Source organism: Enhydra lutris, unplaced genomic scaffold, assembly GCF_002288905.1.
Source record: "Enhydra lutris kenyoni isolate GAN:26980312 unplaced genomic scaffold, ASM228890v2 scaffoldscaffold17, whole genome shotgun sequence".
Classification (NCBI taxonomy): Eukaryota; Metazoa; Chordata; class Mammalia; order Carnivora; family Mustelidae; genus Enhydra; species Enhydra lutris.
The window spans coordinates 4,241,058-4,363,408 of record NW_019154101.1 but is presented as its reverse complement, the minus strand read 5'-3'; the positions used below and the strand labels follow the sequence as shown (position 1 = coordinate 4,363,408).

At 42.0% G+C, this 122,351-nt stretch overlaps 2 protein-coding genes and 1 pseudogene across 4 annotated transcripts; 2 read left to right on the top strand and 1 right to left on the bottom strand.

Annotated features, from left to right (window-relative positions):
- The first annotated feature begins 36,723 nt into the window (after nucleotides 1-36,723).
- Nucleotides 36,724-52,084, top strand: LOC111147869 (spermatogenesis associated serine rich 1). The gene is made up of 7 exons (XM_022504133.1): nucleotides 36,724-36,781; nucleotides 38,909-39,056; nucleotides 41,901-42,025; nucleotides 43,326-43,487; nucleotides 48,492-48,612; nucleotides 49,434-49,496; nucleotides 51,937-52,084. The coding sequence occupies exons 1-7, from the start codon at nucleotides 36,724-36,726 to the stop codon at nucleotides 52,082-52,084; spliced, it is 825 nt and encodes a 274-aa protein (XP_022359841.1).
- An 8,490-nt stretch (nucleotides 52,085-60,574) lies between these two features.
- On the top strand, nucleotides 60,575-107,941 carry LOC111147582 (cell division cycle 5 like). Of its 2 annotated transcripts, none has more exons than XM_022503695.1 (16): nucleotides 60,575-60,902; nucleotides 63,224-63,327; nucleotides 65,144-65,305; nucleotides 66,083-66,210; nucleotides 67,749-67,848; nucleotides 73,787-74,005; nucleotides 76,033-76,177; nucleotides 77,880-78,068; nucleotides 82,878-83,026; nucleotides 85,036-85,198; nucleotides 87,092-87,256; nucleotides 89,878-89,958; nucleotides 90,296-90,538; nucleotides 95,649-95,846; nucleotides 106,542-106,754; nucleotides 107,513-107,941. In XM_022503695.1, exons 1-16 carry the CDS (start codon nucleotides 60,858-60,860, stop codon nucleotides 107,615-107,617), a joined length of 2,409 nt encoding a protein of 802 aa, XP_022359403.1. In that variant the 5' UTR covers nucleotides 60,575-60,857; the 3' UTR covers nucleotides 107,618-107,941. The 2 variants fall into 2 exon arrangements, with proteins under 2 accessions (XP_022359403.1, XP_022359404.1); XM_022503696.1 differs by having other exon boundaries at nucleotides 60,607-60,884; nucleotides 63,243-63,327.
- LOC111147584 lies at nucleotides 71,875-72,328 on the bottom strand (annotated as a pseudogene). Its single transcript, XR_002640642.1, has one exon. The product of XR_002640642.1 is annotated as a 40S ribosomal protein S15a pseudogene (transcript).
- Nucleotides 107,942-122,351: the final 14,410 nt, after the last annotated feature.

Here is a 122,351-nt window from a genome sequence, read left to right as displayed (position 1 = left end):
TCAGGGTCCTAGGATCGAGCCCCATATCGGGCTCTCTGCTCAGCGGGGAGTCTGCTTCCCCCTCTCTCTCTGTCTGCCTCTCTGCCTGCCTCTCGGCCTACTTGTGATCTCTGTCAAATAAATAAATAAAATCTTTAAAAAAAAAAAAAAAGCACTCAGTAAGGCACCTGGATGGCTCAGTGGGTCAAGCGTCTGCCTTCGGCTCAGGTGATGATCTGGGGGACCTGGGATTGAGTCCCATGTAGGGCTTCATGCTGGGCAGGAGTGTGCTTTTCCCTCTCCCTCCCCCGCTCCTTTTCTCTCTCTCTCTCTCTCTCTCTCACTCACTTGATCACTCTCTCTCTTAAGTAAATATATATATATGCTTAATATATATATATATATCGATTACAAACTATGTGCCAGGCACTGTTCTAGACACTTGCCAATGCCCTTTGTCCTTGGCATTGGAAATGACCATTTTGTTCTAAGGGACAGAAGCAGACCCTTTGGAACAGGAGCCTAGGGGGGACTGAAGCCAAACAGCATCTGCTCCATTATTAATTGCATAATAACGTTTGGTCTTTTAATTTGCCTGGGGATTAGAGAGAATCCAGGTTGTCAGGGCAAGATGAAACTGTGGACCAACAGCTGCAGGGATTTCTCTCTCTCAGCTTCCTAATGCCCTAGGGTTTTGTGTGCTTTGCATTAGGGTAAGAGAGATCCACCCCCTGCTTCTGTCTTTATCTCTATGGTAACAGCCGTGACCATGATGCCAACACAGACTTTTGTGGGTACAGCCGGAGTCGTCATGGGGCTTCTCATGATAACCTCTGCTCTGGATTTGGGAAATTAAGCAGGTTAAGAAGAGACATTGCCAAGGTTGAAGCTCAAGAGGGACAGCAGAGCTGAAATCAGTGGGTTCACCTACAAGGTCTCAGTCATCCCTGTGGGCTCTTTTGGTCATTCTTTATGAGTTATGTTATTTAGGGACTTTTGAAACATGGTTTCCTTGGGAAATGTTTAGTCTTTTTTGGACTTGAGTTTCTATAGCAATAGTGAATTGTCAGCTTTGTATTCTGACAGAGCACATAGCATCAATCCCGTGATCCTCTGTTTCTTCCCTTGCCCACGTAAATTAAAAAAGTTGTTTTGAAAGTGCGTTTCGCCTGTTTTGGCTTTTCCAATGTTTTTGGAACAGGAACCCAAAGCCAGATGGGGATTTCTGTGAGATTGATGATCTTGAGACACGACTGTGAAATTCTTCCCCAAACTGAGATGGGAGTGTTTTGCTCAAGAAATCTAGCTTGGGCCTCTGATGTCAACTTTCTTTCTTTTTCAGATTTTTTTTTTAGAAACTTTTGGTATTATAGTAGGAACTCCGTGGTTCTTTTTGTTTTTATTTATTTATTTATTTGACAGACAGAGATCACAAGTAGGCAGAGAGGCAGGCAGAGAGAGAGAGAGAGGAGGAAGCAGGCTCCCCGCAGCAGAGAGCCCGATGTGGGGCTGGATACCAGGACCCTCAGATCATGACCTGAGCTGAAGGCAGAGGCTTTAACCCACTGAGCCACCCAGGTGCCCCAGGAACTCCGAGTTTTTAAAGATTTTATTTATTTATTTTAAAGAGAGAGCATAAGCAAGGTGAGGGGAGAAGCAGAGGGAGAGTGGGAGGGAGGGAGAAAGAATCTTTAGCTGACTCCATGCTGACCGCAGAGCCTGACTGGGAGCTTATTCTCATGACCCTGAGATCATGACCCAAGCCAAAACCAAGTGTTGGAACTTAACCAACAGCTACCTACATGCCCCAGGAACTCTGTTTTTAGACTAACATGGATCTAGTGTGGAGCCATGGATTTTTTTTCCCAAACAGCTTTATTGAAATATAATTCACATACCCTCCAATTCACCCATTTAATGTGTACAATTCAGTGACTTTCAGTAGGTTCACAGAGTCCTTATCTGTTACCATAATCACTTTCATCACCCCAAAAGAGACCTCATACCCTTTAGCAATAAACCAATCCCCCCAGCCCTCTCAGCCCTAGGCAATTCTAATCTACTTTTTGTCTCTGTTGATTTGCCTATTCTGAACATTTCGTATAAATGGAATAACACAGTATATGGTCCTTTGTACCTGGTTTACTTAGCATAATGTTTCCAAGATTCGTCCATGTTAAAGCATGTATTGTAGATTTTTAGAAATGCATTTGTTTGAGTTGTTCTGTTTAAAGAAGAGTTTTTCCTCCATCTTACTATTTTGTCCCTGCCATTAAACAATGATTATTTTATTTTCTTTAAATGTGATATTCTCTGCTAAGTCAGTTCCTTTTTTCCCCAGGGAAGCCAAGTGGTTCTTTTAGGATTGCAATGTATCTGTTCTGATTTGCCACTATCCTCGGATGAGGAAGTGAAGCTTAAGGTCTGCAGTTTCTCAGGATAGATATGCATGGAGAGAACTCACCAGACTGGGAAGTTACTGACCTGGGAACTTTTCTCAGTACTACGTACCATCTTTCTTAGTATTTGTAAAACTTCCATTTTTGGGGGCAGGGGGAGTGCCTGGGTGGCTCAGTTGTTAAGCGTCTGCCTTCGATTCAGGCCATGATCTTGGGGTTCTGAGATTGAGCCCCAAGTCAGGCTCTCTGCTCAGAGGGGAGTCTGCTCTATTCCTCCCTTTGTCCCTCCCCCTGCTTGTATGCGCTCTCTCTCTCTCAAATAAATAAATAAATAAATAAAAATCTTAATTTCATTTTGGGGTTTAAAATGCAAACTGTTTCCTGGAAGCTGTTCAGCTGGGTTTGGGTGCTTACCTCCCTGGGTCTGAGATTGCCCTTATGTTGTTTGACTTAACTTATCTTGGTAGGTCCAAGATGCCCATTCTTTGAGCCTTCTCTTTTCACCTTATTCATGAGAAGCGACGCCCTTAATCTGGGAATGGAAATGGTCCTTCCAGATTTCCTTATTGGCTTTGAGAGCAGGAACCTGAGGTCAGTGATGCATTCTGTCCTGGACTGATGGTCAGAGGAGACACAAGGGAATTTTTACCCTTACTGAGCATAGGGAACTCAGCTTTGGGAATTTCCTCATCATAAAAGCTGTCTTTCAGTGTCGAGGTTAAAAGTTCAACCTATAAGAGGTATTCCTAGTTTTATTTATTTATTTTTGGCTTTGCCTTATTTGGATTGTGAAAGCAATGCTTGTCAAACTTTAGTATGCATAGGGATTTTCTGGGATCTTGTTTAAAATGCAGACACTGATTCAGTAGGCCTGGGTAAGCTCGAAATTCTATATATCTAGCAGGCTCCTAGGTGATGCTGTTGCTGTTCCTAGCCTACTAGACCACACCTTGAGTGACTGTGACAGAGAACTCTTGGGAAGAATCGGGACACAAATTTTTGCTTGGGGCGGGGTCTTAGGGCTTGGGTGTTCCTGGGCTCTCCCCTTTCTCCCTGAGCGAGTGGGTGGAGCCAGGAGCTCCTCTTGCGCATGCGTACTTCCTCTCACCCGCTCCAGCTCGGGTCCAGGCGAGGGTGGCGTCTGCATCCTCCTGTTGCTAAGAGACGAGGAGGTCTAGGGGAGCGGTGGCGGAGCAGGGGAGAGGAGTTGACGCCAGCGGAACCGAGCGAGGACATGGGGTCGCGGGTGATGGGGCTCCACGGATGAGAGCCTCCTGAGATCCGGAATTCAGCGAATAGTGCACCCTCAGTGTTGCAATACTCGCGTTTATCCTTACACATTTTTAAAATAATTACATTTTAAATGGTTATAAGTACCTACCTGTCCTCGAATTGCCTCTTGGCCAGGAAAATCTAAAATATTTTCTATCTGGCCCTTTGGGGAAAACAGCCTAACCCCTGTGTTAGAGGTGGTTTTTCTTTCTAATATATACTTTTTCTAAATCACGTAATAAAACACAGATATAGAAAAGTCGACCGAACCAAATGTACAGCTTAATTATTAGAAGGCAAACATCTTTTTATCCACCAACCAGATCGCAAAATAGAACTTTGCAACAACCCTAGGAGCCCTCCTTGGACTCCCCCTACCCAACCACCTTCCTCTTTCCAAAGGTGACTGCTCCCCTGACTTGCATAGTAATCACGATTTGGGGTATCTTTATAGTTTTATCACCCTTTAGATGTATCAGATCCTTAAATATATTTAAAAAGCTTACTTGAAATGCATTTTCAGTCTTTTTATCTGTGGATTCCTTCCTAATCTCCTCCTTTTTCTTATAGTGTGTAGGATTTTTCGCAGTCTGTTTTTGCTGACTGCATATTCAATGTTCAACTCACTTAACATGTTCTTCTGCCCTCTCTTATTTCAATCGAATTAGCTTGTGGATCCAGAATGGTAATCAGACACAGGTTTGGATCACTTTGGCGAGACTCTACCTGGTATACTCTTTCACCAGAAGTCTGGTTATCTATCTATGATCTTCACAGCAACATGTTCAGGATGCCTGTATCTGTTTATTCACTGAACATGGTGATATTCACACTCTGTCATCTCTTTTTCATTTATTAGTTGGAATCTTTCTAAAAAGAGATGCTTCCTCTAATCTTATTTTTTTCACCAGTGGTACAGTTAATGTAGAAGGACTCCTTCTCGCCCTGAGATCATGACCTGAGCTGAAATCAAGAGCCAGATGCTTAAGCAACTGAGCCACCCAGACACCCCTCCATTAGAAGCATTTAAGCACAGGAGTGACAATCTGATTTATGCTTTTGAAAGATCTTTCCACTGCGAGCAGATGGACTGTGAGGGCAGGAGGGGGAAGCAGAGATGCCTATTAGGAGGTTGATGACCAGGAGAGAGGTGCTGGACAAGACTGAAGCAGCAGAGACAAGAAGTGCTTGGATTCCAGCTATATGTGGAGACAGCTCTGTATGCTAATGGATGGATGCAGGGAAGAAGGGAAGAGACTCACTTCTAAACTTAAGATCTGAGGAACCAGGCGCATAGTGGTGCCATCCAATGGCATGGGGAAGCTTGCAGAAGGAGCAGGTCTGTGGGAAGGAAAATAAGAGTTTGCTTTGGACGTATTAAGTTTTTTTTTTTTTTTTTAGATTTTATTTATTTAATTGACAGCAAGAGTGTGTGTGCAAGCAGGGGAAGCGACAGGCAGAGGCAGAGGAAGAAGCAGGCTTCCCACTGAGCAGGGAGCCCGAGGTGGGGCTCAATCCCAGGACCTTGGGATCATGACCTGAGCTGAAGACAGACGTTTAACTGACCGAGCCACCCAGGTGCTCCAGGACATATTAAGTTTAAGTTTAGTCATCTTAGCGGAGATGTCACCCGATGGGTACAAAAGTCTAGGGATGCAGACGTGGGTCAGAGCTGCAGCTATAGATTTGGAAGTCACCAGTACCTCGGTGGTCCCGGATGAGATAAGATCACCTAACGGAAGAGTGCGATGAAGCAGAAGTGGAGACGGTCAGTCCGCAGCTGCATCCTGAGAAACCAGAAGGGGAGAGTCCTGCAGGGAAGCTTGAGAAGACACTGGGGGTCAGGAGGAAAACTAGAAAGAGAATGGTCACACCAAAGCCTCAAGAGGAGGAGATGATGTTGGAGAAGGAGGGAGTGGCCAGTTGTGTCAAGTGCCACTGATGGCTGGGCAAGATAAGATGAGAGTGGAGACCTGACCAGCGGGCTGAGCGAGATGGGAGAAGTTTCAGTGGGCTGGTGGGAAGGACAGGCCAAGGCGGTGAGAAGGCCGACCCAGGAAATACAGGCAGCTCTGGAGGGAATTGACAGGGAAGAGAAGCAGGAAAAACAGATAGTAGAGGCTGGAAGGGGCTGTGGGCTTAAGAGACCATGTGTCTTTGTAACAACAGCCACATTAAGGCTTGCTTGTGTGCAGGTAGGTATGATCCAGACCAGAGAAGAAACTGATAAAGAGTGCGGGGACTACTGCAGCGGCAAAGTTTTCAAGTATTTGAAGAGATTGAAAACTTCAGTACAAAGGGGAGAGCTAGGCCACAGTCAGGAGCTGTGATACTCTTTCTGTTGTAGTAAGGGAAGGAGGTCTGGGAACTCTTGCTAGTAGGTTGGTGGAGGCAGGGCTGGGAAACCTTCCTTAGTGAACAGGTAGTGAGGTGAAGAGATGAAATTGCTGGGCTGCCTGGGTGGCTCAGTGGGTTAAGCCTCTGCCCTTGGCTCAGGTCATGATCTCAGGGTCCTGGGATCGAGTCCCACATCGGGCTCTTTGCTAGGCAGGGAGCCTGCTTCTTCCTCCTCTCTCTCTCTCTCTCTCTCTCTCTCTCTCTACTTGTGATCTCTCTCTGTCAAATAAATAAAATCTTTAAAAAAAAAAGAGATGAAATTGCTGCCTTGAAAAGCTCCTTTAAAAAAATGCATTTGACTCTTTTTTTTTTTTTTAAGATTTTATTTACTTAGAGAGAGAGACAGCACACAGGAGCAGGGGTTGAGGGCAGGTCAGAAGCGGGAGGGGAGGATCAGATGCGGGGCTCTAGATGCGGGACTCCATCCCAGGACCCCAAGATCATGACCTGAGCCCAAGGCAGACACTTAACCGACTGAGCCACCCAGGTGCCCCTGCCTTGAAAAGCTCCTTGAAGGAGATTTAGGCAAGTGTAGTAGATCAGCTGACAGTGTTGGCTGCTCATTTAAGATCTGAGGTAAAAATAACTTTTCTGTGACTCTGTGGGGTAACAGATGGTGACTAGATTTATTGTGGTGATCATGTGTATGAATATCTCAGTGTATACAAATATTGGAATCATTATGTTGTGCACCTGAAACTAACACAATGTCGTATGTCAATTATACTCTAATGAAAACAGACTTGGGGGTGCCTGGGTGCCTCAACTAGCTGCTTCTGGCTCTTGGTTTTGGATCAGGTCATGATTTCAGGGTCCTGGGATTGAGTTGGGCTCCACACTCAGCAAGGAAGTCTGCTCAAGGATTCTCTCCCTCTTCCCCTGCCCCCACTCAGACATGCTCATGAGCGCCTGCTCTCTCTCACAAATAAATAAATCTTTAAAAAAAAGGAAGATTTGAGGCCATGGATTTAAACTGAGACTGGTCAACAAGTGGGATTTTCTCCATCTATGCTTAGCTGTTCAAGTGCAAGCACAGAGCAGACAGATCATAATTAGGGGCATAATTAGGGGTGGGGTTCTGCCATCTGAGTGTGATGGAGGGAGGAGGGCAGGCACAAGTAAAGGTGTTTGCAGGGAACTGGCTCAGTATTTGAGTTCTAAACCCCATCCATACAGGCTCTCATCTCAACCAATAGCTTTAGTTGGTGTCGTCTTCCCAATTTTGAAACACAAACCTTAAACAAGAGCATGGTATATATGACATGTGACTCCTCCCTCTCTTCTTCCTTTGGAAGCTTTGGGGTTTTTTTTGTTGTTGTTGTTTAAAGATCCTATTTATTTGAGAGAGAGAGAGAAAGAGAGCACACACACATGCAGGGGGAGAGGCAGAGGGAGAGGGAGAAGCAGGCTCCTCGCTGAGCAGGGACCCCCCCACCCCAAGTGAGACTCGATCCTAGAACCCTGGGATCCTGACCTTAGCAGAGCGCAGATGCCTAACCAACTGAGCCCCCCAGGCATCCCTGGAAGCTTTGTTTTTTAAGGTGGAGAAAAGGGGCAAGAGACTCTTCGCCTGTAACATTTAAAAGTTATGTTAAAGAGATAGCATATTATCTTTGAAGAACAAATACAAAATACAATTTCAGATAAAAACGAAGAGAGCTTATTATTATTGGACTGCACCACAAGGAAGTTCTTCAGGCTGAAGGGGATTACTCCCTGATGGGAATTTGAGTCTTTAGGTGAAGGAAGAACACTGGGATTGATAACTATGGATAAATATAAAAGCCTATCTTTTTTCTTCAATTTATTTAAAAAGCATTTAGCCATTTCAAGCAAAATAATTTTGTAATGGTATCTTTCCATTTATGGCTCCAGTAATATGTAATGCACTATATATGTTATGTAATGTTATGTAATGTAATATATATTTTATGTTATGTAATATATATGTCATATATGTGGTTATAACATAAAGAATGGGCTTGCTAGTGGCACAATACAGTTGCGAAGTTATTACATTTTACAAGGAGCAGAGTAATATTCACCCTAGGTGGACTCTGAAAAGTTAAGGGTATATACTGAAATCCTTAGAGCCACAGTTCTTTAAGTGTGATACAGAGACTTTGAGGGTTCCTGGAAACCCATTCAGGAGCACTGTGAGTGCCTTATTTTGCCAACATGTATGTTTATAAGCTGCATCCTACTTCCTGTATGCCAACCAAAACAGCCTGTCACAACTGATTGAATGCAGAAGTCATTATGAGTCTCCACCTGTCTTCTATTAAGCCAGACCTTAAAGAGATTTCCAAAAACAGAAAGCAGTGCCTCTCTGCAAAGCCTTTAAAAAAATATTTTAAAAGTATATATTTTTCATAAAAACATCTTGTTCATATTAACATGAACATATTCAAATATTTTAAAAATTTTTCAGTTTCATATCATATATCTGTATATCTCTATCTCTCCCCCATAAAAGGTCTTTGGGGATCTTCAGTACTTGTTAAGAGTATAAAGGGTCCTGAAACTAAAATGCTTGTGAATGGCTGTAATGGAGCAAACACTGGAAAATAAAGCCGTGTGCAGCGTTATTCACAATAGCCAAAAGGTGAAAACAATCCAAATTTTGGGGGCGGGGGGAGAAAAGGACTAGATAAACAAAATATGGTGTATCCATACAATGGAAATACTGCTCTGTCTTAGAAGTAAATGAATACACGATTCCATGTGGATGATCCTGGAAAACATTATGCTAATTGAAAGCCGCTGAACATAAAGGGCCACATACTGAATGATTCTGTTTATATGCAATGTTCACCGTAGGCAAATCCAGAGAGACCATGCAGACTGGTGGTGGCCAGGTGTTGAGGAAGGGGAGAATAGGGAGTGACTGCCTCATGGGTATAGAGTTTTATTTTGGGAAGATGGAAATGTTTTAGAACTGGATAGAAGTCCTGGTTTACGACATTGTGAAGGCACTGAATTGAACATTTATTCATTCATTCATTCATTTATTTATTTTTAAGATTTTATTTATTTATTTGTCAGAGAGAGAGCACAAGCAGGCAGAGTGGCAGGCAGAGGCAGAGAAAGAAGCAGGCTCCCCAACTAGCAAGGAGCCCAATGCGGGACTCGATCCCAGGACCCTGGGATCATGACCAGAGCCGAAGGCAGCTGCTTAACCGACTGAGCTACCCAGGCGTCCCTGAATTGAACGTTTAAATGGGTTAACTTTATGTGATGTAAATTTCACTTCAATTACCAAGAAAAGTTACGAAATATAGTTAAAAAGTCAATGGAGGGGGCACCTGGTGGCTCAGTCTGTTAAGTGTCTGCCTTTGGTTCAGGTCATGATCCCAGGGTCCTGGGATTGAGTTCTGCTTCGGGCTCCCTGCTAATCGGGAAGTGGGCTTCTCCCTCTCCCCTCTCCTCCTGCTCTCTCTCTCTTAAATAAATAAATAAATTTAAAAGAAAAGAAGGTATCAAAAAAAAAAGCCAATGGAGAAGTGAAAATGGAATTATAAAATGTAGTTCAATCCAAAGAAACAGGAAAGGAGGGCTAAAGGAACAAAAAACATGCAGGACAAACAGAAAACAAATAGAATCGTGGACCTAAATCCAGCCACATCAAGAATGACATCATCTTAAGATATAGTAATTCCTCTTCTAGGCATTTAACCAAAAGAAATGAAAACACGTATTTTCAAAAACACTTGTACATGGATGTTTATAACAACTTCATTTGTAATAACCAAAAACTTGGAACAGTCCAAGTGTCCACCAACAGGAGAACTGTGGTGTATACATATGTTGAAATACAACTTAGTTGTGTGAAAGAACACACTACTGCTGTACATGGATGGACATACCTGTATACAATATGGACAAATCTCAGAATCATGCTGAGGAGGGGCAACTGGGTGGCTCAGGCGTTAAACATCTGCCTTCTGCTCAAGTCCTGATCCCGGCGGGGGTCCTAGAATGGAGCCCCACATTGGGCTCCCTGCTCCCTGCTCGGTGGGAAGCCTGCTTCTCCCTCCCCCACTCCCCCACTCATGTTCCCTCTCTTGCTGTCTGTCAAATAAATAAAATGTCTTAAAAAAAAAAAACATGCTGAGTAAACAAAGCTTTATCCAGAAGAATATATACTGATGATTCCAATTTTATAAAGTTCTAGAACAGGGAAAACACATCTGGGTTTTTTTCCTTAAGTAGGTTCCAGAGTGGAGCCCAACACAGGGCCTGAACTCATCAAGACCTGAGCTGAGATCAAGAGTCAGATGCTTAAGGGGGCCTGTGTGGCTCAGTTCTAAAGCGTCTGCCTTCAGCTCAGGTCATAATCTCATGGTCTTGGGATCAAACCCCCTAGGGAGCTCCCTGCTTAGCGGGGAGCCTGCTTCTCCCTCTCCTTCCACCCCTCTCTTCTGCGTGCTCACACCTTCTCCCTCTCTCCCTCTCAAATAAATAAATAAAATCTTTAAAAAAAAAGAGTGAGATGCTACCCAGGCGCCTCAAATGCATCCATTTTTAAAATCTGTTTTTTAATTTTTTAATTTAATTTAATTTTTTTAATAAAGATTTTATTTATTCATTTGACAGACAGAGATCACAAGTAGGCAGAGAGGCAGGCAAAGAGAGAGGAAGGGAAGCAGGCTCCCTGCCGAACAAAGAAGCCCGATTCGGGGCTCGATCCCAGGACCCTGAGACCATGACCCGAGCCGAAGGCAGAGGCTTTAACCCACTGAGCCACCCAGGCACCCCTAAAATCTGTTTTTTTAAAAAAGTGGGAGCACTCGAAGGAATTTTCTAGGAGATGGAAATGTTCTTTCGTCATAGGTGTTGGGTTACACTGTTATATGTCTTTGTCAAAACTCATTTCAAAACTTTTCATATGCTATCTTCCTACTTTTTAATGCAGTGAAAAAACACAGCAAAATGTACCATCGTAACCATTTTTACATGTACAGTTCAGTGGTGTTAAGGACATTTGTGTTGTGCAACCACCCATCTTCAGAATTCTTCATCTTACAAAACTAAAACTTTCCCCTTTTAAACAGTAACTCCCCATTCCCTCCAGCCCCTGGCAACTGCCATTCCACTTGCTTCCTGTATGAATTTGACTACTCCAAGTGTCCCACACCAGTAGACTCACACAGAATTTGTCTTTGTGTTTAGCTTATTTAATTTAGCATAATGTCCTCGAGGTTCATCCAGGTTGCAGCACGTGTCAGAATTTCCTTCCTTTTAAGGATGTATGTATAATGTATGAATAATGTATGTCCACTGTATGTATAGCCCACATTTTCTTTATCCACTGGATGCTGGGATTGCTTTCACATTTTAGCCATTGTGACTAACGCTGCTATCAACATGGGTGTACAGGTATCTTTGTCACCCTGCTTCAATTCTTTTGGGTACATACCCAGAAGTGGAATTGTTGGATCATACGGTATTTCTATTCCTAATTAGTTTTCCACAGTGGTTGCTCTACATTCCTTTTTTTAAAAAGATTTTATTCATTCATCCGACGCAGACACACACACACACACACACACACACACAGTGAGAGAGGGAATATATTAAAGGGGGAGAAGCAGGCTCCCTGCTGAGCAAGGAGCCCCATGTGGGACTCGATCCCAGGACCCCGGGATCATGACCTGAGCTGAAGGCAGATGCTCAACCCACTGAGCCACCCAGGCACCCCGGTTGCTGTACCTTTCTATCAACACTACACCAGGGGCCCCATCCCCTTAACACTTCTTATTTTGTATTTTTCTCATAGTAGCCATCCTAATGGATGTAGGGTATTATCACAGTATGTAATTTTTTTTTTAATACATGGAACACTTCACAAATTTGTATGTGATCCTTGTGCAAAGGCTATGCTAATCTTTATCGTGTTAGTGTTAGTACATATGCTACTGAAAGGAGCACACAGTATATGATTAAAAAAAAACAAAACACTAAACATGCAATAAGGGTTGAACTCTTAATTTTTTTATTATTTAATTTTTCTTAGAGCTAGAGAGAGAGCCAGGGTTGAGGGGAGGGGCAGAGAGAGGGGGAGAGAGAAAATCTTAAGCACGTTCCACGCTTGGTGTGGAATCCGACATGGGGTGGGGCTCCATCTCAGGACCCTGAGATGATGACTTGAGCCGAAATCAGGAGTCTGGTGCTTAACTGATGGAGATACCCAGGCACCCCATGAACTATTTTTGATAGCAAGAGTGAAGGGTAGAAAAGGCTTTAGAAAAAATCCTGAACATGTTGAGTCTAGTTGATAAGTCTGCCAAAGTGTTTAGGAATTGGGAGGAGTGTCCTGATATTTGTAACTTACTTTGAATAGCATCAGAAGTAGAATGGATTCACTGATGGATAGGACAGATGAGTGGTATGGGGATAGGGCAAATACAGAGAAATGTTAACAGTTGTAGAATCTAGGTGGTGAGGAGATGAGTGCTTACTGTATCATTCTTTCAACTTCTCTTTGTATTTGAAGTTTTCATGATCTTTTTCTTGGGGGAAATTTTATTTGTCTGTGGAAAGGTTTGCTGTGAAGGAGTCAGAGTCCTTTAATGAGTGGGGCCCCGAGAGGCTGAGAGGACCCCTCTAACCATGCAGAGGCCTCAGGCGGAAAATGTCAGGGATTAACTGGCCTGGAGCTAGAACCCTGGAGGCTCGTAGGTGCTGAGGTGGGACAGGAAAGAGTAAAAGGATCAAGGGGACCAGGTATGGAGAGTGAGAAAAGAAGGAGGGCAATTAGAGTCTACCTTTGAAGGTCAAGGTAGATTACATGTATTACATGTATTACTTACTGGTGTCCCTGTTGTCTTAGGCACTTAATGCTCAAGAGAGCCAAAATAGCAGTGGGAGCTAGTGAAATTCATCTGGCCACTTGGGCAGGATTTCCAAATGGCAAGATAGTACCAGGGCTCAGGGTTAGGTTCTCAAGATTGCTAATCCAGAAATGAAAACATCTGAGTGTTCCCCACCCCACGTGTGCCCAGATCCTGCTATGCCCCTTCACAGGAAGTTACTAACAAAGCAGAATGGTGAGATCTGAAACTGCCAAGTCAATCAGATGCTTGGGGCAAGTGGCCATTGCATTTTCTCTCCTGTGGGCTTGAGAAACAAATATCTTCAGAAGCCTGCTTAATGAGCAGAGCAGCATAGCAAGGGGAATGAGTAGGGTGATGGGTTAGTGGCTGACACTGTCTTAAGCTGGTTGGATACAGGCCTGGAATATTTGCCTTGGCCAGACCTAGCACACTCTCCCCTGCACAGGGCTGGAGACATTCTCACATTCTTTTTTTTTTTTTTTCAAAGATTTTATTTATTTGACAGAGAGAGAGATCACAAGTAGGCAGAGAGGCAGGCAGAGAGCGAGAGGGAGAAGCAGGCTCCCCACTGAGCAGAGAGCCTGATGCGGGGCTCGATCCCAGGACCCCGGGATCATGACCCGAGCCGAAGGCAGAGGCTTCAACCCACTGAGCCACCCAGGCGCCCCCATTCTCACATTCTTGACCTGTGATCCTCTCCGTTCTAGACACTACATTTCTTCCATTAACAGATTTTTTTTTTCTTTCACGTGACACAACGGATTAGGTTGTGATATCTGAAGTCAGTTATCCTCTGGGTATTTTCAATGACGTCTTAACCACACCCTGGCATGCTGGAGTCAGAGGTACATAAAGTAACCGATGGCTGGGGGGTGGGAGGTGCTAAGAAAGGAGAAAGGGTGATTATAGAGACAGATAGCCACTCGAGTACCCAGACTATTTAAGTCAAACCCTTTTCAGAGTTTATGGTCTCTGTGGCTTCTGTTTGGATTTTAATCCTGTGAGTTTTCAATGCCTCCCACTTATCCTTCCCAGCTGGTACATGGAACCATTTTTGATGCTTTGGAAAGCAGCATTTTTCTGTAACATTCTATTCCTACAGTGCATCTTTGGTTTGAGCTAAATCGAGTATCCACTTATCACTAACGCTGAGTCTGATGGGATTTTCTCTCACCATCCCAGCTGCAGCTCCTAAAAGAGCAGACTTTACCTGACTGGCAGATAGAAAATGGCGCATCGTCACGATCTTGGCTAACTGAGGTGTTGTAGGCGTCTGTCAAGACTGGTGTCAAAACACTTCATTGTGTGTAATTAAAAAAAAACACACACTGAACCAATATTGAGTCTAGTCGCTGACATGCATGCTGAACTGTTTAGGGGGGTAAAGTCTTCTAATATTTGTAATGGATTGTGAAATGCATCCAAAATAGGCTGGATTTAGAGATCTTCATTTTAGACAGTGGGGAAACAGACACAGAGCTTGTAGGCCACGAGTTAATGGAGCAACATCCCTTACTGATTTGTATGTGAAGAGTAGTATTTGTTAACTTTTTTCTAATTTCAGAAGAAGTGCATGTGTATTGTAAGAAACTTTCATTGAAGTGTGGTTGTGAATGATGAGGTTGTGTTGGGTGGGAAACCACCTTTCCGTTGTGGGCCAGAGATACTCTGGTGCTACAAGGGGCTAGAAGTCGGGGGAAGGTGTTACATAACAAACATAACAAACATTCAGCTGCAGAAATTTGGAAGTTTTTTTTAAGATTTTATTTATTTATTTGACAGACAGAGATCACGAGTAGGCAGAGAGGCAGACAGAGAGAGAGGGGGAAGCAGGCTCCCTGCTGAGCAGAGAGTCCAATGCGGGACTCGATCCCAGGACCCTGAGATCATGACCTGAGCTGAAGGCAGAGGCTTAACCCACTGAGCCACCCAGGTGCCCCAGAAATTTGGAAGATTTAATTGGCTGGTGTTCCCTCTCTCGCTGTATCTCTCTCTGTCAAATAAATAAAATCTTTAAAAAAAAGATTTAATTGGCTTTATTAATCGATTCATAAGTCAGACAGCAACTCATCTAGCAAGTAGGGGAGAGCTCCGAAGGGCCCCAGAAAAGGAAATGTTTTTAAAGGTAGAGAGGGAGCAGAAAATAAAAGGAAATTATCAGCAAAGGATCCATTGTTTTAGGCAAGGTCGCAGTTCCTAAGGGGAACTCAAGGGGTCTATCAGTAAATTTCTTAGGGCTGCCCAGGAAATTCCTGTGTTATACTGGTGAGAGGTCACATTTCTGGGGGGTTGAGCCTGCAGTTAGGTTGAGTAAGAAGTCTGGGTTTACTGACTTGGAGCCTTAACCTAAGTGACTCCATTTTGGGCCTGTGGTTTTCATTTTAACAATATACAGAGAGCACATCCATGAGCCCTGGCCTGTTGTTCAGCGGTGGGTTTGACTAACCCATAATTCTCATTGGAGGAAGCGCCTGAGCAGTTTTCTTAGGGCTGCACAAATAACAAGCTATTTTCTTACCTGCCTTGACCATGGCCAGGGATCCTGTGTAGTACTTTTTCTTTTCTTGAGGGAATCTAGAGGAAAGAAATTCTGGAGGCGCTGGTCTGGCTCAGTCGATAGAACATGTGACTCTTTTTTTTTTTTTTTTTTTTTTTTTTTTTAGATTTTATTTATTTATTTGTCAGACAAAGAGAGATTGAGAGAGAGAGAGAGAGAGCATGAGCACAAGCAGGGGGAGCAGCAGGCAGAGGGGGAAGCAGGCTCCCTGCTAAGCAAGGAGCCCGATGCGGGGCTCCATCCCAGGACCCCGGGATCGTAACCTGAGCTGAAGGCAGAGGCTTAACCAGCTGAGCCACCCAGGCGTCCTGAACATGTGACTCTTGATCTTGGGTTGTGAGTTCGAGCCCCACGTTGGGGGCAGAGTTTGCTTTAAAAAAAAAAGATAAAGAAATTCTGTATGTAATGCTATGAAAATACCTCCAACAGTGAAGAGAATAGCATGAATGTATGCTAGTGCTGTGCACAAAGGGATGAACAGGAAACAGACTCGTATTTGCTCGGCTGGCTCTGGAAGGCATTCACAAGCAGAAACTGTGGCTTCTGCTGGGATGGGGTGGAGGGAGGGCCTGCTTGGATAGGGGAAGCAGTGGGAGCCAGGCCTGCTTTGTATACCTTTTTATAGTTTTTGATTTTGCAATCTTTGTACATGGATTCCTATTCAAAATTAAAGTATGGAACATGTAAAAATGGGAAATTTTAGGGTTTTGGTATTCCCTGACTAATCACAATTTCAGTCATAAAGACCAGCACTATGCTGTGATGGACAGACTCTGCCTTTTTTTTTTTGAGGGAGGGGCAGAGGGAGAGAGAGAGAATCTTAAGCAGGCCGCCCACCCACATGCTTCTCTCGTCACAAAGATATCTGGGTAGACCCCAGCCTTTGTGGGATTTGGGGGATGCAGGTATTATGGGATGTTTGTAGTTCTTGGGAGTCAAATCGGCTCACTTGCTTGAGGATCCGACTTCCCTGCGCCTCCCTCCTTGTCACTTGAGCTTTTACGGGTGGAGAGCTAGTCACTCTGGCTTTCGTCTAGAGACTTCGGATGAGAAGCCCTTCCGCAAAATGTACTGAATAAATTAGAACACAGACTTCCATTATTCCTTCTTGAAATGGGGCCTCTGTCTGTCTGCGAGGACGTCAGGAGAATGGAAATCCAAACACAGGATTAGAAATCCTAACATTAATGCAATTTTCATTTGATATCGGCTCACTCCATTGTCTCTGAGACGCTATTAAAAATGCATGCAGGATGTGTGTGAGATAAAACATATCAAAATTCAAATTGATTCCAATTTCCATTGATACTCACTGCTCTGACCCTCTGGCTTCTAGCAGCTTTAGCCATCTGGGGCCCAGCCCAGAGCACGTGGGTGAGGAAAAAGATCCCCTGAGCAGAGAGGAGAGCTGCCATAAAGCACGAGAAGCTCAGTTCAAAGGAGGGTCTTTCCGACCCTCACTCAGAGCCTATACAATCAGTAAATTATTTCATATTAATAATAATAGCTTTCCCTTATTGGGCACTTGCTATGTGCCGGGTTACATGCTTTATATAGAATAATTAGTTAATCCTCACTACCCAATGAGGTAAATTGCTATTATCGTTCCCATTTTATGGATGAAGATACTGAGAGAGGTTAAGTGACTTGTGTGAGGACATATAGCCAGTGAGTGACTGAACAGGAATTTCAAGCCAAGCAGCCTGGCTCCCAGGCCTAGCTTTTCAACCACCTCTCCCAACTTCCCGGCTGAGTGTGTGTTTGCGTGTGTTCGTGCATGCACGCACGTATTTAAAACACCTGGGTGGCTCAGTTGTAAAGCATCTGCCTTCAGCTCGGGTCATGATCCCGAGGTCCTGGGATTGAGCCTTGCATCGGGCTCCCTGCTTGGCGGGAAGCCTGCTTCTCCCTCTCACTCCCCCTGCCTGTGTTCCCTCTCTCGCTGTGTCTCTCTCTGTCAAATAATAAAATAAAATCTTAAAAAAAAGTTAAAACATGTAATTCTAAAAAGCTTGGCTTGTTGGTTTTCCAGCTCTCTGCACATTAACCACATTAACAGTGGGGGCCTCTAGACGCAAGCATGTTCATAACACCAAATGGTGATGGAGCAGAAGAACCCACAACCTTGAGCAGGCCAGTCCTTGTTAGGAGTCAGCCCTGCATGGTTCAGAATAGAGCCATGATGAAAATTTATAAAAGACAGCTGTGGCAGACACTATAAGCTGTCCCCAATGTTCACTATCCCCTTCTCTCTCTTAGTGCTAGAACCCCCCAAATTTCCCGTGGGCTGCACCTGCAGGATCTCTCTTATGGCTAAGCATGGCCAAGTGGCTTAATTTGGGCCCTGGACTAGAAGAAGTGAGATGTGCCTGATCTCACAAGTTCTGCCCTCTGCCTCTTCCTCTCCATGGGCTGGGATGTGGTCTTAGGGGCCAGGGTCATGAGAAGGGAAACCCCCAGGGATAACAGCAAGGGATGGAAACAGCTTCACCTCGATCCTGTGGAGTCCTGTGTTGTCCCGGGCAGGAGAACAAGCTTTCTCATTTAAGCCATGGTAAATGTCTCCCTTAGAGCAGCCAGGCTCACAAGCCAATGAATACCCCCAGGACGTCAAGGAAAGGCTACATTAAGTCTGCTGTATTTTGTTAACATTTTTAAAGTATATCTGTTGCCAAAGCGAGCACTGTATTTTGTTAACAAATCAAGGAAATATTTGAGGCATTTTAGAAAAGAGTTCAGTAACAGGGTTTGAGGCCTAATAGGGCAACTTTCCTTGTTTGGAAACATCCCTGGAAACTTTCTAAATGCTGACAGAAAAAGAACTATACTCTACTTGGTTGATGGAATATGGAGAGGATGTAAATTCAGTGCGGTTCCAGAAACACTTACGGAATGGCTGCCACGCACCCACAGAGTCCTTGCCCTCTGGGAGCTCGTAGTCAGGTGGGGGCTGTGCAGGGACCCGAGAGCTGAACATGTGGATATAAAAAGGGATCAGCATTGGTGGGCACACACCCAACCCCAACTTGGGGCATCAGGAGAAGCTCTCTGGGGGGGACGTGTGAGCAGATTCTTCGGGCTGAGTGGAAGCTTTGCAGGCCATTGTTCTAGCTCCTGGCAGTGTTCCACCCTCCATGAAGAGAGCAGTATCTGTGTGTTATGGAAGCTGGAGCCGACAAACCGGCTCAGAGGCTTCTCTGCCTTGAGAAATGTAACTGATGAAATGAGTATCTTCAGTGTCCCTCTTTCTCCTTTCCTTCTTCTTCCAAGATCATCCCACACGTGGGACAGATTTCAGCAAACTTGAGGGTAGGACATGGATAAGCAGACATTACCTAGGATATGTCATCCAGCAATCAGAACGGTCTTTACCTAACAGTGTCTGTTCTTCCATTGTTAAGTAGCAGTAAGAGCTGAACGAGTGGCCCGGAGCCTCACAAGTTAAATCTGGGCTCACGAAAGCACTAGTTGGCTCACTCTCTTGCCCTCAACGACAAGCGGGTAGCTAACGGGTAAGTGCTTTAACTCCAGCTGTCAGTTCTGTGGATGACAGTGTTACCCCCACTGGAGCAGGGGACTGTACGGAATGATAAATCGAAGGTATTAGATGGCACTTGGCAGCCTGAGAAGGAAAGGCAGTAATTAATGACTTTGGAGCAGTCTTGCAAAATATCGATGCCTGAAAGACACTTGACATTTTCTTTTCCCCAGACAGCATGAACTCAGGGGAAGCATCCGGACTGTGGTAGTTGGGGTAGAAGGGTAAGCTGCAGAAACTCAGAGGAGAAGCTGGTAAAGACAGAGCAGAGCAGACGGGAGAGCTGCCTTTCCCCAAACTGGGGTTTGAGGCTAGCTTCCTTGGGATCTCACCCTAGACTTTTTCCTTACCTCTCTAGTCCCCAGAGTTAGGACTTGGGTCTGATTTTAGCTGAGCCCTAAGTCAAAGCCAAAATTTGACAGTATATGGTCATGGATTTTCTTTTTTTAAAGATTTTATTTATTTATTTACTTATTTGAGAGAGAGAGAGAGAGAAAGTACAAGCTGGGGGAGGGGCAGAGGGAGAGGGACTAGCAGACTCCTCGATGAGCATGGAGACTTGGAGCCTGCCATCACTGGGGTGGAGGGGTGCTCAATCCCAGGACCCTGAGATCATCACCTGAGCTGAAGTCCGATGCTTAACCCACTGAGCCACCCAGGCTTGTCATGGGTTTTTAAGAAAATTGCTTAAATTTTATTTTAAGGAAACTTGTCCCCCTCAACTGCGTGCACACACATACATATACGTGTGTATATATGTGCACACATATATATGTATATACATATACATATACATATACATATACATATACATATACATATTTTTCTTTGGGGCGCCTGGGTGGCTCAGCCAATTAAGCATCTGCCTTCAGCTCAGGTCATGATCTCAGGGTCCTGGGATTGAGCCCCACCTCGGGCTCCCTGCTCAGTGAGGGGGTCTGCTTCTCCCTCTCCCTCTGCCCTTCCCCCTGCTTCTGCATGGTCTCTCCCTCTCAAATAAATAAATAAATAAATAATCCCTTAAATAAAAAAATGTTTTTCTTTGACTTTTAAGGAACACTTATCACATTTGTTTTTCATGCAAAACCATGCCAGATAAAAAAGATCCTAAAACAAAATAAATAAAGTATCAAAACAAAAAGCCCTTGAATTTTGCTGAAATGAAATTTCAATTATAAATAAGAAGGCTTCTATTTACTTGGAATGAACAGTGTCCTCTTTGATATAATAAATACATTGACCAGTAAGTCTTTGGCACGTTGTGCTAAGTACTTGAATTTTAAATTAATCGCTCTCTGCAAAAAAAAAAAAAAAAAAGTATAAAATTGCTCCCTGATGTTCTTAGGATAAAGTGAAATATGCAGCCTAGGCTAGCAAGCCCTGTGTCCTGAGTCCTGCCTCCTCCTCACATTTTCCGTCCCTGTTCCCGGTTTCACTTTCTTCACAGGACTTTTTTGTGTCTCTCATCTTCACATTTATTTCCCCACATTTTTAAAAAAAGATTTATTTATTTGAGAGAGAACATGAGTGGGGTGGAGCAGGGGAGAGGGAGAAACTGACTCCTCGCTGAGCAGGGAGCCCCATATGGGACTCGATCCCAGGACCCAGGCATCATGACACCAGCAGAAGGCATACACTTCACAGACTGAGCCACCCAGGTGCCCCTCCACCATTCTAAACCTTGTCACTGAAATATAATATAGGTGCAGAAAATTGCATTTAGATGAACTGCTTGGTAGATTTTCCAATCATCATGAGCTTAAGAAATTTATTTTTACTTATTTATTTATTTTTTATTTTTTAAATTAAAAAAAATTTTTTTAGAGTTTATTTATTTATTTGACAGAGATCACAGATAGGCAGAGGCAGGCAGAGAGAGAGAGAGGGAGGGGGAAACAGGCTCCCTGCCGAGCAGAGAGCACGACATGGGGCTCGATCCCAGGACCCTGAGATCATGACCTGAGCCGAAGGCAGAGGCTTAACCCACTGAGCCACTCAGCACCCCAAGAAATTTATTTTTATTGTGAAATCTACATGACATCCTGTTTTACAATTTAGTGGCCTTCAGGACAGTGGCACTGTTGTACCACCAACACCACTACCCATCTCCAGAAAGTTTTCATCCATCTCAGCTGGAACTCTGTCCCCAGGCAACACCAGTCCCCTCCACCCCTCCCCAGCGCCCCGGAACCAGCATTCTACTGTCTATGCATTTGATGCCTCTGGGACCTCCTGCAGGGCCATGGACTTCTTCTTCTTCTTTTTTTTTTTTTTTAGATTTTTATTTATTTATTTGACAGACAGAGATCACAAGTAGGCAGAGAGGCAGGCAGAGAGAGAGGAAGGGAAGCAGGCTCCCTGCTGAGCAGAGAGCCCGATGCGGGACTCGATCCCAGGATCCTGAGATCATGACCTGAGCTGAAGGCAGCGGCTTAACCCACTGAGCCACCCAGGCGCCCAGGGCCATGGACTTCTGATATGAAGTGGACTGCCCATGGCCCTGAGACCAGACACAACGTGCCTCTCATTTCCTTTTACTGGTGTAAATTTATTAATGTCCAGCTGTGCACTGACAGTCCCCAGCCAGCACGGGTGCCTTGAAGACTGTCCTCATAGATTTTTCTCTCATTTCCTATCATCACCGGGAGAAACTGCTCTGCCACTCATGTTTCAGTGTCAGATCCTGGTCTCTGGGATGAGTAACAGGAGCTGCTGGCTTCCCAGTGAACTGCTCCTGCCTGTCACAGTAATCACTGGATTCCTTCCCTTTAAGTGGATTCGGTTAAGCGCTCAGCAGTGGTTTGAATGCCATCTCTTAGAATAAATTGAAGCCACATTTGAAGGATGCTGTTTCCAATAGTGATGATTTCTGAATTTTTCTTCTTCATCTGCTCTGAAAGGCTTGCTCCCTAAATACGAAGGTTTTGTATTCAAGCATCTCTGCTTCGAAGAAAAATGTGTCAAGTATGCAGTTCTGCCTCGTTCCTGCCCCAATTCCTTCCTTAAATCGGAATCCTGTGTCGCTGAGCCAGGAACATCTGGAACTTTTTAAAGACCTGTTTCATCCGGGAGAAAGGCAGATCTGGTTTAGAGGGTTTCTGGAAAATGAAAAAAGCAGAATCAGAATTTGAAAAGATTGGAGTGTGTTGGGAGAACGTGCCCATGCCTTATTCTAGAGCATGAGAATCGTGAGGACATTTGGTTTGGTGGAAGCGGGCAGTCCTGCAAGTGAGGTCCTACTCTCGCCAACACTGCATAGAGCCAACCCAGTAAGCGGTCCAGGTGTCAGAAAACTGGATCACAATTTTGTCGCAGGAGTAGGAGTAGACAGAAGAGAAAGTGTATTTCCCTCCACTTTAAAGTAACAAGGACTAGGACCCCTGGGTGGTTCAGTCAGTCAAGCGTCTGCCTTAGGCTCAGGTCATGATCCCAGGGTTCTGGGATCAAGTCCCACATGGGGCTCCCTGACTCAGCCGGGAGTTCGCTTCTCCCTCTCCCTCTCCCTCTGCAATGCCCTCTGCTGTTCCCTGCTTGTGCACACTCTCTCTCTCTCAAATAAATAAAATATTAAAAAAACAAATAAAGTAACAAGGACCAACGACCTCAACCCCCCTGATGTGTGTGTGTGTGTGTGTGTGTGTGTGTTTAAAGATTTTATTTATTTGACGGACAGAGATCACAAGTAGGCAGAGAGGTAAAAGGAAGCAGGCTCCCTGCTGAGCAGAGAACCTTATTCGGGGCTCAAACCTAGGACCCTGGGATCAGGGCTTGAACCGAAGGCAGAGGCTCTAACCCACTGAGCCATCCAGACGCAACCTCTCCCTACTCCATATTTTGAAGGAACTACTGAGGATAGATGAAGTTTCATCGGCTCAAATTACGTTTTCAACTCAAAGCGCCCTCCCCTTATTATAAATACGCAGCCACGCCCTGTGTCACGTGATTTTGTGTTATCTCCCCCCACTGGTATGGATGGAGTATCTGTCCATCCTTGAGTGGTTTTAGGCTTTCCCATGTAACTTGCTTTGGCCAACAGAATATGGGCGGAAGTGAGAGCATGCTGTTTCACCCAGCCCCCTTGTGCTGATGCCATTGGATGTGAGAAGAGCCTGCCTTGGGGAACTGCTGATCCTAGGAGAATGAGATCCGGTCTCAGGGAGCAAACCTGAATCTGAGCTGCTCTCTGGAGCCAGGCTGACCCACTGCCTGAACCTCGTTGGTCTCTAAATTCATGAGTAATCAAATATATGCTTGTGGTAGGCCACCAAGTTTTGGGGAAGTTTGTCACAGAGCAGTATTATGGCAATGGATGACTAATGCAAAGACCAAAATGCAGAAGCAGAAAGCAAAAGTTTAAATGAAGCAGGCGCTTGATGCCTAGGGAGGGAAGGAAGCAATGGTGGGGTCTGAACAAAGAACAAGTAGGGAAGGGCTTCCAAGACGAATAAGGTGAGGATGAAAGGCAAGGAGTATTGGGGCCACCGAAGCTCCTTCAGATGTTGGGATGGGCAGTGGCATCGGGACAACACACACAGACACACACACACAAACACACACACACGATCTAGCCCCTCTGTGCCTTTGATCAGCACTGAGCTTTTCTGGTGTCATTGTTCAGTGTTATCTGAGAGGTATCCAGGGAGGGAGTCAGTGTTGGATTCCCAGGAAAGTGTAGACTCCCAGTTTTAGGGTCAACCTGGGCTCGTGGTTGCAATATACGGATGGAGTACTAATGGAGTTGGGGCATGTGAGATGTAAGGACAGAACTCTGGTGAGTCAGTATTAGCACCACCGAAATGGTTTTTTTTTTCTTTTTAATTTAAATCAGTTAATTAACATATAGTGTATTATTGGTTTCAGAGGTAGAGGGCAGTGATTCATCAGTCTTATATAACACTCAGTGCTCTTTCCATTTCATGCCCTCCTTAACGTCCATCACCCAGTTGCCAAAAAATTTTTTTTAAAGATTCTTATTTATTGGGGCGCCTGGGTGGCTCAGTGGGTTAAGCCTCTGCCTTCGGCTCAGGTCATGCTTCCAGGGTCTTGGGATGGAGCCCCACATCGGGATCTCTGCTCAGCAGGGAGCCTGCTTCCACGCCCCACCCCCGCCTGCCTCTCTGCCTACTTGTGATCTCTTTCTCTGTCAAATAAATAAATAAATAATCTTTTAAAAAAAAGATTCTTATTTATTTATTTGAGAGAGAGAGAATGAGAGAGAGAGAGAGCGCATGAGAGGGAGAGGGTCAGAGGGAGAAGCAGACTCCCTGCTGAACAGGGGGCCCGATGAGGGACTGGATCCTGGGATCCAGGATCATGACCTGAGCCAAAGGCAGTCACCTAACCAACTGAGCCACTTTTTTTTTTTTGGTTTAAGATTTTATTTTTAAGTAATCTCTATACCCAACGTGGGGCTCAAACTCATGACCTCGAGATCAAGAGTTGCACCCTTTACTGACTCAGCCAGCCAGGTGCTCCTGGGATGGGCCCTCTGAAGCACATAGGTCTGGTGTGGGCTGGGGTCTGTAAGGTCCTGTGACCTTGGGGAAATTACTTCATCTCTTCAGACAGAGATTGAGAGAATGGAAATACTCATTGTACCTACCGCACAGGCTTGTCCCGAGGTGTGAGAGGCATTGAGCCCCCTCCACAACGCCTGGCACAAAGTGAAGCCCTCCATGGATGAACACCAATGACCATGCTGCCATTTTGTAACAAGAACTGATATCCAGTGTTCGGTAAGGAATGGACACACCTTGTTTTTCTGAGCCTAGATATTTCATAAAGACAGGAGTCCCATCCAATGGATTATAGCACGTGACCAAGTCCTGCACTCTCACTGGTGTCCTCTGAGCAGAAAGCAGGTCTCCCACCACTTACTACTTTCTGCTTCAGGCTACATCAGCCCAAAGCCACTGGCTTTTCACTGGCTTTTGTTTTCCTCTTCTCTTTTCCTCAGGGAAGTCTGTTTATTCTGAAGCTTTGTAGGGGAGAGCAAGGTGGAGTTCCACCTGATGCAACGCAGAGCTCAGTGGGATGTCCCACCTGACCACCAGCTTGGGCTGTGAGCGACTTTATTTTCTAGATGGTTCTTCCCCTATGAGCTGGGTAACCCCTCTGTCACACCTCCGCTGTATAAAAAGGATCAGATGACCTTTTTTCACAACTTCAGCTGGGGTATTTTTAGCTAGACTGTTCTCTAAACCCTAACTTGTGTTTAGTTTCCTAATCTACCATATATGATTGCTCTAGTTCTGTCTTGGGCTCTCCTTTTCCAGGGGGAGAATTTCCCAGATCAGTGGGCTCCCTGCCCAGCCATTCTGACATTTTTTTCTTCAAGTCTATGTTGAGGAGCCCATCTGCCCCAGAAAGCATTTGCTTCCCATAGGCAGTCCTTCCAGACGCTCTTTATCTTTGGTCCTGTTCACTACCTGGGTTGGGGACACAAAGGGATTTAACAGCTCTCTTCACAGAGCGTGTGGTGAGCAGGGTGAGGAGGATGACTTTCCTCCCTCCCCAAAGGCCTCTGGCTCTTCAACAACCTGCAACAATGAAAATCGCTTCTACTGTTTTCTCTCCTCTCTCCTTCCCCAAGAGAACAGGCCAAATGCTGCTCAGTTCCTCTTGCATCCGATTTGAGTTTGTATTTCATTATAGAAATCAGTCCTAGCAGGAAATGCTCTTAACAGAAGTGCACGCTTGCTGGCTTCTTACCGTGTGCATGTCATTCTAAGTGCTTTGTGTGTGTTTATTCATTAAGCCTCTCCATTACCTTTCAGAGTGGGTACTGCCATTATCCCCCTTTAGAGATGAGGAAACTGAGTCTCACAGAAGCTGAGTAGCTTGCCTCTCCCTCCCCTCTCTTCTCTCCATTGCCTCCCAAGGTTGCTGGGAATGCATTCCATACCAGTCAGCCTCTGGGCTCAGAGTGGGGTGGGGACAGTGGGGAGTGGACCTGGAGGGGCAAAGGGAGGATATGAGGGTACAGAGCACAGACTACTTTCCGCCTCCTTCTTCCACTGGGGGATCTGCAGGGACCATTTTCTATTGGGTCAAACCTGGTATTCAAGGAATTCCACAACAACCCCATCAAATTCAGCTTTCTCCCCTCTGGATCTCTAGAGAACAGGCCTCACACTCCATTTGCTGGTATCCTTACTCTGTGTGTCTGTTTTATATATTGTATATGCTTTTTTTTTTTAAGATTTTATTTATTTGACAGAGAGACACACAGCGAGAGAGGGAACACAAGTAGGGGGAGGGAGAGGGAGAAGCAGGCTCCCCACTGAGCAGGGAGCCCCATGCAGGACTCATCCCAGGACCCTGGGGTCATGATCCCAGCTGAACGCAGATGTTTAACGACTGAGCCACCCAGGCGCTTCATTGTATATGTGACATATATTTAAAAATCTTATTTGTTTATGTTACTCCAATACCCAGGCCAAGGGGACTTTTGTGCTTGTCGAGACAAGCACCGTCTCCTAGGCAGTCTGGCAGCTTAAGATGGGAACAGCCTGGCTGGTAAGGATATGGCAAATGGACCTCTCCCTGCTCAGGGCACATACTAAGAAGGCTCTCATGGAGCGGTGAGACTCTCAGCTCTGAATCTAGAGAGACTGGGTTTACACTCCAACTTTGTCACTTACTCCTTGGACTGCTACTTCATCCCCTGGAGTCTGTCTTACCTCATCTGTAAAATGGGGATGGCTCTTACAGCGTGGTTTCTATTGTAAGGATTAACTAAGATCATGAAGGTGAAGAGAGTGGCATATCAGAGGCCCTCCCCTATGGAAGGGGCTGGGCTCTACTCATCTTTTTTAAAAAAAGGTTTTTATTTATTTATTTGACAGACAGAGATCACAAGTAGGCAGAGAGGCAGGTAGAGAGAGAGGAGGAAACAGGCTCCCCACCCAGCAGAGAGCCCGATGCAGGACTTGATCCCAAGACCCTGAGATCGTGACCTGAGCCAAAGGCAGAGGCTTAACCCGTGAGCCACCCAGGTGCCCCTCTACTCACCTTTGAATCCCTGTCCCTAGCACACGGCCCTGCGTGTAGCAGGTTCTTGGGAGCGGTTTCCTGACCTGAATGGATGGTGAGGCCCTTTGAGGATTTGGGTGCTGGTAGTGTTAGCGGGTTCTGAGGTAATTAATGTTCCCTCTCCCTCATCTCTGCCAAGCCCCCTTGCGTACCCCTGAAGGTCTTCGAAGGTGATTGGGTTTCAGTAATCCACTCTGCCCCCATTTTCCCAGCGCCCTCTTTGTCTGAGGCCCTGTGATGCCTCAGCCTGAAGGCAACAGTGAACTCTCCGGCCCCTTGTATTTCCCATGGCCTGGCTTACACTGCCCTCTGCTGGGTGTTTGCGGGACAGACATGTTAAAGGAGGGTTTGCCGTGACTTTTTCTTGACATTGGAGAAGAGAGGCTCCCCTATAGGGGCTGTTTGCAATGCGTAGTGTTTAAGACCCCCTCCCCAATTTAGCTTGCAACTCCTGAGGCTTACCAAACACAAGAGGCTTTTTACCAACGTCCCCGACCACTCTGGCCATCAGATAATGCCATCTTCCAAGGCTCAAATTTCTCAGGCACTTTGTGTCTGGCCTTGGCCAAAAGGAACCAAGTAGAGTTTATCTGATACTATTCCCCGTCTGGTATCTGGTTTCTTCTGAGTCCCTGGGCACCTACTTCTTAGCGCTGTCCCAGCTGCCTTCAAGGGTTTGGGGTCACAGGAGGCATCAGAGCCAAGCGAGAGAAGGAATGGACCCTCCTTAGCTGGGGCTTGCAGCCGCCTGCTCACCCACCTCTTACACCTCCTAGCCTTCTGTCTGTTGTCCCTTCTCAGAGCTGATCCCTGCCCAGGTCCGTGAACACGAAATAGGGTCCTGCAGGGGCGAAAGACGGGGCCATCTCCCATTGACCTCGCTGTGGAACCTGCTAGAACCTGCTAGAAGTATACGCCAAAGCCCTAGCTGAGGTCCCAGCTGATGACCAACATATGTCACCAGACACGAAGCAGGAAGCTCCAGGCACCTTCTGACTGCAGCCTCATGAGAGACCCTAAGCAGGAACAGCCTACCTTACCCTAGCCAACCCCCAGAATCAGGAGATAATAATGATAGTTGTTTAAAGCCCCAGAGTTTGGGGATGATTTCTTATATGACCATAGATATCCAGAAAAAGTGGTTTATTAGGATTGTGGGATCCTGGGTATCAACACTGTTTTTCTATATTTTCCAAGATTTCAGCAGTAACCATTTATTTCTTTTATAATTGATTAGAAATTGTTATTGAGAATAAAAACATGGGGGCACTTGGGTGGCTCAGCGGATTGAGCCGTTGAGCAGCTGACCTCAGGTCAGGTCACGCATGACCTCTGGGTCCTGGGATCCAGCCCTGTGTGGGGTTCCCCATCACCCAAAAGTCTGCTTCTCCCTCTCCCACTGCCCCTCACCCTGCTCCTGCTCTCTGTCACATAAATAAAATCTTTAAAAAAGAAGAAGAAGAAGAAAAATATGGTCTAATTTTTTCCACACTTCACCAAGGGAGAAATTAGGTCTGAATTTGAATTGAGGGACTTAAACCAGGCTTGGGGAAAAATTTTCCATGCAAGATTAATTAGATGCTTAAACGCATTAGAGACACATTCAAGTTGGTATGATGGAAAGAGTGGTCGATTCCGAGTGAGGAAACTTGGAAATGAATCTTCGTTTTTTTGTTTTTTGGTGTTTTTTTTTTTTTTTGGGTGACCTTGAGCAAGTCCTTGCTCAAATTCAGCTTTCTATTTTGAAAAATGCAGCTGGCTGCTTAGGGAAGATAACATCCAGCAGGGCGCCTGGCCCAGAAAAGTGGTAGGTGATCCTGCCTCATCAATGCCAATTATGAACAGGCATCTGCGAGCTCTGTGCACGGCCCATCCTTCACTGCCACCCGAGGCTACAGTTCCAATAATGAAATCTGCCTTTGAGAAAAGCCACAATTCTTAAAAAAAAAAAAAAAGAAGAAGAAGAAGAAGAAGAAGAAGTCCAGCAACCCTGAGCGGCCCTCGAAGCGGTCCAGGCCTGCACCGCCCGCCCTTGCTGGCTGGGGGTGGGTAGCGCGGCTCCTCCGCGTACCCCGGCGCGGACCGAGGGCGGAGGAGCGCGGGGCTGGTGTCCTGGCAACCCCGGAGCGCGCTTCCGCGCGGGAAGCCAGCAGCCCTGCTGCGCTCTCGCCCTCGGCTCGGGTTCCTCGCCCGCCCGGCGCCCGGCAGTTCTGCCGCCGGTTGGTGCGTTGATCTGGCCGCATCCTCGGTGGAGATCTCTGCAGAGGGAACGGGTGGAAGCCCGGGAGGTGGAAGGGGAAGGAGCACATGGCGCCGGCGGGGCAGTGAGTCTGGGCGGGGGAGAGACCCCCCTGGAACTCCGGGGACGTCCCAACCAAGAAAAGCCCGGGGAGAGGGAGGAACGAGGGAAGCTCTGATTAAGACGCCAACCCTGCCCTCTGGACTTGATGGCCGGTGGACTTCCTCCTTTTTTGCTTTGATTGATGCCTTTCTTTAAAAGGGTCTTTCCTTGGTCTCCGGGTTGCTTTTAATACTTAAAATCAACACACGTGTAGATGAGTCCATGTACCCTGGAAATGGTCCACGGGACTGTCCTCTCCGTTCCATCTGCAGAGCGCCCTGCAGCAGAGAGCTGGCGAAGGCAAGACAAAGGAGACTCCGCCATGACCACAGTGGAGAAGAGACACAGTTGAGTTGAACTCGTCGGGAGGGCTGGGTGTGGATTTGGTCGCCAGATCCAAGTATATACCAAGGCTGGGAAGTTCAAAACACTTCAAGTTTAAAGGGTGGCCAGTTTGCCGGTGTCTAAAAAGAACTCCTTAAATAGTAGCCTTTGTCTGTGTTAGTCCAAGATTTTTTTTTTTTTTAAAGCAGAGTTTATTGGGTTATAGGACAAAGCTCCTGAAGAAGGAGGGACACAAGAGGGTTGCCCCTTAACCCAAGATCGGATGAGGCAGATAGTAGTTCAAAGCAGAGGTTCTTACAAATTACCTCCTGGGATCTTGTAACAGCCCCAGAGGTATATTCCTAATGAATAAAGAGAGCCAGAGGTTTGACCTGCCCAAGGGTTCAGTCAATAAATGGAGAAGCTGAGATTTGACCACAGTCTTCCGGTCTCCCAAACCTATGCCCTTTCGTTTTTCCTTGCTCAGACATTAGATTGGTGGCACTGTTTGTTGGATGGGAGAGCTTGGGTGGAAAGTATGACCCCTTTAAAGAAAGGTTTACATTAGATCATGGATGGTGGCTGAGAAGGATGTGTGGGGGATGAAGGCTGAGAAGGATGTGTGGGGGCCCACGGCCTTTAGAGAACAGGGTCATGGGGCAGAACAGCCACTGTCTCAGAAAACCTTGGAGTGAGTGTATGAGCATTTGTAGGTGAGTGGCCTGCATGTGGCAAAAAGGGAACATTTTAGAATGTTCTGTCTCTGCCCCATCAGATCATAGCTTGGTCCTCGGTCTTTTGTATTACAGATCTCCCATCTCCTCATTCTCCTTCACAAGTGCATGGAGAGGAGGGAGGTGTGACTCTCCATACCCACCTGTAAGTGGAGAGCAGAAGAGCAGAAGGAGTTAGAACCATTAATGGTCCCATGTGGCTAGGTCAGCAAGGAGAAAAAGGGTTTGGGATTCTAATGTTAAGCTCCAGACTTTTCCATAGTTTCCAGGTTGAGCTCAGGTAATGGAGGGAGCTGGGGTTTTAAAGATGGAGTAGAGGGGCTCCATGTTTTTGAGTTAGGGTTACTGGAAGAACACCAGACCCTGAGATCCCCAAAGATCCATGACTTCCTGTTTTGCTCTGTAGGTATGTCCCCTCAGGAGACCACATCTGAGCTCAGCTTAACACGGAGTCCATGGGTTTAGGGAAGGAAGGGGCTCCATGAGCCTGTTGAAGATGAATGCAAAACTGGGGGTGTATATGCATTTTTCCAGGAAGGGGGGCCCATTGCTTTCATGACTCCTCAGGGAAGTCTGTGATCCAAAAAAGGGTTAAAAAACCACCGTCCTGGACCCTCAGGTTGTTTGTCGAGTCAAGAAACGGGTGAGAAACAGAGTGGTTCGTTCAAAAGGTATCCACATTAAGCTAGCTTGGCTAGATGTATATTTTCTGCTGCCAGACCATGCTATTGTGTAAATGAGCTGAGATGACAAGTGTGCGAAAGTTCCTTGGTTATGTAAGGTGTTATTCCTGACTAAAGACATGGAAATAATTAGCGTGAATTCCACAGATGGTACCAAAGAAACAGACTTTCTTCTTAACTCCCCATTTCCCCCTGAATTCCTTTCTAGTTGCCAGAACCTTCTCTCAGTCCTTTCAGTTGAATCATCTTGTATCAGAGAGGTTTAGTGAACTTGTTAGTTTCCTTTTGGTTGGCTGACCGGACATTGAATTTGAATAACAATGATCATGCAAAGTGATGATCTTTTCTAGAAGGATGTGGTTTAGCTTCTCTGTATTACCAGAGCCTCCAGAGCTAGAGAGGTGGGGCAGGTGTGGGGAGCCAGGCTGGAGAGGTAATTGACTTGCTAGAATGACTGAAGTTACTTTACACAATGGGAGCATCACTGTCAGAATGGAAGGAGTCAGACTTGTAATTTCAGCTCTCTTCTCTTTGAGGAGATGCAGAGAGGCAGCCAGAAGCCCTAGAAGCCATATTTAAGTGTCTCCGGGTTGTATTCTAGGCTCTGTTAGTTACTTCTAGGAAGATCCTATAGTCAGCTGTTTGAAGGATGTGCTCTCTGCCTGTTTAGCAGAGAGACTGCTCTTCCTACCCTTGCTGTCAGATAAGCCTTTCCTGTTACAGCAGCCACCTTCTAGACATTTGCTAACATAAAACTACTACTACTACTTCTCCTCCTCTTCCTCTTCCTCCTCCTTGTTCGTCTTCTTAAGATTTTATTTATTTATTTGGGGAGCCTGCATGCCCAGTTGCTTAAGCGTCTCCCTTTGGTTCCTGTCACAATCCTGGGGTCTTGGGATCGAGCCCCACATCGGGCTCCCTGCTCAGCGGGGAGTCTCCTTCTCCCTCTCCTTCTGCTGCTCCCCCTGTTTCTGCTTGCTTTCTCTCTCTCTGTCAAATGAATAAACAAAATCTTAAAGAAATATATTTTTACTTATTTATTTGTCAGAGAAAGAGCACAAGCAGCGGGAGCAGCAGACAGAGCGAGAAGCAGACTCCCCGTTGAGCAGAGAGCCCAATGCGGGGCTCAATCCCAGGACCCTGGGATCATGACCCGAGCCAAAGGCAGAAGCTTAACTGACTGAGCCACCCAGATGTCCCACCAACACAAAACTTATTACTCAAACAAGGAAATATGCTAAATTTGTAGACAGTGATTTCACTGTTTGCGGCTCAGGGTTATATAATATGTTCGAATTTTGCCCCTAAAATTAAAAAAAAATGAACCTAGAAACTTGTGATGCCGTCCATAGCAACCAATTCTTGCTTTGGTGAACTCTCAAGTCCTCTAGTAGCAAATATACAGTTAGAATGTTTACATGCTATGAAAAGGCAACCACTGGGGCCCCTAGGTGTCTCAGTAGGTTAAGTATCTGATTCTTAACTTCGGCTCAGGTCATGACTTCAGGGTCCTGGGATCAAGCCTCACTTCGGGCTCTGGGCTGGATGTGGAGCCTGCTTAAGATGCTTAAGATTCTCGGGGCGCCTGGGTGGCTCAGTGGGTTAAGCCGCTGCCTTCGGCTCAGGTCATGATCCCAGGTCCTGGGTTCAAGCCCCACATCGGGCTTTCTGCTCAGCAGGGAGCCTGCTTCCTCCTCTCTCTCTGCCTGCCTCTCTGCCTACTTGTGATTTCTCTCTGTCAAATAAATAAATAAAATCTTTAAAAAAAAAAAAAAAAAAAAAAAAAAAAGATGCTTAAGATTCTCTCTCTCTGGGATGCCTGGGTGGTTCAGGTGGTTAAATGACTGCCTTTGGCTCAGGTCATGATTCCAGGGTCCTGGGATCGAGCCCCATACCGGGCTCTCGGCTTAGCAGGGTGCTTGCTTCTCCCTCTCCCTCTGCCGCTCCCCTGTTTGTGCTCTTTTGCTCTCTCTCTGTCAAATAAATAAAATCTTAAAAAAAAAAATTCCCTCTCCCCCTCTCCCTCTGCCCCCACCCCCAATGCACTCTCCTCCTCTTCTAAAATGAATAAATAAATCTTAAAAAAAAAAAAAAGGCAACTGTTGTTGAAACTGTTAAGACCTATGGGCAAAAATCATTGTAAGTAAATGCTCTTTTTCTTTTTTTAAGATTTTATTTATTTATTTGACACAGAGCAAGGGGGAGAGAGAGAGACAGAGCAAGCACAAGCAGGGGAAATGGCAAGGAGGGGAGAAGCAGGGTCCCCGATGAGCAAGGAGTCTGATGTGGGGTTCAATCCCAGGACCCTGGGATCATGACCTGAGCTGAAGACAGCTGTTTAACTGACTGAGCCACCTAGGTGCCCCTCTACTCTTTTTTTTTTTTTTTTAAACATTTTATTTACTTATTTGACTGAGAGAGGAATCACAAGTAGGCAGAGAGGCAGGCAGAAAGAGAGGCGGAAGCAGGCTCCCTGCTGAGCAGAGAGCCCAATGTGGGGCTTGATCCCAGGAACCTGAGATCATGACCTGAGCCGAAGGCAGAGGCTTAACCCACTGAACCACCCAGGCACTGCAAGGCACCCCTCTACTCTTGCTCTTATTTCTTGTCTACACGTGCGGATCCCTTCTGCATCCTTATAGATAAACTTCATACCTTTTTCATAGGTATGTTTCTAGAAGTAGAACCACTGGACCAAAAGTGCCATTCTCACAGGATTCGGAGGCTACATATGGCCAAAGTGCTTTTTAGTGAGATGGAGACGTTTCCACCAGCAATGTATAAGAATGCCACTCCTCCAAGCTGAGCCAAACTTGGGTATTTGCAAACTCAAAGCAAATACTGGTATCTTGTTTTAAATTCAGCTCTTTGATTACTAGGAAGGATGGATTTTTTTCCAAATGTGTATCAACGATTTATGTGTGTGTGTGTGTGTGTGTGTGTGTGTGTGTCTGTGTGTTTTAATGAATTACCTAATCACGTCCTTTGCTCATTTTTTTCTCTTTGGGTATTTATTTCATCTAGTAAATTTATAAAAACTCATAATTTGTCATGACTATTAGTTCTTTTTCTTAATTGTGTATGCTATAAACTTTCCCCCACTTTATAGTTTGCTATGGAAGTTTTAAATGTATATGTATTCAAATTTATGCATCTTTTCCTTTATTTTGCCTATATTTGATATCTTTCTTAGAAATAACTTCCCCAAACTAAGATTGTATAAGCAATCAATTATCATTTTTTCAGGTACATCCTTTATTTTAAGTTTTATATTCAAATCTGTAAGTCATCTGGAATTTATCTGCGGATTAACTAATTAATTTATTTTATTTTCATTGCATATGGTTAATTCATTGTTTCAGCAATATTTTTGAATAATCCATTTCTTCCTCATGGACATGAAATGCCACTTTTTTTTTTTTTAAGATTTTTATTTATTTATTTGGCAGACAGAGATCACAAGTAGGCAGAGAGGCAGGCAGAGAGAGAAAGAGGAGGAAGCAGGCTTCCTGCTGAGCAGAGAGCCTGATGTGGGGCTCGATCCCAGAACCCTGGGATCATGACCTGAGCTGAAGGCAGAGGCTTTAACCCACTGAGCCATCCAGGCACCCCAAAATGCCACTATTATATAAAATTTTATTCTACCTACATTTTCTATTTTGTTCTCTTGATTTAGCTGTTAGGGTTAGTGTCAGTACCATCTTGATTATTGTAACATCAAGATACATTTTATAAATTACACTCTATAGCTCTGTAACCTTGAACAAGTAATTGGGCATTTGTGACACTTGATTTCTTTATGTGTAATGTTATTTCTATTTTACTTGCAATTATGGTAATTCATTGCTAAAACTGTTTACTTTTCTTAAAGATTGGTTTTTCTTGAACTTTGTTTATCTACATTATTCATTTTTCCCATGAAGCCATAATTCTAATAATTTTTATTTCATTCATTTCTGTTTTTATGTTATGGTATCCTTTTTTATCATTTTGGGGGGTTTATTTTTTTTCCCTTATTTCTTGCATTGCAAGTTTAGCTCATTAATTTTGGAATCTTTTTTTTTTTAAGATTTTATTTATCTATCTGTCAGAGAGAGAGAGTGGGCTCAAGCAGGGGGAGCGGCAAAGGCTCCCCACTGAGCAAGGAACCCAATGTGGGATTTGATTCCTGGACTCTGGGATCATGACCTGAGCCGAAGGCAGCCACTTAACCAACTGAGCCACCCAGGTGTCCTGGAATATTTGTTTTTTTTATTTGTTTTTAAAGATTTACTTATTTGTTTTAGAGAGAGAGAGAGGACCAATGGGAGGGGTAGAAGGAGAGGAATAGAGAATCTCAAGCAGACTCTGTGCTGAGCATAGAACCCGGTGGGGGGCTTGATCTCATGATGCTGAGATCGTGACCTGAGCTGAAACCACGTGTCAGATGTTTAACTGACTGTAGCACCCAGGTGCCCCTGGAATCTTTTTTTTTTTTTAATACTATAATCTGTCAATTCTAAGGTGGACATTTTTCAGAGTTTGCATCTCTGAGGTTGGACTGGTCTTCCTAGTGCAGCGGGCCAAGCAGCAGGTGTGAAATAATTGTTAGAAACTTTGCTGAATGAGCACTGAATAATGCAGAAGGTATGTCTGTGTCTTGGAAGAACATTCCAGAAGCAGTCGAGGAGCACTCATTTAAGAAGTGAAGCATCACCCATGTGCTTGTTGCACTGAGGTCAACTTAGATGGGAAATGTGGGCATCAGTGATTGCATTGAAAAAGGGTTCAGTAGTCACACTTTTGAATGCAAGAATGGCTTAACCAATTTTTTTGCTTATATTTTCCTTTTTTAAACATGCGCATGAATGACAGGTGCTTAAAATCTACACCTAAGTAAGTTTGAAAGACTGCTTCAATAAATATATAATAAAAACTCTTAAGCGGTAAAGCATTCTGTCATAGTTTAATTGGCAACCTTCGTTCTTTGGGTACATAAAATACTAATATGCTAGAACCTCATATTCAGTGAAATACAGGATTACAGTAAATGCGTTTCAGGCTCTAGTTTCTACTTACTGCTTTACTTGGATAACTACAAGTTTTGATTTATAGTACTTATGTCATTGACCATGAAGCACCTCATGAATTCCATTGTGTTGTCCTCATTTACATGAGCTATTTAGAAGTGTGGTTTGAGTTTCCAAGCTTATGAATGTTTTTGGCTGTTTTTTAATTATTGATTTCTAATTGTATTGCATTGTGGTCAGAGAGTGTGGTCTATGTTACGTTTGTGAACACTACTTTTTGGATACTGGGAAACTGTGCTCTCCCCTTCACAGCTCCGTGTCTCTCTCAGCCCTTCCCCTGGGCTCACCCCACCCAACTACTCACACATCAAGCAATCAAGTGACCCTTTCTTTATTTGGGGTTGCTCTAGGTGCTGTGGCACATTCCAGAACAGCTCTTCCGGTGCTTGGCCGGCTCTGAGAATCACCTGAGGTGCTTCTTAACCATACTGACACCCAGGTCTTCCCTTGCAGCTCTGGATCAGAGCTCTGGGATCCAAGTGTTGAACCGAGTGCCCCAAGGTGATCCTCGTGACCTAGCAAATTCGAGAAACTGTGCAGTTGGGGAATCAGGAAGTGGGATGGGACTGAAAGCAGTGGCGGAGCTAGACTTGAAGAGGAGGAATATCACTGCAGAACGTGAGCCTAATTGGTGCAGGGGAAGGAGGGTTTGCTCAGAATGTGCGTTCCCAGGCCTCACTTAGAGAGATTCTAATTCAGTGGGTCTGTGATGGGATTTAAGAATCTGTATTTTTGGGGACGCCTGGGTGGCTCAGTTGGTTAAGCAGCTGCCTTTGGCTCAGGTCATGATCCCAGCGTCCTGGGATCGAGTCCCACATCGGGCTCCTTGCTCATCGGGGAGCCTGCTTCTCCCTCTGCCTCTGCCTGCCATTCTGTCTGCCTGTGCTTGCTCTCTCTCTTTCTCTCTCTCTGACAAATAAATAAATAAAATCTTAAAAAAAAAAATAGTATGTCATTTTATAAGTGATGAACCTGAGCCTTAGAGAAATAAATAGGTCACAGCCTATAAAAAATATAGTAGCTATGGGACGCCTGGGTGGCTCAGTTGGTTAAGCAGCTGCCTTCGGCTCAGGTCATGATCCCAGCGTCCTGGGATCGAGTCCCACATCGGGCTCCTTGCTCATCGGGGAGCCTGCTTCTCCCTCTGCCTCTGCCTGCCATTCTGTCTGCCTGTGCTTGCTCTCTCTCCCTCTCTCTCTCTGACAAATAAATAAATAAAATCTTTAAAAAAAAAAAAGAATCTGTATTTTTGGGGCACCTTGGTGGCTTAGTGGGTTAAGCCGCTGCCTTCGGCTCGGGTCATGATCTCAGAGTCCTGGGATCGAGCCCCTCATCGGGCTTTCTGCTCAGTGGGGAGCCTGCTTCCTCCTCTCTCTCTCTGCTTGCCTCTTTGCCTGCTTGTGATCTCTCTCTGTCAAATAAATAAATAAAAAATCTTTAAAAAAAAGATTAAAAAAAAAGAATCTGTATTTTTAACAGAGTTCTCAGATAATTCTGATGCAGGCAGTCCTTATGCCATACCCTGAAAAACTCAAGAATAGAGATCCTGGGAGGGGAAGGGAATGTACTCAAGAATCACTCCTCTTTTTTGTAATTTTCTTAGAACTAGAGGTTACATTATGTCTATTGAGCTTCTATGCACTATAAAATTATGCATAAAGAAATGCAATATCCATTCCTCTAACTTTTTGTTTTTAAGTGACTGGCCAAGCACATAACTCTATAAAATGACAAGAGAACAGACTGACTTTCACAAATCAGTAATTGTATAGCAGAGTGAAGATAATGGTTATGATTCTGTATCTGAGAAGCCTGGCTTTCAGGACTCTCTTACTTGGGGAATTTGGGGAGTTATAATTCTTTTTCATTTATTTGCTCAAATATGTGTTGAGCATCTGCTTTGAGTCAGGCACTGTTCTGGGTGCTGCGAAGATGAGTAAGACATAGTACTAAGTCTGGTGGGGAAGACGCATATATAAATTAATGACAGTGCTCCAGTTGGGGGGGTGTGGAACCCATGGAAGTTTCTTTTTTTTTTTTTTAAATATTTTATTTATTTATTTATTTGACAGAGATCGCAAGTAGGAGGAGAGGCAGGCAGAGAGAGAGAGAGAGGAGGAGGAGGAAGCAGGCTCCCCGATGAGCAGAGAGCCCAATGTGGGGCTCGATCCCAGGACCCTGAGATCATGACCTGAGCTGAAGGCAGAGGCTTTAACCCACTGAGCCACCCAGGCGCCCCCCATGGAAGTTTCTGACGGTAGTTCTTCAGATTATTCATCAGTCTTTCCATGAATAATCCTTTGGAAGTTTGTTTTGAGATGCTCAATGCAATGTACAGATAAATAGCTTGATTCAGATGTTATCTCTTCCACTTAATTCCAAGTAGGTAAACTCTGGAGGGTCAGTAGTCTAGCATATGGTTAGGATTTTTGACTTTAGTGTCACAAGAGCTGTGATCAAATCTGTACTGAAGTGTTTATTTTCTGTGTGATCATAGGCAAGTTGCTTAACCATCTGTGCCTTAATTCCCTCTTTGGTAAAATGGAAGGATAAGCAATACTTAGTTCTGTGGCTGTTATGGGAATTAAGTGGGATAATGCATGTAAAATGTTAACATAATCCTCAATACACAGTACATGCTCAATAAATGTTAGTTTTGAAAAAATAATTTATATAATCTAGGGAACAAGATGGAGGGCTAGGCATTTCATTTCAGTAATGAAATCCGATGGTGATGTGTTGCAGGTACTAAACACAGCAATTTTCTGGAATCTAAGGGATGCTTTGCCAACACAACATCCTCCGGCAGAAAGGTCAGCCACTCATCTTCTGTTGAAACATGTCTTAGTGTGAGCGAGCCTCCAGGCCTCTGCAAAGTGTCTGCTCACTTAGAGTAAGTAAGGGTGCAATAAAGACCGTAACTATCGGGGTAAATTCTGACCAGGAAGCCAATATTCTGAGAGGTGGCATGACATGTTTGGCAAGAGCATGGATTCTGGAGCTAGACTGTCTAGGTTCAAACCCCAGCTCTGCCAAGTTCATCTGTGTGAACTTGGGAAAATGACTTTACTTTCCTGGGCCTTAGTTTTTGCATCTGTAAAATGGAGATAATATTTCATAGAATTGTTTTGAGGTTTAAATGAGTTAATACATGGAAAAGGATTGGAAGATTCATGACGCACATATGTGTTGTAGACATGCTTGTCATTATGAAGTTCAAAAGCAAGTGAACTAAGCTGTATTTTTTGGAATACATACTTAGGTGGTAAATCTTAGAGAAAAGCAAAGCCATGATTACTATAAGAGTCAGAGTCAGGATAGTCATTAATTCTCGGTGATAGGGACACACAAATGGTTTCTGGATGCAATGGATGGGGGGAAGAGTGGAGGGGAGGGCTGGCTTTATAATTATTTGTAAAACTATTTGTGGTGAGTACTTTTCTCTGTTTAGATCTCTTTTTCTTTTTCTTATTTATTTTTTAAAAAAGATTTTATTTATTTATTTGACAGAGATCACAAGTAGGCAGAGAGGCAGGCAGAGAGAGAGAGAGGAGGAAGCAGGCTTCCTGCTGAGCAGAGAGCCCAATGTGGGGCTCGATCCCAGGACCCTGGGATCATGACCTGAGCCGAAGGCAGAGGCTTTAACCCACTGAGCCACCTAGGCTCCCCTCTTTTTCTTTTTTTAAAAGATTTTATTTATTTGAGTGAGCGAGAGAGAGAGCATGAGAAGGGGGAGGGTCAGAGGGAGAAGCAAATTCCCTGAGCTAAGCAGGGAGCCCAACTTGGGACTCAATCCCGGAACTCCGGGATCAAGACCTGAGCTGAAGGCAGACACTTAACCAACTGAGCCACCCAGATGCCCCTCTGTTTAGATTTCTTCACAGTAAAAGTTTTGGAGCCTTTTTTTTTTCTTTTTTGGAACTTTTTTTTTTTCTAATGGCTTTTGTTATAAGGAAAGTAAGTACACGTAGAAATTTTGAAAGTATAAAAACAATATTAAAAATAAAACTCATGGTAGTTCCACCTCTTAGAGAATCAATATTAACCTATTTTTTAAAGATTTATTTTTAAGTAATCTCTACACTCAACGTGAGGCTTGAACTCACAACCCTGGGATCAAGAGTCATGGGTTCCACAGACGGAGTCAGCCAGGTGCCCCTTAATGTTATTTATTTTTCTTTAACTTTTATTTAAAATTTTTAAACTTAACATATAATGTATTATTTGTTTCAGGGGTACAGGTCTGCAATTTGATGTTGTTTTTTTATGTGCATGAGAAAAAAAAGTCTTCACCCTTCTAAAGTGTGCAAACTCAGTGGTTTTTAACGTATTCACTAAACCATCACCACAATCAATTTTAGAACATTTCATCACCCCCAAAAAGAAGCCCATCCTCTTGAGCAATCACTCCCACCATGTCCCCTAACCCCCCAGCGCTAGACAACCGCTGATGTCCTTCTTATCTCTGTAGACTTGCCTATTCTGGACATTTCATATAAATGGAATATGTGGCCTTTGGTGTCTGGCTTCTTTCATTCAGTGTTTCATTTTCAAGGTTCATCTATGTTACAGCATGTATCAGTACATCATTCTTTTTTTTTTTAATTGGGGTGAATTATATATAACATAATATTTGCCATTTTATCCATTTTTCCCCACTGGAATTGATTACCTTTCAACCATCACTGCTATTTTTTTTTAAGGATTTTATTTATTTATTTGACAGAGAGAGAGAGAGAGCAAGCACAAGCAGGGAGGGCAGCAGAGGGAGAGGGAGATGCAGGCTCCCTGCAGCGCTCAGTCCCAAGACCCCAAGATCATGACCTGATTAAACCACCCACGCTCCCCCATCCTTGTCACTTTTAAAACATTTTCACCAGTCGTGGGGCGCCTGGGTGGCTCTGTGGTTTAAGCCTTCAGTTCAGGTCAGATCAGGTCAGCTCAGGTCATGATCTCAGGGTCCTGAGATCAAGCCCCACATCCGGCTCTCTGCTCATCGGGGAACCTCCTTTCCCCTCTCTGCCTGCTTGTGATCTCTGTCTGTCAAATGAATAAATTAAAAAAATCTTAAAAAAATATTTTCACCAGTGCCAATAGAAACATTCTACCCATTAAGCAATAATTCCCCATTCTCCCCTCTCTGCCAACCATGGTACTCTAATCTACCCTAATCTACTAACCTGATCTACTTTCTGTCTCTCTGAATTTACCTATTAAGGTATTTCATGTAAATGGAGTCCTATAATGTTTGTCCTTTTGTGTTTGGCTTATTTCACTTAACACAATGTTTAAAGTTTCATTCACGTTGCAGCATGTATCAGAACGCCATTCCTTTTTATGGCTGAATAATATTCCATTGTATGTCAATACCACTTTTGCTTCTCCATGCATTGGTCAGTGAGCATTTGGGTGGTCTCCACTGTGTGGCTAATGTGAGTAATGCTGCAAAGAACATTCCTGTACAAGTATCAGAGTCTCTGTTTTCAGTTCTTTGGGGGTATATGACTAGGAGTGGAATTGCTGGGTTATATGGTAATTCTCTAACTTTTTTGAGGAAACACCACACTGTGTCAGTCCCCTCAAGTTGTGGGTAAATAAACGATATGTCATGGAAATTTATGGGGGCCAGACCTAGTTGTCATAAGGGAGAGTAATTCTAGTGTAAGATATGTAACATCAGGTTCTGACTACCAATTTAAGCGCATGGAAGAATCTAATCCTTCTTCTTCCTTTCCAGCCTGGCTGCAGATTTGGGTCTGAAATCCTCCTCCTCACATTCTGATCACTTCTCTGAAACCTCATTGCCTGAAGTGCCAAAGGATAAATATCGTGAGGAGTTCAGTCTGCTTAAATTGCAGACAAGTGAGTATGTCATAGCTTCTCCCCTCTGTACCTCCACACCCAGGGCTTTCCAGAAGTCTGTCGTGCTGTTGGGCACTATTCGCTCAGGAAGTGTCAGGGGTTGGACATGCTTCATCTCTAATTCTCACAGTGACTGTGCTGAATATATGAAATATATTTTTGAATATGAAATACATATAAAATGTATATTAAAATTGTATGTCATAAAATATATGATATGGAAATATATTTTCTAAAACTAAAATGGATTTATATAAAAACCATAAAAGTACTATAGCAAAGCATTAAAATAATAAAGGAGTATTTAGAGTATAGAAACCCCTTCCCAGTGTTTTTCCAACAGTATCTCCATTATGCCCTGTATCTGTGAGGAATTCTGAAACATGTATGTGCGTGCATGCATGTACTCAGGCATATATGGGTTATGTTATATATACAATCATATTTGCACTCGTGGAAAATAAGATATAAACTATTTTCACGCAAGGCAAATAGATCATGGACCTCTTTCTGTGTCACACATATAAATCTAGGTGGCTAATATAGACCTACCCATTTTACACAGAAGTCCACTGAAGCTTGGAGAGACTTTGTCACTCATACGAGAGCACGGTGTTGGGGTTAGAATTGGAACTTGCCAGCCTCCAGAGCCTGTGTGCTTTCTTGGCCATCACAGAGCCCAAGGGCTTCTCAAGCAACCCTAGCGCTGTTAGGGGATCTCTCATTGTTTAAAAGAAAAGTACTGAATGAGGAAACAAAGACACGGACAGGTCCAGCAACCTGCTCGAGGTCCCGCAGGGGCCTTTCTCCTTTGCTCGAGTTGCGTGGAGACATCTTCCCGTGTCACTCTTGCGCATGCGCCTGCCACCGTTGCTGCCAACACCACGGGCTCTCCGGCCCATTTGGGATGGTTGCCAGGCCCTTCCCTGCCTGATAGGCATTCTCTTCTTCCTACCCACTTATCAGCGTGAAGGTTGGATCGTAGGTGCTCTGAGACACGTAAAAGTGTCTCAGAGCTTTCCATTCCATACATCACTTCCAACGAAAAAATTGGCTTCATTTTTGGACGAGAGGGTAAAAAGGGAAAAAAGAGGCCTCTTAGATCCCTTTCTCTGCACTTCCCTTCCTTTCGGGCCTCATCCGTCAGAGGTTGACATTGCCCCTGATGTAGAACGAAGGGATTATACACGTTGATAAAGGACAGCCAGTCAGAGAGTGCCTGGGACAACTTTCCTGTGTTTTAACTGCGTTATGTGAGGCTGGGAGCGATGCTGATGGGAGGATTTCTGATGTCTTGCAGAAGATGGGCAGCGTCCAGAATGGACATTTTACCCAAGATTTAGCAGCAATATCCACACCTACCATGTTGGAAAGCAGTGTTTCTTTAATGGGCTCTTCCTCGGCAACAGGAGGTCTCTGTCAGAGAGAATGGTGGACAAGTGCTTTGGGAGGAAGAAATACGGTAATATTTTCCTCCTGGACCTTGCCTGTGCCATGCCTAAAAATACTCCCTGAGTTGTGGTTCTGTAGGCCCAACATTCCATGGCTGGCATCCGCCCTCTGGGGTCACCATGTCACTCTAGCGCAGCCAGGAAGATGGGAATGTGAAGGAGACGGCTGGCAGACTGCACTTTCTGGCAAAGAACTCACAACATATGCTGATCCACATTTTTGTTTTTCTCTGAATTTCATAAAATGCTAATGTGACATTTAAGTCCTCAGATAAGTTCTCTCAGATACTTATTAATAGAAACCTTCATTCAAACCTCCAGAAAATAATTTAGGTTTCAGTTAGCTGCTGCCCATCATATGTATTTAAATTGTACATTATATTCTTCAAAGGGAAAATATTCCCTTAAACCTTAGCCTGAAGTGCATGCTGTTATTTCATAGCTTATTTAATTAAAGGTAATTGAGATGAGTGTATATATATATATATATAGAGAGAGAGAGAGAGAGAGAGAGATTGGAACATGGGGAGTTCTCTGTCCCAACCTACCCATAATAGATTTATGGAAAGATCCTAGGGTTGCTGGGTACCCAAGGACCATTATAGCACATTCTTCTCTGGAAATACCTGTATTTCCATGCCATGCTTCATGGATTGCTGTCACAGGGATACAGAGGGAAAGAAATAGAAAGTTCTCATTTTTGAGTTTCAACATAGGCCTTTTTTTTTTAAGATTTTATTTATTTATTTGACACAGAGAGAGAGATCACAAGTAGGCAGAGAGGCAGGCGGGCAGGGGGGAGGAAGCAGGCTTCCTTCCGAGCGGAGAGCCCGATGCGGGGCTCGATCCCAGGACCCCAAGATCATGACCTGAGCCAAAGGCAGAGGCTCAACCCACTGAGCCACCCAGGTGCCCCTCAACATAGGCTTTAAACTCAGAGCAGAGACAAATAGTTTTAAAGATCAAGGCTTTTGTCTGGCAAGAGGATACACAAGAAGCCATGCTAGAGGAGGTAGAAGAGCTTTGGGGAGTCTCGCATTCTGCTTGATGCCCAGCACCAAAGCCTAGCTGGGTTTCTGCCTCTGAGGGTGGCTGGGCGAGATCTCAAGCTTCAGAGTCAAGTGGTTATCTGCTTTGGCTGAGCAGCAGGGTAGTGTGACTGCTGTGGGCAATATCTAGGCAGAAAGCCAGCCTCAAGGTCTCACCTACCCAGGAGATGCAGAGGAATAGCTGCATTTTTGTGCCCTGTGAAGACTGTGAAGATTGGGACACAGAGAAAGTAAGAAACAGAGAGCCAGCCAGGAGAACTGCTCCAGTCTTGCAACTGAAATGCTGGGAGACCACAGTATGAGGGGCGGGGACCATCAAGCCAGGGATCGTAGGAGAATAAATTGATGCGTCACCTGATGCATTGTGGAGGGGACTGGCTTCCTGAGATCAGATTAGATGACATGTTTTAGCAGACAACAGAAATAAATGGCAGCTTCCAGAGAGTAGCAGAGATAAGGTGAGTATCAGATACTGATGTGATTTGCAGTCCATGACCCAGGACGCAAAGCCTTACCCCAGAGCCCTGATATCATGTAAGCCTGTTGTGCACACCCTGACTTCTCACTCCCAACTGAGATGCAGCCATTGGGTAGAATGGGGAAGATTTATTTAAATATGAGATAATGGAGAAAAATCAGGAAGGGACTAAATTTAGCTGTATAGTACTTAAGGATACTCTTGGCCACAGTAGGACAAAAACCAAACTGTCAGAGGCTTAAATCATAAGATATTATATGTTTTCTTGAACAGATTTTATTTATTCATTTGAGAGAGAGAGAGAAAGAGAGAGAGTGCGCATACAAGCAGGGGGAGAGGCAGGGGAGAGGGAGAAGCGGACTCCCTACTGAGCAGGGAGCCCGATATGGGGCTCGATCCCAGGACCCAGAGATCATGACCTGAGCTGAAGGCAGATGCTTAACCATCTGAGCCATCCAGGTGCCCCAGATATTATATGCTTTTTTTGAAGTTATTTATTATATATTTAACAAGAAGCTTTGAAATCTAGGTGGCCTATATGGACTGGTTGCCCAATGATGTCATCAAAGACACAGGTTCATTTTGTCTTTCTGTGCTGCTATTTTCAGACTGTGTTGGATTTTTGTCTTCATACTTGTCATCTTATGGTCACAAGAGAACTGTTGCTGTTCCAAGCATTGTATCTCTATTTCAAAACATGAAAAAGAGGAATCTCTCTTGTTGCCTTTCTCTTTTAGAACAAAGGGAAAATTTTCTCAAATGGTCTTTAGGAGACTTCCATCCACCCCATCTCACTGCCTAGAACTGGGCCAGTGTTAAGTATTCATTAGAAATAAATGGGATTATCACGATCGACTCAAATCCTAATCCTAACCCATCACTTCCCTCCTAACTCAAAGTAAACATTATCCTGAATTATGTGCATTATTATTTCCCTTCCATCCTTCCTTCATTCCTTTGTTCCCTCCTTCCTTCCTTTTATGGTCTTTATATGTACTGAATAAATGCAAAGACACACTTATGAAATATTTATTGAATGTATAGAATAAAGTATCACAATCACTTTCATGCTTCTTATTCCATTCAAGAAATGAAGTATTGTTGGGTGCCTGGGTGGCTCAGTGAGTTAAAGCCTCTGCCTTCAGCTCAGGTCATGATCTCAAGGTCCTGGATCGAGCCCCGAATCTGGCTCTCTGCTCAGCAGGGAGCCTGCTTCCCCCTCTCTCTCTGCCTGCTTCTCTGCCTACTTGTGATCTCTCTCTGTCAAATAAATAAATAAGATCTTAAAAAAAAAGAAATGGAGTATTGTCTTTACATTTTAAATTTCTTTTTCTTTTTCTTTTTTTTTTTTAAAGATTTTATTTACTTATTTGACAGACAGAGATCACAAGTAGGCAGAGAGGCAGGCAGAGAGAGAGGAGGAAGCAGGCTCCCTGCTGAGCAGAGAGCCCAATGCGGGGCTCGATCCCAGGACCCTGGGATCATGACCTGAGCCGAAGGCAGAGGCTTAACCCACTGAGCCACCCAGGTGCCCCTTAAATTTCTTTTTCAAAAATATTTTATTTATTTGACACATAGAGAGAGGGAGAGTGAGAGAGCACAAGCAGAGGTAGCTGCAGGCAGAGGGAGAGGGAGAAACAGTCTCTCTGCCGAGCAAGGAGCCCAATGTGGGGCTGGATCCCAGGACCCCAGAATCATGATCTGAGCCGAAGGCAGACGCCCAATGGATTGAGCCACCCAGGCATCCATCAAGTCTTTTTTTAATAGAGGTCCTCCCCCTTTCCTTGCAGTTTATTTGGTGTAGAAACTATGTCATGGGCGCCTGGGTGGCTCATTTGGTTGGGTGTCTGCCTTTGGCTCAGGTCATTATCTCAGGGTCTTGGGATCGAGCCCTGCATCGGGATCATGGTTCAGTGGAGAGTCTGCTTCCCCCTCACTCTCTGCTGCTCCCCCTGTGTGTGCTCTCTCACTCACTCTGTCTCTCTCTCAAATAAATAAATAAAATCGAGGGGCGCCTGGGTGGCTCAGTGGGTTAAATAAATAAATAAAATCTTAAAAAAAAAAAAAAAAGAAAGAAACTAGATCATGTATCCTGTAGAGTTTGCCAGTCAGGATTTTGCTGATTATACTTCTTGGTACCATTTAACAGGTTTCTCTGTCCTGTGTATTTCTTGTAAACTTATAGTAGGACCTGTAGGCTTGATTCGTTTTAGGTGTGATTACTTCTTAGGTGATGTGCAGTGACTTCTTTAAATCCAGAATACAATGATCTTTTCCCATTTTTTTCTCTTCCTCAATCTCTTACAGTGCTTGATACTGTTAAGCTTGGCACCGGACATTTCTTCTTTTCATGACATTCTCTTCTCTCTTGTTATTTCTTGGATAAGATGGAGAGACAGCATCATGACTGCCAGTCAGCTTCCATTACGAACTGAAATTCAACACCTTTATTATAGAAAAAAAAAACAATTGAAATATGTTTCATTAATGGTTGGCTCTAACCCATTAGCTATGATCAGGCCATTGGTGGAGTTCCTTCAAGGCCTAATTTGTTGTCATAGAACGAAGAACAAAATGTTGTCTGTGGTTATAAATTGTAGGGAAATTGACCTGAAAATGTAATTTTTCTCTTCTGTAGCTCTTCCTCATTAGCTCATTTCCTTCTGAGATCTAGTCAGAGAGACTGATTCCAATTACATTTGCTTCTTAAGCTTTATAGGATACAGGGATTCAAAGAGCACCAATGCTCAGATTTTAAGCAGACTTCTTGCTTACCCTTTGCAGATACCTTTGATTCACCATTCACTTTTTTTTTTAAAGATTTTATTTATTTTATTTGACAGAGAGAGAGAGAGAGAGAAATCACAAGGAGGCAGAGAGGCAGGCAGAGAGAGAGAAGGAAGCAGGCTCCCCGCTGAGCAGAAAGCCCGATGCGGGGCTCGATCCCAGGACCCTGGGATCATGACCTGAGCCGAAGGCAGAGGCTTTAACCCACTGAGCCACCCAGGTGCCCCTCACCATTCACTTTAAACCAAAATATCCCGTCTGAACCTAAGCGATTCTTCTTTCCCAGGGTGGGGTTATCATGGCACTTTCTGGAAAATCTCCCAAACACAGTGTTTCTCAAGCACACTTTTCATCTTCTCAAGGCAAGACAATCACAAACATAATAATAATATGTACCTCATAAGAAAACATGAAATTATCTTGTTTCCATTGTCATATTGATAGAGCCTATCTTTGGATTACCTTTAGTCCTTTTTATGATCATGTTTTAAAATTTTTTAAAAATTTTATTCATTTATTTGAAGAGAGCACAAGTATGGGGAGCAGCAGGTAGAGGGAGAGGGAGAAGCAGGCTCCCCACCAAGCAGGAAGCCTGATGCAGGGCTCAATCCCAGGACCCCGGGATTGTAACCTGAGCTGAAGGCAGACACTTAATGACTGAGCCACCCAGGCACATCCGTGTTTTTAAATATCATTCACAGATATTGATTCTAGGAATGGAATACCAAAGTTAACTCCAGGAGATAATCCATATATGTACCCAGAACAGAGTAAAGACTTCCACAAAGCAGGATCAACTCTCCCACCAGTGAATTTCTCCATGTAAGTGTATATGAATACTACGGTTCTTTTGTTAATTTTATTTTTTATTTTATTTTAATTTATTTTTTAAAAGATTTTATTCATTTATTTGATGGAGATAACAAGTAGGCAGAGAGGCAGGCAGAGAGAGAGGAGGAAGCAGGCTCCCTGCTGAGCAGAGAGCCTGATGTGGGGCTCGATCCCAGGACCCTGTGATCATGACCTGAGCCGAAGGCAGAGGCTTTAACCCACTGAGCCACCCAGGCGCCCCTCTTGTGCTAATTTTAAAGTAATTGTATCTCTCTGTACTATATATGTTATATTTCATAAGGAGTAGATTCCAACAAAGCATGGTTGCCGACAATTCCTAGAAAAGTTCATCTCTAGTTCCTTAGTGTCTGCGTATATGTGTGTTCGTAACTGAAATTATACACAGGATCTTGACTACAAAAATGTAGTTGTTAATTTTGTCCCTATCATTGTTACTGTAAGTCTGAAGACTTTTCAGTTTCATATCGAATCAGATTGTTCATCAGTGACTACTGTTTGAATTGATGTACACTTGGAACTAAACTTAGACCAAAGCGACTGAGGAGAAAGGGAGGTTCGTTATGTTAAAAGAAAAATAGTAGGTATATTGCATTAATATTTAAAAAAATGGATCACGTTTGCTTTCATGATGTTTAGTACAAATTATAATGAGAATTATGACCTTATAGCTGTGAGGCCCATAGGAGGCCATTAAAACCAGAAAATTAAACATTCTATTGAACACAATGATGTACCAATCTCTCTGCTATAGAAGCCATGCCAATTTGATGGTTGTCTGTTCTGTTTTTCAGAGTGCCTTATGAAAAGAAATATGATACATTTATTCCACTAGAGCCTCTTCCACAAATTCCTACGTGAGTTCTCGCACCGTGTTTTTATATTATCCAATCTTTATGAAGTTATTAGTTATTTATAATTTTCTCCTACGAAAAAGCTCATAGGCCCCCAACATGGAGGGACCTTTGGCCTTCCAGCAGGTGGGGCAATTTTATGGAGAGTTTTGGTGAGGCACTTGGAGGGCAAGTGCTGTGGAGTCTGGCAGCTGGGTTGTCCATATCTTCAGCAGGTAAGATGGACAGTCCGCCAGAGGCCCCATGTTGTGCTAGGTAAACACTGTGGGGGGGGTTTATATGGAGCAAAAAGATTTTCAAAACCCAAGAGTTGTTGGAAAAGAAAGACCCATGCTTAAATGAGTGCAGCCAAGGAGGATGGTTAGAATTTGAAGAGGCAGAGGAAAAGCCATCTGAATATTCTCATGTTTGAGGGAAATATCATTCTTCTGATCTCATATTTTAAGGTCACCATCATTGTGAACCTCATTTATTTGCCCAAGTAGGGTTTAGACCTAGAAAATGATATGTGTCAGCATAAAAAATTTCACTTTCCAGGGGCACCCCAGGGGCTCAGTCTGTTAGGCAACCGACTCTTGATTTTGGCTTGGGTGATGACCTCAGGGTCCTGGGATTGAGCCTGTGTTGGGCTCCCTGCTCAGTGGGAGTCTGCTTGTCTTCCTCTGCCCTTCCCTTTGCCCCCTCCTGCTTGTGTGTGTCTGTGCTCTCTCTCTCTCTTAAATACATACATAAATAAATAAATCTTAAAGTAATTTAACTTTAAAATTTTTATTTATTTGAGAGAGAGATAGAAAGAACATGAGTTGGGGATAGGGACAGAGGGAGAGGGAGAAGCGGAGCAGGGAGCCTGATGCAGGGCTCGACCCAAGGACCCCAAGATCATGACCTGAGCTGAAGGCAGACATTTAACTGATGCCATTAACTGCATTAACTGGCGCCATCCAGGCGCCCCCCAAATTTCTAATACAAAACAGTGTCATGTAAGTATGGCTAGAGTGGGCAAGTGACCCACAGTCTGATCTACCAGCGTCCAGCTGAGAGAAGAGACCAAACCCTGGAGCTCAGCGGAAATAAAAGCCTTTTATTCCAAACTTGTGAGCTTTTTTTTTTTTTTTTTTTAAGATTTTATTTATTTAGTTGACAGAAATCACAAATAGGAAGTGAGGCAGGCAGAGAGAGAGCGGGAAGCAGGCTCCCCGCTGAGCAGACAGCCCGATGTGGGGCTTGATCCCAGGACCCTGAGATCATGACCTGAGTTGAAGGCAGACGGTCAAGGACCAAGCCACCCGGATGCCCCAATTTGACTGACTTGATCCCAATTCTATCATAATATTTTGTTACAATTATTATGTGTATTATATTATTTTTATCATGAGTCTATTTTCTTTGATTGCTTCAACAAAAGTTTAAAAAAATGATTTCTTTCGTTGTTAGGGAATGCTTGTGGTTTTATTCTGTTGATGCTTTCTGCTAGTATCTTTCTATATTGCCCAAACAAGAGCCTGCTCGTCTTGTTTGGGCTTCTAGTATTGGTTTGTCAGCTTTATGTGATATCCTTGACCCCCACCTATTACCTATGTATTCATCCCGTTTCCTTCCTGCAAGGACTTCCCCATCGCTAGCAGATTTATCAGGGCATTTTTTCCCCCAGTCATGGTGCATTTCTCCCTAAATGTATGAAAACCGTAGCTGCCAAAAGATGAAAAGATTAAGAATGTCTGACTCATCCCAGGAGTCCCAATTCCTGGTACCTCTTGGAACACACACAGTGTAGGCCAGCATATGTCCTTTCAAATCTCTGCAGACTTGGGAGGATGCCGGTGTCTGACTTAACTGAGGCCACAGCAAAACAACAGAAGGCACACTCAGGTGGGCTTCTCAAGAGAGCTGAATGAAAGGACTGTTTCCGCATGGATAAACAGCTGGAGGGAAATTGCATGGAAGGGCAAAGTCTCCTGAGGCTCTCTCAATTGGGCAGTCACCACTGTCACCACTCCCAATGGTTTCATTGCCCAGCTTGGCAGAAGATGAAGAATGGCTGTCAGGAAGGGGTTGTGGCAGTGGAGAGTCTAGTCTCAGCCAGAAGTGGGGTACCTCAGGAGATAGCAGGAGTAGAGGAGCTAGGTGAGAAATACCCCAACCTCTGCTTGCTTTCTGGTCTCCTGCTGGTGCGTTAGCCAAGCCTGGCTGAAAGCTAGGGGCATATGGTGGGGTCAAGGTGGTACAAGTGGCAGGGGTCAGGTCTCTGGGCAGAGAAGGGCAGAAAAGAGAGTTGGGTCTGGGGAAGAAGGAAATGCTGAACAACTAACATGGTTTGTGTCATCGCCGGTCTCCTAAATTGGGGGCCTTCTTGCTTTGGAGGATGCCTTGTCTGATCCCCTGAAGGTATTTGTCCATTTTGCTGCACACATACTCAAACCCAAGTGTTGTTTTCTTTCCACAGCTTGCCTTTCTGGGTGAAGGAGAAGGCCAACAGTTTGAAGCACGAGATAAGGGAGGTGGAGGAGCTTGATAACTGGCAACCAGCGTCCCCCTTGGTGCACAGTTTATATCCTCCTGGTGGGTTAAAGAACCTTCAAAGAACAGTATAAAAACTGGAGGCAAGCCTGGAAGAGAAGGCCTTTGAGAGGCTTCACAGTGGAGAGGAGAGAAGGCGAAGCCTCTCCCAGAGTGGATGGTGTCCTTGCCCCAACGTGGTCCCTTGGGCTGATGTCACGGCCACGCATCACTGGTTGAGTGTGTTGGTTGAGCACTGGTAATCTTATAACAGAGCACAGCCTTTAACTCCGTGCCTCTATCCACAGGTTCTCTGGATTCCGCAAGACAGTCCTGAACAGAAACAGGTCTGTAGAACCCGTACTGACTGTAGTCAGGAGAGCCTCTCCGATCGATCGCTTCTGTCAGTGTGACTGCTCTAGGTCAAACGTTTGACTTTGATGAGTAATCACCGTGCTGTGCTCTTTTTAACTTTATATTTTGAAAACTTTCAAACTTACAGAGAAGTTGTGAGACTCATTCAATGAACAAATCCCCACATATCCTTCATCCAGAATCTACAACTGTTAACATTTGTCAAACTTGGTGCCTTCTCTCTCTTTCTTTTGTTATTCTTATTGTTTTGTGGAATTATTTGAGAATGAGTGGCCTTTACTATATAATTTAACATGTATCTCCTGAGGTCAAGGATCTTCTCCAATGGTTGCCATACAAGTATCGAATTCAGAGAACTTAACACTGATGCAATTCTACTGGTAGACAGCCCACCTTCAGTTTTATTCAGTTAAATTTAGTTTTTGAAGGATACTCTCAAATCATTGGTAAAATGCAGGCATGAGGCTTTCATTAATTTGGTAAAATTGTTCTCATTAATACTATTTTGAGATTTTCTCTACTATTTGCTTGGTACATGTCAGAATAATGTGAAGGCTGGATCTCCACAGGTCATTCATACCATTGTCCTGCATCGCCGTTCTCCACTTTTGTAGCGTTTGTCCACATGGCCACGCAGGACAAGAGCTCCATGAGGACCAGTCCTGAGTCTTAGGGCCTTTCCTCAATGAGGCAAGAAGCAAATATCTGGAGAAAAAGATGGGAACAAAAGCCAACTGTATACAGTCAGGCCAGGCTGTCACTCTCTGCTGTCAAGCCAATGACTCAGCATCTTCTTTTTTTTTTTTTTAAGATTTTATTTATTTATTTGACAGAAGGAGAGAGAGAGATCACAAGTAGGCAGAGAGGCAGGCAGAGAGAGGGGGAAGCAGGCTCCCCGCTGAGCAGAGAGCCTGATATGGGGTTCGATCCCAGGACCCTGAGATCATGACCTGAGTTGAAGGCAGAGGCTTAACCCACTGAGCCACCCAGGTGCCCCCAATGACTCAGCATCTTGGTAGCCAATCTGTTCTACTAAGGAGACCTCTGCTGGTTGGCTAATGAGGGTTGCAGGTCTGGTCTGCCCAAACCTTAAGGTGGAAAGAAAGAATTGGGGCCCAGACTGACACTCAAAATACCCAAAACACGAGATATGATTTAGTTCATTGGCAAAGCATTGTCTCTAGACATAGCCGAAGTAAAGGAAGCAGGTTTAGGACCCAGTCCCAGTACATCCATGCTGTTTTCATACTGGCCTTTGGACCAACTAGCAGAGAACATGGTAGTCATACCACCAGCAACTGTGTTTGACCACTTCTTGGGTTAGCATCAACATGCCTCTGGGCTGATTCTCTTGCCCCTGGGACACAAAACTCACTCCCGTCCCCAACAAAATCCAGAAAAGAAAATAAAACCAAACAATTTAGAAAAGGAAAGAAAAAAGAGGTTGCCAACAGATTTTCTCAAATACATGCACTCCTGAAAAAAACAATTTTTTATGCTTCTATGAGTTAAAATATAAAAATGTCAGTCGCGACCACCCGTGTGGATGGATAATGGAGAACATAGTAGAAATGGAAAAAGTGATTCTGCAGGAATTTCCAGATGGGATTATCTAAGTGGAATAGGAAACACTCTGCACTGTCAGTTTTGGAGGGAAGAAGTCCTACACAGTAAAGGTATTAAGGAAACCAACGGAAGGACAGTTTCAGAAGGTGTATATTAGCCTGTAGATTTCAACGAGGTCTATGTAATTCCTACATATGGCTCTAAACAGAAGGAGATAGGATTAAAAAAAGAACGCTATTGAATAATTGATCTGGAGTTGTAGTGCCACATTCCATCTCCTGGAAATCAAGGGCATTCACTGGATTTGGGGTGCTCTGTGGGCACATCTGAGTGGCCAGGTCTTTCTTACTCCTCAGCATTGCCAACCACCGGCAGCTGAGGAGTTCCGCTGCTAACTTTGGGCAGGACATAAATTCACGTGCATGCATCTTTTGGGGAGACTAAGGCATAGACCAAATGGCCAAGTGGGAAAAATATATGGATGTCCTAGCTGTTCCAGTCCTCCTTCTAGGCTCAAAAACGTTGGACCTTTTAAGGCTTGAAAATCCCCTTCACCTCACTTTAGGTTCCTTGGTAAATAGCATGAGTGTGCAGGTGTGCGTGTGCGTGTGCGTGTGCGTGTGTGTGTGTGTTCATTTCTTTAAATAACTGCAGCTTGCAGTCTTAATAGAAACCACCTGTATGTGACATTTCTAAGTGAATGCATTAGAGTAACAACTTGACGTTGTATGCAAGGTATTCTAATTTCGGATCTTGGGAAAAATGAAAACCAGCTCTTGTGGCCTGGAGGGAATATTCTGTTTAGTGCTAGTGGCCCCTAAGTCCAAATAAGCTAAATGAAGACCATTCCAAGACTGTTTCTCCAGTCTCTGCACTCTCAGTTGTCAAAATATTAAGATATTAGGATGTTAAACTTCTACAATCCCACACACAATTTATGAATATTCTGTATAATTCTAATCGTTGTCTGCATTTCCAGTATGAGTATCCAGTTGGATTAGACTGTTTTCTTTTGCTCGTAGGCATTTGGCCCTCAAAAGTTGGGCAGATAAAAGCCTTATTTATAGGATTTGACTTGCTAAAGTATGTTAGAGCTGGAATTCCTCTGGATTATGCCAGTGACTGAGAGACTGGAAAATCAGGACAGAGTGATGCCTTGACCTGAAACTAAGCAATGGGCTTGATGTGGAATGGTGTACCTCTTAGGGGGTCTACTGGCCACGTTCCCAGTGAGCTCTGGGAAAGGACGTGGGAGCCCATTTGGTGTCCTTCCAATGCTGGGGAACTCTAGGAAGGATTATGGCTTGAGCCTACTCTAGGGATGTGGGGGCCCCTACTAACTTGAGGAGCCAACACTGAGGCTCCCAAACCCGGATTTTGTAAGAAATACATCTGTGAGAACACTTCTTAATGTGCATGGAGGGACATCATATCAAGTGCGAAGCCAAAAGTCCCAGTGATTTGTCTTCTGAGGAAATGTATTGGTCTTAACCATCAAATATGGGAACAGTGTGGGGACAGCTTCCAGGAGTGATGGTGTGCACATGGCTCTGATCATCTGCTTAGAAATGTGTTCTTTTGTTTGGGTGCAGTGTGGGTCAGAGTAAAAATTGGGGTCCTTTTTTTTTTTTTAAAGATTTTATTTTTTTGACAGAGAGAGAAATCACAAGTAGGCAGAGAGGCAGGCAGAGAGAGAGGGGGAAGCAGGCTCCCCGCTGAGCAGAGAGCCCGAAACGGGGCTTATTCCCAGGACCCTGGGATCATGACCTGAGCTGAAGGCAGAGGCTTTAACCCACTGAGCCACCCAGGTGCCCCCAAAATTGGGGTCCTTTTAGAAAGGGGGGGCAGAATGGACATATGAGGCATAATTATACTAAAAATTATGTTTTTTTAAGAAATTGAAATTCAGGTTTAAGTGGGAGTTCTGTATTTTTATTTGCTAAATCTTGCAACTTACAGAAGTGGCACAAAGAAGATGGATTTGAGGTCTAACAAAGTGCAAGACACTGAGATGACATGGATGTGGGTCGGGGGAGATATGGGAAAGGGACAAGTGGCCACAAGGTGGATGGTGGTCCTCTTGCCAGGGTGACATGTGGTGTCCAACCCATGTGGTATCTTTATACACTTAGAGAAGGATGCCCTCTTGGTGGACACAGTCCTGTTGATGCATTGCCTGCCAAGCAGCGTGCAAGCTAAATTTCAGCTGCCTTTTGTCCCTTGTTTAGTGAACTACTTATACCACATACATGGCAACCTGGTACTCTTTACTGAAATGAGGAATGCTGGAGAAGTATAGGCTATATGGAGGAGCTCAATTTTGGAAAGTTGAGTTTGAGGAAGCTGTGACACACCCAAGTGGAACTGTTTGGAATGTAGTAGAGTATAAGGGTCTGGGGTCTGATACATGAACATAGAAAAGTCTCTTGTGAGAAATATAAATCCTAAGTCTGTGCCGTGTAGATGCAGGGTCTAGATATAAATTGCCTGATCAGAATATTAATTCCAAACTGAGAAATAAGCTCAAAAAGACTATTGAGCTTCTGTGGCCTGAGAAAAAACAAAATCTCTTCAGAAACACTTTGCCACCTCAGGACACAGGGGACTCCCTAGAAATAATGAATATGAGCAACTGAGGAAAAGAAATTACAAACTACAACTAGATCCACGTGTCAGTAGGTGAAATCCAAGCCGATTTAGCATTATGGTATGAATTAGTAGCATTTAGAATGCATGAAATACCATTTCTACCCAGACATTAGCCTCTTCGTACCTTAGCTGAGGAGCCTGTGAATGGAAGAGTGAGGTTTAGGGGTAGCAATCTGGTAGGGCGGGGCAGAGGTTTTGTCTTGAAATTATATTTACAGAGTAATACAGTGTTTCTACTGAAATTCCGTCTGTTTATTTCAGGAGATAATGAAGATTTTGAGGGTGGCTATCGCCAGCCCCTAATGCCTTGGTATTGTCACAGGCTTCTGACCCTAACGTTAGCTCTTTCCTGCACAGTTTGATAGGAAAAACAAGAAGGAAACTAGAATTTCAATTGTCTTCTTGCCTAAGCAAAGTTGGCCCAGTCAGAGCTGGCTCTTCAGGAAGGAATGAGAGGTGGGAAAATGGGGGACAATGCAAGATACAAACCCTCCTCCTAGCATCTACTCCTTTGCAACTGGCTGGATGTCCATCTTCTTTTTCCTGGGCCAGCATTTCCCCACTTGTGTTTCCTAAATATCAATACTATTCTAAGAAGAAAGGTTTCCAGGGTTAAATTAGTTTGGAAATGCTGTATTAAAAAAGAGATTGTAGGGATGCCTGGGTGGCTCAGTTGGCTAAGTGTCTGCCTTTGTAAGTGTCTCCCCTTCGGCTGAGGGCATGATACAGGGGTCCTTGCTTGATGAGCAACCTGCTCCTCCCTCTGCCTGCTGCTCCCCCTGCTTGTGCGGACTCTCTCTCCCTCTCCCTCTCTCTCTCCCTGTGTCCAACAAATCAATAAAATCTTAAGGGAAAAATTCATTTCTTAGGGGTGCTGTAACAAAGAACCACAAAGCGTGGGTGGCTTACAATAAGAGATTTATTCTTTCACAGTTCAGGAGGCTGGAAGTCGGAAATTAAGGTGTCCGCAAGATTCGTTCATCCTTGGGTGCTCAAAGAGAGAACATATTCCATGCCTCTCTCCTAGTTCCGGTGTTGCTGGCCATCCTTGGCTTTCCTTGGCTTGTAGATGCATCATGCATTCCAACCTCTGCTTTCTTCATTAAAAAAAAAAAAAAAGATTTTACTTGAGAGAGAGAGAATGGGAGAGAGAAAGAGCATGAGAGGAGGGAGGGTCAGAGGGAGAAGCAGATTCCCTGCTGAGCTGGGAGCTCTGACGTGGGGACTGGATCCTGGGACTCCAGCCAGGATCATGACCTGAGCTGAAGGCAGTCGCTTAACCAACTGAGCCACCCAGGCGCCCTGCCTTCTTCTTCATATAGGGATCCCCCGTGTGTCAACGTCTCTTCTCTTCTTCTAAGGACCCCAGTCATTGGATTAAGGTCCACCCTACTCCAGTATGACCTCATCTTAACTTGATTACATCTATAGAGACAATTTCCAAATAAGGTCATGTTTACAGGTATCAGGGATTAGAACTTGGAATATATTTGTTTGGGGCGCACAATTTAACCCGTGACAGGGAGAGACAGATTTCTTCATCTTACGACATCTATATTGGCTTTGATTTTGGCTACTGTGTAAAAGGGAGTGGATAGAGGATGCTGCTTTTTTCAAATTCAAATAATTGTTAAAAAAAAACTTTATTTTTAATGGACTGTCCCCATGTAACCAGAGCTCTGAGGAACACATGTGGGTGAGTGAGAAGGAAGTGGAGTCTTTTTCTCATTAAGCCTCTGTCTGGAACTGATCATTTGCTTTCCTGAAGATCACAGTGACTGACTGTATAGTCTGGTTGCTTGATGAGGGCTGCTCGTTAAGGCTGCCACACCAGAGATCCTTGGCAGCCCCTGGGGTGGCAATGGCCTCTTTGTGGGGGTCCTGAGTCCTGGCTGATGAGGTTGGGGTGCTGGCCAATCCATGCCATGTTGGAGGACAACTTTTTGTGTTCATGGCTATGCGGTCTTGTTTTAGACATCCTGCAACTGGCATGATGTTGCATTTTCTGAATCCTTAGACATGCAGTCTGCATGTTCAAGGGAGCCTTGGAGGACATTTGTCAGGGCTGCGCCGTCCCAGTGGGCAGGCTGTACAATGCATGCTCCTAGCAGGCACCATTTATGTCGTAGACATGGTCGATCTCACATTCCTGTACTATATATTTTGTTTCCAAAACATCAATATTTTGTGACAATTCTCCAGCAGGTGTTAATAAAGTGCCTTGAAGAAGAATCACCTTTTCCTAGTTGGTACAGAGGTTTACATATAGGATAAAGGTGGTCCTGAGTGAGAAGGAGAAGCCATCATCATGGACATTTGTAATGTTAGATCTGAAACAGCTCTTGAGAGAGGATGGACCAACTCTGATTTGTTAGGAATCTTGGCTACAAATAAAAGAAACCCAACTCCAACTGGCCAAAGCCAGAAAGGGAACTAATCATAACTCAAGAACAGGGATGCACCTAAGACTGAGGAACATACTGGATTCAGGGACTCTGGCATAGTCAGGACCTACCTCTGTTGTTTTATGCCATCCTCTCTGCTTCTCTCAATGAATCGGGAACTTGCTTTCTTCCATTCTTAGTCTACATCATACAGAAAAGTGGTGACAGACAACTCCTGGTGTCACATGTTAGAGATTCATTGGCCAGCAGAGAGACTGGCCTCTTCTAGGTTCCAGGGTTAAAATTCCTGGGGAGGAGACTTAATTGGTTCAGCTTTGATCAGATCAATCAAATGGCCAGTGTTGTGTGTGTGTGTGTACACGCACGCGTTGTGTGTGTGTGTGTGTGAGAGAGAGAGAGAGAGAGAGAAATATATACATATATAGAGAGAGAGAAAGAGAAAGATTGAGACACTGTAACCACAGTAACTGAGTGGATGATGGGATCCGGGGTGGGTAGGAGATAATGGTCACACATCCTACAGAGGAGCATTGCGAACAGAGGTCCAGAGACAGAAAATGGCTTGTCACTGGTCACACAGACAGTTGATAGCAGAAATAAGAGTGGACTGAGATCTTACATGGACAAGTCTATGTGTCATTCACAAGCCCAAAGTAGTCATTTTACTGGTACAACTTCCCATTTCAAGGCAAAAAAATTTAACAAATATGTAATTAGAAGATTATATAGCTTTTCCAGAAGAGGCAAATGAAGAAATACAAAGAGAAAAGCATTATATAAATATTCAGATGTTTCTTAGTCCACTAAATATTTTCATACTTTCCAGGGTTGGCACCAAGGGGATGTTTTGAAATGGCAAGGGACACTGAGTGAGTCCCTGGGAGGTAGAACGGCAGTTTGACAATCTCTACTTCATTGGGCTTTAGGTATGTTTCAATTAATTTGCCACCCAAATTTATGAGTTAGGCTTTAACTCCACTTTTCAGATGAGGATACTGAGATTCAGCAAGGTTGTTACCCAAGTTGATGGGAGAGCTAAGATTTGAATCCAACCTGAGTTCGTCTAACACGAGTACCTGTCGATGATAATTCTTTAATATCAATCCGCATAGACTGAATATCGATGTATGACAAACCCTGACGCGGTATTTTTGCAGGTTTCTGGGACAATCACCGATCATCCGGTGTTGTCCTTCTTGTAACAACAGCTGCCACTTTCGGGCAAGGTTATTATGTATCAGATACTGGGCTAGGTTTATGATCCCATTTAATCCTGGGGACAACGCTATGAGGTTGCTATACTATTACCTCTATTTTACAGATTAAAAAAATTAGGCTTAAATAAGCTTTTTCCTTTTCCTGAGTATTTTGCGAACAAATCCCTATTAGTTAAATGCCTAATAAAATGCTAAATTAATAAATTAACAAAGCTCTTCTCAGAGGAACGGCGCCAACTCCGCACGCGTAACGTTCTCTCTCTTCGCCACTAGGTGACGTCACGATTAATTCCACCACAACCTTTCCTACTGAACGCTACAGGCGATATCTCGCGAGAGCCGTGGTTTCCTCCAACCCGTTTTGGGCATGCGCGCGGCGCAAGGCGCTTTACCTAGAGGTGTTTGATGGTTTTCTGCCAGTCTTCCTAGAGCTGAGCTTTAACAACAAGGCGCTTATTCCTTTCAGCAAACGGGTTCTCGCGAGACTTGCTACTCTGCTTCCCCCACCCCCAGCCCAGCCTTGCGCCTGCGCAGATCTCTTCAAACCAGAAGGTCGCGCTTGGGGGAAGTGGCGGCTTTAGGTCCCGTGGCCGTAGCGCCGTTACTACTTTTGTGAAGCTCCTCTCGGCCACTTGCCGAGACACCCCGCAGTCAAGATGCCTCGAATTATGATCAAGGGGGGCGTGTGGAGGAATACCGAGGTAAGTCCCCTTTTCCCGCCGTCCGCTGCCCTCCGCCCCCTTTGGCAGCTTTTGCGCACGCGCGCAGAGGTCGGGGAGGAGAGGAGGATGCCCCTGCGGGGTCTGCATGGGGGGGGCACCGCGGGGTGCACCCTCGGGGTCTTAATCTGGTGTCCCGCCCTGCGTTATCTGAGCACCCCAAGGACAGGGACTGTGATTTAATCACTTGAGGACGCGCGAGGCAACATGTTAGGCCCTTAGTGAATATTTGTTGGATTGAGGACGCGCCCCCGCCTTGGAGGAACTTGCAGTGTAGAGAGGGCGGGGCAGAACATCAGTGAGAGTTGGTAATCTGTTACACCCCCTTCCCTCAGCCCGGCCTGGGTGCCTCCCTGGTAACTCAAATGTAGAGAAGTGCTATGGCCACAACTTTGTTTCTTCGTTGACTTCCTTGCAGAGGGGAAGCAGCTGGAGTGCCAAGTTCAGAGCCCGTATATGCGCGCAACCTTCTTGTTATCTGTTACCAAGGCATAGCTTGTCTGTCGTCACCACAGATCCAAGGCCTGTCTCTTCCTGTCACTCTGCCTCAGCCAGGATAGAAGCCAGATAGGACAAACTGCCGACGGTAGTCTCTCTGCTTCCAGAAATGCAATGGATGATGCCAATGGCTGGCTGAAGGGCAGCGGTGAAGGAGTAAAATACAAATAAGATTTTGGTGCAGTTTGTGTTCAGAGTGCACTGAATTTGTCAGTTTCTTGAGCACATTGTATCTTCTTACGCAGTGTCTTTTTACTGCTTGTACCTTCTTGGAATGTTCTCCTCCTACTGCTTGACATCTTCCTGACCATCTTTCAAAACAGAAACTCTTGGAATTTTTGCTCAATTACTCTGTAAAAATAATTTGCACCCCCAGTGGTCCCATGGCACCTCTTGTTTTACCCTTTCGCATTCTCCTGTGTGATGCTGGTAAATTTCTTAACCTTTCAGAGCCTCAGTTTTCTAATGGGAATCATCTTCTTCTTCTTTTGAGGATTAAATGAGTCAACATGTAGAACAATCTGGCACGAGGAGTCTTTCAGTAAATGCTAGTTGATAACTGCTTTTTTCCAGCAGACAGCACTGCAAGAGGACCTGGTCTTGGAATCCTTAGGACCTAGGACTGTAACCAACATGAGATAGGTTGTTTGGCAGATGTTTGCATAATGAATCTAGTAGGGTGGATAATTGCTATCTATATGTACTTAGTTGAAGATGTGTCTAAGTCTAGCAGTGTTGCAACAAAGTTACACATAAAATCTGTGACAACCTTGTCTCACAACTTGCACAGAGGGAACTAGACTGTTTAAATTTGAGAAGAGATGACTTCTGGGGGAGAGACAGATGTATAAAATCAAGTAACAGTGGGATTCCTGTGTAGTGGCCAAAGCCCTGCAGTCTTTTTAAATCTCTGATTGTGGGGGGGTTGTTGTGCGGGCATGGAATGGGGTGGAATGGCTCATGTATTAGGTATGTATCTCAAGTTCAGTGTGGAAAAAGTCTAAAAGTAAAATGCCCCAAGTGCATTCATCTATTGCTCTATTATCCTTGGGATCTATGGCATACCCTTGGACTCCCCTGGAATTCGTGAATTCCATATCGGGTTGGTCCCCTGGTGAAACAGTAACTAGAGCCTGGAGAATGAACTGACTGGTGTAACAGGCAAGAAATTCTTAATTCCTAGGTTAGACCTGAAATGTGGATTTTTGAGTTGAAGCAAGGGCTGTGGGACTAGGGAGAAAATTATATTTGTAAACTGGAGTGGAGAATGGATTCATTAGAGTCTTGACTTGCTTCTTGAGGCCTGGATGAGGCCCATTTCATTCTCTTGCTAAGTATGCAAGACCTGGTACCAGGTAGGTATTCAAGGGATGTTTTTTGAATGAATGAATAGATGATTGAGCTGTATCCTTTTGAGAGGATGACAGCCAAACATTGGAGAGTACTTTTTGTTAATCACTGCCAAGTAGGTTTTCTCAGATTGGGCTGTACTCCCAGTTTATTGGGGTGGGGAAGGGTTTGTGTATGAGGAAGTATATCTGTCCTGCTGAAAGATTTTTTTTTTTCTTAATTTTTTGCATTTTGCCAGTTCTGGTTTGTTGTTTGTTATTATAGTAAACGCAGTTTTTGTACTCCCCTCCCCCCTTACCTGTGTGTGTGTGTGTGTGTGTGTGTGTGTGTGTGTGTATGTGTTTATGACTTTCTCTTTCTTCCTAGGAATCCTGTCAGAGTTCATTTAAATTTTGTCTTTTCTCACTTGGAATTTTGTGATCGAATATATTGTTTTTCTTTGACAATTTTTTTAGGATGAAATTCTGAAAGCAGCGGTAATGAAATATGGAAAAAACCAGTGGTCTAGGATTGCCTCACTGTTGCATAGAAAATCAGCAAAGCAGTGCAAAGCCAGATGGTATGTACCACTTAATGAGTGGAAAGCAGAAAGCGACCTTAATTATGATGAGGAAAATGTCAGTTCTTTGAACCTTGCCAAAGAAAGCAGGCAGTGTGATAGAACAGAAAGTACGGAGTGGGAGATGGGAATTTAGATTTAAGCCTTAGCTGTCACTTGCTTCCTGTGTGATTTTAGGCAAGCCATTTTTCTGTCCCCTCTCTCCTGTCCCTGTTTTCTCCCAATTGGAATAATAATACTTGGTCTTATCTGATGGAGATATGAGGTTCAAACAAGTTAATGTGCTTGAAAGTGTTTCGTGAAGCATAAAATAAATTTACTTTTAGTACAGATGGACTCCAGCTTCTAAGTGGATTGCGTTCCAAAAGTTTGTAAGTTGATGTAGAACTTACTTTGCTGAAGAAGTTAATGATAAATAATGGTTAAATTTTTAGGCTAGCTCACAGTTGAGTTTCCTTATTAATACAGTTGAAATACTGTTTGTTAAAAGATTTTATTTATTTATTTATTTCAGAGAGAGAGAGAGAGAGAGAGAGAGAGAGAGAGAGAGTGTGTGTGAGGGCTCATCGTCCAAGCATGAGGAGGAGGAGAGGCAAGACTCCCTGCTGAGCAGGGAGCCCAGTTTGAGGTTTGATCCCAGGACTCTGGGATCTAGGGTCCTGAGCCGAAGGCAAACCCTCAACTGATTGAGCCACTCAGGTGCCCTTATAACAGTTGAAATACTGTATATTTGTTACCTCAGAATATAACTTAACCCAGCATTGTACTTGTGGTGTCCCCTCTTAAGTCACTGGGTGGTGGGCACATTAAGCTCTTGGCATGAGTCATCTGGCCCCAGCCTTGACCCATGTGGTACTAGGATCATATTTTGGATTGTGCAAGAGTGATTTAATTTCCTAGGGACCTGGGTGGGAGAAAGGATTGGAACGTAGAGATTGGATCCCAAAGAGGAGGATGGTCCTCAGCCTGAGAAGTTTTGATTTCTGCTTCTGTTAGTGGAGCTAAGCTCCTGACTTAATATTTAGTAAGGTTTGTATCCTGTTTGCCAGCTAAGTAGACTGGATGGAAAAGGTGGGTGGGGTGGTGTGATAGGGAAGATAGAGGATGGCATAGTAGTTTTACTAAAATTTAAAAACTCCACATAAAGCATATGATGTTGGAAAGCATTTAGTGATGGTAAGTCAGATACTTGAAGTAAGCCAGGGTGTTGTGGAAACGGAATCAAAGTACGAGACAGTGCTTTGAAAACTAGAAACAGTAAAAACATGGTGTTATTGTCTTATTTCAGATAATTTCAAAATCTCTAATAAAAGTGTAAAATGAATGAAAACAATTGATGAGAAAGAAGGCATATGATCATGTTTCAGTTGGGTTACCTTTTCAAGCATTACTAATCTTGCATAATTTTTTTTTAAAAGATTTTATTTATTTGACAGAGACAGAGAGAGGGAATACAAGCAAGGGGTGTGGGGGAGGGAGAAGCAGGCTTCCTGCTGAGCAGGGAGCCTGATGTGGGTCTTGATTCCAGGACCCTGGGATCATGACCTGACTCAAAGGCAGATGCTTAATAACTGAGCCACCCAGGTGCCTCCTAATCTTGCATAATTAAAATATAGTAGAATTTGGTGACTTAGAGAATATTGAATGGGGTCAAGTTAACCAAATAATGAACATTCTGTTGTGAACAAAGAACAGCTTTCATAATTGAAGACTGGAAGCTTGTGTTTTCCGGACACTAGAGGTTAGTATATCTAATGTTTAAATAGGATATTCACATTAGGTGACCAGTTAATGTGTAACATGGTATCTTTAATAGGTACGAGTGGCTGGATCCAAGCATTAAGAAAACAGAGTGGTCCAGAGAAGAAGAAGAAAAACTCTTACACTTGGCTAAGTTGATGCCAACTCAGTGGAGGACCATTGCACCAATCATTGGAAGAACAGCTGCCCAGTGCTTGGAACATTACGAGTTTCTTTTGTAAGTCAGTTTCCAAAAACAGTATTAAAATGATGTATATCTATTGAATGAGGCTGAATAAACTTTTAGCATGTTCCGTCTTTAAACATTTAGTTGCATATCTGTCTGAGTAAAGCCAAAGGAGCTAAAGCTACTGAATTACATACTCTTAAGTCTCATATGACTGATTAAAATTATATACTTATTATATATGTGTGTATATATATATTTATTTATTTTTATTTTATAAGAGAGAAATCACAAGGAGGCAGAGAGGCAGGTAGAGAGAGGGGGAAGCAGGATCCCTGCTGAGCAGAGCCTGATGTGGGACTCGATCCCAGGACCCTGAGACCATGACCTGAGTCGAAGGCAGAGGCTTAATCCAGTGAGCCACCCAGGCGCCCCACTTGTTAGATATTTTTTAAAAGAATAAACATGTTAGACAAATAATATATATTTATTCTAGAAAATTGGGGATGAGTAGTAAAAAAGCAAATAATCACCACATTGCTGAGAGTTAACCAGAACATCTTGGTTCTTAAAAATTTATTTGTATGGCTTTCCTGCATTTGTGATTAAGGAGCTGCTTGGATTGTATTTCATAGTGAATGGAAACACTAATTAAAATTAGAGTTTTAATACTATCTCTTTCAGGTGAAGCAATAGTAGAATCACTTTATTTTGTGAATGCCCATCTGTTGGGTTTTTGAAAGAAAAGAATGTCAGTGCTAGGAAACCCAGTATTTCTAAGACTATATGGTGTGATAATGTGACAAACTTCTCTGGGCCTTTTTCTAGGGATAAAGCTGCACAGAGAGATAATGAAGAGGAAACAACAGATGATCCACGAAAACTTAAACCTGGAGAAATAGATCCAAATCCAGAAACAAAACCAGCAAGGCCTGATCCGATTGATATGGATGAGGGTGAGTGTATGCTCCTGAGGAATTTATTTTTTTCGGTAACCATAGATTCCTCCAGTCTCTTTTTAACTCTTTGAGTTTCTTTCTAAGTTCCTCTGACTTTTTAGAACCACAGTTCTGTCTGCAGTAGTTATTCTCCTTCTAAATGTGTCCAGTCTTCTGTGACAGAGTGATTGCTCTTTCTGGACAGTAAGTCTTTAGCTTTTGATTTTTCAATTCATGTAATGAAGCAGCGTAATAGTACTAGACAGATTTCTTAATGGCTGGTGGTAAGCCCTTGAGGATTCTGTTTTCTCATTCCCATTCCATGAAGAGAGGTGGCGACAAGAAGACAGGATTTGGGGATCAGTCCTGTTAACTACTTTGACTTCAGGCAGGTAATTTAATTTTCGTGAAAAGGCAGCTCTGCAATACTGAGAGGCCGACTCATGATCCCTTCTTCAGACATTGGATCAAGAATCAGAGGAGCTGGATTTTAGGCTCAACATCTGCCACTCACTAGCTATTTGACCTTAGTCAAGCTCTGTAATCTTTGTGAGATTTGATTCTCTTTCCTGCCAGATAGAGAATAATAGTTCTCTTACCCCACAGGGTTGTCGTGAAGCATTCCGTGAGTATTTGTTGAGATTTTAAAATTTAAAGTTTAAAGGTAGTGGTTTCCACCTACCCATTTGTCATTTGGTGAACTTTAAAAAAAAACAGGTACAAGGGCCTCCCCAGAAGACCTGAGTCAGTTAGCTGGAGTGTGGAGGGAGTAATTCTGGAATCTGAGTTTTTTAAAAAGTTTCCTTGTAAGTCCACTGGACAGCCTTCTATAGGAATTGCTCTAACGAATTAGTAATGAGATCTCTTTTACTGTGGGAGCCATGGAAATGTTTTAGAAGAGAGAAATAAAGGGAAAAAAAGTGTATCTAATGGGGATAATTAAATAGTAGTTGTTTACAATAGTTTTTCATGACTGGTGCTGTGCCAGTTGGTTGATGATAATGAAGGATATAATTATATGATAAATATGCTTTGCCTGTTATATTTTACTTAGTTCTTCTCAACATTCCTGTGAAATAGGAATTGTTATTCTCTTTTATAAAGAATTTTATTTATTTATTTTTTTAAAAAAGATTTTATTTATTTATTTGACAGAGAGTAGGCAGAGAGGCAGACAGAGAGAGAGGAAGGGAAGCAGACTCCTTGCTTCACAGAGGGCCCGATGTGGGGCTTGATGCAGGACCCTGGGATCATGACCTGAGCCGAAGGTGAAGGCTTTAACCCACTGAGCCACCCAGGTGCCCCTCGTTATTCTTTTTTAATAGTTGATAAACATGCCCAGGGAGGGTAAATAAAGTATCCAGGGTCACATAGTTAGCAGATAGTGGGCCTAGTTTTTAACTTCAGTTTTTCTGACTTCAAAATCCAAGCTATATCCATTATGCTATGCCATATAGTGATTACATTTGTGGTTTTTCTTTTAAGCAGTACAGTGTGTCTCTCACATACTTTGCTTCTGTTGGAGAACTTAGTTTTTCTTCTCTTTATTTTTGAAGATGAACTTGAGATGCTTTCTGAAGCTAGAGCCCGCCTGGCAAATACTCAGGGAAAGAAAGCCAAGAGGAAAGCAAGAGAGAAACAATTGGAAGAAGCAAGGTATGGTTGTTTCCGTCTATAGTTGAACAATTAGTCTGTGTATTTTTAGGCCCAGTAAAACTGTGATTTATCAACTCCATTGGGTAAGTAATAATTAGAATTGTCTTGTTACAGTTTTGGTAATATACTTTAGTTCTTTATATTTTGGAAAAGTTTTTTGAAGTTTATTTTTTTAGTAATCTCTACATCCAGCATGGGGCTTGAACCCACAGTCCCAAGATCAAGAGTTGTATGCTTCTCCAGCTGAGCCAGTCAGGTACCCCTATCTTTTGGAAAAGTCTTATTTCCCCCTTAACTTTTGCAGAGTAGATACAGAGAAAAATGTAAAAAGTAAAAGTAAAACTAAAAAGATGTTGTAAGAAGTAAAAGATGTTGGCAGAGGTAATGCCCAGATAGTCACTTGATATGTTAATTTGTTCTGTTACCATAGGAGAGCTTCATTTGTTACAGCCATCTTGGAGTCAGATGGCTAGAGGATGCACAAGGTTATGTGACTTTTTGCATGACTGCCACTTAATCTTCTTGATTAGTATTGTGCAGGCACTGGCTGTGAAATAGGAAACCTGGCTGAATGTAGAAGGAGTTAATGAGCCTTGAACCAAATTTCAGGCTCTCATAGAAATTTTCATTTAAAAAGTGAGTGGAATTAAGTATTGCCGTGTGTTCAAGGTTTTCTCCACTTTCCCCTTCTTTTTCCTTTTGGTTAGATCTATGATTGACATAATTTCTAATGGCCCAGAAACCAAGATGAAGTGGATAAAGGGAAGATCTTAATCGTAAAAAAGCTTACTAGCTTTTGGAATTCAGGCATTGGCATAACCTTCTCAGCCTACACAGCTGCCTTTTTTGGTGCCCACACTGGGAAGTGCTTCCTGACTTGATGACTAGCATGGTGTTGATGGTTTCCCCGGTAATAACTTTGGGGTACCAGATCCTGTGATGGAGGATTCTTTCATGCCTGAGGATGCTTGTTGGCATAGCTGGCCAGTCACTAGACCAAAACAGTTATGTAAGGGGGTATGACCTGCCTGGAACAGTAAACAAACTAAGAGGAGATGCTCAGTTTTCTGCCCAGTTTTAGTCATTTTTCTCTTTTATACACTATTGAAGGTTAAGTAATGTGAGTAGGGTTGAAAAAATTCACGTTTTCATTTTTGTCCATTGGTGTTTGGAGACCGAATATTTTGAGCCTTTTAACCATGTAGATCGGGCCAAGGATGCTTCTCTCTGGGTGTAACTGGTATCGCTTGCTTTAAATACTGTTTTGCAGATTGAAATTTATTTTGTACTGTCTCGTAGATTTTTTGTAGAATTTATACATCTTAATAACCTGTGTTGTACATGTATCTTAAAATAAATTAGATTGATTTATATGCAAAATACATTGCAGGCCTATTTCCTTTAATGCTAAATTACAGATCTGTTTTAAAGCTTTTTTTTGATTATGAAAGTAATACACTTTTTCTCCCGTGTTGTACTACTTTCTCTTTGGGGAGTGGTTGATAGAATGCTGGAAGCTTGGTTTTATTCACTTAGCTTTATATTGTAAAGGTTTTCTGATGTCATTTGAAGTCTTTATTTCCTGTATTTAAAGAATAAAATTACTTTGTAAATGTATCCTTGCAATCCTTTTTTCAATGCAGAGCTACATTTACGTGCACATACACACACAGTAACATTTGTCTAAAATTGGGTCATATAATAGATGCTGTTTTGTTGAGAGGTTAGTTGGTAATCTTATTGGAGTTCATTGTAAGCCATGAAATCATCTTTCTCTTGCTGCTTTCAAGATTTACTCCTCGTTCTTGGCTTTTAGCATTTTTAGCACGATGTTTCTGTTTGTGCTCCCTTGTGTTTGTCTGAGTTGGAGTTTGCTGAACGTTCTGGATGTATAGGTTCAGTAAATTTGGGGATTTTCAGCCATTATGTTTTTGCATATTTTATTCTTTTTCTCTCTCTTTTTTGGTATTTGTGTTGTGCATACGTTGGTGCACTTAATGATACTCCATATTTCTGTGAGGCTCTGTTCTTGTTCCTGTTCCTGTTTTGTGTTTTTTTTTTTTTTTTAAAGATTTTATTTATTTATTTGACACAGAGCAAGATCACAAGCAGGCAGAGAGGCAGGCAGAGAGAGGCGGGGCTGGATCCTGGGACTCTGAGATCATGACCTGAGCCGAAGGCAGAGGCTTAACCCACTGAGCCACCCAGGCACCTCTTTTTTTTTTTTTTTTTTAAGATTTTATTTATTTATTTGACAGAGAGAAATGACAAGTAGGCAGAGAGGCAGGCAGAGAGAGAGGGAAGCAGGTTCCCTGCTGAGCAGAGAGCCCTATGTGGGGCTCGATACCAGGACCCTGGAATCATGACCTGAGCCAAAGGCAGAGGCTTAACCCACTGAGCCACCCAGGTGTCCCTCTGTTCCTGTTTCTTTTTTTTTAAAGATTTTTTTTTAAATTATTTACTTGACGGACAGAGATCACAAGTAGGCAGAGAGGCAGGCAGAGAGAGAGGAGGAAGCAGGCTCCCTGCTGAGCAGAGAGCCCGAAGCGGGGCTTGATCCCAGGACCCTGAGATCATGACCTGAGCCGAAGGCAGAGGCTTTAACCCACTGAGCCACCCAGGCGCCCCTATGATGTTCTGTCCCTGCTCGAATGAAAGCCCGCCTCTTGGGAACTGGAGCGGGGAGAGAACCCTGTGTGTTTGGCTGCATCAGCGTGGAGTAGCATTTCTATCTCCCAGAGCTGAGAGGGGGTAAGAGAAGAGAAAGTGGGTCTTAATTCAGCTACCACAGACTCTCACTTTTTTTAAATCGAATTTTACTAGATTGGTAGCCGGGGTGCAGGGGTGCAAGAGCACCCGGCTCGGGGTGTCCCAAACCTACCAGGTTCTGCCACTTGCTGTGACAAAATCCAAACGCAGAGACAGCTGGTGATGGAACAAGAAAAGAAAGTATTTCGATGAGGTCACCACCAGGGAGACCATGGACTAGCATCTCAGAGACTGTCTCCAAAGTGCCAAAAATATTTCCAGGTTTTTTGGAACAAAGGTCAGTGGGTACCTGCATGCTGGCAGGAAAGGGCAGGTCAGTCACTATCTTAGAGTCAATCATGCAGCGTCTCGCTGGCTTGGGGCAGTCCTTACTGCTTGAGGGGGTAGTTTCTGTTCTCATCAGGGGTTGCTTTGCTTCCAGAGTCTTTTCCTGAGTTAAGAGATAAGTTGGAAAAAATAACTTAATCAGTTAGAAAGTACAGACTGCTATCACCCTGGGGGTAGTTGAAATCCTCTTTTAGATTTTCTTGAATAAATGTTTCTTCATGTACTGTATCTCCTTAGGATCCTTTCCAGAGACTTAAATATTTTTCCTTTCAAAAGACTTTTAAATGTTTTTTTCTAATTTTTGTCAGTATATAGTAGCAGCTTCCAGCATGAGGCTCTGCATACTGATTTCCCCCATTGATAATTGTAGATAACTTTTCTCATCATTAAATCATTAAAACTAGTGTCATGGGAAAGTACAAAAAAGTAAGGATGAAATGAAATTCCAACTTTTATTTTATTTATTTATTTATTCATTTTTAAAAGATTTTATTTATTTATTTGTCAGAGAGAGAGCACAAGCAGGCACAGTGGCCCGCAGAGGCAGAGAGAGAAGCAGGATCCCCGCTGGTCAAGGAGCCCGATACGGGACTCGATCCCAGGACTCCAGGATCATGACCCGAGGCAAAGGTGGCGGCTTAACTGACTGAGCCCCCAGGCGTCCCGAAATTGCAACTTTTAGTGATTGTTACTGCTAATATTTTGGTGGACATGTTTTGATCTTATGTGCATATGTTCACTGAAGATATGCATGTAATTTTTACATGTTGCTCTGTAATATGTGAACTTGGTAACATTTTTGACACAACAGTATGTCTTGAAAATCTTTCCGTGGCAGAGTAGATTTATAGGTTTTTTTAAAGGTTATGCAGATACCTGTATAATAACCTGTCTTACAGCTATGCAGTAAATTCTTTTTTTTTTTTGGTTCATTGAGGCATTTTATTTGCATGTATGTATTACATCCCTAGAAAAAGAATCCTAGGATTTTCCCTCCTGTGTATTTTCGTCTTGCTTCTTCATGGTCCATGATGCCAGCTGAGGTTGTCAGTACAATGAAACCAAACTGGCGGGATGGGAGCAGGTTATTCTGCCATTTTTCTAGATCTTTCAGTTGTACATCAAATCTGGGGCTGATCACTCCACACTTGTTCAACCTGCCTGTGAGGTTCATAACAATCTTCCCCGCTCTGTAATCATCAGTGATTTCAAATTCTTCAGTGTAACCGTGCTTCATCATCATAGTGAGAAACTGGACGATGACTTTGGAGCACGGCCTAATAAGAACCTGGCATTTGCCTCTCTTTTCAGCATTGTTGATGCTCTTGAGAGCATCTGCCAGGACATTCATGTGCACCATTATGGTGGCAAAGAAAGATGGCGGAAAGAGCGCAGTAAATCCTCTTAACTAATTTCTTATTATTGGATGTTCAGATTGTGTCCATTTATTAGCTAATAAAGAGTGCTTGGTGAAGTCTTGTAGCTAAGGCCTTTTCATGGTATTTATTTCTTTTAGGCTAAAGACTGAGGAGTGAAATTTTTGGGTTAAAAAAAACGGTGAGAAACTTTAGGGGTTTTAATGTATATTTCCAAATTCTCTTTGGGGAAAGCTATACCAGTTTACTTTCCATTACCAGGGTGGGTGACTGTCCACTTTTTGCATACTTGCCATTAAAACAAAGAACTGAACACTTAATGAGATATGCAGAATTGGTACTTGATTTGATTTATGATTCTTAGCTATGTATACCTTTTAACATTTTGGTTATTTGCATCTTTTTCCTTAGTGAACTATTTATTTCCTTCTGCTTTTTTTTTTCTCCTTAGGCTACATTAAAAAAAAAAAACCTGCGTAGATTCTTTATATCTAACCATTGCCTATATATATATATATATTTTTTTTTTTAAAGATTTTATTTATTTATTTGACAGAGATGACAAGTAGGCAGAGAGGCAGGCAGAGAGAGAGAGAGCGAGAGCGAGAGAGAGAGAGAAGCAGGCTCCCTGCTGAGCAGAGAGCCTGATGCAGGGCTCAGTCCCAGGACACTGAGATCACAATCTGAGCTGAAGGCAGAGGCTTAACCTACTGAGCCACCCAGGCGCCCCAACCATCACCAATACTAATTGCAAATGTTTTTTCCTGTTATTTTCCTGTTAATTTTGTTCCATGATTAAAAAAAAATTAATGCTGGGGCGCCTGGGTGGCTCAGTGGGTTAAAGCCTCTGCCTTCGGCTCAGGTCATGATCCCAGGGTCCTGGGATTGAGCCCCGCATTGAGCTCTCTGTTCAGCGGGGAGCCAGCTTCCTCCTCTCTCTCTGCCTGCCTCTCTGCCTGCTTCTGACCTCTGTCTCTCTGTCAAATAAATAAATAAAATCTTAAAAAAAAATACTGCTATAGAGATATAAAACTTGAAATTCAAAGCTGTTGGGGCAGCTGCCTGGCTCAGTTGGTAGAATATACAACTCGATTTCAGGGTTGTGAGTTTAAGCCCCATGTTGGGTGTAGATATTACTTAAAATCTTAAAAAAAAAAAATAGAAAGGTGTTGATCTGTATCTTTGCCCTTTATTTAATTTATATCAGGTGAATACATTCCTGTCCAGAGATCAGACACGCATATTTACTTGTAGTTCCTTCTGGTTTCTCTTTTTGCTTTCTTTTTGTTTGTGTGTGTAACCATTAAGTCAGAAGGGGAATTCCCGTCTTCAGTGTTTTGGTGAATGGTGTGAGATGAGGATTTAAATAAATATTTCTTCCCCAAATAACCAAATAGTTTTCTTAGGATGATCCATCCCTTCCCCATGGTATGTGATTTTCAAAGTGATCTTGTCATTTTCTTCAGGCGTCTTGCAGCCCTCCAGAAGAGAAGAGAACTTCGAGCAGCTGGCATAGAAATTCAGAAGAAGAGAAAAAAGAAGAGAGGAGTTGATTATAATGCTGAAATTCCATTTGAAAAAAAGCCTGCTCTTGGTTTTTACGATACTTCTGAGGAAAACTACCAGGCTCTTGATGCAGATTTCAGAAAATTAAGACAACAGGATCTTGATGGGGAGCTAAGATCGTAAGTTGCCTTATGGATAGTTGCCTTACGTATAGTAGGAATTTTACAGAGGTCCATGCATTGTCCTTGTCAGAGCCAGATTTTTATGGTTCAGGACAATGTGGCCTACATAGTATTTTTATTTATTTACTGTGTTCATCTTTCTGAGAAAACCAGTGACCCTTGCTGTGATGTTTTTGGCGCAGAAGGCTCTTTGGCTCTCTTGAAATGTCAGCATTTGGCTCTTAGTGTACTGTCTGCTCACTTAGTTACCATCTTAACATTTATGTACATTTGTGAACGGGTTAGTTATTTTACTAATGGCCTGAGGTATCTGTCAGAGTCTGGTCTGGTTCTTTTTGTCTTTTCTAGTGAAAATTCTGACTTGTTTTTCTTAGAATTAAAAGAAGAAAGTTACTGATGCATACCTAAATCTTTTTAACTAATGGGGATAAGTGTATTTATAAATTGTCTAAGGGTGCAGAGGATTTTGCCCATTTTTTAAAAAATTTTTTATTTTTTTATAAACATATAATGTATTATTAGCCCCAGGGGTACAGGTCTGTGAATCACCAGGTTTACACACTTCACGGCACTCACCGTAGCACATCCCCTCCCCAATGTCCATAACCCCAACCCCCCTCCCCCCATCAACCCTCAGTTTGTTTTGTGAGAGTAAGAATCTCTTATGGTTTGTCTCCCTCCCAATCCCATCTTGTTTCATTTATTCTTTTCCTACCCCCCAGGATTTTGCCCATTTTTAGGGATTTTTAGGGTTTCTCCATTCTTGTATCTGAATATTACAGGGAGAAGCTTTTCTGATTGTCAGAGAGTTTTAGTTTTCTACTACCTCACTAACCTTCCATTTTTGTTGACATGAATTGGTACTAAATGACAGATGTCAGGCACTGTAAAACAGGATTTTCTTGGATGTACTCCATTATATTTATTTCCCACATTAAGACGTTGTTTTAGGTAGCCTGTGCAAATGAAGAGGTTGAAGTGGGAGCAGATCATCTGGAAGAGGCTACCATGCTGACTGGGAAGGGGCATTCTTAGAGCTTTCAAAGGTGGCCTTGAGCCAGGTGTTTGTATCCAATTGTCAGGGCTTAAATATCCTTTAAAAAAATTTGTGAATTAAAAAGAATCATAATGGAAAAGAAAGAATCATAAACAATTGAAGAACAGATCTTTATTTATTGATTGATTTATTTGACAGACAGGGGTCACAAATAGGCAGAGAGGCAGGCAGAGAGAGAGGGGGAAGCAGGCTCCCTGCTAAGCAGAGAGCCCGATGTGGGGCTCGATCCCAGGACCCTGGAATCATGACCTGAGCCGAAGGCAGAAGCTTTAATCCACTGAGCCACCAAGGCACCCCGAAGAACAGATTTTTAAAAATTTTGTTTATTGAGAGAGAGAGTGAGAGCAGGAACCAAGGGAGAGGGACAAGCAGACTCCCCAGTGAGTGGAGCCCTCCTCGGGGCTTGATCCTGTAACCCTGAGATCGTGACCTGAGCCGAAATCAAGAGTCAGATGCTCAACTCATTATACCACCCAGGTGCCCCAAAGAACAGTTTTAAAGAGAAATTTAAAAATTCAGTGTTTTAATCCCATCCTGTTCATATAATTAATTCCTATTTTGTATGCTTGTAACCTTCATTTTGGTAGGCGCACACATGTATTTTTGTAAGAGTATTACCATGTAGGAGTAGTTTTTTGTTTTGAAATTATACATAACATTTTGCTTATCATCATAGTCTTGTATAGGCTTAATGTTTGGTACCTAATTTATTTAGTACTATATCTTATTTTCTTAATAATTGTGTTTCAATTCTAAGTCACATTCCTCTTGAGTATAGTGGGTAACTGATGGTATAGGGCACAGCTTAATGTATTTGGATTTTGTCTTTTTATCTGTGATTTTCTTAGGAATGGGATTATTTGGTTCAATAATTTGTTCAATAAGTGTATGAGTATTTATATGGCTTTTGCTGTTACTGATTATATGTAACTTTACAAAATCTTTTATCTACTTTGATTCATGACAGTGAAAAAGAAGGAAGAGACAGAAAAAAAGACAAGCAACATTTGAAAAGGAAAAAAGAATCTGATTTACCATCAGCCATTCTTCAGACTAGTGGTGTTTCTGAATTTACCAAAAAGAGAAGCAAACTAGTACTTCCTGCCCCTCAGGTAATCTGTTAAAGCAGTTTTTCATTGTGTGAACTCATATCTTTATTATTTATTTAGTAATGTATGAGGGTTTATTTATGTGCCAGGTTTTTCTTAGGTGTTAGGTGCCCTTAAGAAGTTCACAGTGTAAGAGGTGAACCACATAAAAATAAGTCATTGTGATATAGTATGATAAATAAGTAACAATTTTTCTGTACAAATTGTTGTATCAGGCCTTAAACTGTTCTTGTAATGGTTTAGTAAGTAATTGTCTTAACAATTTGCAAAGAGGTTAGCGCTCCTGGCCTCTTATTGTAGCTCACTAGTGTAAAGGTGATCTTTGGCTTTGTGGACTTTAGGCTGCTTTCCTTTTTAAAGATTTTATTTATTTGAGAGAGAAAGAGTGCATGTGCTCACATGAGCATGAGTTGGGGGAGGGGCAGAGTGGGAGGTAGAGGGGCAAGCGGACTCTAGGGAGCTTGGAGGCCAATATGGGGCTCTTTCTCACAACCCTGAGGTCATGACCTGAACTGAAACCAAGAGTTGGAGGCTTAACCAATTGTGGCACTCAGGCACCCCCCCCCCCTTTTTTGAAGGTAGGCTCCAGTACTGGGCTTGAACTCACGGCACTTAGATGAAGAGCTGAGCTGAGATTAAGAGTCAGGTCCTTAATTATGTAGCCACCCAGGCATGCCTAGGGTGCTTTCTTTTAGGGAGTGTCTTATTGTGTCATACTTTTCTTTTTGGGACAACACTGTGAAAATTAATGTGGGAGCTGTGGAGAAGAGAGAAAGAAACATACCCTCATTCAGCTTATCCAGGCTCTCTTCCTTTGACTTAATTGTAGTTGATCAAAACTATGGGAGTTTTGAATAAGTTCTTGTTTTATTTTGAGTTGTACAGCACCATAGAATTGGGTGGTTGAATGGAGCAGAGGGATGGAGCTAAGGGGATGGAAGAGCTTTCTCCAGATGATGTGCTGGCTGCATCTACGTGAAATTCTTGGGTATAAATGTGACTGACATAAGTTTCTCAGATGCTGCCATTCCATACTTTCTAAACTAAGAGTTTGCCTATAATTTTTTTTCTTAGCTCTCCTTAGGATGTTTATTTTTGTAAAATTACTAAGATAACGCTTTTAGATTTTTCTCTGGGATCTTGTGGCTCAGGGGACTCTGATTTTTTTTTTTAAGATTTTATTTATTTGACACAACAGCGGGTCGGGGAGAGAGCAGGCACAAGCAGGGGAAGCAGCAGGCAGAGAGAGAGAAGCAGGCTCCCTGCTGAGCAAGGACCCTGATGTGGGGCTCAATCCCAGGACCCAGGCACCCGCTTAACTTACTGAGCCACCCAGGTGTCCCAGACTCTTATTTTAATTGGCTTTCATTCCGCCCCTCCCTCTGAGAGTTTTATAAAAACATGAATCTTTTACATTCTTGGTTTATTAGTATGTTAGTTGTTTTGAAAGAATTTCGTTATGGAAATATAAGACTTTGCAGCTTGATAGTATATCGTATATGGAATTTCCCCCTTTATTATATAGGGAAGACTTTTAAAAACTTTATCATAGAAATTTTCAAATCGACAGTTAGTGAAGAAAGTAGTACCCCTGTGTACTCATCACATAGCTTCAGCAGTTCATCTTTTTGGAATGTGAGAGTTTTAAGCTGTGTTATTCTCTGGCTAAAATATTGCTGCATGGGTGATAACTGTGTCTTTTTAGATTTCAGATGCAGAACTCCAGGAGGTTGTAAAAGTAGGCCAAGCAAGTGAAATTGCACGTCAGACTGCTGAGGAATCTGGCATAACGAACTCTGCCTCCAGTACTCTCTTGTCCGAGTACAATGTCACCAACAACAGCGTTGCTCTTAGAACACCTCGCACACCAGCTTCCCAGGATAGAATTCTGCAGGTAAGCTGTCATATAGTAGCGTGAGCCTTTCACCTTGTAATCCTTGAAAATGTCAGAAGGAGAACGCTATGTGATTTGGTTTGTTTCTTTTAGGGTAAACAGTTTGAAACTGAGTCCTGAATGCATAGATTCTGGAGATTTTATTAGGGAAGCAAAATTAGCAGATTAATTAGGTGGTTTCATTTCCACAATTTATTAATTCATAGGGTTGTTTTTTTTTCCCCCTCAAGCCAGCTCTTCCTCCTTCATTAATCTTTAGTATCTGTTAATAAGGCACAGCATTTTAAAATTCACGTTGCCTAGCAATCCTAGAAAGCTGGTGTATGTAGTTTTTTTTTTGTTTTGTTTGTTTTTTTTTTTTAATTTAAATTTTTGTTAACAGTCGGTATTGGTCTCAGGAGTTGTAATAGTGATTTTTATTTATTTTTATTTATTTATTTATTTATTTTAGAAAAAGATTTATTTATTTGACAGACAGAGATCACAGGTAGGCAGAGAGGCAGGCAGAGAGGAGGAAGCAGGCTCCCTGCGGAGCAGAGAGCCCAATGTGGGGCTGGATCCCAGGACCCTGAGATCATGACCTGAGCTGAAGGCAGAGGCCTTAACCCACTGAGCCACCCAGTCGCCCCAGTAATAGTGATTTTTTAAACTTCCTTGGATTTCTGTACTTAGCTTGGGACAGGCTGCCATCAGTGCCTTCCCTCTCTCTCCTAAACACGTAAGGTGTACAGATCTGTGTGTTCTTAGGGAGTTTATATGTCAGAGAATAGATAAACCTAACAAAACACTTGATTACCCTTACATCTCATTTCCTCTTCTCTGATAGCCAGAAATAGAATTATTTATTTATTTATTCATTCATTCATTCATTCATTTTTTAGACAGGGAGTGCATGCAAGTTGGGTATGTGGAGGGGCAGAGGGAGAGAGAGAGAGAGAATCCTGAGCCTGATGCAGGACTTGATCCCACGACCCTGAGATCATGACCTGGGCTGAAATCGAGAGTCGGATGCCTAACTGACTGTGCCACCCAGGTGCCCCCAGAAATACAACGTTAAGGTCTTGATTTGGCGTCAGATAGTTCTGTAAACTTACCAAGAGGAATGGTTGTGCTCCTCGTTGCTTGCTCTCCGGAGGCAGCAGTTGCAGCTGTTGGTTTTTACCACCTTATTACCAGGACACTTACAACTTACTGACTTATTTTTAGTTCTAGCCATATTTCCACTTGGGAATTTGAACATTTGGCTCTCACCCCCTCTTCCTCTACCATGCATATGCACTCTTTTTCCATGCCTTCATATTCCATTATGGTTTCATCATAATTTTGGTTAGCTCTGTATCATAGTTTACTTTATGATTGTGTAAACCAAGTTTGTTACTGAACTTTTGAAGTGCCTAATAATTACTATACTGCTAATAATTATTATACATTATTTTTCTTTGAGTTAATGCTTATTCACATGCTGAGTTTTTTGATTACTTAGCAGGAATTCAACTCTAGACTTGACACTATCTCTGTAAATTTCCTATAATCTGATCAAATTTAGATATTCTTAGCTTTTTGAAGAAGTCTTTCCCAGAATTTCTGAATGTTCTATTCTGGACTGATTACTCTTTAGATCTTGTTAACAGCTTATTCTCTTGATTTCCTGGGACCCTAGAAAGTCCATTGGATCGCCTCTTCCCTGGCTCCTATGCCTTTGGTTTTCTTGGTTTATGCCCTTGTTAGTGAAGCATTTCCTTTAGTAACTTTCTGAGGATGGTTTCATGGCAGATGGAATTTTTAAGACCTTGCATATCTATAAATTATGTTCTATCCTCTTAACTGATTGATAGTATAACTGGGTGTAGAATTCCAGATTGAAATTTTTTTTCTTTTTTCTCCCTTTTTAAGTAAGCTCTATACCCATTGTGGGGCTTGAACTCATGACCCTGAGATCAAGAGCTACGTGCTCCACTGAATGAGTCAACCAGGCACTCCCAGATTGAAGTGGTTTTTATTTACAGTTTTGAAGGCAGTGCTCCCACAGCTTCTGGGCTTTTATTATAGCTTTTGAGCACCTGTGTCACTTAGGTTGTTAATAGCAAACCCCTTTTTCTCTTCCTCTGGAAGCTTGTATGATCATCTCTTTTTCACATGCATATTTCTTGGTGTGGGTCTGTTTTCAGTCACTGTGCTAGGTACTTGGTGGATCTTTTCATTCATGGCCTTTGATTCTGGGACATTATTTTGAAAATTTTTGTTTCCTCCTTTCTTTGGTATTTTCCTTTTTATGAACCTTAAATATTCTTATTCCTCTCCGTTTTTCTGTTTTAATGGACCTTTTGATTTATTGTTTGGAGATTTTCTGAATTTTATCTTTGTTCAGGTTTTGAATTTTTATAATCACATTTTAGTTTTTTTTTTCACATTTTAGTTTCTAAGAGCTCTTTATTTAATGAATATTTTGTTTTCTTACTTTGAGGCTATTAATGATGATTTTGTTTTTGTAAGTTTTCTTTTCCTTGAATAGTATTTAAGTTTCTTTGGTCTTCTGTTTTTCATATTAGATGTTTTCTCAAATATCTTTTCATCTTTAGCTCTCTGCCTCTATCTAAGGGTTAAGGGCATGACAATTAAAAGTAGACTAGAAGCTCCTTGGGTATGGGTAAGGCCTCCTTGATTCCAGGCTGAACTGGCTAGGGGAGTTTCATTGGCAAAATTTGTTCTTTTCTTTTTTTTAAAGATTTATTTATTTGTTTTAGAGAGAGCTCACATGCACAGGGGAAGGAGCAAAGGGAGAGGGAGAGAATCTCAAGCATATTTCCTGCTGAGTGTGAAACCTGATCTGGGGTTAGTGTCATGACCCTGAGATGATGACCTGAGCCAAAATCAAGAGGTGGATACCCAACCAACTGAGCCACCCAGGTGCCCATCATTGGCAAATTCTTGATGTCAGTATTTCTACATCTTTTTTTTGGGTTAGATTCCTGAGAGAAGTGGCTTCCAATCTCCTGCCCAGAGGTATAAAGCTGGCCAGCCTTTTGAGAGCCTAGTTGAGGAAAAGTGTTTTTTATTTGGACGAGCAAAAAGAACACACACAGGGCCTTGATAATGTGAAATTCATGTTTTTTTCGATGAATATGAACCAACAGAGTAATGGAATAAGCCTGGCTCTTGTTATCTTCATTTTGCCTCAAAACTTACTGGCTTAAAACATTTCATTGTGCTAATGGTCTTTGCTGGTCAGGAATTTGGACAGGGCACAGAAAGAATGGCTTATCTCGGGGCGCCTGGGTGGCTCAGACGATTGGGCCTCTGCTTTCTGCTCAGGTTGTGATCTCAGGGTCCTGGGATTGAGCCCCATTTTGGGCTCTCTGCTCAGCAGGGAGCCTGCTTCCCTCTCTCTCTCTGCCTGCCTCTCTGCCTACTTGTGATCTCTCTCTCTGTGTCAAATAAATAAATAAAATGTTAAAAAAAAAAAAGAATGGCTTATCTCTGTTCTGTGATGTCTAGGGCCTCAGCTAAGAAGACTCAACATTTGAGGGTGTCTTGATGCTTAGGGGCTTGAATCATCTTTCTGTGTCTGGTAGTTGATGCTGGCTGTGGGTTGGGTCCTCACCTGGGAATGGGGACTAAATCTACATGTGGCCTCTCTGTGGCTTGGGCTTTCTTTCAGCATGTGGCCTCAGAATAGTTGAACTTCTCCCATGGTGTCTCTAGGCTCCAGTGGGGGTGTTGTAGAGTGTGCTGGAAAGCTGTGTTTTTTGCTTACCCTGCCTTGGAAGTCCAGCAGTGTCACTTTGTTGCATTTTGTTAGTTACAGGTAATTCACAAGGCTACCTGGATACAAAAGGAGGGGACATAGATCCTGCCTCTTGATGGGAGGCATATCAAGGTTGGATCACAAGAAGAGCACAAGAGATGAGAGATATGGCTGTGACTATCTTGAAAAATGTAGTCTCTCACAGGGCTGGAGTTGGGGATGAGGAGATTGTAGGTGCAGTGATCGTAGTGTGTGTAGAGTTGTGGTAGGGGGGCTAAAGAGCATTGTTAGACTTGCCTAAAGAGAACAGTAAGACTTCAGAAAGGAACCTGCTCTCAAGAGTTTTCGCAGGAAGTGGATAGGCCAGTTAGTGGTATCTTAACTTCTCAGTAGAAGAAACTGAGACTCAGGGGCTAATGAAGACTGAGTAGAGTTCGTAATAAAGCCAGACTAAAATCTGGGTATTCGGGGGATGCCTGGTGGCTCAGTCAGTTAAGCGTCTCATTCTTGATTTTGGCTCAGGTCATGATCTCAAGGTCATGAGGTTCAGTCCTGTGTTGGGCTCTGTGTGGAGTGTGGAGCCTGCCTAAGATTCTTTCTCTCTTCCTTTGCCCTTACCCACCTCCCCTGCTCACGCTTGTATGCGTGCTCGTGTGCTCATGCGCTCTGTCCCTCCCTCTCTCTAAAAAAAAAAAAAAAAAATCTGGGTGTTCTGACGCTTAGACTTGGCTCACATTGGGAAATTTGAATTCTTAATTCTTTATGATTGTAAAGAGATTTGGCACAGGTAATAAAGCTTTTGGGTCATGATAATTTCATTTCAAAACATTTCTTGACATTTTAAACTTCATTCCAAAACCTGTGACATGCTGTGTTAGACTGACAGAGGAATGGAGGTATTGAATTCTGCCATGGCCCGGAGTTCATTTTCTCTCTTGGTGTTTATTAAGATAAGGTATAAGAATTCTGTCTCCTTTGAGATTCATGTCATAGGATCAGAAGAGAGGATTCTGCTATCCTGCCTGAACTGTTAAAACACACTTCTTTACCTTCTTGTTTATCAGGAAGCTCAGAATCTCATGGCTCTGACCAATGTGGACACCCCATTAAAAGGTGGACTTAACACGCCTTTGCACGAGAGTGACTTCTCAGGTGTTACGCCACAGCGGCAGGTTGTACAGACCCCAAACACAGTTCTTTCTACCCCATTCAGGTACTGTGAATAAATTGTTTTTTTTCCTGTTGTAGGAAAACTGGAATCCAAGGGTTGGGGGTATTTGCTTTAGTAATGTTGATAGAGAATGGAAATAAGTGTTTAACTTGCCTTTTTGGTTTCTTCTCACTCTAGTAGTAAATAACATAATAATATCCAGGAATTGGTTAAAATTATCTGGAACTTTTTTTTTATTTCAGAGTTTCTGATGCTGTCACCTTGTTTCTGAATTCATTTTATCTGATTGAAAAGGACGAATGAAGGTGCCTGCATGGCTCAGTGGGTTAAGCCCCTACCTTTGGCTCAGGTCATGATCTCAGGGTCTTGGGATTGAGCTCCCCATCAGGCTCTCAGCTCAGCGGGGAACCTGCTTCCTCCTCTCTCTCTGCCTGTCTCTCTGCCTACTTGTGATCTCTGTCAAATAAACAAATAAAATATTAAAAAAAAAAAAAAAAGAAAAGGACGAATGAGTCCACTCTTCATGATCATTTTTTGAATTTTATGAAAATTGTATTCCTTTATCTGTATATTACTACTGTTTTTCTCCCAGCACTTTATTATGAAAATTTCTAACATTCAGAGAGGTTAAAAGAGTAGGAAAACAAACATTTATATTACTTCCCACCTAGATTCTGCATTTGTTAACATCTTACTCTGTTTGCTTTATCATATATCTATCTAAGTCCATTGAATTTTTAAATGCATTTCAAAGTAAGTTGCAGGTTTCTGTGCCTTTCACTTCTACCACTGTCTTGTGCATATCATTAACTAGAGGTCAAAGTCAGTCTTTGTTTATAATTTTTGTTTTAAGTTACTTTTTTTTTTTTTTAAAGATTTTATTTATTTATTTGACAGATCACAAGTAGGCAGAGAGAGAGGGCGGGGGGGAGGGAGAAGCAGGCTCCCTGCTGAGCAGAGAGCCCGATGTGGGGCTCGATCCAGGACTCTGAGTTCATGACCTGAGCCAAAGGCAGAGGCTTTAACCCACTGAGCCACCCAGGTGTCCCAAGTTACTGTTTTTTAAGAAGAATTTTTAAGATAAAAATGCTATAGAAGCGAGTCATATTAAAATGAACTTTGAGCTTTTAAGGTTGGAAATCTTTGGGCTTTTAATTTTCAGTGTTAGGGTAGGTCCTCCTCCTGGTTGTTTGGTATAGGAAGCATCTCAAACTGTTAGAGCTGTACCTGACAGGATTGAGAAGCATCGGCAGCCAAATCCTTAAATGATATTTAATAATTTTGCAAGGCTTGTAGGAGAGCCCAATCCCTCTTTTTCCGTGTATGTCTTGTCTCAACTAGACTATAAACTTCTTTGGGACAGGGACCGTGTCCCATGATAATACCCCACCTCACCTTTGGGAACACCTGTGTGGCAGCACCACTTGTCTGCAGCAGAGCCAAGATACAGGAAATAAGCAACAACAACAACAACAATGAAAGACTTTGATCAATTAAAATATAAGTTGCAGAGTCTGTGGACTTTATTCCTAAGAGAATCTCTGTCCTCACTCATATATAGGCCTGGTGTTTGGTTTCCAAACAAAATGTAAAGGTACACGTACACCCAGGATAGTGGTGCTCTAGCCAACAGACCCTGTTGGTGAGGGGCAGATGATAAGATGAAGACCCTGAGCTCAAAAAGAGTTTCCTAGGGGTGTTTGAGCATGGTGGCTGACCTCCATGTTCTTAGCCACCCTGCAGTGTGCCAAGGAAAGGTTGAAATAATGTTTGGTGGGCCTAGTTCAGCAGGGCAAGAGAGTGTCAAGTGTTGTAACTTGAAGTCATTGAAGTGAAAAGATGATGTGTAAATACTAAGCTGCTAGAATTAAACCTGTATTTTAACCTAGAGAGCTAACTTAAAACCAGGTAGGGAGACAAAATTTCTGTGATCTTTGTTTCTTTTATGCTTTCACATTATTTTCACATAAAATAGTTGATGTTAAAAACATTTGAAAGCATGATCCAGATAAAATTGGCACTTCTATTAATTGGAATTTCTGCCTTTCTAGGACTCCATCTCATGGAGCTGAAGGATTGACTCCCCGCAGTGGGACGACTCCCAAACCAGTTATTAACTCCACCCCTGGTAGAACGCCTCTTCGAGACAAGTTAAACATTAATCCTGAAGATGGAATGGCAGACTACAGTGACCCCTCTTATGTGAAGCAGATGGTACATGTCAATTCCCTTTTAATACTCTTTAAAAAACCTGTTCTGTCTCATGGGTGCCGTATTAAAATATAAAATATTTCCCCTTGTTGGTGCATATCGCATCCACCTTAAGAAACCACACCTGGGGACGCCAGAAAAGAATGATTGGATGACTGGAGGAGGAGATCCTTTTGGTTTCATAAGCCTACTTATTCGTAATATGTTTGTGAATATTGATTATGCTGATAGGAATGCTCCTTGTATCTCATATGGTTTTATTTTTTATCATTTAATGACTAAATAGTTTACTTTCTTGAATGATACTTTTTTTTTCTATTCCTGTAAAATAAAATTTGAGTTTGGAACGTCTCATAAATTAGGTTTTGAACCTTGATTCCTCTGTTTGCTCTATATTTTTGGAAGAACAGTCTAGATCTCAAAGTTAAGTTGATGTTTATTGCTTATCTTAGTGAAGTTTTCCTTTGTGTATTTTGCAAACTGATCTAGACAGCTAATTATAAAAGCCACAGTTTTATTTCTGCCCTTGTTACTGCTTTTATTATGTCACTGTGGATCCTTTATGTGATGCCACAGAAAATCATTGTGAGTTTCCTTTTAATGAGTTCCAGCTTCATTGGTCTATTTTCATTTTACAAATTTAATTCTAACTTCATGTATAGATTTGGTTAGTTTAGAATTTTTTTGATGCCCAAGTTGATATCAACTAATGTCAACTGTGAATGGCTAAATGACAACAAATGAAGAATGTAATGTGTGCAAAGAATTGTTCTGGAGACTTGAAAGGATCTGAGGTTGAGTAAAGATGTCCTTTGTCTTTTTTTTTTTTTTTTTTGTGATTAAGAGACTATAAATGCGTTTATTGGTAGAAGATGTCCTTTGTCTTAAGGAAGTTTATACTCTGGAGAGATTGGCATACTAAACCAAGTCTGAAAATAATTATAACATAAGAACAGAATAAGCTCTCTGAGTAAAACCAACGTACTTAGGGTGGCCAAAGATAGAAATTACCACACTTGCTGGGTGGGCACTTGGAAAGCCTTCGTTGAGGAGGTATGCTCAGTAGATTGGGGGCTATCTCAGATGGAGGCCATGATATGAGTAAGCATGGAGCATGTTTTGGACATAGCAGCTCATCGGGTCCTCACACCTACCATACATGTAATGCAGCTGTGGGGAATGACACTGGAAAGGTAAGCCAGGGATGTACTGGGGAAAACTTTGGGTACCAGGGAGTTTCTCTGGGGAAATGTAGACTGTTTTCTTTGGCCATTATATGATCTAGTAATTCCTTCCTCCTTTCCTCCCTGGCCTTCCTTCCTTCCCTTTCCTTTCTTTCTCCCTCCCTCCCTCTTTCCCTCCTCTCCTTCCTTCCATTTGTTTTTAAGTAAACTCTGTGCCCAACATGGGGTTTGAACTCAAAACCCCGTGATCAAGAGTTATATGCTCTACTGACTGAGCCAGCCAGGTACCCTGTGATAATTCTATTAAAAATAAACACACACAAAAATTCAAGTACCTTTTCAGATTAGGTTTTATTAGTCCAAGGACAAATTGACTTTTGAACAACTTCTTTTCATTTGCTGTTATATTTCAGTGTCAGAAATGTTTTCCTTAAATGGAAATCTGAAAGGATTTTTCTGCCTCTACAGAGGTAATTCCCAAACCTTCTGTTAGAATATCCAGAGTAATTGTATTGGTCACAAATCGGAGTTTTTAATCTTAATTTAGAGAAGAAAGTGAGATAGGAATCAAGCAAAAAACTTGTCTCAGCTCTGAAGTTAGGGATCATTTTTCTAGAATTGAAATAGGCTAATTCTTTTTCAAAAACTCTTAGAGGATATTGGTTGAATTCTTAATGTGTGTGAATTGAGAAGGACCAATTTTTTTCTACAGGAAAGAGAATCTCGAGAACATCTCCGTTTAGGGTTGTTGGGCCTTCCGGCCCCTAAGAATGACTTCGAAATTGTGCTGCCAGAAAATGCTGAGAAGGAGCTGGAAGACCGTGAAATAGATGATACTTATATTGAAGATGCTGCCGATGTGGACGCACGCAAGCAGGTAGGTGATTGTGCTTGGAAGGAAGTATGAAGTTGCTGAGTGTGTCAGTGTCTGAGGGAGTGAAGAATGGTCATTAAATGTGTCAAGATCCCTACTTAAAAAAAAAGTTTTTTCAGTATTTAAAAAGATTGCCCTGAAGTAAATTACTTACCATCATTAATAATACAGTCATGTAATTAATACTACAGTGAGAATATTTTGATAGGCATTCTTAAAATGTGTATGTATGTATATGTGTATTTATATTATAATTTAAATATCTCATATCAAATTTATTATACCTCTTTAAAATACACATAGTCTTCTATTTTTTTTTAAAGATTTTTTTTTTTTATTTAGAGAGTGTATAAGCGGGGATGGAGAGGGAAATTTAGAGTGTGTCGAAATAATATTAGTAACATCTTGTACTGATACATCTTAGCGTTAGTTACTTACTCATTTGCACATATCAGCCTGGTGATGTAAATGGGATGGGTATTAGCTTCATTTTAGAAGTAAGGAAATAAGCTCAGGTTAATTAACTTACCCAGCTTTCATGTTTGGAAAGTGGTGAATCTTGAACTCACACTGAGGTCATTTTGGGAATTCTTGCTGCAGTCCATGTCAGGATAATTTTAGAAATTGAGTAATTTTATGGTACTGAAGTGTGAATAGCATCAATACAAATATATTTTAGAAATCACATGAATGTGCTTTTTGGTGGGTGATACAGGGTAGTACTTTTTGTGTTTAGCTCTTTTAGTTACTTTGCTGTGTATTTATTCTTTGAAATGCTGTGAAATTATAATGTGTTAACTCATATTATTCATTATTTAAGAATCAGGAAACAGCACATTCAATGGCTGGGCTTTTTAAATTAAAAATCAGTAACTTTTGGGGTGGAAGTGAGGGTTGTATTGCAGGAGGAACAACTGAGAGTCCCTTCTAAGTTTAGGATTCCAATTTATTTTTATTTTAAGTTTTTATTTCAATTCCCATATAGTTAACATACAGTGTAATATTAATTTCAGGTGTGTAATGTCATGATTCCACACTTTCATATAACATCCAGTGCTCATGATGACAAGTGCCTCCTTCATCCCTGTTACCTATTTCACCTACCCCCCACCCACCTGCCTTTTGGTAACCATCAGTTTGTCCTCTGTAGTTAAGAGTCTGTTTCTTGGTTTCTCTCTCTCTTTCTCTTTTTTTTCCTTTTGCTTGCTTTATTTCTTAAATTCTATATACAACTGAAATCATGTGGTATTTGCCTTTCTCTGACCGACTTATTTCGCTTAGCATAATACTCTCTAGCTCCACCCATGTTATTGCCGATGGCAAGATTGCATTCTTTTTTCGGCTAAAGACCAAATAATACTCCACTGTAGCGTGTGGGTGTGTATTGTGTCTTCTCTATCCATGCACACACACACACACACACACACACACACACACACACTCACAGATATGTATATACACACAAACATAAGCCACATCTTTATCCATTCATCTGTCCATGGAGAGCTCCTTCTCTCATTTGGCTATTGTAAATAATGCTGCTCTAAACATAAGAGTGCATGTGTGCCTTTGAGTTAATGTTTTTATGTTTCTTTGTAAATGCCCAGAAGTGTGATTGCTGGATCATAGTGCAGTTCTATTTCTAACTTTTTGAGGAACTTCCATACTGTTTTCCTGAGTGGCTGTACCAGTTTGCATTCCTGCTAACAGTACAGAAGGGTTCCTTTTTCTCCAATCCTTGCTAACACTTGTTTCTTGTGTTTTTGATTTTAGCCTTTCTGACAGGTGTGAGATGATAGTTCATTGTAGCTTTTCAAAAAAATTTTTTAAGTAGGCTCCATACCCAGTGTGAGGCTTGAACTCACAACCCTGAAAGCAAGAGTCAGATGCTCTACGGAGGAGCCAGCTAGGTGCCCCTATCTCATAGTACATTTGATTTGCTTTGCCCTGATGGTGAGAGATGTTGAGTATCTTTTCATGTGTCCATTAGCCATCTGGATTTCATCTTACAGAAGTGTCTTCTGCCCATGTTTTAATTGAATCATTTGTATTTTGGTGTTAAGTTGTATAAGTTCCTTATATATTTTGGATACTGACCCTTTTTGGGTTTTGTCATTTACAGATAATCTTCTCCCATTCAGTAGGTTGCCTTTTAGTTTTTATTGATCATTTCCTTCAGTGTGCAGAAGCTTTTAATTTTGATGTAACTCCCACAGTTTATTTTTGCTTCTTTTTCCTTGCCTCAGGAGGCATATCTAGAAAACGTTGCTACAGCTGATGTTAGGGACATTGCTGCCTGTGCTCTTTTCTAGGATTTTTTTTTTTCTAGGATTTTTATTAGGATTCCAATTTAAAGAAGAAAAGAATGACTATCTGATGGATGGAGCCATGTAAGCTTGGAGAATGCTCTAGTAGCTGTTGGCAGTTCTTAGTTTGTATTGTAATGAGAGAATGAATAGACTGATTTCTATTGCCTTATATTGTCTTTCTACAAACTTCCACAGATTTCCATAGCATTAGCTCTTGAGCATACATGTTCTTGCAGATTAAAGTGTTTTCAGCTTTATTGAAATGTGGCAAATACTGCATAGCTGTAATAATGGATATAACAATAATTTTTTAAGGCTATACGAGAAGCAGAGCGTGTAAAGGAAATGAAACGAATGCACAAAGCTGTCCAGAAAGATCTGCCAAGACCATCAGAAGTAAGTGTTAGAATTTCTGGCTTAGGAAGTTTTAAGTTTCTTCTATGATTGATGTTTTTATATCATTCATAAAGTCTGTGAAACATAATTTTATCTACTTTCTGGAATATAGTAAAGCAGTTCCCAGATTTAATCTCTAAAATGTTTCACTGGTACAAATAAGAGTTTAGAAGAGTTTAGAAGAGTTAGAATAAAAGAAACTTAGAAGAAGTTTCTTTTGGTACAAAAAGAGTTTCTTTTAAAAATGTAAAACTGCTGTTTAATTCATGCTAGAACAAGTAATAGCATCAATATTGCAGTGATATGTTTGGTGATTGTACTTGTTTTAAAATTTTAGGTAAATGAAACCATTCTAAGACCTCTAAATGTAGAACCACCTCTAACAGATTTACAAAAAAGTGAAGAACTAATCAAAAAAGAAATGATCACAATGCTTCATTATGACCTTCTACATCACCCTTATGAGCCATCTGGAAATAAGAAAGGAAAAACTGTAGGATTTGGTACTAATAATTCAGAACACATTGCCTATCTGGAACATAACCCTTATGAAAAATTCTCCAAAGAAGAGCTTAAAAAGGTATGAGTCAGTAGGAATATTTCGGTCTCGATTCAAATATTTATTAAGTAACTGTGTATCATGGACGAGAGTGAGCTTATTTTCTCTTGCTGATAGTCATAAATGAATTATGTGATTAAGAGATAAATGTTCATCTTAAGTGTTAGGAAGAAGACATACTTGACCATTCCTCCTTCCCCTTCTGTGAAGAGCTTCTTCAGGTGATCACTGGCTTAGGCGGCAAGGTGTTTTTGTTTCATGGGTCTAGGTCTGATGGATAGTTGCTGCAATTGCCATTTCCTGTGTTTAACTCTGCTACTTCTGAGTAGAATTGAATACCTTTAATACTTAAATCTCATTTATTTAGATTAATATGAAAAGCAAGCATATATTCAAAATGTTTCTTTCACCTAGTCACCAGTTAGAGAAAGGAAATACTGTTTACTGAATTTATTCCCCTTTCAGGATTTCCCACTATCCTTTTGGATAAGTAAATACAGAAATGTTTTCTTGTATGAAGTCTGTCCTGCCTCTTCCTCCATATGCATTTGATTATTTCTGCTTTGACAGAGCGAACAGCTGTTATTGTGAATAGAAATCTGTTCCATGGTATGAGAAAATACAGTTGGTGCCATAGTTGAAAGCAGACTGGTCATTAGCTTTACTCTTTTTTCTGTAGGCCTTAGCCCTGAGGGGCAGTGACAGACCTGTTGATTGGTATGGGCTATTGTGCACTTGGGAGAAAACCCATAAGATATCTTTCTATCTTCTCTCCTGTGCTTTTGCTCTGCCTTTTTCTTACTTTCTGTTTTTCTTGTTGCAAAAGTAATACATGTTTATTTAAGGATTTTTAGAAAATGAGAAAAGGAGGGTTTAGATTTTATATTTAAACAGTTTGTCCCTGATTTCTGAGTGAGTCTCAGTTACTCTTTTTTAGTAAGTGCGATGGGAAACTGACATCTGTTGAGGGCCTTTGCTTGTGGCAAGCACATTTAATCATTGGACTGAAGTTGAGAATTATACTCTGAACTCCATACTTGAACAGTCTCCTCTTTTTAGAGTGAAAATAGGGGGAGATGGGATTTAGGAATTTACTGTATGTTTGGAAACCTGAAATACGGATCATGTTGTGATCTATTTTTGCCCAATAGAAGGTTCTGTGGGCGTATATTCTAATAAAATTTTTGGAAAATAATAATTGTAGGTAGTGCTTTTGGATTATTTGAAACCGGGGAGGAGTCAAGATGGCGGAGAAGTAGCAGCTGAGACTACTTCAGGTAGCGGGAGATCAGCTAGATAGCTTATCTAAAGATTGCAAACACCTACAAATCCAACGGGAGATCGAAGAGAAGAAGAACAGCAACTCTCGAAACAGAAAATCAACCACTTTCTGAAAGCATATTTTCCTGGGGTTGTTGCCACCCTTTTAGTATTTTACTTGCTCCTTCATCTACTCTTATCTGGACAAAATGACAAGGCGGAAAAATTCACCACAAAAAAAAGAACAAGAGGCAGTACCAAAGGCTAGGGACCTAATCAATACAGACATTGGTAATATGTCAGATCTAGAGTTCAGAATGATGATTCTCAAGGTTCTAGCCGGGCTCGAAAAAGGCATGAAAGATATTAGAGAAACCCTCTCGGGAGATATAAAAGCCCTTTCTGGAGAAATAAAAGAACTAAAATCTAACCAAGTAGAAATCAAAAAAGCTATTAATGAGGTGCAATCAAAAATGGAGGCTCTCACTGCTAGGATAAATGAGGCAGAAGAAAGAATTAGCGATATAGAAGACCAAATGACAGAGTATAAAGAAGCTGAGCAAAAGAGGGACAAACAGCTACTGGACCACGAGGGGAGAATTCAAGAGATAAGTGACACCATAAGACGAAACAACATTAGAATAATTGGGATTCCAGAAGAAGAGGAAACAGAGAGGGGAGCAGAAGGTATATTGGAGAGAATTTCCCCAATATGGCAAAGGGAACAAGCATCAAAATCCAGGAGGTTCAGAGAACCCCCCTCAAGATCAATAAGAATAGGTCCACACCCCGTCACCTAATAGTAAAATTTACAAGTCTTAGTGACAAAGAGAAGATCCTGAAAGCAGCCCGGGAAAAGAAGTCTGTAACATACAATGGTAAAAATATTAGATTGGCAGCAGACTTATCCACAGAGACCTGGCAGGCCAGAAAGAGCTGGCATGATATATTCAGAGCACTAAACGAGAAAAACATGCAGCCAAGAATACTATATCCAGCTAGGCTATCATTGAAAATAGAAGGAGAGATTAAAAGCTTCCAGGACAAACAAAAACTGAAAGAATTTGCAAATACCAAACCAGCTCTACAGGAAATATTGAAAGGGGTCCTCTAAGCAAAGAGAGACCCTAAAAGTAGTAGATCAGAAAGGAACAGAGACAATATACAATAACAGTCACCTTACAGGCAATACAATGGCACTAAATTCATATCTCTCAATACTTACCCTGAATGTTAATGGGCTAAATGCCCCAATCAAAAGACACAGGGTATCAGAATGGATAAAAAAACAAAACCCATCTATATGTTGCCTACAAGAAACTCATCTTAAACCTGAAGACACCTCCAGATTTAAAGTGAGGGGGTGGAAAAGAACTTACCATGCTAATGGACATCAGAAAAAAGCAGGAGTGGCAATCCTCATATCAGATCAATTAGATTTTAAGCCAAAGACTATAATAAGAGATGAGGAAGGACACTATATCATACTCAAAGGATCTGTCCAACAAGAAGATCTAACAATTTTAAATATCTATGCCCCTAACGTGGGAGCAGCCAACTATATAAACCAATTAATAACAAAATCAAAGAAACACATCGACAATAATACAATAATAGTAGGGGACTTTAACACTCCCCTCACTGAAATGGACAGATCATCCAAGCAAAAGATCAACAAGGAAATAAAGGCCTTAAATGACACACTGGACCAGATGGACATCACAGATATATTCAGAACATTTCATCCCAAAGCAACAGAATACACATTCTTCTCTAGTGCACATGGAACATTCTCCAGAATAGATCACATTCTTGGATTATTTGAAACCATTACAGAGTAGTTTGAATATTCTTTTATATTTTATGTATGTATTTATATTTCTCTGTGTTCCAGAAAGAATCTGAAGCAGCTGTTTACTTAGCATATTCTTTAGATAACTTAGTTATACTCTCTTCTAATAATTTTTTTTTTTTTAAGATTTTATTTATTTAAGAGAGAGTGAGAGAGAGCACGAGAGGGGAGAAGGTCAGAGGGGGAAGCAGACTTCCTATGGAGCAGGGAGCCCAGTGCGGACTCGATCCCGGGACTCCGGGATCATGACCTTAGCTGATGGCAGTTGCCTAGCCAACTGAGCCACCCAGGTGCCCTCTCTTTTCTAATAATTATAGGAGCTGAATTTGCAAATTTTTATTATGTACAGTTTGGGAGTAAAATACCATTTCTGTTATGAAAGTGTCAGATTTTCATTAAGGATGTTAAAATTGGTTTGTTTTCACTATTTCCCCTCAGAGGGGAAAAGATTAAAAAAAAAAAAAAGATTTTATTTATTTATTTGACAGAGCGAGAAAGCACAAGCAGGGGAATCAGCAGAGGGTGAAGGGGAGCCAGGCTTCTCGTGGAGCAGGGAGCCCAATGTGGGACTTGATCTCAGGACCCTAGGATCATGATCCAGGCCTAAGGCAGACGCTTAACTGAGCCACCCAGGCACCCAGAGATAACTTTTAAAGTATCTCGTCTTTATCTTCTGTAGACATTATTTTCCATTGTTTAAAGTTTTTTGTATTTGATTTTATGTATTTTGGTCTGTCTTACTTTCTGACGTACTAGAATGATTGGAAGCTTTCTTTAAGGCACAAAAAAATTGGCAGTTTTTGAGCTATGAAGCAAAGGGCTAGAAAAAGTTCATGTGGTATGCTCATGGAGTCATTGTGTCTGATGTTGGTCTAGGCTCTTTATGTATATTGTATCACTTAATCCTAATAACACCCATGTTAGGTAGGTATGATCTTCATTTTACAGATGAGAAATGGGTTCAGAGATGTTAAGTTCAGACAGCTCCTTAAATGGAAGCTATGATTTGTATCCAGGCCTGTCCCACTCTATCCCCCTCATTCTGTCATCTTTTTTTTTTTTAATAAGCCCCATAGAATTACCTTTGGGTTAGAAATTGGTTTTATTTTACTTTATTTTTTTTTTTTTAAGATTTTATTTGTTTATTTGACAGAGAGAGACAGCGAGAAAGGGAACACAAGCAGGGGGAGTGGGAGAGGGAAAAGCAGGTGTCCCACAGAGCCGGAAGCCCGATGCAGGGTTTGATTCCAGGACCCCGGCATCATGACCTGAAGGCAGATGCTTAATGAATGAGCCACCCAGGCGCCCCCCTCCCCCATCCTATCATTTAAATTTTCTTTAGTTGTAAGTAAAAGCCGGTCTGTGATCCATTATTTTTTGATCTGTGCCCTCGCCCCCTTCTCTGGCAATGTCAGGGGCATTTCATCAGATGAGAAAAAAGGCATATATAAAAAGAAGTGTCTAGTTCCCCTTTACAATCCTGTGAACTCTAAAGTGTAGCGTGGGATTGGTAGAGTGGAAGGAGCACAGCCAAGCATAGGCACCATTTGGCTTGGGCATGATTCTGCCTTGCCTTTCCTAGTGATAATGTTTTTGAACAAGTTGCTTAATCTCTCTGAGCCTGTTTTATCACCTTTAAAATGAGGTTAATACCAGCTACTTTGTAAGGTGGTTATGGTATATGGAGGTAATGTAGGTGAAACCTGTAAATGTTTCTGGCATATGGTAGATATCCCAGAAATGGTGGCTATTATTACAATGAGTATAGGCAAAGGATGTTTATATTATTGGTGATACATGGACGCTTGACTTTTCAAATCAGTCTGCACCGACTTACTGGCTTCTTAGTTCATTTTGCTTAGGTATTGTTCCTCCCTTTCAGGAAAAAATAAAACCAACCAGTCAACCATAACTCCTTGCCTTTACCCAAAGAAAGAGGAAAAACTAGTCTTATAAAGCTCTCTCTTGATGGCAAGTTATTCTGGTACCCAAACTTACTGAAATTATTACTGCACACAGGCTCAGGACGTTCTGGTACAGGAGATGGAAGTGGTCAAACAAGGTATGAGCCACGGAGAACTCTCAAGTGAAGCTTACAACCAGGTGTGGGAAGAATGCTACAGTCAAGTTTTGTATCTTCCTGGGCAGAGCCGCTACACGCGGGCCAACCTAGCTAGCAAAAAGGACAGGATTGAGTCACTTGAAAAGAGGCTTGAGGTTGGTATCCTTTTAAAATTCTAATTTAAAGTGTACCTTGATTGAAATAATGAATCGAATAATACTGCTGGAGACTGTTTCAGAAAACTAGACCTGAAGTCTGAGATGATTATTGCTTTTGCATTTTTTTTTTTTTTTTTTTAGTCTATTTATTTGTTTTAGTAATCTCTGTACTCACTGTGGAGCTGGAACTCACGATCCTGAGATCAAGAGTCATATGCTCTTCTGACTGGGCCAGCCAGGTGCCCTTTGCTTTGCAGTTCCTGAGGGAAAACTACACTGAAGTGTTTGATCTTCTTTGGCTTTTCGCTGGTTTTCAGAATTGCTGGACTTTACGATAAAGAGTGCCTTTTAGGTTGATCACAGGTCAAACAGAGCCTTTTAAATGTGGGAGCAAGAGACAAGAAATGTTAACTTCTCAGAACATTGTACATCAGTGCTAGAATAAGGAGGGAGCTCAGTGGTACCAAGAAGCTTTTTTTTTTTTTTTTTTTCTTCTGTAGCCAATGGAGCATACTTACAAAAGTTTGGTTCCTTCTGTTAATTCTTCAATTCCTTTGAATTTGTTACAAGAGAGCATCAAGCTGGATTAGACAATGGCTTCTGTGATTTTTTTCACATCTGAGGAAATACTGAAATGTACTAGATGGGAGTTTCATGGCATATGGTTTCTTAATATAGTCTGCCTGTTTTGAATTCCAGAGTCTGTGTAGGCATTTTGCCAGTGGCATGTAAATTGTGGTTCGTGGACCACTAGGCTGCCTTGTGGATTTTTAATGGTGGTCTTTAGAGATGTTTCTGAGGCCTGGATGGGATGGGGGAGCAAGGGGTGCTACAGGCAATCACACGCAGAAATGGTCTCAATTTCTTCTTATGTGATTACCAATTTCTTTTTATAGAAAGCAGTTTGGAAAATATTTTTATTTAGGGTTAAAATAAAAAATGGTAGTACCTATCACCTGGCGTGGTTGGTGCTGTGTGGGGCTAAGGAAATGAACCTTAGAAAGCATTCTTTGAATATGAAATTTTTCTAAGTTTTAGAACTATCTTTAAGACCACATGTATAGGCATCTGATGGTTGATGCCCGTGAGCCTCTTTTATCATTTAGTGGGAAAGTAGTTTCTTTTGGAAGTAATGCTCATATTGGGTGAAATCTTTACAATCCAGTTGCTGCTAGTTCCTCCGGTTGTCATACTAACTTCCAGCAGGGTGTGCTGTTGTGCTGTGTTTTAATTCACAGTTTAAAGTCAGGGAAAGGAGAACATCAGTGGTCACATTTTAAGTTCTATTTTCTGTTGTGAAGGCTTCGTTTCTTATTTAATAAATGGTAGTTAGCAGTGATCTAAGGTCACATCATAATTGATTAGAAAGCTATTTGGAAAGCTTCTTTGTAACACTGATATATAAATACTTTGGTCTCTCACTTAGTTTGGAAAGCTTCTCATTGGAGGTGGGTAAACTTTTTCTGCCTCAAGTGGTAAGGACATTTTGTGCTCTTTAAGATATAAAAAAAGTTTTTTCCCTAAATCTCATTTACTTTGTTGAGGCACTAACTTTCATGACAGCAAATAAATGTGTCACAAAGTGAGTGGTGCCATAAAGTACAGTAATTTTTATTTTTATGTTGAATTGGTCTTGTGAGTTTTGAAGGGAAAAATACAGAAAGAACCACTGCTGTTCTTTTGGAGATTTATTTAGGTCGTTTATGAGCAACCATTAAAAACATGTGGTTCTCTTTGTTCAGCTCAGTACCAGGAACTGAAATCTTCCGTTGAACTATTTTTGTTGAAGGATTGGTGATTTTGGAAGAATATTCATAAAACAGTCTGAAGTAATTTTTCTTTTCTTGACTTCTGGATAACTTACTTTATTGTTTACCCAGCTAGTTACTTTTAAAGAATATGTAATCAAATCCTTTAATTTAGTAAACTACACTTATTTCAAATGAAAGTTCATTAACTCTTTAAAAAGAAGAAAAGAGATTCAAAAACCCAAATAAACAAATCCCCCATTTTATTTGTAGCCATCCCTAATTCAGAACTAGGTTTGTGTTAGCTTATTTTAGTTTTTGAAGACACAATTCTACTGGTTTGAAATATATAAATATTTTATTTCAATTGTGGTAATTCTTTCATCATTTCAGTTGATTGCTAAATTATAAACATTATTCAAAGTTTGTTGTGGGGAAGGAACTCCAGTCATATTATATAAACTAAATGCTATACTTAAATTATTCTTTCCACTCTTAGGTTCAGGGAGATATGCCTTTCTGTGCAAGCACAATACACCATGGCTGCCAGTGTGTTTGATTTTTGCTGTCATGAACTTTGGAACAGTGAATCTAAATTATGGCCCTATCACAGTGTATCAAGCAAGATGAAATCCAGCTTTGTCGTGGTTGGTGTCTCCTAAATGGATTAAAAAATATGCCCTGAGGTTTATATCGGAGCTGGTCTTTGAGCCATTATTCATGATTAGTATTTGAAACGTAGAACTTAAATGAAAACCCTTAAGATATTCGTTTAAAACTACTAGAACCATTTCAGATTTTATGTAGAATGTGGTGGGTAGTGTAAGGAGTCTGTTAAATGCATAGAATCAGAATGTAGTCACAGGTCAGAAGTAAGCGGAAAGACCAGAATTGTAACCAAGTTCATGTATTTTATTCTGCTTTGGAGGCAGATTTAATTTTAGAACCTTGCCAGACAAATGTGTCTAAAGGCAGCAGCAGCAAACAGAAATGATAGCTAATATGAGAAAAGGAAAAGTTAGGAAGCATAGCAGGTTAAGGTCATTTAAATATGGTATTTTAATAACTTCGCAGGGCATTTTAGGTGTATGGTAGGAGAGTAGAGTGATTGCTGTTTGTAGTGATGTCCCAGATTAAAACAAACAAAACGCTTAATTTTTGTTCGGAGTCATTTTCTTTTTCTTTTTCTTTTTTTTGAAGAGGGATGGCTGAAACACTAGGAAAATTTTTATTAGGTGGTAAAAAATAAAAGGGCTTTAGTACTTGATGTCATCCTCTGTTTAGTGAATATTACTGAGCATCTTCTCCGTGCCAGCCCTTGTTCTAGCCCCTGGGAACACAGCAGGAACAAAGCAGACAAGCTCTGTGCTCTTGTGGACTTCAGTTATCTGGAAAATGCTCCATGTGGAGAACCTCATTTTTTGATGATGCCAGATAAATGACTCATTACTGTATTTGGGAAGTGCAAATAGAATTTGAAGTGTTTTAATTTGTTTCCACTTTAAGTGGAAATAGGAAATCGTCTGAAGACATAATTATTTTGAGTGAAATAATTTCCAGTAGGTGCAAAAGTGAAATGAGAAGTCTGAATTTAGGCCTGCTATTAAATTTAATAGTATTTGAAATAGTATCTAAACTGCTGTGTTGAGGAAGTTTGGCTGAAAAGTAGATTTTGTCATGTTAGCTATAAAAATGGAAAGGCTTTCCTTAGAGGTGGAAACTAGGTCCAGAAGTAATACTTCTCCCTGTATTTTACTGGCACAGGCAGCTTAGTCAAGAAATACTATGTAACGTCGGCTTCTTGGAAATAAAGTAACTTAACACAGATAACACATTTAAAATCTGTCTCCTCGGCGTATTTGTAGAACTCTTATGAGGACCCTTGCCTTTACTGAATGGTTGTATTTCAGCAAAATTGACTGCACAATGGGATCATATTTTCTCAGTGATTTTTTGTTATAAAGTCAGATATTTTTACATGGGAAAAAATTCACCCTTAATACTTTAGAGAGTCAAAGCTTAGGGTAAGGATCAAGTTGTTGGGCAAATCTGCGTGGGGGACTGACTATATGTTGTAGTCACTCGGCAGGTTTATGTTCCCTTGTGGGTGGGTGTGGGGAGGGGTGACATGGGGCACAGGAGAGAAGTTTCTAGTACTCTGGAATGCTCCCTTTCTCAAGTTCTGCTCTTTGCCTTGACCTTTAGAGGCACTGACAGATTTCTTGGTGGTTTCTATCAAGAAATCTAGAGCTGGATCAGAGATCTCCTTGGTACAGTTGTGTTGCTTCTGTTATGCCTCAACATGGAGTTGAGTTTGTTGTGTGTCTTTCATTTCCTAACTCATGCAGATGTAAAGTGCTCTTGGTATTGCTTTGTTGGTACATTACTGTTCTCGAAAAGGCCTTTAGTAAGGTTTTGCCTCACTGCTTAGCTTGCTTTGTGGGGATGCAGCCTGGTGGTTGCTAACTTGGGGAGGTGCTAGTAATAATCACTTACTTGGATTAATAATAATAATAATCACTTAATAATAAGTAATAATCACTTACTGCAGCTCATCAGTATGGAGAGGCTTCACTGATAGAACTGAACCCTAGTGAGTAGTATAGAGATTAAAGGAAAGGCACTCATGGACTCTTGTTGTTTGCAAACATTTCGGTGGTTGAACCGCATCGTTACTACTATAGGATCATGTTGCTAAATGATAGACTAGGAAGTGGAGCTGCCATCAACTCTGTATTTATTTTGGGTATCCTTAAACCTGTTTTTCCAGTGGTATAAAGTTATATTCTGGGCCCCCAAGCAAGAGTTTCACTGAGGGATGCTCTTAATGTTTCTGAACCTCACTGTAACAGACTTGAACTGAAGACAGTATTGGCGACCCAAGGATAATGTGTTTATTTTGGAATTACTTAGGCTTAGTAACCTTAACAAACTTAGTGAGTTTGAAAGTAACAATTACACTTTTATAAGTCCCATACAGCCCCCTTTTGTAATGACCCGAGGAAACACTTATGGTTCCACTGATTCATCTCCTGGGGACCATCAGTTTTCCATTGGTCTCTGGCCAGTCTCTTTTAGACAGTTTCTCTTCTATGCATTTAAAAAATAACATTTGTAGGCGTTTTTCTAAAAATAATACCTGTACTTTGTAGAAAGTTTAAAAAGAAATTAAAAAACAATTTGAAAAGAAACCTACCATCCAGACATAATTGCCTTAAACATTTTGAGGAATGCATATGTGTGCATGTATATGTTTATTTATATATGTGTGTGTGTGTATGTATGTATGACTAGAGATAGAAAAAAATTACCATATGCATCTATGTGTGGATTAAAGGAGGAAGGTGTTTAGAACTGAATTGGAATCACCATATACTACTTTGTTAATTTAATAGTATACTATTACAAATATCATTAAAAAAAAAAAAGAAACCTGATCACTTGCTCTCATTTATAAAGTTGTGGCAAAGAACAGCTTTGGCAAAATCCCCAAGTAATTAATACACTAGTTATATTCTGTCCAACTTCTTAACAAGTTATTGAATAACCTTTTCTTCCCTGTAAAACCTTTCTGAGAGATATTTGTTTTCTTATGATTTTATAGCTTGTTAAGAATAAAAGAATTAGGAATTTAAAAGTATAAGCTGGGGAAAGTCAAAGCTTTTTTCAAGTGTTAGATAAAATTCTTGTAGGCTAATGTCTCAGGGAAAGAATGATGGGCAGATCCATTAAATTAAGATCTTGTTTATGTGTGTCTAGAATAACTTGTTTTTCAGGGAACTGTCTGATGGCATTAAGCCATTTAGACCCACAGCTAGAATTTCTTCAGGCATGTTTGCATTTCAGGGGCTGAGGCAAGGAGGACGTTTGTCCATTAGGTGTGGCCTAATTTGTTGAACTTTGAAGTAGGACACATTCCGTAGCTGCTTCACTTCATTGCTGTTTGGCCTAGGGCAAGTTACTTAACCTCTCTGAGCCTCACCTGTAATATTTTTCCTTACCTGTAATATTTGAGTGGCTAATAGTTTTTATCTCACATAAGTGAGAGTTTGAGATACTATAAGATTAAATGAGATACTGTGTGCCTTGCAATTAGGTTTAGTGAATGGAAATTCTCTCCCTGTCTCTTCAGGTCTGTCAACACCCTTAGTGTTACCTGAATTGAATTAAACTTGGTTTGATACTCAGATATCAAGAAGTAACTTTTGGTACCTTGAACAACAGAGTGGCTGAGTTTTTATTCTATAAATTTTGATGACTGTCTGAAATTTGAGACATGGTTGATTTTCACAGAGAGATTGAGTAAGGCTTAAGGCTCAGATTTTGGTTAGTAAAAATGGATTTTAACATAATTGTGGATTGTAATTTAACATTTCGTATATACATTTTGGTGTGTTGAAATCTGACATACTTGTAAATTTTGATGTCTCTTATATTTCACTGTATTGATGTTTCATGGTTTGTGGTGTACAGTCTTAACAAAATAGCCTCTGCAGTAGATACTGAATTTGAATTTTATAGAACCTTTTTATTATGGGAGTTCTCAAATATACCCTAACATAGATGAGTTTAATGAGTCCTCAAGTGTTAGCATCCAGCTAGGGGTATCAACTCACAGCTGCTTTTGTTTTTTGTATGTTGTTTTCCCTTTCCCATTATTTTGAAGCAAATTCCAAACATTGTATTGTAAAACTGAGTTACAGTACATGAAATTTGTCAGTTTGGTATCCCCCACACATTGATATATAGATACATTCTCATTCATCTCTTTTGGATTGAATTTTTACTCTTTCAGTTTGGATGTAGTCAGCTTTAATTATATCAAGTGTTATCCTACTTTTAATTTTCTCATAGAGTTTTCTTTTTTTTTTCCCCTAAAGATTTTATTTATTAGAGAGAGACTGAGGTAGTGACAGGGAGAGGGAGAAGCAGGCTCCCTGCTGAGCATGGAGCTCGACTCAGGGCTCCATCACAGCACCCTGAGATCATGACTTGAGTGGAAGGCAGATGCTTAACCCACCGAACCACCCCAGGTACCCCTAGGCACAGTTTTCTAATAGTGAATTTTATTCAGTATTATTAGAAATTTTGTGCTGATATATAAATAAAGCATAAGCTTCCGTTCTAACCATATCTGGTAGGTTTGTCTGGTGACAAATTTACAAAGTAACCTTATCTCCACTCCTATCTCTGCTACTATCTCTATTAGATGGTTTTTTTTTAAAAAATTATTTATTTGAGAGAGAGAGAGAGAGACAGTGAGAGCATGAGCGAGGAGAAGGTCAGAGGGAGAAGCAGCCTCCCCGCGGAGCTGGGAGCCTGATGCGGGACTCAATCCCGGGACTCGATCCTGGGACTCCAGGATCATGACCCGAGCTGAAGGCAGGCGCTTAACCAACTGAGCCACCCAGGCGCCCTCTATTAGATGTTTTAAGAAGAATTTGAAGTGCATTTATAAGTGCAGATAAGGATTTGGAAAAAAAAAAAAAAGTTTTGTAACTCAGTTCTAACGTACTGTGGAAGCTTCTTAGGCCAGTATTGTTTTGTTCAATATAAGTTGTCCTTCAGGAATGGCAATTGCTAATACTTAATTTTTTTTAGAAAGGCTTAGAAATACGAATTTGGTTAAGTCACAGTATAGTTTTCTTTTTTCTTTCTTTTTTGTTTTTTATATTTTAAACAATAAGGTCTTACACCTTGTTGGGACTTTTAATGTTCTGTGGTGTATGAGTATGGGTTGGGGGGGTTGGACTAATTTAAGGCAATTCTGTTCCATGAATCCATGTACATTTCATGTTTGAGGTTTCTTGGCTAGAAAAAAGCCAGACCTTATAGGTTAGTGTTTTTCGCTCCTAAAGCACATTGAGCAGGTATAGGTTGAACATTTTACAAAGTTTACAGATAATCTTCCCTCACATTTTAAAGATCAGATGGCAGGTAACTGAGCTTAAATTGGATGTTTAAAGCTGCATTTACTTTTTCTTACATTTTTTGTGACTAAATTTATGTAGTTATTTGACTATAAATTAATTTTTTCCTGTGCTTAATTTTTTTGGTATAGTTTATTTCCATATTTTCTTGGAATCTTAGGTACAATATTTGAGCCATAAGATTTTATATAAAGCTTGAGCTAAATTAAATGAAATTGTTAGCATGAAATGGAAGCTAGCAACTTTGCAGTTTTAAAATCCTTGATAGTTTGGGAAGCGTAATAACTCAACTGTAGGAGGTGAGGTAATGCCCAGTTATGAGGTATCAGTCATTCTACATGTGCCCTGATGACTAATTAAACACTTTTAGAACATAAATATTATGCTGTTTTACCAAATTGGAAATTGAATATTCATGGAGTGCATAGCTAATTGAATTATCTTAACCAATGAAAATGAAAATTTGTACGTCTGATTTTTAAAATGTGCTATGTATAGGGGTGCCTGGGTGGCTTAGTTGGTTAAGTATCAGACTCTTGATTTCGGGTTGCGTCATGATCTCAGGGTGGTGAGACTGAGCCCTGTGGTAGGGCTCTGTGCTCAGCAGGGAGTCTGCTTGAGATTCTCTTTCCCTCCCCCCTCCCTTTCCTTTACCCCCCTCTGCTCTCCTGCTCATTTACTCTCTCAGAAAAAATGTGCTGTGTATATTAATTTGAAATTCTGTGCTGTTAATGTTAGGTTTTTGGAATGTTTATTTGAGTCCACATATGATTCGAGTATCTTAGAACATGTTGAATTACAGTGTAAGAAATTGGGTGCAACTCTATCCTGATTGCCTAGTAGAGTCATCTGGGGGCTTTAAAAATACCAAGGTCTGAGACCATTTAAATAAGGGTCTATGGGTTTAGGGCACTGGCACTGATAGATTTGAAAAGCTCTGCAGATGAGTCTAAAGTTGAGCTGGAGTTGAAAGCCACTGGCTCGAGAATACACGTTCCAGTACCTGTTACTTGCTGTGGTTGTCCTCGAGAGGCAAACTGCCTTCTTAAAAGAAGAAACAGCTATTTTTTCCTTGCTTTATTTTTAGGAAGGATTCTGGGTCATTTTTTATTAAAGTTGGGATTTTAAGGTTTTAAAGCCTCATCATTAATCCCTTGGTCCATTGGAGAGGGGAGAGCAAAATGGTTAAACTCTTAGTATATATAAGATAATTGTAATCAGACCTGACATTTGTTAACTGTTTCCTCCATGCTAATCACTGGGAGGCTAAGGGTTTGACATCTGTTGTCTTACTTAAGCTCCATAATAACTTACAGCAGTGATTGCCATTTTACTGATGGGGAAAGAACGTTTAAATAATTTGCATCAACTGAGAACAGCGGTGTGGCAACGCTGGGGGGCGAGAGTGACTCGCTGCCCTCTCTCCTGTGCTGCCTGACTCCACCCAGTTTCCTTAGACACACATCATTGCCATGGAACTTACTTTGATTTGTTATCTATAAGAGGAAAATGGCTCCTTTATAAAGGACATTTATTATTCAAATGAATTGCACACGAATAAAAGCTTACTAGCTTTTTATGGATTGTCATTTGGGTGTACATTATCTTGAAAGTACTTAGTTTTGGAGTCACTTGACGGAATCCGTTGAGGTGGGGTGGGAGAGTGGGGAGAGAGGAAGTAAGTTGAGAGAGGGAGGGAGGGAGGAAAGAAAACAGACACATGCATAGGACGGTAACACAGATTTAATCATTATTCTTGTGGTTCCGACCTCATAATTTGTATGTGTCATTTGTTGAAAACATGTATTTGCAGATCACTTTAAAATACAAAGTGATTAAAAAAAAATGCAAAGTGATTATATTGTGGGACTTAGAATATACACCAAGAGTAGGTGTTACATGAATGGGATTCTTTATTACACACCTGTTTCCTTCTCAACCATCTCTCCTTGGACTCTCAACTGGGGCTTTCTCTCCCCTGCATCAACTCTAGAATTTTGTTGATAGATTGCTTTGTTAATGGTCCTCCTCCTCTTCTTTAGTGAGTTTGAATTCTTTCCCCCTAATTTTTAGAATGAGTTGAGGAGGCAGCCCATCTGTGCTCAGTATACATATTTATTTATTTATTATTTTTCAACATCCATATTAATAGGAAAACTGTCTCAATTTTCTGGTGTCTTCAACTTTTCAAAAACTGAAGATTTTTTTTCTTTGCCAAATGTGATATTCTTTTTCCTTTAATGGGTTTTGTGCCACATTTAAAATTAAAACATTCTAAAAATAAATATTTATAATTTAAGGGGGTTGTATTTCGGTTACAACTATGGTGCATCAGTTGGGCATTATTCAGTGGTTAAAAATGTACTAGATGTATAATACAGAAGTGCATTTTCCCGACTTTTATTGAGAAATAATTGATGTTCATCATTGTATAAACTTTAGGTATTCAGGATGGTGGTTTTATTTACATGTGTTGTGAAATGATTATTGTGAAAGATTCAGTTAACCTCCATCATCTCATATAGATAAAATAAAAAGGAAGAAAGAAGAAAAGAAAAAAAGAAAAAATGTCCTCTTGTGATCTTAAGGTTTACTCTTTTCACACCTTCTGTATATCATACAGCAGTGTTAGCTGTAGTCATCATATTGTATAGAAGTACATTTTGGGGATAAAGGTGGTAAAGATGGGTCTCTGCCAGTCCTCAAATCAATGCAGATTAATGATAGCAGAAGTTATTTTCAGAAGTAGAGATTAGTTTTTCTTATACTACAAAATTCAAGCTTGCTTTGAAGTTGAATCCTGGGTGAAGTTACCATAGATAGATGACGTGGGACTAAACTGTGAAACCTTTCTAGTGCAAGACAAACCCTTCTCAGGCCAAATTTTGTGTTATATAAGGAATTCTGATGTACCTTTGCTTTGAGGAGATAAACGAACCAGTAGTGCCTTTTTTGTTCTGTTATTTAACCTGCTTTTCTCATGCCTGCTGATGTGATCTTCCCCCGACCCCCAGATAAACAGGGGTCACATGACAACGGAAGCCAAGAGAGCTGCAAAGATGGAGAAGAAGATGAAAATTTTGCTTGGGGGTTACCAGTCTCGTGCTATGGGGCTCATGAAACAGTTGAATGACTTATGGGACCAAATTGAGCAGGCATACTTGGAGTTACGCACTTTTGAAGAACTCAAGAAACATGAAGATTCTGCCATTCCCCGGAGGCTAGAGGTAACATTATTGCTTCGCAGCATTGCTTAAAAAGAGAACTGCAAAGAATTACCAGGGCTTTCCTGTTTTTTCTTTTTTCCTGTGTAGACTATCTCTGAAGTTGATACTGTCTGGCTTTTTTCAATGAAAGCCTGAAGTTTTTGACTTCCTTATCTAGAATTGTCTGTGTGTAGATGGTTAGACCAGGCCAGTGATGGGTACAATGGCTTTTCCTTTACTAATTTTCTGGTTTGTTTATTGATACACTGTGAAATAGAAGAGTAACCCTTGTGATTTGTCTCTCTTAAGCTTAATTGCATCCCATCCTTATAGCTCTCTGAGGTACATTTAACCAGTGTCTGTTTTATAATTTAGAATGCTGGAAATATAGCTGGTCATTCTAAAGCAGCAAATTCCTTTGGTGGGATTTAGTTTAACTTTATTTCCCAAGTGTGCATGATAGTTGCTGCCCAGGTATAGGGCCGTCAGGGCTTATTGAAGTGCGTTTGGGGGTGTTGATAGGGTGACAGTGGTTTGTTTATCTGAGATGGCAGCAAAGACTTTACAACAGGATGGTAGTCATTTGGCCAGAGAATGGTTGCAGTACTGGTTTTATAGCGCAAGTAGTTGCTATTTCTTGTTTCTCTGGCGGAATACTTACCTCTTAAGAGTCATGATGTAGCTCAGCTATTTGTAAGATGATAAAGTACCGTAAGATATTTTTAATTTTCAGTGTGTTTGCATATGAAATAATTATTTAATATTTTTGTCTCTTCAAGTGTCTAAAAGAAGATGTTCAGCGACAGCAGGAAAGAGAAAAAGAACTTCAGCATAGATATGCTGACTTGCTGCTGGAGAAAGAGACTTTAAAGTCCAAATTCTGAACATAGTTTATATTCTGTCACAAGATGAATTAATTACTGGTTTTCATACTCTGGAAGGCTGAAACTGATGATTATCTTCATTGACAAATTTGCCCACAATCTGTGGCTTTTCATTTGTTTATTTTAAATGATATCGATCTTACACAGTCTACGTATAAAGACTTTAACTCCACAGGACATTTTAGGGTTTAAATTATTAAGATGATCATTCTTTTAGCAGTGTCATATTTGCAAAATTTTTTTAGTTTTGGCCTTTAATTTTAAAAGCCTGATTTTAAGTACTGCCTGTGAGTAAACTCTTGAATAAAAACAAAATATAAAAAATTGAGAGTGTAGCCTTTTGTTTGAAGTAATTAGATACTTAAAGTGCCCACAAACCAGCAAGTATGTACTCTGTGTCATATTTAATGAGTAACTCTTGGGTAATCAAAATGGTGATCCAGTATCTTAATTCCTTAAGAGGAGTCCTTTTGTGGCTTTGTTTTAGCAAAGAGTACTGTTTCTCAGTACACTGACAAGATAGATTAACATTTTAACACCTTAGGGTTTGGTTTTTTTTCTTTTCCCCCTCAGTTTAACTTTAGGGAAGATGTCTTCTCTGCTCAGCTACTCACACAATTTATGGATTAGGACTCAAAAGATTAAATTTTTATCGACCTGTCCTTTTCTTGTAAATGTCTTTTTGACAAAGGCATGTTAAAGATTAATTTTAATAAGGCTGTTGAACTTTAGTAAAGCTTTGTGTTTATCTTAGCAAGTTCATTACACAAGTATAGAATTTGGGGAATGGGTAGGAATGGGAAGACCTGTACTTTATAATTCACATGAAATCTTTTGGGACAGTTATTAGTTAGCTACAGTATGTTGGACTTACCTGGGAAGTTTCCCAATCTTAAGAATCCTAGGGACTAAAAGGAGGGAAGGAGGGATTCATTCATGAAGTCATCAGATATTTATTAACTATATACCCAGTGTCAGAGTCGTGGAGATAGAACATTGAATAACGTAGGCATGACTCCTGCTTTGAGGTGTTTACAGTCTGTTAGGAATTTTAAAAAGTGACCAAGGTTTGCATAATTTCAGAACTGGCAGTCTCGGTGCATTGTAGACAGACGGTGAATGCTTTCGCCCTATAGCAGTGCAGGTTTAACTGGCAGATAGCTCTGCATCATCTTTGTTAGTACCCTGGAAAGCCCAGGGTTCTTTACCAACAGGACTCCGAGAGCGATTCTGGTAACTGTTTTCACGTTTACATTTATCGAATTCTCTTACAAGCATTCATTAAGTGATTGTGTTAAAAGTAGTGTTGGAAAGCATGTTTAAGTCTCAGTAACTTTGGGACAGAAATTAATTACGATAAAGAGCCAAAAAAAACCCCACCAGCATGAGTGAGATCTCTTTGAAATATTAGAAATAACACTGAGATAAGAAAATGCAGTCTCCAAAGAAAAAAATACCTAACAGCAGGTTACGCTGTCCAACCATTTTATCCTCCCTATTTTTCAAATCTACTTTTCTGGGAAAATTAGTTGTGAAGTATGATGTCCTACCGTACATTTCTCCTAAAATGTGACTGCTCTATTGGCCCTGTAGAATTTGATTTGCTAATAGATTATTTAGGAAAATTGCGTTTTTACTAAGTGAGTTTAGTCTCTTGGGCTGTTGTCCTTTTTTTTTTTTTAAAGTAGGCTCCACATCTGGATCTAGGGTGGAGCCCAAACACAGGGCTGGACTCACAACCCTGAGGTCAAGACCTGAGCTGAGATCAAGAGTGGTGTGCTCACCCAACCGAGTCACCTAGGTGTCCGAGTCCAATTTTTGACATGGGGATTTTGCTAGCTGTGTAAGATGAATAGGATAACTACGTATATTTTTCTTTGCATCAAGCAGTTATGTTACTGGAGTGATTTGTTCCATTGAAGATTGAAGGATTGCGCTTAAGAAACTTCTGATCTGGGAGCCTTTTTGGGAAGTAATTTCTTGCTAACAGTTTCTTCTGTGACTATGTTACCTCTTTTTAAATGGAAGTATCTTTAAATTTGATTTTAAAATTTTGTTTTAAAAAATTTTGTTTTAAAATGTATTTCTCCTTTTGTGTTTGTTATTTGCTAAATTTAAGTAATTTATACTTTTCCAGAAAACTTAATTTGGTCGGAATTTAAGACATTTATTTGCAGAGGATTTTAATAGAGAGTAAGAAATCTCTTATATTAAGTCTGTTACTTGTAAGTTAAAGAAATTGACCTTAGTTTTACCATTTCCTATTTTTTTCCCCTTGATTTGACTTGCTAAAGGTAATCTTTTTTCCCTTCAGAAAAAACCCTGGTGTTTGGATTTATCACTTGTCATTTGTTTTAAAATATATTAATTTTTCATTTTATGTGTATTTCTTTTGTTTTCCGTAGAGTTTCTTGCCCTGTTTGAGTCTGATGTTTTTGTTCTTATTTGTATACAAATGAAGGGTTTTGGTTATCTCTAATTTCAGATATCCCAGCTACTTTTGTGTCTTGTTTTCTAAGTAGTTTATTATTATGTCTTAAATTTTTGGTTAAATAAGAATATTTAAAAATTTCTGTGTGGTTGGCTTTTTTTTTTTTTTTTAATTGTTGCTACTTGTAGCATTTTTTACCTTGTAGCAAGGAAATATGGCTTATGTAGTTTCTGCTTTTTAGAATTGAGGTTTTGTGGACTCCTGGGTGGCTCATTTGGTTAAGCGGCTGCCTTCAGCTCAGGTCCTGACTGAGACCTGCATCGGGCTCCCTGTTCAGCGGGGAGCCTGCTTTTCCCTCTCTCTCTGTGTGCTGCTCTGCCCACTTGTGCTTTCTCTCTGTCAAATAAATAAATGAAATCTTTCAAAAAAAATTGAGGTTTTGGGGCCCAGCATTTTAAAAACAGTTGTATGAATGTTTTAAGTGAAGCTTTATGCAGTTTGTATGCGACAGAGGTGAACGAACAGTATTCAGCCATTCTAATTATATTATTCAAACTTTATTTTCTTATCTTGTATAAGTGTCTTAAAATCTTCTAGATCTTTTTCTCAATTTCAGCTTGTTTGTCTTTCAAGCTTTTGTTTCATACATTTTGATACTGTTGTTTAGTACATAAATTCTTGTGTCTGTTGGGGTCATTCATAAAAGACTTGCTAGTCTATAAAGTTACTCTTTTTCTCCTTTATACTTCTGCTTTGAAATTTACCTCTTTGAGATTGGAATATTCTTTTTTGGTTATTTATATTTGTTTGATAAGTTGTCTTTTTTTAAACTTCTCTGTATATAATAGTTTACTATCTCTAAATAGGATGTTTTGTTGGATTTTATATTTCATCCCATTTGGAGAATTTTTGCAATTTAATAAGGGAGACTAATCCATTTGCTTTTATGTTAATTACTGACTTTGGTCTTCTGTGATCATGTTTTATGCTTTCTCACTGATACCCTCTCATTTCCTAAATAGACTGTAATGTCCTGGGCTTTAATTTTCTTAGTGATTTAGGAAATACGCATTCTCTTTTACGTTTTACAGATAATGATGGTATCATTTCGGGTTCAGGATCCATTCAAGAGAAAGAAACGATGGGGTCCCTGGGTGGCTCAGTCGCTAAGCATCTGCTTTTGGCTCAGGTCATGATCCCAGGGTCCTGGGATTGAGCCCTGCAATCGGGCTCCCTGCTCAGCAGGAAGCCTGCTTCTTCCTCTCCCACTCCCTCTGCTTGTGTTCCCTCTCACTGTGTCTCTCTCTGTCAAATAATAAATCTTAAAAAAAAAAAAAAGGTAAAAGAGAAATAAACCATACCAGTAATTTGAGCAGGGAAATTTAATATGAAGAATTACTAGTAATAGGAGGTTAACCACGAAGATGGGCAAAGACAACTTTAAAAGAAACACAGGGCTAGAGATGCGGAGAGGAGCCACTACTTGTAGATTGAGAGTACTCAAGTAGGGAACATTCTTTTTTATGCTGAATAATATTCTATGTGTGTGTGTGTGTATGTGTATGTGTATCACATTCTTGTTAGATAAAAAGAATTCATTGGTATTCATTGGTAGATTATCTGGGTTGTTTCCACATCTTGGCTATTGTAAATAATGGTGCAATGAATATGAGGGTGCAGATGTCTTTTGGAGTCAGTGTTTTCATTTTCTTTGAATAAATACCCAGAAGCGGAACTGCTGAATCATACGGTAGTTCTATTTTTAATTTTTTGATGAGGCTCCATACTGTTTTTTATAGTGGTTGCACCAGTTTACATTCCCACAAACAGTGCATGGGGGTTCCCTTTTTTCCACATCCTCACCAACACTTAATATTTCTTGTATTTTTGATACTGGCCATTCTGACAGGTGTGAGGTGATGTCTTATTGCAATTTTGATTTGCATTTCCCTGATGAATAATGATGATGAGCATCTTTTCATGTGCCCCTTTGCCACCTGTAGGTCTTTGGAAAAATGTCTCTTTAGGGCCTCTGCCCATTTTTAATGAAAAATTTTTTTTTTCTGTTGGGTTGTATGAGTTCTTTATTTATTTTAGATATTACTCCCTTACCAGATACATGATTTGCTAATGTTTTCTCCCATCCAATAGCTTGCCTTTTCATTTTGTTGTTGGTTTCATTTGCTGGGCAGAAGGTTTTTTTTTTTATTATTTATTTATTTGACAGAGAGAGATCACAAGTAAACAGAGAGGCAGGCAGAGAGAGAGGGAAGCAGGCTCCCTGCTGAGCAGAGAGCCCGATGTGGGACTCGATCCCAGGACCCTGAGATCATGACCTGAGCCGAAGGCAGCGGCTTAACCCACTGAGCCACCCAGGCGCCCCTGGGCAGAAGGTTTTAAGTTTGATGTAGCCCCACCTGTGTATTTTTACTTTTGTTGCTTTTGGTGTCATATTAAAAAAAAAAAAACATCACCAAGACCTACGTCAGGGAGCTTACTGCCTGTGTTTCTTCTAGGAGTTGTATGGTTACAGGGCTTACATTTAAGTCTTTAATCCACTTTGAGTTAATTTTTATGTGTGGTGTAAGTCGAGGGTCCACTTTCACTCTTTTGCCTGTGGCTGTCCAGTTCTCCCAGCACCATTTGTTGCGACTGTTCTTTCCCCAGTATATATTCTTTGCTCCTTTGTTGTAAATTAATTGGCCACGTATGCATGGGTTTATTTCTATGCTCTGTGTTCTGTTCCGTGGATCTTTGTGCCTGTTTTTATGCCAACACCATACTGTTTTTCTTACTGCAACTTCCTAATGTAGTTAGAAATCAGAGAGTGTGATAGATATGACTCACATAAAATATTTTTGGGGTCTTCAGTTTTTGAAAGTGTAAAGGAATCCTGAGATGCCCCCAAATTGAGACCTGCCAGTTTAGATTAAACTGGCTGAATATACGGAATATCTGCTCAGGGTATTGACAGCCTCTTGGTCTTTGATCAGAAGTGTGGTGCTGAGAGAGAGGTTGGTGGTGGCTGTGTCCTGTGTGTGCGATGTGGCACCGTCTTGTCCTTACTCTCATTCTTGGATTCTTAGGCTTTTCAACTTAAATAGCAGCAGAAGTGACTAGATTTTGTTGTTTTTTATTCTTCTTCATATCTTGATAATAGAGAGGTGAACACAACAGCAATTAGTGCAGTAAAAATCTCCTTTTCAGATGGGGCGATTGAAATCTCATGAGGGGAGTGGATTGCCCAAATAGTGAAATTGGTGTTCAGACTAAATGTAGGCCTTGTTTTTCCACTGTAGCCGGCCACCATGGGATCTGAAATCTCAAACACAGTGAATCCAAGGACACTTGTTTGTTTTAAAACAACCCCTTATATTACTGTATCTGATAAACTTGAGAGACTCATCTCCCTGAACACTGGCATAAACAGAAGGTTTAAAGAAATCCATCTTTTTGAATAATTTGAATAATGCACCTGTCACGAATAGTCACAAATAATTATGGAGGTTCTTTCTTTATCTTGGGAGTGTGTCTTGTGCTGATTCCCCTTGAAACTGATTTCATGGAAGAGCATTTGTCATCCTTTTCCACCACCATCACTTGATGTTCTGCCCCATGTCCCTCCTTGCACAACGTTTGGTGGAATGTGCTTGAAGGTTGTCCCGGTGTATAGTGAAGTGGCCAGAAAACAGAAATTGGACCAGATTTTAGAAGTAATGCATATGGCTTGCCTCTAGGAGGCATATTATGGGTTAATTGGAAGATTAAACATGTAATATACTCTTTGCTTCCAGAATAGCCCTTGCAGGGAAACTTAATTTTCTTTTCTTTCTTTTTTTTTTTTTTTTTTAGATTTTATTGATTTGTCAGAGCATAAGCAGAGGGGAGTGACAGGCAGAGGGAGAAGTGGGCTCCCTGCTGAGCAAGGACCCTGGGACCATGACCTGAGCTGAAGGCAGACGCTTAACCAGCTGAGCCACCCAGGCATCCCTGAAACTTAATATTTGATAGTAGAACTGTTCAAAATATGTGGGTAATGGTTATTTCATTACTTCCAAGGAGAACTCCCTACTCCCCAACAAAAAAGGCTAGGTCTGCCAACTATAGTTTTAAGTTTAAAATTCTTTACTTGAGGAAGGAGATGTCAAGAAAACTTGTCCAGATTGAGGATTTGCTTGCTTGAGGAATCTATAAGTTTTTAACATCTGTGGAAGTGTCCAGTGTCTGCCCTTCAAAGTTCAGAATTGGTCCATAAAATCTGGTAGAGGAAGAAGAAAGGGGATGGCAGCCATGTTTTAATATGGTATTTGGTTATGAGAACTGAGGCCCAGCAGTGAGCCAGTTCCTTTCTGCTTGGTGAGTCAAAAAGAGCCTGTATGAATGAATGGCTTCTGAATACTTACAGGATAGCACCATGGAGAATTGCGCTCATAGGGAAGGTGGGGGTCTTAGCAGCAATGAGCCTGCAGATGGGGACCAGATGCTAAGCCAGGGGGATTCGAGGGTGGTCAGTCTGCAGTAGCTGCCATTTTCACGGGGTGAAGGGCTGGAACTGGAGGGTGGGACTAGGGAGAATCACATAGACTCTTACGTGAAATTAACTTCCAAGTCACCTGTTTGGTTTTCTGCTCTTGCTTTGACGATAATCAAGTATTTTGTTCTTGCCCTTAATAATCAGTTCTGGAGTGGCACGTTTGTTAGGATTGGTTAAGAAAGTGGCCCACACACCTGCCTCCCTCGGTCCCATAGGGGTGTGGCCCCAAACTCCACCCAGCTGTCTCAGCATACCATGACTCAAGTGCCATCTGGTGGTGAAGTGGGGGGATTGTTTTAAACCAAGGACCCAACAACTGGGTTAAGACTTTCCAATCTTTAAATCTGAGAAATAGAACATGTTCATTCTCAAGCGTCACAGCTATTTTCAAGCGAATTTGCTTCTTTGGAAGTCTTTATTTTGAACTCGAATTCCAAAATCATGCTAGGGCCTAAAATCCCTAGCAGGTAATGAAGAAATGATTTTTTCCTTGATGACAGAATCACAGCAAATATGTAAAGGAAGAACCTAAACAAAGCCAGCACTGCCTGAGAAACAGGTTCACCTGACCTGAGACTTTATGCTCTCCCTCAGTGGACTGAGCTGTTCGTGCCTCACTATCTAGCCCTAGTAGGGGCTCCCCAAGTGTGGACGAGGCAGTGAAGGTCTGTCCGCATCTCTCACATGGTGTCTGTGAGGTGGCTCTCCAGTACCATGATTGATGGCGGGGCAGTTTCTTAAATGTCAGGGTTCATGTGTGTGGACTTTCCCCAAGTAGTCGCCCAGGAAGGCATGTACTTACTTCCAGTAGTGCTGCTGGTGCTTTAAAAAAAAAACAACATCAAAAATAGGTATTTGGAACTGCTTCTTGGAATTGTTTTGCATTTCTTTTTCTTTCTTTTTAAAGATTGTATTGACTTACGTGTTGGAGAGAGCGAGCACACAAGCAGGGGGAGCGGCATTCAGAGGGAGAACAGACTCCCCGCTGAGCAAGGAGCCTGATGTGGGGCTTGATCCCCGGATCCTGGGTTTGTGACCTGAGCTGAAGGCAGACTCTTAACCAACCGAGCCTCCCAGGCGCCCGTGTTTTGCGTTTCTTCAGTGGTGCTCAGGAAAGCCTGACTTGGAAGCCGTTTCTGTCATGGGGTTTGGAAGGAGAGAGAGGGAGGCAGAAAGACCGGTGAGAAGTTCTTGCAGGAGCTCAAGGTTGGGTCACCCCAAAGTGATGAGGGTGGGGGCAATGAAGACAAGCATCCAAGGGGTTTTCTGAAGGTAGAATTAAAAAGTGATGGGACCTGGATATGGAAGCAGAAAGATAGCGCTGGGTTGGTCCTCTCTGACAGAAGATGGTGAGGGGAACTGATTTTGGAGAAAAGATGAAATGTTCGCTTCTAGTGGAACTACCAAGCAGGCCTTGGGTCTGGAGGTCAAAAGGACTGTCATCCCCAGAGACTGTACTAATTCATGAAACAAACACTGTAAAGTGCTTATAATAACATCTTGCATTTAGTAAGCACCTGTCATGAGAGGGAGAGTGCTAAATCCCTGTGTAGTAACTTAATCCTCACAAAACCGAGAAGTGTAGGCGCTCTCATATCCTCATTTGATAGACGGAGGGAAAGTGGTTCCAGAGGGCAAATTATACCCATTTCTCCCCCAGTTAAGACTGAATTAAGTGAGAGAGAGTAGGAAACAAGAAGAAGTAAATGAAAATATCAACGTTATTACTGATGAAACAGGACTGGAAAATAGGGCATAGGTTTGTGCTAACAGTGGCTTCCTAGTACTTTCCCCTGCGCAGCACAGCCCCCTGATGAGCCAGGGCGAATTTGTGGAGGAGATGCCTTCACTCAGACTGCTGCCTCTCTGGCAGAGACACTGGTCTCTGAGGGCTCTGGTCCTCTCTGTTTGAACGGGTCTGGCAACTTCACGAAGTTCTGTTGATTGCTGATGGCCGCAGGTCCGTTTATAAAGCAGGGCCGATTTCCTAGAAGACAGGCTTCAGGATGATCATTTTGAGAGAACCTAGCCTTCAGCAGGCAGAGGGGGCTGGGGGTCAGGGCACTGGAACCATCTGCTGCCTCTTCTCGGTGGACTGTCTCCATGGACTTCAGGAGCATCATGGCCTTAGGCGTCGCTACACCAAGGGTGGCCTCTGCACCAGTGGCTTTAGTATCACTGGTCCCACTGGATGGGAATCTGCATTTTAACATGGTTCCCCACATAGCGTGCATGTACACTGAAGTTTGGGAAACCGCTGAAACTGTACCCAGGAGCTGCCTTATCCGTGAAGGAGAAGCTTGTTGTTCTCCTGCTTGCTCCCCACTCTTAGGAAGCCTTGATTGATACTCTCCTCCCTGCAGAGGCCTTCCTGCTCTGAAGGCTGCCTCCACCCCTTCCTTCGATCATCATTATATCAACAATTTGTCCGTTATTTGGGAGCAGTGAAAAAAGCCTTCTCAAAACATGCCCTGAAGCTCATGGGGCTCATGTGATAACTTACTCAAACCAACCTGATACTTACTTCATTTCCCTGCATAGTCCACTCCAAAGAGTTTTTAAAAAGCAATTTTCTGAAACCTTTGGATAGGCCATTTGTTTCAGTATAAGACTTTTCCCCAGAGGGATTTGTGATTATAACTGGAGTGAGAAAACTCTGTTATTAGAAATAATATTTGGTCCTAGAAAACTCTAGAGACCTTGGGTTGAAGGGAGGGTGGTAGAAAGGGCAGGGGGAGTCAGGGATGAGGGTGGGGAGAACAAGGACTCTTGCTGTATCCATAAGTTGCCGTTTTTGTACTTTAACAAAGAGGCAGAAAAATCCAAGGAAAAAGGTTCAGAAAAGTGCTGGTTCTAGAGCTACACTGTCCAGTATGGACATTAGCTACATATAGCTATTGAAATGAATATATTAGTTAAATTTAATAAAATTATGTTCAGTCATCCTAGCCACATTTCAAGTGCTCAGTAGCCATATTTCCACCATCAAGGAAGTTCTTTTGGGCAGTGCTGTTCTAGAAAGTCATATAAGGTTGACATACTGGCTGCTGGCATGTAGTAGTTTTTTCTTTTTTAAGATTTTATTTATTTGAGAGAAAGAGAGTACAAACAGGGGGAGGGGCAGAGGCAGAGCAAAAAGGACAGGGAGACTCCCCACTGACTTAAGGTTCGAAGTTGATGGCCAAGAAAGCACTTTTGAGACATCTTTGGTGCAAAAAGGGTGGTTTTGTGAAAGCACAGGGACAGGACCTTTAGGCAGAAAGGCTGCACTGGGTTATGAGGAGTGGCCCATTATATACCCCCAAGTTGGGAGGGGGTTAGGGATAGTATAAGTCTCTAAGGAATTTGGAAGCAAGGTTTCCAGGACCTTGAGGGGGCTGGCTACTGTTAGGAAAAGGTCATTTATTACCATCTAACAAAACCTTAGTCATGAGACCCTTCAGATGTATATCAGTGGGCCATATATGCTTGGTGGATGATTGCCAACACATATCTTGGGGGGCTTAGAGATAAAGGAAATTTATAAAGGAATTTTTGTATGTTAAAGTAGACTTACATGATCCTGTCCAGGAGCAGGAGGCCCAGCAGTTTGGGCTAGGATTGCCTTTTGCCCTTAGCAACGTATTGACATTGAGGCGGTTGAGTCCCTAGAGAAATGTCACTCTGCCTGTTTCAAGGACTTGCCAACGGGCAGTAGGTAGTAAGGAAATTTAATAATTTCTCTTTTGCCTTTGTTTCCCATATCAAGGACCTGAGCTGATGTCAGACGCTTAATCAGCTGAGCTGCCCAGCCCCCAGTAGTCACTTATTTCTAACTCAAAACTGAATTGTACAAGAGGAGATCTGAAGGTCTGCATGGTCTTCCCTCGACATGGTGGGTTAAGTGTGCCTTTCAGCTCTGTGATGCTTGGAAGACAAAACAAGGGCATCTGTGCCCATTTCGTTGAAGTGATAGGGAGCTGTGGGCCTTGTACTGAGCTCAAAGACCCGGTTTCATTGTCTTATGTCACACTGTGTGTCATACACACACAATAGGGAATGCGAGTGGTCTCATTATGTAAGAACAGTCACTGACTGGGAAGTGTGCTTGGGCACCGGAGAGAGGGAGAGAGAGATGGTGTGGTTCTGGATTAGGCACAGGGCTTAGAAGTTGAAAACTCATGCATCCTTACTCAGTTAAATGCAGCAGCAGCAACAAAAGCAAAGACAACAATAACAAAAAATGCGCTCTTGTCTCCCTGCACTTTCTATAACTTGCATATTATTCTCTCTAGAAAAAAGCTGGCATGGTGAGCAAGGCAGAGGTGAGTGCGTGACTTATTTATTTTAGCGAGCACGTACAAGGTGGGGAAGAGGAGGAGAGATAAGCAGACTCAGCGCTAAGCATGGAGCGCAATGCGGGGCTCGATCCCACCATCCTGAGATCATGACCTGAGCTGAAATCAGGAGTCTGACACATAGCTGGCCAAGCCCCCCAGGTGCCTCAGAAGTGAGCTCTCTAAACTGTATTAGAATATGAAGCTGTCCAAGTTTAGCATTGCTTTTGAGGTTCAATTTTAACGGGTTAGAAACTAATCTTGAGGTAGGCTGATTTACATAACAAAACCTTAGCCTGGCCTCTCAGCAAAATGGGATTTTCAAACATGGAGGTATTCCCTTTCTTCTAGAGCTCAACATTTTATGTAGGGGTTTGCACATATAAAATGTGTCTGTACATTGCCTGCCTAAAATGCAAAGTGCCTTGTCTTTGCAGTTTTTCTCCTCTATTGCTAAACTTTTTTCTTTTGACTCATTTTGTAGCCCTTTTGGTTGGTTCTCCTCGCACACAAGTACAACAGCATCCCAGAATTCACTCTGTGCACGGGGCTTTGATAGCCTTTTTCAGTGTATTTCAAACTCCGTTGAGATCACTGGACTCGGTGTGCTCCCAGGTGCAAACTCGCTTACTCAGCAATACTGAAGTGGATGGCAGAGAAGGAATGCCCACGTCAGGCTCCGCAGTGGAAGACGAGATTAGGCTGATGACAAGGGTTATATGGGGCCTTCACAGTGCAGCCTACTTTTCAGTCTCGTGTCTGCTTGGCCATCTCAGGCCTGGGGACATGGAGATTGCTGCCAGAGGACAGTTTTCAAGCGAGCCCCGCAAATGCCAATCCATCCGACAACCTGGATATTTCCCCGCAGCGCATCAAAGAGAGAGTGATTGTTCTCTGTATTTGAGAGTCCGTGTGGGGCATGCAGACCTGTCTAGGCCCTCTAGGACGTTTGAAAAGGGCAAAAGAAGCTCGTAGACCTTAATTTCTACATTTCCTCAACTACACGATCAGGGCACATACCGTATCGTGAAGCTGGAAAGCAGCAGGAGGGCAGTTCTGGAGCTGTCTCAGCACTGGCAGGAAAACAACACCCAGTCCTGCAGTGCGGAGTGGGGTAAGCATGCCCACACACTGCTCTTTGAGGGAGCAATCAGACAGCTCTAAGATTAACCGCCTACGGCTGCAGCCACAGCACAGGGGAGGTTCCGCGCCGTGCTGTGTCCCGGGGCCGGCTGAGATGTCCACATACGGATTCCAATCATCACAGCAACACTCACACCATGGAACACTGTGTGGGCCTCTGTCCTGCCCTCTCACCCCTATTTCGGGCTGGTCTTGTCTTTGTCCTCTCGCTGGGCCCCATTCAAGTCCAGCAAGGCCAGCTTCGGCTTGCCCTCCTCCACTCAGCCCTCCTCTGTCCTCCGCGGTGCTGACACGCATTTGATTCATGTATTCCAGACCTCGTTTCTGCCCCTGCCTCCTCTTAGCTCCTCAGCTAGATAGGAGCTTCTTTGAACCACGTCTTCTCAGGGATCTCCTGGGAAAGATTCTTGTGTATCTAAGTATCTTGCTCACTCTTTTTCTTTGGATCTGACTCTGTTTCTCTGTCTCTGTGGGTCTCTTTCCCTTCTCCCTCTTGTCTCCTGGCCCTTCTGACCCACCGACACCAGATCCCCTCGGCAGTCCCCACTCCTGACCCCCCACGCCAGCAGATGAGCCTTAAATCTGGAAGTCACCAATGACTTCCACTGCGCTGAACAGAAGGGGAGGGGAAGGGGGAGTCATTGAGGAGAAATTTCCTGGGAATGAGAACAAGCTCTATTCCTAGAGTCACAAGTCCTGGCTTGGAGTCCTGCCTCTGTATACTGTCAGGCTGTGTGACATGGGGCAAATGACTTGATGTCTCTGAACTTCTCTGTGTGAGAGGCAGCTGTTCTGCTCTTGTGGATTGTCTGGAGAGTCTGGTTCGTGTGGCTTCTGAACTCCTGAGCACCCACAGCAGCAAGATGCCTTATCACCCATGCTCTTCACGACTTCTTGATCGTGGTTCATGGAGAAAGACACTGGAAAAAGCCTCATGCCATGTTCAGAGCCAAAATATTGTTCTGCGGAGGAAAAGGGGCCTGGGGAGGGGGCGGTGGGGGGGGGACTGTGGGGGAGGGCCTGCAGATTCGTCATTCCACAGTGTCTTGACTCAGAAGTCCTTGGCATTGGTTTGTATCTGAGTGAGTGGATGTGCTGACTAGTTGTCCTTGGTGAACCAAAATACGTTCCTTTGTGGGATTTAAACAAATTAACAGGAAGAGCAGTGTGGGGGATGAGTGTGGAAACACATTTCAGTTTGCGTTTTCAACCCTTCACACGTATGTTCTGAAAGTCACGCTCCAAAAACGTGCCCCTGTCAACCGCACAGTTAGCTGGGTGGTGACCTTCCTCCCTTATGCTGATGGGGGAGAGAAGGGGGAGACATCTGTCCCCCGAGGGGCAGGCCGCAGAGCAGGAAGAGTTTTGGATTCGGGCTGCCTCTACCACCAAGCAGCTGGGTGACCTTGGGCAAGTGACCTACCTTCTCTGAGCGCTAGTCTCTTGTCTTGTAGAGTGGGGGCCTCCTGTGAAGATGAAATGTGAAGTGTCGGGGCCCCCGCAGGCACGGAGCAGGCCTCCAGTCCCTGGTAGGTTTTATCGTCACTTACACGCCCAGAATCGGGAAATGGGACCAAACCGCTGTTACTTCGGGGTTTTTCTCTTACAGCTGAACTTAATCCTGACTAATACACTTACTTCACAAATAGATTCCCCACCTTTCTTAGGACAGGCATCCAAAGTTACAAGCCCCAAACTGCCTACACGTGGCCTAGCCTTTAAGCCTGTTTTGTATTTTTCCAAAATAACTCCCACTTTCTCAGTGAACATTTCCAGCGGGAAGTTTTCAAGTCCACGTATCAAAGACCCATCTGTCTCGGTTTGGGCCTGTGGGACTCAAACAGAAATGGAGGTGAGAGACGAGTTCTTTTTATTTATTTATTTCACAGGGAGAGACACAGCGAGAGAGGGAACACAAGCAGGGGGAGTGAGAGAGGGAGAAGCAGGCTTCCCGCTGAGCAGGGAGCCTGAGGCAGGGCTTGATCCCAGGACCCTGGGACCATGACCTGAGCTGAAGGCAGATGCTTAATAACTGAGCCACCCAGGCGCCCCGAGAGAGACGTGTTCTTAAAAAGAGGTCACGTGTCCCTCTTCCCTGTTTCCCCACTGTTTTTACTCACAGCACTTAGGACACCAAACGTATGGGTTTGGTTTCCCACATCAACCAACTCCCTGGTTCTCTCGACACCAACTGGGTGTCTGGCAATTCAGTTCAGCTCTGACACTACCGATCGGGGTCAGCGTCCGATCCCGTGGGGTGAGGGCTCTGTCGCATGAGACCACCACCACCTGATGCCAGTCACAAGTGCC

Excerpts from the sequence above, each read along its gene's own strand:
- LOC111147869 (XM_022504133.1), top strand. The coding sequence starts at position 36,724 with ATGGGACTGAAAGCAGTGGCGGAGCTAGACTTGAAGAGGAGGAATATC. Across the intron at positions 48,613-49,433 it reads CCACCAGTGAATTTCTCCAT|AGTGCCTTATGAAAAGAAAT; the intron begins GTAAGTGTATAT and ends TCTGTTTTTCAG. Across the intron at positions 49,497-51,936 it reads CCTCTTCCACAAATTCCTAC|CTTGCCTTTCTGGGTGAAGG; the intron begins GTGAGTTCTCGC and ends TTCTTTCCACAG.
- LOC111147582 (XM_022503695.1), top strand. The coding sequence starts at position 60,858 with ATGCCTCGAATTATGATCAAGGGGGGCGTGTGGAGGAATACCGAG. Across the intron at positions 63,328-65,143 it reads AAGCAGTGCAAAGCCAGATG|GTACGAGTGGCTGGATCCAA; the intron begins GTATGTACCACT and ends TATCTTTAATAG. Across the intron at positions 74,006-76,032 it reads CTTGATGGGGAGCTAAGATC|TGAAAAAGAAGGAAGAGACA; the intron begins GTAAGTTGCCTT and ends GATTCATGACAG.